This window comes from Simochromis diagramma, unplaced genomic scaffold (assembly GCF_900408965.1).
Source record: "Simochromis diagramma unplaced genomic scaffold, fSimDia1.1 OVJJ01000228.1, whole genome shotgun sequence".
Taxonomy (NCBI): domain Eukaryota; kingdom Metazoa; phylum Chordata; class Actinopteri; order Cichliformes; family Cichlidae; genus Simochromis; species Simochromis diagramma.
This window is the reverse complement of record NW_024386873.1, coordinates 582873-724718: the sequence shown is the minus strand read 5'-3', so window position 1 is coordinate 724718 and position 141846 is coordinate 582873. Positions and strand designations below refer to the sequence as shown.

General features: G+C 43.7%; 11 protein-coding genes across 15 annotated transcripts in view; 6 read left to right on the top strand and 5 right to left on the bottom strand.

Moving 5' to 3' along the window:
• LOC120733536 (GTPase IMAP family member 4-like) overlaps positions 1-5384 on the top strand; it is a 10181-nt gene extending 4797 nt beyond the window's left edge. Inside the window, exon 2 of the mRNA XM_040031807.1 lies at positions 4265-5384. Within this exon, the coding sequence (XP_039887741.1) occupies positions 4265-5079 (815 nt within the window). The 3' untranslated portion in view covers positions 5080-5384. The remainder of the gene's footprint in view (positions 1-4264) is intronic.
• Positions 5385-22556: 17172 nt separating this feature from the next.
• On the bottom strand, positions 22557-42547 carry si:ch73-366l1.5 (FILIA-N KH-like domain-containing protein). Of its 5 annotated transcripts, none has more exons than XR_005695845.1 (5): positions 42155-42541; positions 33395-33947; positions 31986-32085; positions 27497-27761; positions 25822-26252 (listed from the first exon to the last, which is right to left on the bottom strand). XR_005695845.1 is itself a non-coding variant. In XM_040031804.1 (5 exons), exons 1-4 carry the CDS (start codon positions 42401-42403, stop codon positions 30168-30170), a joined length of 936 nt encoding a protein of 311 aa, XP_039887738.1. In that variant the 5' UTR covers positions 42404-42542; the 3' UTR covers positions 25822-26252; positions 30131-30167. The 5 variants fall into 5 exon arrangements, 4 of the variants coding, with proteins under 4 accessions (XP_039887736.1, XP_039887737.1, XP_039887738.1 ...); XM_040031804.1 differs by lacking the exon at positions 27497-27761 and adding an exon at positions 30131-30201 and having other exon boundaries at positions 42155-42542; XM_040031802.1 differs by lacking the exons at positions 25822-26252; positions 27497-27761 and adding an exon at positions 22557-23364 and having other exon boundaries at positions 42155-42545.
• A 5388-nt stretch (positions 42548-47935) lies between these two features.
• On the bottom strand, positions 47936-58344 carry jmjd6 (jumonji domain containing 6, arginine demethylase and lysine hydroxylase). The gene is made up of 6 exons (XM_040031799.1): positions 57931-58344; positions 56739-57127; positions 55348-55634; positions 52009-52144; positions 51713-51851; positions 47936-50424 (listed from the first exon to the last, which is right to left on the bottom strand). The coding sequence occupies exons 1-6, from the start codon at positions 58057-58059 to the stop codon at positions 50293-50295; spliced, it is 1212 nt and encodes a 403-aa protein (XP_039887733.1). The 5' UTR covers positions 58060-58344; the 3' UTR covers positions 47936-50292.
• A 155-nt stretch (positions 58345-58499) lies between these two features.
• On the top strand, positions 58500-61979 carry mettl23 (methyltransferase like 23). The gene is made up of 5 exons (XM_040031801.1): positions 58500-58755; positions 59496-59600; positions 59957-60194; positions 60740-60824; positions 61589-61979. The coding sequence occupies exons 1-5, from the start codon at positions 58651-58653 to the stop codon at positions 61782-61784; spliced, it is 729 nt and encodes a 242-aa protein (XP_039887735.1). The 5' UTR covers positions 58500-58650; the 3' UTR covers positions 61785-61979.
• Positions 61980-65273: 3294 nt separating this feature from the next.
• On the bottom strand, positions 65274-74112 carry LOC120733533 (GTPase IMAP family member 4-like). The gene is made up of 2 exons (XM_040031800.1): positions 74030-74112; positions 65274-67844 (listed from the first exon to the last, which is right to left on the bottom strand). The coding sequence occupies exons 1-2, from the start codon at positions 74064-74066 to the stop codon at positions 67015-67017; spliced, it is 867 nt and encodes a 288-aa protein (XP_039887734.1). The 5' UTR covers positions 74067-74112; the 3' UTR covers positions 65274-67014.
• Positions 74113-76931: 2819 nt separating this feature from the next.
• Positions 76932-79404, bottom strand: LOC120733531 (GTPase IMAP family member 9-like). Its single transcript, XM_040031797.1, has 2 exons — positions 79354-79404; positions 76932-78345 (listed from the first exon to the last, which is right to left on the bottom strand). The coding sequence occupies exons 1-2, from the start codon at positions 79376-79378 to the stop codon at positions 77594-77596; spliced, it is 777 nt and encodes a 258-aa protein (XP_039887731.1). The 5' UTR covers positions 79379-79404; the 3' UTR covers positions 76932-77593.
• A 15121-nt stretch (positions 79405-94525) lies between these two features.
• On the top strand, positions 94526-102716 carry LOC120733530 (bryoporin-like). Its single transcript, XM_040031796.1, has 3 exons — positions 94526-94715; positions 95818-95899; positions 101695-102716. The coding sequence occupies exons 2-3, from the start codon at positions 95823-95825 to the stop codon at positions 102110-102112; spliced, it is 495 nt and encodes a 164-aa protein (XP_039887730.1). The 5' UTR covers positions 94526-94715; positions 95818-95822; the 3' UTR covers positions 102113-102716.
• An 8367-nt stretch (positions 102717-111083) lies between these two features.
• Positions 111084-113924, top strand: LOC120733529 (GTPase IMAP family member 4-like). The gene is made up of 3 exons (XM_040031795.1): positions 111084-111422; positions 112151-112174; positions 112680-113924. The coding sequence occupies exons 1-3, from the start codon at positions 111416-111418 to the stop codon at positions 113465-113467; spliced, it is 819 nt and encodes a 272-aa protein (XP_039887729.1). The 5' UTR covers positions 111084-111415; the 3' UTR covers positions 113468-113924.
• A 2504-nt stretch (positions 113925-116428) lies between these two features.
• On the top strand, positions 116429-120151 carry LOC120733525 (GTPase IMAP family member 5-like). The gene is made up of 2 exons (XM_040031792.1): positions 116429-116694; positions 117648-120151. The coding sequence occupies exons 1-2, from the start codon at positions 116634-116636 to the stop codon at positions 118511-118513; spliced, it is 927 nt and encodes a 308-aa protein (XP_039887726.1). The 5' UTR covers positions 116429-116633; the 3' UTR covers positions 118514-120151.
• A 2648-nt stretch (positions 120152-122799) lies between these two features.
• On the bottom strand, positions 122800-128750 carry LOC120733526 (GTPase IMAP family member 4-like). The gene is made up of 3 exons (XM_040031793.1): positions 128622-128750; positions 128378-128513; positions 122800-125479 (listed from the first exon to the last, which is right to left on the bottom strand). The coding sequence occupies exons 2-3, from the start codon at positions 128442-128444 to the stop codon at positions 124665-124667; spliced, it is 882 nt and encodes a 293-aa protein (XP_039887727.1). The 5' UTR covers positions 128445-128513; positions 128622-128750; the 3' UTR covers positions 122800-124664.
• Positions 128751-132532: 3782 nt separating this feature from the next.
• Positions 132533-137016, top strand: LOC120733527 (transmembrane and immunoglobulin domain-containing protein 2-like). The gene is made up of 4 exons (XM_040031794.1): positions 132533-132696; positions 132934-133290; positions 134900-135008; positions 135520-137016. The coding sequence occupies exons 1-4, from the start codon at positions 132624-132626 to the stop codon at positions 135530-135532; spliced, it is 552 nt and encodes a 183-aa protein (XP_039887728.1). The 5' UTR covers positions 132533-132623; the 3' UTR covers positions 135533-137016.
• The last annotated feature ends 4830 nt before the right edge of the window (positions 137017-141846 follow it).

The window sequence follows — 141846 nt, the reverse complement described above, 5'->3', positions numbered from 1 at the left end:
TATTGAATCTAATTTTTCGCCGCGCTCGGACCTTCCTCTCACTTTCTTTAATCAGGTCCAGCACTCCCTGCAGCTTCCTGCCAAACAGCCACTCAAGGGTAGAAAATCCCATGGAGACCCGAGGCATCTCCCACACTGCAAACAACAGGAGGTCTAACCATCCCTTAAATCTGTCCCCTGAATTAGGGGATGCGTCAGGTGCGGGCTAACCGCAGCCCTCACTGCAGGGCTGCAGTTTTCCCTTGTATTTAATTTGCAGCAGGACTATGGGACACTGGGACACTGGGACATGGGGCATAGGACATTCGTGGAAGTCCCCATTCACAGACGTAACCTCCACACACTCTGCCTCCAACAATGCCACAGGTCAAACCAGGGTTTGGTGAACCAGGGTATGCTTGCAGCCCATGTCCACCAAGGCCTGGCATATACCTCCTTGACACCTTACAAGTACGCTGTACGTCCCTCTCACTCCGAGGGAGTTTATTGGAGGGCCGGCAACACTGAAAACTTGTCCTACCTCCATCTGTGGGCACTCCCGTTGGAGATAGTGCGATAGTGAAACATCCCAGAGCGTCCTGCTTGGATCTGGCAATAGTCCTCAGGCTCTCAGCCTGCCTGCAGCAGGCGGTTCACTACCGCCTGCTGCAGGCAGGCTGAGAGCTGCCTACAGCAAGCTGCCTAGGCTTCACCTGGGCTTCACAGCGCGGGAAGCAGCCTCAGCGCCCACTCCTCCTCTGGACAACAGCACGCCACCGCTGTGGCCCGAAATACCTCTGGGAAGGCATGAGGGTCATCTCCCTCCCCCATGCAGTAGTGGGACACCACAGACTCTCACAGACCATCTTGGGCTGCTGCTGCCTCTACAAATATATTTATTCTCAGTGCTGTGTGCTCTGTCCCTTTCTCTCTCTCTATCACTCTTCTTGCCCTCTGTTTTTCTCTCCTTCTGTTAAATTTCTCCCTAACTTCTTTCTTTTTTTTTCTTTTCTTTTCCATCCCACAGTCTTGTCTGTTATGGTTGTAATAATCCAAAATTAAAAATCCTAATAAAGCTCTAATAAAATATGACTATCAAGTGAACCATTATAGTCAATGACATAATGCTCCACTTGTGAAAGTTAATTTGTTTGGCATGACAACAACTCTGACTGACACCCAGTTGTTGTCTAAAACTAAAGAATAATAGATTTGATCAACTGGTCTCTCAATGCAATTTACACGCTGTTCTCAACGAGAAGCCCAGGCTTGGGCAAACCCGATTGTCCTGCAGAGATGTTTGAAAAGTGGCGCATCGCCTGTCTGGCGGCACTCTCGATGGAGGACATTGAAGACATCTATCTATTCGGAACCATGACAACAGAGTTCTTGCTGATTGGAGCTGGCTCGGCGCTGGCTTATCGAAGAATAAAGAAAGTGTTCACAGCTGTTCAAAAGCGCACAAGACTGGACAGCATGATTGAGTAATGTTTAGGGCCATGAGTACTCAGACTGTGCTTATTGAACACAATATTGATAAGATCTTGGAGAAGCTCACGGCTCTGCAAAGGAAATTGGATAGACCTGGGTACCAGTGACGGATATTAGATTACATGCATAATTACATGCAGCCTGCTCGCTCTAACACTACATCAAATAACCGTGATCTCATTTGGTTACCCATTGCTAGCTGGAAGGCCTCAAGGCCGAAGCTGGCTGGAAAAACAAATTCTTCCTGATTATTGAACTGTGATTTTGATTCTCTGCCTACATCCTTCAAGGTCACCTGCGTTGGCTGGAGGATTGTTGACTTTTGCTTAAAACTAGGTGAAAAGACACTCTCTCTTCAGCTGATACAGGATATACACACACACACAGACACACACACACAGATATACAATCACACTCCTCCCCCCTCCAAATGCTTCCGAAGCACGTCCTTTATGTTTTAAGTTGTGAAGATTCAGGTACTGTTTTTGTTTTGTTTGGGTTTTTTGTAAAAGTGATACAATGATGCATACGACATTAACAATACACTTAACATTAAAAGAAAATCTTGTGACAATAAATGAACATTTTTCTCATGAACTTTCTGAAAATTCAAGACAGTGGCTAATTTTAGGAAAGTCACCAACTTTACATACATCTATTTATATAAAATTTGTCACTCATCTTGTGGGCTTCTGTGGGCCTCTGTCAAAGGCCTGGGAGCTTCAGGGTCCTGTGCAGTATCGGTGATATTCCTACAACTGTGCTCTTATGTACAGAGATCTTGGATGTTGTTCGTTGGGTCTGGTGGAGCCACTTGCCCAGATTGGGGGGTATTGCCCCAAGTGCTTTGATTGCCACTGGGACCACTGTTACCTTCACCCTCAACATCTTCTCAGGCTCCTTACTGAGCTCTTGGTACTTCTCAGGCTCCTCATGTTCTTTCTTTCTGATGTTGCTATTACTCGGTATAGCTACATCTGTCACTACAGCCATCTTTCTCTACTTGTCCACTGCTACGATGTCTGGCTGGTTAGCCATCACCAGTTTGTATCTCTGTATCTGGAAGTCCTAAAAGATCATTCTCAACACCCTAGGTGGTGGGAAGCCCTTGGGTCTCTGGTCTCTGGGCCCAGAGCTCAGTCTGCTCTGGCGTAGCTGGCTGCCAGTGGAGCCTGTGGGCTGCTGGGTGACCCCCTACCCTTCCAGTCCATTGGTAGGTTTTCTTGATATCAGCCACTTCCTCTATCTGCTGGTGGTACATTTCATGCAGGGGCCTGTCCTTCCAAAAGGGTTCATCTTCTTGCTCCTCTTTTTTCTCAGGCATCTGTTGCCTGAAGTATTCACTAAGCACACTATCAGTAGTGGCTTCTTCCTGATGTACTCATGAAACTTTGTTGTCTCATCCTAGATGGTGGTTTTGACACTCACTAGTCCTTAGCCCCCTTCCTTCCACTTAGTGTACAGTCTCAGGCTGCTGGACTTGGGTTGAAACCCTCCATGCATGGTAAGGAACATTCTTGTTTTACTGTCAGTGGATTCTCACTCACTTGGACGAGTGACGAAACGTTTCTCCCATTGAAAACGTTACGTCCAGATGAACAGACTTACTTACCTGGACGATTGAGAAGGCATTGCTGCCATTGAGTTTCAATCCATTGAAAATATTTTTCTTGCAACTGATTGTGGACTCTTCACCATCATTTTCATTCTCTATGACCACACTACAGCTTTTGATACAACTTCCCACCGCGCCATTTTTATAATTTATCGCCTACGTCTCTGCAATATTTTTAAAAAATACAACATTCAACTTCACTGTTATCACTGTTACCCAGATGACACCCAGCTCTATTTGTCTTCTAAAACAACTACTATACTCCCACCCACATTCACTTCTGTTTAAATAAAATTAAACTTTGGTTTACATACATTCTTAAACTTAATGGCAATACAAGTGACTTAGTTCTTTTTGGCACCAAATTTATACCATCTAAATCTAACGTGATCTTTTAATAACTCAGTTGTCATATCTTCCCTTTAGGTTGAGAGTCTGAGTGTCATCCTTACCTTCATCGCGAACATAAACAATATAACCCAGTCTGCCTATCTTCATCTTTGCAATATTAATGCCCTTCATTCCTCACTCACTGAGCAGGGTCCATGCTCACAGGTGCCGCTAATCAGGTGCCTAATTGTCATCACCTGGGGTACCAGATGCTCAACACAAGAAATAGGAAAAAAACAAAACACAAATGTGGCACCATTTAAGGGGAAAAAACATGTTTTCCCAGAATAATCAAACCACAGTTTATTTCAGAATTTTTAAAATGTGTTATATTTCTGTGTTTGCTATATGTGTACATATTAGTGCTGTCAACATTAATCTCGTTAGAATGATGTTAACGCCATGCACAGGGCGATCCGAGATTTGCCGCGTTAATGCGGTTATGGCGTTAACGTCATTCTAACGAGATTAACGCTGACAGCACTAGTACATATTTATTATCAGAATGATCTTCAATAACCTACAGCGCATGTTAAAACATCTTAAGGCAATCAGGTCGGACAATGATGGAATTCAGTGGGCGTTTAATTTTAACATGTTTAGATTTTAGAATTTTTACATCAAAGCAAATTCTTGAGTTTACAAAAAATATACTGCACTAGTGCACTTTAAAGTCTGATTAATGACTTCTGGATGAAACATTTGGGTGCATGTTGTGTCTAAGTGTTAAAAATGTATTTGTCAGGTTTGAGTAAGACCAGCTAATTCTCACTGACGTTCTTCCAACAGGTGAGCTGAGGATCGTCCTGTATGGACAGAGTGGACAGGGTAAAAGTACTCTAGGAGGCATCATCCTGGGCAACAGAGAGATATTCATTTCTGATAAGGACTCAAAGAAGTGCCGTAAGGAAAAAAAGACCATCACGGGTCGAGAAGTGGTTGTTGTTGACACTCCAGGTCTGTTTAAAGTAGATGATGATGGAGAGAAAGTGGTGGAAGAGATCAAGCGGTCCATCAAACATGCTGAACCTGGTCCTCATGTCTTCCTGTTCGTGGAGAGGTTTAAAGAGATCTCACAAGAGAAATTAGACGCACTGAAGACTTTTCAGGACACGTTTGGTAAACAGGCAGTGGACTACACTATAGTGGTGTTCACCACTAAAAGGAAGGAAATCGACGACGCTTTCATGCAGGAAACACTGACATCCCTCACAAGATTAACCGATCAGTTCCAGCAAAGATACTTTGTTTTTAACATTAGAGACGAACAACAAGGGCCTCAACTCGACGAGCTGCTGGGGATTATAAACAAGATGACGGGAGAAAAATGTCAACCTTTCTACACGTCTAAGATGCTCCAGGAGGCTGAGGAAGCTCTGAAAACACGAAAGGAAACAAAACCAAAGCCAGAAGAAGAGTGGCGCTCTTTTTATGACCGGTGTGGTTTGATTGGAATGGCTGTCGGCTGTGCAGCAGGGTATTTTATTTGTGGTGGCGAGCTGACGCCTACAACAGGAGCTGGGGTTGGAGCTGTAGTTGGTATGATGCTGTTCGTGGGAATAGCGTTTTTAGGCGTACTTGCTAAAATTAAAATTCAGGCATGATGCAGATAGATTTCAGACAGCGTCAGTGATTTTGTTGCTTACGCTGATCACACCAAATCTAAAATCTAGAAAATCATAAAGGGGAAATCATGGTGGTTGTAGGTTTAGTTATTTTAGTTAATGTTTTCATGATTTTTACGCTGCAATAGGTGTAGCCTGCTGCGTGCTTCCCATCACGCACTGACTGTTTCTTCTTTACTCACCATGTGTTTATACACCTCTGCATTGGTTCTTATTAATCTCTGTCTCTTTCACAGCATGTCTTCATCCTGTCTTCCTTCCTTCTTCCCCAACCAATCACAGCAGATGGCCCCGCCCCTCCCTGAGCCTGGTTCTGCTGGAGGTTTCTTCCTGTTAAAAGGGAGTTTTTCCTTCCTACTGTCTCATTGAGGGTCATATGATTGTTGGGGTTTTCTCTGTATAATGTGAGGATCTTTTCTGTACAGTATAAAGAACCCTGAGACAACAGTTTTTGTCATTTGGTGTAAAATAAATAAAATTGAACTGAACTGAAAATCACAACAACAGCTGCCTCAAGGTGCTGGTGTTATTAAAAGTGATTTGTCACATACCAAGTGGACCAATACCCAACAAGACCAACAAGTTACTGTATCTACAAATTCAGTAAAGAACTGTAATAGTGACCAACCACAAATGGAGAGCTATGTCCACAGAATGATCACAGTGGGTGTGGTTCAGCACCATCACGGCCAGCATCATTCACAAGCGAACCATGAGAAGTGGGCCAGTTTTGGGTTTAAGAAATAGGAGATTAAAGTGAAAGTTTTACAAACATGTTTAACGCCGACGTCTGTCAGTACCGAAGATTACGTCATGTGGTTGGTTGAGGGCTGTGTGGCAGCTCCTAGAGTCAGTCCTCATTCACAAAGTGCTCTACAAACACGAACGTTACGGCTAACAGCTGGATTTTCCCGTTTGAGTGCAGCAAGCAAACAGCAAACAGCCACTTACTGCTAAAGAGACAGAGTGAAAGTGGACTGCACATTTAACATAAACTCATTGTTGCAGCACTAAAGTGATCCCATGAAAAGTAGTTTTAGTTTTAATGTCCTCATTTTCCTCTGAGTTAGCAATCTGTCACTAGTTAGCGAACATGAACTAATGTAAGTCTATTAGCCCCAACAAACCAGCCAACCGGGTGACGTCACGTACTGACAGAAGATGGTGCTAAACATGGCTTTAAACTTTAGGTTTAAGCACTTATTTCTTAAACCCAGCTTAACACACAGAGTTACGTCTATGTCAGTTTCTGAGAGCAGGGCTCAGTGGTGTATATTAGCCTTTATATGGGTAGTGTTTCATGTCTCCTTTAAGGTTTGAGTTTTGTATGAGCCACATGTTAATAAAAAACTAGATGTTAGATTCAGATGATGTTTCTAATATTTTGGCTTTACGATGTTTCCTTTTGTGGGTCTGAAACAACTGAAACAGGATAAAAACAGGTGAAGCCCAACTCTGGATCTGCTGCAGTGACCTGCTGGATGCTAAGTGAACTTTTATCTTCATTAACCTGTGACTGCTTTCACATCCAGTGGTGATCTGTGAGATAACACACAGTAATGTCTTTAAATGTGTTTTTGTGTGTTGGACAGATCGATAATCTATCAGTTTGATCAGATTAGATCCTGCTGGCCGTCACAGACTCTGTTCTACATTCATACAGTTTGTTCTCATTTTAAAGGATTTTTGGGTTTCAGGGTTTTCTTGTGTTTGTTCTCCTGGATAAACTCCATGTTCTCACTTTAGGAGTTTCTACAGGACTGTTTCCTGATACAAATGCAAATGTGTGCTTCAGCTTCAGTGCAGACGGTTTTCACATGTTTGTGGATGGAAACACTTCGGTGTCTTAAACCTGTATATAGATATAATGCATTACCCATACTCACATACACATGTAATTTCTCTATGCTGCACTTTGCACATATCTAACGTTCTTAAATGAACTTGTAGATCAAACTTTTTACTTCTCTAAACTAGCAACAACCTTTGATACCAGTTTAATCATCAACAGATAATCAAACAATCATATTGCTCTGTGTTGCTCTCAGAGCGTTGAGCAGCTGCCACATGTCTTCCCCTCTCTCTCTCTGACCCTGCTTTCCTGTCCTCTCTACACTGTTTCTATGCAATAAATTAAAAAAAAAGGTCCAATCTGACAGAGAGGAGAATGATAAGAAACTATTTAAATAAAGGCTTTGTAATACTGCTGGCTCGGTGTCTGTCTGTTCTCTTGTGATCATTTTTATTACCACAAATATAAAAACATCTCCACTTTGGTCTGGTCTGTGGGAAGGACAGGGTCCAGAAGTCTTGTGCTTTGTTCAGATGCAGGTTTGCAAAGCTGCATCTGAAACCAAACAAGCCATGTTTGTTCAGTCTGTTTCTAATTGTACTGCCATGAACTTTAACCTTTAACGTGCTAACTGAGGGTTAGAGAGCCTGAGCTGGAGCTCTTGAGTTTGTTGCAATTTCACTGAACATTACATGGCCTGAACTTGGAAAATTAAGACTTGAATACTCCGAAATACGACAGAAAGTGTCAGTGTCCCTTTAACACTAAGCTTTAAAAGGAGATAACAAACACTCCACGTGTTGGCAGTGCTCGAGTATTTGCTCGAGTGGTTATCAGTCTCTTCTGAGGAACTGAGGAAGGGCTCGTTAAAGGAGTCATGCACATGATATAAAAGTCTTACTGATACAGCAGTCATAAAACAAACATTGAAAGTAAAAAATAAATGCTGCGTTAGCGTGAATCAGAATCCAAAGACTGTGATGTCCCCGGGGGAAACTGCTTTGTTCCAGAAGCTCAATGAAAAAACATGAAAGACAGAAACATGTAAACTCTTAAAAATAAGATCATCATCAATGTTCCCTCTAAGCTGCGCACTGCTGCACGCTCTCTGCACACAGAAAATCTGCGTTGCGCACAACAACAACAACAAAAAAGTCTAACCTGAATTGAAATTAACATCAAAACTTTAACAATCATGTTTTGCAGTGTTAGTCAGTGACTGGCTGCTCTTGTATGGGATCAGAACGATGCCACCTTATCTCACAGTCCAGCCAATCACGCGATTCACATTTGTATATACACAGCTAATCAATGTCGCTGACAGGCTATGACAGCGTCCTTATGTGCCGACACCGGTGTTTTAGCAAAGCGGCTGATGTGGAGTGAAGCCACGTTAATGACAACGTGTACAACCATTGGAGATGTGAGCAGGACAGACGGAACAACTGAAAGTGTGGACTTTATAGCAGTTTTTAAATTGTGTTGATCGGCCACGTAAAACCAGAGTTATGATAAAAATATCATTCATTTTTTATCAATATAAAAATGTGGGATGGTTCCCACATCGCAATTCCAAACACTAGGACCACCCCTGCCCCACGGCCGCCACCCACACATCTTATATACACACACAGAAGAAGACAATCCACAACTCTTACATGTTGACTGCTTGGCCGTCACCTAAGGATTTACATCCCCGATGAGCAGAAGGAGTCTCATCTTTTTAACGTCTCCCATGAAGTAACAATGGCCTCACTGTGTGTGCATATATGTGTGATAGAGCATAAGGCCCATCTGTAGTGCACATGCATACAACTAAATGAGAAAGTGATATTACTATTAGTAAAGTGATATGATTAAAATATGTGATTAATGCACGAATAAAGAAATCTGCCAGTACAATATTTATGATGTAAGACGGGAAATTTTGGGTGTTTCTCTGCAAAACTGCTGTGCAGTTGCACACTACTTAAAAGTACTTGTGCAGTACTTCAATTTACTTATAGTATAAATATTTCATGTTCTCCTGTATTCTAATGTGCCTACTGTTAAATAGTTGTAAGTTAATATAATTCCATCATCATTTCAAATAAAATATATTGAAATACAATTTAGAATTGTACATAATCTGTACATAGTGATTCCCACCTTTTATCCTAACCCCTATCTGTATGTAATCTCCTCTTATTGCACTCCTGATTAGATGCAAACTGTATTTCATTACCCTGTATTCATGTGTGATGACAATAAAGTCTAATCCTTTTTTTTTTTTTTTTTTTTTTTTTGTGTCCCGTTTGGATCTATAGCCATCAGAATTGTTGTCTTAAGGCCAAGAAAGATGCCAAGCGGATTTATTTTACCAAGTGGATCGTCATGGCCTTGCTATATTGGTCCATTTGATTGACCTTTATTATAATTATGAATTTATTTTATTTTCAGTTGCTACAAACGGGACAGACATGACTGGAGGATAGGACAGGGAGAAAGAATGAAAGAAAGAGAGGGAGAGAAAGAAAACCAAAGGGGAGAAGAGACGGTGAGAAGGGGGGAAGAAAGAAAGAAAAAAAAAAAAAGAACAAAACTCCTGGGTCACCTGTATGGAGAAAAAAAAACAGAAGAGAAAGCAAACAACAAAGAGCAACATAATAAATAAAAAAAAACAGCACCATCACAATAAACTAGCTAGCAGTAGATATCAGTAGATACTAAATAATAAACGATATTGTGCAGCACGCAAGATAGACAGCGCACAATGTGCTTTGAGGCAGCAGCCAAGAAAGCTGTAGTCCGCGTCTGTGAACACCCGTGTGTACACCTGTGTGCATACCTGTGTGGATCAGCATGCTTGCATTCCAAAGGTTTCTCCATGTAACGATCTGCTAGTGTGGGGGAGCCACAGCCCCGTCCTCCAGGGCATGAAGCAGGTATGGAGGAGATCAAAACTCCAGACATCCAGAGGCCCCCAGAACACAAGAGACCAAGGAAGACCAACAGAGGGGCAGCCGCGCCACTGTCCCAGTAAGAGCTGAGGAGAGTCCCAGATGAGGGCTCACTCAGCAGCCGCGGAGCAGAAGCCAGGGGGAGTTGCAGTGACGCGCCCGGGAGCTCCGCCAGCAGCCAGCTGTGCCTGAGTGACCGAGCCCCAGGCCGAGAGGCCGGGGGCACCCCACCTCCGAAGTGGCCCGAGCGAGCCCCAGGCTCCAGGCCCCGATAAGCGGCCGCCAAGGAGTGAGCCGGTGTGTACCCGGACGCCCACCCCCAGACACAAAGAACCACCAACGCACTGACACCTGAGGGAGTCCGCCACTGGCAGGGGAAGTGGTGGTGGGTGGAGATAGGCCTCCAAACCTTGGAGGGCCTGAGATGTCCCCAGAGAGGTGGCGTCTGATACCCAACCTGACATATAGACACAGACATACAGGCACACACAGATACAAACATCCATTCCCACCCTCATGCTCTCATATGCACTTACTCCACACTCAACCAACATGGAGACAGACATAAAGAGACGCTGTACACACGATCACACTCCCCAAGCGTACTCTACGAACCGGGTCTAGGTACCCTTGCCCCTGGAGGGGGGAACTGCACCCAGACCCAGGTGGTGTAATAAAGTCTAATCCTAACCAAGCCCTTAGTGCAGGGGTCCCCAATCCCAGTCCACGAGGGCCGGTGTCCTGCAGCTTTTAGATCTCACCCTGGGTCAACACACCTGAATCACATGATTAGTTCATTGCCAGGCCTCTGGAGAACTTCAAGACACGTTGAGGAGGTCATTTATCCATTTAAATCTGCTGTGATGGATCAAGGACACATCTAAAACCTGCAGGGACACCGGCCCTCATGGACTGGGATTGGGGACCCCTGCCTTAGTGTTTTAAGGTGTTACCTAAACGTCTACTGTAAAAACGTAGGAGTGCACACTGAGGTGTTATCTTTTACACCTAAACAGGAAGTGTGGCTCCTCTTTAGTTTGTGCTCGTATCAATGATGATTTTATAAATTAATGAATTCACTTTTATTTTCTTACTTTCTCTCTCTCTATGCTGCACTTTGCACATATCTAACGTTCTTAAATGAACTTGTAGATCAAACTTTTTACTTCTCTAAACTAGCAACAACCTTTGATACCAGTTTAATCATCAACAGATAATCAAACAATCATATTGCTCTGTGTTGCTCTCAGAGCGTTGAGCAGCTGCCACATGTCTTCCCCTCTCTCTCTCTGACCCTGCTTTCCTGTCCTCTCTACACTGTTTCTATGCAATAAATTAAAAAAAAAGGTCCAATCTGACAGAGAGGAGAATGATAAGAAACTATTTAAATAAAGGCTTTGTAATACTGCTGGCTCGGTGTCTGTCTGTTCTCTTGTGATCATTTTTATTACCACAAATATAAAAACATCTCCACTTTGGTCTGGTCTGTGGGAAGGACAGGGTCCAGAAGTCTTGTGCTTTGTTCAGATGCAGGTTTGCAAAGTTGCATCTGAAACCAAACAAGCCATGTTTGTTCAGTCTGTTTCTAATTGTACTGCCATGAACTTTAACCTTTAACGTGCTAACTGAGGGTTAGAGAGCCTGAGCTGGAGCTCTTGAGTTTGCTGCAATTTCACTGAACATTACATGGCCTGAACTTGGAAAATTAAGACTTGAATACTCCGAAATACGACAGAAAGTGTCAGTGTCCCTTTAACACTAAGCTTTAAAAGGAGATAACAATCACTCCACGTGTTGGCAGTGCTCGAGTATTTGCTCGAGTGGTTATCAGTCTCTTCTGAGGAACTGAGGAAGGGCTCGTTAAAGGAGTCATGCACATGATATAAAAGTCTTACTGATACAGCAGTCATAAAACAAACATTGAAAGTAAAAAATAAATGCTGCGTTAGCGTGAATCAGAATCCAAAGGCTGTGATGTCCCCGGGGGAAACTGTTTTGTTCCAGAAGCTCAATGAAAAAACATGAAAGACAGAAACAATACTCAGTTCTGAGGAATTCGCCTTTTTTCTTGTCAATACTTGTAATGATGAAAAGGATAAGAGGAGAACATTACCCAGTTTCATTTATTACATTCAGATGTTATCAAATTCCATGCAAAAGTGGAACCGTTATCGGTTTGTGTTGTTACTGTTAGGCTTGTCTCGCTGATAAACTCGAGGTTGCTTCAACTTCAGAGCACTTTTTAAGCACACATCCAAAGCTAAGTGATAAATGATGTCTGAATGACTTTTTTAATTGCAGGCTTTTCATTGTGGTGCTCCAAATAACATTCAAATACAAATACAACAAGAAGGAAAATCAGGAACTAAACTCTAAACTTCCGTTTGTTGATGAGGTCCTGATAAGAGGCAGTGAGTTCCACAGGTACACGTTTAAGTTGTTGTTTTTCTTTATTGTACCATGCTAATTTACTGATCTGAAGCCAGACTGAAGGAGCATGCAGTGGATTCTCAGGCAGTCCAGCCTACAGGGAGTGCAGAATTATTAGGCAAATGAGTATTTTGTCCACATCATCCTCTTCATGCATGTTGTCTTACTCCAAGCTGTATAGGCTCGAAAGCCTACTACCAATTAAGCATATTAGGTGATGTGCATCTCTGTAATGAGAAGGGGTGTGGTCTAATGACATCAACACCCTATATCAGGTGTGCATAATTATTAGGCAACGTCCTTTCCTTTGGCAAAATGGGTCAAAAGAAGGACTTGACAGGCTCAGAAAAGTCAAAAATAGTGAGATATCTTGCAGAGGGATGCAGCAGTCTCAAAATTGCAAAGCTTCTGAAGCGTGATCATCGAACAATCAAGCGTTTCATTCAAAATAGTCAACAGGGTCGCAAGAAGCGTGTGGAAAAACCAAGGCGCAAAATAACTGCCCATGAACCGAGAAAAGTCAAGCGTGCAGCTGCCAAGATGCCACTTGCCACCAGTTTGGCCATATTTCAGAGCTGCAACATCACTGGAGTGCCCAAAAGCACAAGGTGTGCAATACTCAGAGACATGGCCAAGGTAAGAAAGGCTGAAAGACGACCACCACTGAACAAGACACACAAGCTGAAACGTCAAGACTGGGCCAAGAAATATCTCAAGACTGGTTTTTCTAAGGTTTTATGGACTGATGAAATGAGAGTGAGTCTTGATGGGCCAGATGGATGGGCCCGTGGCTGGATTGGTAAAGGGCAGAGAGCTCCAGTCCGACTCAGACGCCAGCAAGGTGGAGGTGGAGTACTGGTTTGGGCTGGTATCATCAAAGATGAGCTTGTGGGGCCTTTTCGGGTTGAGGATGGAGTCAAGCTCAACTCCCAGTCCTACTGCCAGTTTCTGGAAGACACCTTCTTCAAGCAGTGGTACAGGAAGAAGTCTGCATCCTTCAAGAAAACATGATTTTCATGCAGGACAATGCTCCATCACACGCGTCCAAGTACTCCACAGCGTGGCTGGCAAGAAAGGGTATAAAAGAAGAAAAACTAATGACATGGCCTCCTTGTTCACCTGATCTGAACCCCATTGAGAACCTGTGGTCCATCATCAAATGTGAGATTTACAAGGAGGGAAAACAGTACACCTCTCTGAACAGTGTCTGGGAGGCTGTGGTTGCTGCTGCACGCAATGTTGATGGTGAACAGATCAAAACACTGACAGAATCCATGGATGGCAGGCTTTTGAGTGTCCTTGCAAAGAAAGGTGGCTATATTGGTCGCTGATTTGTTTTTGTTTTGTTTTTGAATGTCAGAAATGTATATTTGTGAATGTGGAGATGTTATATTGGTTTCACTGGTAAAAATAAATCATTGAAATGGGTATATATTTGTTTTTTGTTAAGTTGCCTAATAATTATGCACAGTAATAGTCACCTGCACACACAGATATCCCCCTAAAATAGCTAAAACTAAAAACAAACTAAAAACTACTTCCAAAAACATTCAGCTTTGATATTAATGAGTTTTTTGGGTTCATTGAGAACATGGTTGTTGTTCAATAATAAAATTATTCCTCAAAAATACAACTTGCCTAATAATTCTGCACTCCCTGTAGATAAATCTAGATATTGAGGCATGAGATATAGGGACATAAAACTAAAGGTAAAGCACGAGAAATAAGGTCTTGCAAACAGGAACCAACTAACCATGTGGAGTTTGTGTTGGACTCCGTTAGGCTGGGATCAGCTCGTCTCGTGACATCAGTAATTAGCAGACTCTGTTATTAAGCTAACATGTTGTTGGATTTTTACTCAGCATAACTGCAATGGATTTCTTTCCCATGTTCATTGCAGCTGCACAGTTTACCCATAACAGTTTGTCCTGAGAGGGAGGTGTGAAGTTCAAAAGATGGCAGACTTGCCACCAGACAGGCTCAGCATGGAACCACCTGTTTGGGCCCTGGTCTGTGTCAGCCCGTCGCACGAGAGGAGGCCACGCTGATAGTAAGAGGTGGGCTGTCCTCTTCACCTGTCTGTGTGTCAGAGCCATACACATTGAGGTAACTGAGTCATTGGTTTCCTCCAGTTTCATAAACGCATTCAGAAGGTTTATGGCGATTCGAGGGCATTTGCAAAACATATGCTCTAATTTCACCAGAGCTCGCAAAGATATGGGGATTCCCTCAAATCTTGATGGGAAAGCCATGGAGAGGTTTCTGTCAGAACATGGATGTATGTGGACCTTCAACACACCACATTCCTCTCATATGGGAGGAGCATGGGAAAGGATGATCGGCATCACACGTCGTATCCTGGACTCGATGCTTCTTCAAATGGGCTCCTCCAAACTCACACATGAGGTACTCACAACATTCATAGCTGAGGTTTCAGCCATAGTGAACAGTCGACCACTTGTGCCTGTGTCAAACGATCCTACAGATCCTTTCATTCTTACACCTGCTTCATTGCTTCAAGAAGCCAGAAAGTAGGTCCATGCCCAGTACCAGAAGGAGATTTTGGACATAAAGACCTATTGAAGCAACAGTGGCGCAGGGTCCAAAGTTTGTCTAACACATTTTGGGACAGGTGGCGGAAACAGTATCTGTCAACGCTACAGTGTCGAACAAAGTGGACATCTGACCGGCCAAACCTTAAGCAAGGAAGTGTGGTGCTTCTTAAGGACAGTCAGTGCAGTAGGAACGAATGGCCCTTAGGAATTATCGTTGATGTGTATCCCAGTAAAGATGGAAGGGTGCGCAAAGTGCAAGTAAAGGTCATCAAGAAAGAGGAACCAAAGCTTTACGTCCGACCTGTGAATGAGATGATCTTGCTCATTCCTCCAGATGACTGAAATGTGTTTGACCTTGTCATATTAGTAGGTGAAACCCGCTGGGTTTCAGACGGGGAGTGTTCTGTCACCAGTGTTGGGAAGGTTACTTTTAAAATGTATTCCATTACAGAATACAGAATACATGCCCCAAAATGTATTCTGTAACGTATTCCGTTACGTTACTCAATGACAGTAACGTATTCTGAATACTTTGGATTACTTAATATATTATCATGCTTTTTACAACAACGTGAATGTACTATTGCTGTGTGATTTATTACTATTACTGAAGGTCCGCGACTCCGAACTGTAGTAAAGGGGCCTCTGACTAATACGGCGGGGTCCCTGTCGGCTCGTAGCCGAAAAATAGCTTTACTTTGTTGTGTGGGTCAACTTTTCTTGCGAGAGACAGAGAGAGGCGTTGAAAGGCTGCTCCAACGGAACTTATTGTTTTCGGAGGAAAACACGAACACGGTGTACAGTCGAGTCTTAATAGTTTACTTACAACTGGGCTCGTCAGGCACTCTTCTTGGCTGCAGTGGTTATTATTATATTTACATGCTTCCAGCTCCCGTTTTTGCTCGATGACAACTCGTACCTTTCCACTCCCCTTTTTCTCCCTCCTCGCGCTCACAGACCCATAACGTGTATGGCAGTCCATTCTCCCTGCAGCACGGACTACACTGCCCATGATGCTTCATTCTTTAGAGCTATGCTTGTAGCATTCTGCCTGTTAGCTTAGCACAACAACAACAACAACGAAAAGGCGCTCTCTCACCCAGGAAACACACAGTCGCAGAGAGAGAGAGAGCGTCGCCCTGTAACCATGGCAACCGTAACGCTGCCGCCTGGAACAACAGAACGTAGCTGTCAAACAAAACCCAGACAGTCCTGACCCGCGACAAAATGAAACAGGAAAGTACCACAGTGTAATCCATTTATTTCAACAAAGTAACTGTATTCTGAATACCACCTTTTTAAACGGTAACTGTAACGGAATACAGTTACTCATATTTTGTATTTTAAATACGTAACGGCGGTACATGTATTCCGTTACTCCCCAACACTGTCTGTCACCATGTAACTGTGTTCTGTTTAAATAGATTTTCCCTGAGAAAGTTGCTCTTTAGTGCCTCCTTCTGGCATGACCTGGTGTAACGTGCCCAAATCTGTCTCTGTTCTATGATGTCATCAGAAAGTGCATGCTATTGTTTGGGGAAAAGACTTCTGTTCTCTGCTGTAGTAACAATTGTCTCCCTTAAGATGGTCTTTAAGGGCGTTGTCGGTATGTAATTCTGTTCCATCCTTACTAATGAACAAAATCTACTTGAAATGCGATTGCAGTGTTTGCTTAATAGAAATGGTTGTAAAGAGAGGATTCGCTAACGCTTTTGGCGAAACAAGTCATTTGTACTGTTATTGTGTATTTGTCCTTGTCTTTGATTTCTAAGAGCATTTCATGTTGTTTTCTCAGTTTTATTCTACTTCAACTGGCCTAAGTAAAGCGAGTGAAGTCAAACCCTCGTGTCTGCGTGGTCATTTTGAAGAGGAGTTGAGTCTGAATGTCGACTCTAGCAAGGCGTTAGAGGCAGAGGACATTACAGTATGTGTTCAGGCTACACTTCTCGTTATTATCCACGTTTCCAAATTAAGAAGACACCTAACAGTCACAAAATATTATCTAATTAAATTTAGTTGTAAAGATTATAGTTAGTTATAGAGTGAAAAAGACAGAGTGTGGCTGCACAGTGATGATTGTTTTAGTAATACATGAAAAAACAAGCCTGGTAATTCATTACTCATAATTTTTGTTCTATCTATACAGAATAATATGTATAATTTTATTTCATAACAATGTGAAATAAGTGAGAGTTACTACTAGAGATGGCACGATACCACTTTTTTATGTCCGATACCGATTCCGATATCATAAATTTGGATATCTGCCGATACCGATATGAATCCGATATAGTGTTTTTTAATCAACAAAACTGTTTTTTTAAATATCTTGCTGCATTTTGTATAAGTTCATACTCAAGTTTAAAACAACAACTACACTAAAGCTATTCTGTTATACCTGTATGCAAAAAAAAAAATATTTCATAGTTCAGCAATACTGATCAATCTAATAAACTTAAACCTACACCATCCTCCCTATTCTGGTATTTTAAAGAGTACTTAGCATAAATATTAAGCAACCTAACTAATAGGGTTCCAACTCTCAGCAACAACAAAAATAAATAAATAAAAAATAGGGAACCACGCTCCACCTCATGATGCTTAATCGATGTAATCAACCTTAATTTGATGCAGTGTGGAAAAAAAATGCACAGAAATCAATTATTTTTCAAGAAATATTAAATAGATTCAACATCTTTCTTCAACAAAATTGCAGACTGCACAGATGGTACCTTCCCAAAGGAAAAAGTACTATAGCTTACTAGGATATATATATTAGACTTAATAGTCACTATATACAGTAATGGACTTCTATTCATTTTACATCAAATTAAAACTTTGGGTGTAAGATTCGGATAATTATTTATTAAAAGCTCGACATTTTAAATGAGAATAAGAAAGAAAAGTATGTCTTTGTGCCCCCTTTTCCCTGTTAATGCCCTATCGGCCCCCCTGGCTAAACTTTGCTAGATCCGCCCCTGCACAGTTACAGCCGTCAGCTACGTAGAAAAAGATCCTCGAGTAGAAAGTAATATTAAATAAGTTCTAACAACAGCTTATCAAGCTTAAACGTGCTGCTGTTGTTCAGCCGCTGGTTTCCTCTTTCTGGTGCAAAGTGGGCCAAAAACAAACCAGAGAGACGGACTCCCGACAGAAAAGCCGATCAGCTGATCGTTAAGTAGTTTCATGATTGAAGTAGCAGCAAGAAGAGGCAGTCGCTCCATATATCGCTTGTTAAGCTTAACGCAGGAATGCTTTACAAACATTCAGAGATGGACTTACACACTTGCTTTACTTCTCTCGGGATAACTTTGTCGGAGATGAAATGCCGGGTTGCTAGCGAAGCTCCAAATGCTATCCAGACCACCACAGGTCCGGCATGCCACAGCCGCTCTATCACGTGATGCATACTGCTCGGGGTGCTAAAGTTCTGAGGTGAGTTACGGCGTGTTGCAAGTTTTGTGAGGTGCTTTCGTGATATTTAATGGATCGGATTACATTTTTTATTTTTCTCCGATATCCGATCCAGTAATTTAGGTCAGTATCGGACCGATACCGATACATAATATGGGATCGGTCCATCTCTAGTTACTACTATAAGTATGAGTTAATATGTTTATATTATATACATTTCCATATATCCACTTATCTCTCAGTCTGCTCCTCAGTCCCAGATCTGAAAAACAGACCAAAGATATTAGAAGGTACATTTGAGATTAAAGAGGTTATTCTTCCAAAAATGAGATGGCACGAGAGAGAACAACGTAACCAATGTAAACAGAACAATTACGAAAATCCATAAAATAAGTGAGTAAAACAGAGCTGATCTGTAACTGAACATGTTTACATTTGTGTAGAGATGATTTTGGTCAGTTTTATGCCACTTACTGTGATATGCACATGAAAATAAATAGAAACTTTTTTATTTGCGTCCACTAAAGCTTTATCCAATGAAAGATCTGCTTAATTCACAAAGCTTTCCACATTTTTTCATGTTACAGCCTTTTGATTTTTCGTCTTTAAATTCTCGTACAACACCTCATAATGACAAAGTGACAAAAGTTTGTTTGAAATCATGTGTTTGATTGTCTTGACCTGCATCCAATCACTCTATAAGACAATGAACACACAAGCATGGTGCTCAGAGCATCAGACTACCACACATCAGCTGCTGATGGTGCGTAACTTTGGATTATCTCCTTCATATATGGATGCTCCAGTGTCTCCTCTGCTAAAGGAGGCAACAAAGGAAGCACCAAGGGACCTTTCTTTAGTATTCATCCTACCAGCTGTGATTATGGCTGCTGCACAGACATGTTCAGGTCACGTCGGTCAATTCAGAGCCTTCTCTTAATGTTTGTCTGATCCATCATCTTGCACTCTGTGGTTTCCCACTCTGCATTTTTGGGAATCTTGTTTTGTGTCTCTGCTGAAAGGATTTTGTGTTTCCTTGTTAATAAACGCTGATTGTTCATTCCTCCTGCCTTCATGTTTTATATTTCCTTCCTCGCAGCTGCTTTATGATTTATGTCAGTGCTGTAAGAGATGGTGACTGGGACAGTTCTCACATACTAATATTCTTCCAACAGATGACCTGAGGATCGTGCTGTTTGGGAAGACCTGGGTTGGTAAAAGTACTCTAGGAAACATCATCATGGGGAACACAGAGACTTTCACCTCAAAGGATTCGTCCAAAGGTCGCACACAGAAATCCCACAGCACTGTGGAAGGTCAAAAAGTGGCTGTTGTTGATACTCCAGGTCTGTTTAAACCTGGAAAACATGAAGATGAGCTGGTGAACGAGATCAAGCGATCCATTGATCTTGCCAGTCCTGGTCCTCATGCGTTCCTGCTGGTGCTGAGGTTCGGTATGATCACCTCTGAAGAATTAGAGGTACTGGAGGTTTTTGAACGCACCTTTGGCAGACTTGCATTGGCCTACACAACAGTGGTGTTCACCCATAGAAATGAAGATGAAGACTATGAAGCTAACATACAGGAGGCTATGATCAAGAGTAAGGATTTCAGAGAACTCATTGAGCAGTGCCAGTGGAGATATTTTGCTTTTAACATTGAAGACAAAAGTCCTGCTCAGGTCACCGAGCTGCTGAAGAAGATAACACCGATGGGAAAAGATTACTTCTACACTCCTGACAAGCTCCAAGAGGCTGGAAAACCGGACGAGCAGGACGAAAAACCAAAAACAGCAGAAACAACAGGCAGGCGTGCGCTTCTGGAAAGGACTGGATTGGTGGGAATCATTTTGGGATCTGTGGGGGGATATTTACTTGGAGGTGGTGAGCTGACGTCTACATCGGGAGCTTTACTGGGAGCTTTAGGGGGTTCAGTACTGTCGATGGGAACAACAGCTTTAGCGATGAAGGCCAAAACGCTCACTGAGAAATGCTGCAAAAAGTGAGTTTTTAATTGATTTAGCTTTTTGTAAAATGTTTCAAAAACAGATTCAAACCTTTAAAAATGAAAGGAATGGCCACGATGGCTCGTTACCGTGACGATTTGACCTGGGCTGTATTTTCATCTAATACCAGTTTGTACCACATGATGCAGCAGTGAGTCGGTGTAATGTTCATGCAACTAGGTCTCTTTTTCTTTTTTTACCTTTTCATATTGTAAGGGATATTTGTGCTTTAAGCAACAGGACTAGATGTTACAATCCCTGAACATGCATTGCTTCAAATGTAGAAAGTCTTGAGCAATGACTGTTATCATCGTTTTGTGCCTCAACCTCACAAGATGTTTCTGTCTTTTATCACAAGCTAAGGGACATCTGTACAGTTTGTATTCTGGTTGCTGATTGGTTGAGCTCTCTAAACTCTTTAAAAACATCTAACTTTCAGTGGTTTGCAGAGTAGTTTACAGTAAAATAATCACCAGTGAATTAGCAGTTGTTGGTGGAGGGGAGAGCCACAAGATTACTGGGTACCTCCAGATACTTTACTGGGAAACAAACCTGAAACAGAACATCATCCTCCATAATTGCTCTTTAAAAAAGAAAAATCATAGAAGCCAAACATCTGTTAGTGTCAGCTTTCAAATTTGCACATTGAATTTATTATCTCCATGTTTTGCTGTTTGAAGATGCTGTTCTGGGAGCTTGTGATTGCTCTTTTTGTAGCATTTAAATCACTTTAAAAACTGTGTAAAGTAATAAAAATCAAAATAATATAATTTATAATTTCTGTTATGTTGTATTTTTCATTTATTACCTGAAGCAGTGCTTTGATATTGAGATTGTAGTGTTACTAGGGTGGAGCACGTGATCACAGACCTCTCCACACTTAAGTGTTGCTGTGGATGCTGTCACCTCTAACGTCAGCTCTCCTGTCTGTTCTACTGTCTGGTTTTGGTGGGTTGCTGTGCAGACTGCAGCAGCTACAAGCAGGAGAGGAGGAGAAAATATTTAAGCTCCACAAAAAGTGATATGGGTGTATAATAAGTGAAATAAGTTAAAGCTTGTACAACATGTTCAGCGCCACCTTGTGTCAGTACAGAATGTGACAGCAACCGGTTGGTTGTTTGCTGTTAATAGACTTACTATGCATGTAAGCTAGCTGGTGACAGAACTGCTAACTCAGTGGAAAACATGGAAACTAACATTAGAGCAGAGCAGACTAAGGAGGTCTCTTTTTGTGCTGCAATGATAAGCTTCATGTTAAGAGACCAAGGATCCAGTGCCCACTTCCACTGTCAGTCCCTTTAGCAGTAAGTGGTTCTTCGATGTCTGGCTGTGCTGGAACAGGTATGTCCTCCTGTTAGCCGTGATGTTCGGGTTTGCAGAGAACTGTATAAATGAGGACTGTGTGCAGGGGAGCCTGTTTCAGTTCGACAACCCCGTGGTTCACTCGACCGACATTTTCCTTGTCGGGTTAACTTTAACACTTATTTCCTAAATCCAGCTTCACAGACCATTTTACAGAGCAGAGATCCATGCCGAGAATTTTCCTTTCTACATGTTGTGGTTCATGTCCACTTTAAAATGTCCAAAGGGTTGGATTTGGTCCTTCAGTTTGAGATTTTTATATCAAACTCTTACTTGACAGCTTAAAAATACTCGAATCAAACGAATCACAAAATATCTTTGTGTTTTTTTCACCTCTATCATGGAGAGTCCCAGCTATTTAACCTGCTGTGGGGACGTCACCTTGGGCTACGTCGTAGCCTAGCCTAGCCTAGACGTAGCCTTAGATGCTGGGGAATCAAAGGCAGACGGCTCTGCTGAAAAATGAAGTAAGGGAGGGTGAGAGGAAAGAGCAGAGAGTTCGAACAGGAAGCACAGCGTGTTTCTGCTCACAGTCTCAGAGGTGAAGCCCTGAACCTGTGTGGTTTAGTGAAATGCTGCCCTCTGCTGCTCACAGGAGGAAACACAGCCTGCAGCTGCAAACAAACAAGCCTCTGCTGCTGAGCCTGTTGTTCTGCAGTTTCACCATTAACCACTAGGTGGCACTGATGTTTCTCTCTGTGAGTTGATCCAGCTGCCCCGACATGAACTCAAGTCTCCTTTTCCAGATCAGTTTCCACACAGTGGAGTGAAGGAAAGGTGTGAAGGAGAGACTTAAAAGGACTCAGGAAAGGAGAAGCAGACTTTACGCTGGACTCCTTAATCATGTCTGCACTGCTGAAACTACACTGTCTACAGGATGGACTACAAAAGCCGGCCTTACATCATCCCAGCGTGTTCTGTCGTTTCCTGCAGGGAAATATAACACTTCACTCAACTGCGAGATTTCAAACAGCTTTATTGTGACTGCAGATACTCCAGTGCAGAAAAACAGCGACAGAAGAAGAAGCAGCCAGACCTGAGTAGGAGGCCAATCACAGCTCGGGGGACACTTGGGGACATTTTTATTATTATTATGAAAACTAATTAAAAATACTATAAATGCTTTAAATGAACTATGAAATAAAAAATGAACGGTGGAGGGAAAAAAAGTTGTTTTCATGACAATCTTGATGCAAAAATGTTCCATTAATATTATTTTAAAATAACAATATTTGCAGCAAATATTTGAAAAATGTTTGTTAATGAGCACTGAAATGTATTTACGAGTTAATGTAGAAAAGAGTTCAGTGAGCTTTGAGGCTGAAATCATCCCACACACTGTTTCTTTTTTTGGTCTTTGGTGACGTCAGAAGCTCTCAGACGAGAGCCAATGAAGCGGTTTGAGGGGAAACGTCACGAGGACGCCGCCGCACTCACGTGTCTGCCATGAATATGAATCTGAAGCCTGCCAGCTTCCATTAGCGCGCTCTTCAAACTGCTACTACAATTTAGCCTAGCATTGCTTTGGAAGGAAGTGATGTCCCTAGAGTCTGACAGATGGCGAGCTGCAGTCTGGAGACATGATGCTGGTGATGGTGGTCATGGTGATGGTGGTCATGGTGATAGACTTCCTGAGTGGACAGATCGATGGCGTCTCTCGTGTTTCAGAGGGAGTAAAGCTTCAGCTGCTCCTCTATGTCGGCCTCCGTCACCTCCTGGTTCGCCTTCAGCAGCTGGAAGATGGCCGCCAGCTGCTCCTGTTGCACCCTGGGATGTCAACACACACACGCACACACACACACACACACACACACACACACACGGTTAACAGTTTAGCCTCCAGGATCATTTTTGTTGTTGATCCTCGCTCAGGTGTTTTCAGATAGTGGGTTTGGATGTTCACTGAATGATTTCAATATGAATGAACCAGATTATTGCAAACAGCTAACAGTCTCACCATCTGAGCCTTACATAGCTGCCTGCAGCTGGCAACCAGGTAGCACATCATTAGACAGTACTGCGCTGAAGTCTTCAGCCAACGAGCTTGACAATGAATGTTTGGTGTGAGCACCTTCATCCTTCAGCTCTCTGAGGATCTCTTCTCCAGGCTTCTTGAAGGACGTTCAGAGCTCTTCTTTGGATGTTTCTGCCTCAGGATGTCCTTACCAATGTTCCCTCTAATGTTTTCATGTGTCTGAACACACAAACACCCTGAGCGGACACTTGGACCACACTGAGCAACAGCAGACGTGTGCACTGTGGTCACGCCAGTATCGAATCCATGCATGGTTTATTAAAATAATCAAATTACAGCATTTACATTTATGTTAGACGACTTTTAATTAACTGCTTTACCCCACTTACAATGAAAATTTAAAAAAAATCTTGTTCATGACCTGCAGCATGTTAACACTGTTGGAAGGAAAAATAACTTGAACTCCAATTTTGAAAACATGACTTTCTTTCTTTTCTTTTTTTTATTTTCATAAAGCTCTGACTTGTATTGTGAGTCTGTGGTCTGGGAGAGAGTCTGTAACTCTGCAAAATACAGTAAATAATGACCAATGTTGGGCAGGTAATGATATAGTTACTTCTTCAAAAAAGTAACTGAGTAATGCAAACAACAAGGTTTTTGCAGCTGTTTACCTAAAAACGCAGCCAAGGTGTTTTTTAAACAAACATTTCAAACTATTTACAGAACGATCAGCTGTTCTGCATCAAATCTGATGCCACACAAATTATTTGTGTCACAAAAAATAATTTCTGTCCACTATGAGATGAAGGAGAACAACAGCCTGATACCTGCAGGCCTGACAGCAGCAGATGTATCACTGCTGTAACACCTGTAACACTCAGCAGTCGCCTCATTGTTCTGACACACAACAAAACCATTGACTACACTTAGTTAGCAGAGCGATGCTACTGTGAACTGAGGAGCGATTGTCCTGATGTGAGCTTCTACTCGGGGTTTTTTCTTCCAGTTCAGAGCAGAAATGTTTTTGTTAAGAAACTGGATGTTGTGTTTTTCTCCACAATTTTAATTATATAGATACATTTCTACTAATGAAATGAGTTTGCTAACAGCAACAGGGATGAGTCAGTGAGTCAGTTGGGTTTGTGAATCATGATTCACGAGTCAGTAAAGTGATTCTCGAGTACTGAACGATTCGTTCATGATTCGCGCATCACTACACGCCGCTTTGCTCGCTAAAACACCGGTGTCGGCACATAAGGACGCTGTCATAGCCTGTCAACGTTGATTGGCTGCATATATACGAAGGTGGGATAAGGTGGCATCGTTCTGATCCCGTACAGGAGCAGCCAGTCACTGTCTGACTATGACTGAAGAACAGAATTGTTAACGCATTTATTTTAATTTCAATTCAGGTAGATTTTCTTCTGTGTGCAGAGGCCGTGCAGCAGTGCAGAATTGTGCACACGCGCAGCTTGGAGGGAACATTGGTCCCCGCACTGCTTCAGGAATGCTGAGCTCCAGCTCTGGGGAGGCCCATCCATGACTGATAGTGCTCCACTGTGTGTTGACATGCTTTCACTGTGCTGGCAGTGTGTATGGGATCATCGTCAGGCTGAAAAATGAGGCTGCCAATCAGAATCTTTCAGATGTTACTGCATGTGGATCAAAATCTGATTTTCTTCATTAATCAGCAGTTTTAACTCCAACACACATCCAGCTAAATGAAACCAGTCCAAAGACTCTGGCACTGCAAACGTCTCTGAAAGTGTTTCCACTGATGATTCCCAGCAGTGGCTGTAAGCTGACAGTATTTCGTCTGCCCCTCCTCTGTGTTAGGTCTTGAGGCTGAGATAAAACAGGAGCGTTTCAGTCATCTGCATCTTGATATTTTGAAACCAGACTCGTCACTCATCACTTTTGATCCTAAATCTTTTGATCCTAAACAGTGAGAGAGAGCGAGGAACAAAAGCCAGCTCCTCCAGATCTCTGAGCTCATCAACCCGACAGGCTGGACGAGCTCAGAGATCAGCTGAGCAGCAGGCTCACCTCCTGACCTCTTACAGCCAGAGGAGGTCTTAATGCAGGTTTGCCATATTTGGAGGGACTTTCATTTTTTGTGTCGTCTGTGGTTACACTTTTAGTTTTTCATATATTGCCTCTAAACAACCACCTGATGGTGCTGTTGTCTCTGTCAGCTCCACCTAAACTTTGAAGCAAAAACAGGAAACAGGAAAGAATAAACAAACATCAAGAATGGGCAAAAGTACTTTTAATAATCCAGAATTTACAAAACAAAGATCAGAAAGAATCAACAACATGTTTCACGCTTTTATTTCATGGTTAACTTTTAAAATCACAACTGAACACTGAAGCCAGCAGGAACGTTTTATTGCAGCTTGTCGTCTAATTTTCTTTCTTCATTTGAAACCAGCAGTGAGAACCAGGTTATACTGAGGTTAACTTCATTAACATTCACTCACATAATTAATTTGTTTGCTTCAGAAAAGCTGGACACGAAAAGCAGACGGAAAAGAAACTCCTGAAGGCACTTTGGTGTGAAGACGTTTGCTTTTCACAAGCAGCTCAAACCTCAAAACTCAACAACAAGAGAAGAAAGTAGGCAGGACTTCCTGCAGGGTCTGATCTCATCTCTTCAGAGCCCCTCATCCTCACAGATCAGCTGTAAGAACACAAAGAAAACACAAGTTTGAGATCACAACTACAGGAAAACTTGTAAAAATAACTCAAACCGTCTGAAAATCTAAACCCGGTGACGCTAACACGCAGTTTAACGTGACGTTGTTCTGGAGTCACCTCAGCTCTGAGAGATGCTAACGCCAACACTGACTCTACTCGAATATTCAGGTTTATAGATGCTGAAGTTTTTTGGGCAGAGAAGTAAACGGTGCTGCACCGAAAACCTCCTCCAGGTTGCTTTGGTGCCTCGTAGTTTGCATAGAAGTCGCCGACTTGCAGCGAGTCGTCAACGACTCACTGAGCTGTTGTGGCAGAGCTCGCCTTCAGAGTAAAAGCTGCATGAAATGTGCTGGCTACAGCGATAAGGCACAACTTTTACTTTGAAAGCAAATGTTCTGTTTCCTGTGGTTGGTGTTTGCAGTCTGATCCAGTGCGAACAGTGTTGCCAATTTAGCGACTTTGTCGAGTTTTCAGACGTGAAAGCGCGTGTGGCTTTTACTCTCAACAAGCAGCGGGTGCTGTAACGCAGTCAGTTCTTCTTTTACTCTTATGCTGTTTTGTGGATCACAAGGTTTAAAACTACTTATAAACACAAACACAAAGTAACTCCACCAGAGCGCCTATTTCGGGTCAGTTTGCCGGTCCAAGCCCGGGTAAAGGAGCAGGGTTGGAATTGTGACATTAAAAAAAAAATTTAATTTGTAGTTCTAAATAAACTCTAAATGCATTTAGGACGTTTGTACTCACTTTATGTCTCTTCCACGATGTTATTTCTCTCTCCAACAACATAGGTGCAATTACATTAGCATGACCAATTATGCAAATTAGGCGATGACGTCATTTAGAGACTTTTAGGACAACCAATAGCGATTTTCCTTACTGAGGAGTTGGCAACACTGAGTGCGAACCACAGGAGACTGCAGAGGTCTGCTACCAGAACATAAAACACACACAGGTTTTAGGTGCAGCACTTTGGGGCTGATGTAACCTAGGCAACAGTCACCCTCCAGTCGGGGACAACACGTGTTTCCTTGACTGCAGGTTGCTGAGCGGTCACCGGGAAGCCTGAGCTAACAGTTCAGTGGAAAGTCCTTCACGAGCGACTCCAGCTGATCGAGGCGACCAGAGTCAGAGGTCAGTTAGGTTAACTAGTTCGACTCATGGACACGTTGCCTAACATGGTTAATGACGGCTCTCCTGACAGGTGAAGCAAAGGGCGGCACTCACCGTTAGCCGAGCGGTAGCAGGCAGCATGCAGGGTTAGCAGGCGAGCAGCACAGCTGGACAGAAGCTGACAGATGTGACGAGACCAGAGCGAAGACAGAAATAAACGAGCAGAGGCGAGCGCTCGATGAGCAGCCGGTCCACAGCGACGCTTCACCTGCACAGGTGAGACAGCAGCTGCTGCCTCAGGCTACAGCCACAAAGCAAAGTTCTCAGAAGTGTTTCTCCAGCTACAGAACACACCTCCACCCAGGAATTATTTATTCACCTGGATCAGAATACAGAAAATTCAACAGGAAAAAATGTTGATGGCAGTCGTCCAGTTCCCACAGGTCAAAATAAAGATGGCGAGTCCACAGTGCTGCACATTCACCACGACCGAAGCAATGAAACGACCCGCGCTTCATCCCCATAAATCCCCACAGGGTCGCGACAGGAAGCACATGTGGAACAAGTAAAGCTTGTATTATGTTTTAACAGCACCTGAACATGCGTCACTAACACGTTTAGAAACGCTCTCTGCTTCAGCAGCCCCTCGTCACGGTCGGCGTGGAATAAAATACTCCATATGACAGGGGTGGGGAACTCCACAGTGTCCTGGTCCAGGCTGACGTTGACTGTGTGACAGCTGATTATATTAATATGAGGTATTATTATGGTTCTTTTGAATGTGTGGTGTGTTTGACCAGAGGAGGGCGCTGGTGAGCTCCACGCTGCGCGCAGTGGAAAAGTCCAAAAAGAAACTGAGCTCAGACGCAGGCGGAGGACTCTCCATCAAACACGAAGGTCCTCGCTGCTCGTTTTCTCCATAACAGCAACCGTTAATTATGGGCCACGGTTTCCTGTGCTTTGGATAAAGCGCTGAACTGTTTGGCTTAAATGATTCAACCTCTATTTTTATGGATGTGTTTAAGCGCCTCCAGGACCCCGTCTGAATCACTGTAACCCTGCTCTGACGCTGCACAGTTTCTGCAGGAGGCTGATATGAAGTCTGGCAGCCCGCTGCTAGAATCACAGCAGCAGTGATATCAAAGTCCACACCCAGAAATTAAACTGCTCCGGACGAGGCAGCAGCTGTGACGTCTGCTCTCAGGCCTTTTCTCAAAGTTTGCAGCTCCACTCGTCTGTGAGGCAGACGAACAGTAAAATCGAGTTACTGTGGCCTCTGCAACCAAGTGTTCCAGTAGTTTATGCAGGTCAGGAAATGTGTGTGTGAAAGCTGGAGACTGAATCAGAGATGACCGGATACTCGCAGGACAAAGAGACGGGCTGGCAGGAAACATGAACCAGGAATAAAAACCAAATCCAATGATTCGCAGTCACACCTCTGCCTCCATAAACAGGCAGTAGCCCTGAAGTAACGGAGATAATGAAAGCTGTGTGTCTGAGGTCAGCGGCTGGACTGAAGAGGAGCATCTCACCTGTCTGAGGTAAAGAAGGCAGCGCACAGCAGGACCGAATCACATGAAGGGGAGTCTGAGGACGCGTCCACGCTGTGACTGCAGCACCAAGCCTGATCTTCTTCACATGACTCAAAGAGTTCCCATCACACGTCTGTGAAAATGCTCCCAGAGCTCGTCCAACCCTGGAGCCTGGGAAACTCACGTCAGCCCCAGCGTGGTCACGTGACCCCGGCGCTCTTTTCTTTTAGATTAAAAGCTCGTGAAGCCTCACAACACTGAGCGCGCTCCTGCTGCAGCTGGAGCGTCTCCTTTATCCCCACAGAGAACATGTGACCCACATCGGCCGCCTTTTGTCCCTGCTGGGTCACACTCAGTTGGTACACTGCTGGGAGGTTAAAGGGGCGGGGCTGAGCTTCCTGTTAGCAGACGGTGAAGGACAATAATGATAAGAGGATAAGCAGCCGCTGTCTGGAGCGGCGGGCTGGTGTAAACACAGACCATGTGACCAACAGCAGAGGAATGAGCGTGAAACAGGGAGGAGCATCAGCCGCAGGGATAGACCAATCAATAATCAGTCATCAGCACCTCATGCAGAATATCTCACTGCAGAGACAGGAAACGATTAAAAGTTGGGACACGCCCACTCGTGGGCAGAAAACACAAAAACATGTTCTAAGTGTCAGCAGGGACCAGCAGCTGGACCCGAACGTCCACAGGAGACACAAACACAGACCCTCCCCACGGAGGAGACTCCACGGTCACAGTGAAAGAAGTACCATAATGGCGCTACACGCACGGCTTTAATATCCCTTTAGTAACATTCTGTTTTCTTTTAATGTTGCAGCTGAAGCGAATCACACGACTGCTTCTGTAAACGCCGATTCTCAGAGTTTATTTTTATCGTCATTTTGCAGATTGACTCAAATAATCAAATCATTGCAGTTATTACAGATGCTCTTTAATTATGTTCCTCCAGCACATTTAATTGCTTTGATCAACATGTTTGTTCTCCTGAAGAAACTTCAGATGAGAGACGTCAAACCTGCAGCTGCTGTCGGCTCTGCAGGACAGACGTTAATCAGTTTATAGCTTCTTATTGGACGCTTTGATCTAACTGGCTGCATTTGCTCTGTTTCTCACTGTGAATGTCGGCGTCAGTCTATCTGTGCTGCAGCGTTAGGGGTGATTAAGGACGGGCAGGGCTGAGGGTTCAGGGAGGGGATATTCTCCTTACCAGCTCCTTCCTAGCACACTGAGTCTGCTGAGGCTGATTACAGAGAGGTAAAATCAGACGTGAGCTCTATCCTGGAAAGATAAAGGTGGAGGCTGTCAGACACGTCACTCATACAATCCAGAAAAACGTGCAAATTCTCCAGAAAAAAAAAGGTTGGTGCATGCTGGGATATTCCAGGAGGGGCGGATATAAAAAGAAGCTTAAATGAAAAGTTTGTTTTATGTCACTTAAAAAAAGCCCGATGATCACGATTCTGTGTGTAACTGAACACGGCTATCAGACACATGCACGCGGCGTCATAACCAAATTATAAGTGAGAGCAGCACATCACAGGTGTCACATGATGGTGATCCTCCCAGTATGCACAACATGTATTCTGATGAATAAGGATGCAACAGTCCCAGTACAGGACGCATCAGGCTGCTGCAGCAGGACTGGGACCCAAACCTGTGCAAAACAAACTGCAGCGCTGGCTGTATCTGTCTTTGAAACACGCCCATCTCTCTGCATGCAGCACAGCTGCTGCTGCATGCAGACACCTCATGCACTAACGTAGATCCATCACATGATGCATGACAGCTGATTACAAGAGGACAGAAAAATGACTGTTTGTGGTCAGTTAGCATCTTTTGTGCAAACCTCTGTGTCCCACAGTGAGGAGCGACCTTCAGTCTGGAGGGACTCACCCTTTCTCGAGTTTCTCCTGACTCAGAAGGTTTTGGCCTCCAGGTGTTTGACACCCCGCCTCAGGGAGGACGAGGCTGGGGTCAGACTGAACACAAAGGGAAGGTCACTGCGCAGCTGGAAGCAAACATTCAGAGTTTAACAGATGCTCGGCGAGGATTCTGCACAGGCTTCTCTCAGCAAACTGAGAACAGAGAGGCCTCCCCTGCTCCAGGAACACAGTGCAGCAGCAGCAGCACCAAGCCACACAAAGCTCCAGTGTCCAATCAGAGCGCTGCAGACGTGCACTCCCCACACCGACAAGAGCAGAAAATAAAAACGGTGAAATCTGCCAGACTTTCGTCCGCAGGCTGCTTCTCTACTTAACTGTGATTCAACAAAGAAGCAACGGGAACTCCGTCCAGCTGCAGGCTCACAGACGGGCACAGACAGCATGTAGCAGCAGATTACATAACACTGCGTTCAGACAGCGTCAGCCTCAGGACGCGTAGAACAGACACGAACGGAGGAGACAGAAGCTGCTCTGGATGTACGAACCACAGCGCTCTCTCGCTCCGGCGAGGACGGACCGAGTCCTCGGCAAAAGTCTCGATTTGAATAATCAGCTGCCTCAGTTAAAATTCTGCTGGGATGGAAACACAGGCGTGTGTGAAGAGCCTCAAGAGGCAGAGCTGCTCGCAGCACAGGTACGACAAAGGTGTACCTGAGGTGGTGCAAAGGGAGGCCATGGTTCTGGTTCCACACCGAGCCCAGTCTACACGAAGCAGCCGTTTACTGTCGGTGGGTTCAAGTCTCCACCTTTCCTGCTTCTCCCATTCATGGCGTCACGCCCTTCCCTGTTCCCGCCCACTTTTAACCAATCAGCATTCGACTGACACACAGCATTGTCCACACTGAGCCACGTGCTGGTAGAGACAGCTCTCTAACCACATCCATACAATAGCTGGTTAATTAAAATCTGATGAGTTCAAATGAAACCACAGCTGTTTTTTGTTTCCTGAGCTCTTCCATCAAATCTTCCACGCCGAGTGTCAGAAAGGTTTAAGGAGCCAATCAGCTTTGGCTGCTCCGTGCAGCCGACCCGTCCATGCAGGATAGAACAGCGTGATCACGGCACACAGCACCAAGGTCAGTGTTAGCATGCAGTGAAACTGTCAGCCAGGAAACCAACCTCTGCTCCTCCTCCATGTCCTCCTGGGTCATCAGCACTGCCATCTTACTCTGTTTCATTCCCGGGGTGAAGCTCAGCACATCAGCAGCTGCAGCCACATCTGGAACAGCAGAGGGAGCGCAGACATGTTAGCATCTGGCTGATGTCAGCTCTAACTCATCAGCTCATACTAACATTACAAGATTTTTCTTTTTTTTTATTCTTTATATTCATTTGCTGAGTGACTAACAACTAAAGTGCATCTCTGTTTTCTTTCGTGAAGTAACGAGAGCGGCAGGACTCACAGTTTTGGTGAAAAGTTCTTACTGTAGATTTAAAAGAGCTTAGAAGCAAAGTCCAAGCGGTCACATCACTGCAGTCTGTGGTTGATCATTTCTGCCACTGTATTTGTGCAGCAATAACCTCCGAGCACACAAACGCACCTGTCGCTCCAGCTGCTGCGTGACAGCTTGGAGGTCATATGGCGAGCCATCAGCCTGCACGCCAAGAGCTTTGCTGCCTGTTCAAGATTAAGTATCATCCTCCTGCAGCAGATGGCTGCTTCACCTCTACGCACGCCGGCTGATACAGTAACCACGCTCTGGCTCAGCCAGCGTCGACAGCCGGCCGCACAGAGCACGGTTACGCATCATGCATGAACCTGGATACTGATCCAGACTTGCAGGTCACAGTGATCACAGGGAGTAGCCGGATTTCCTCCTTGCTGATTCATTAACAGCAAATCAGCTGTTCTAAAATATATTCCTCTGGGTCGCACGTTGTATTTCAGTAGCCCAGCATCTGTGTACACTCCTAATGTTTCCTGGAAGTGACTTATCTGTGACGCGCAGCTGCTGGCCTCAGTTTTCTGCTCAAAGATTGTCTTCAGTGTAAACAAAGCTGACACGTAAACCCAGAGCACGTATGTGGGAGCTTGAGTGTTCACAGCGGGTTCAAACTTTCAGCACGTTTAGTCTGTTTTAGCAGCAGATATACTGAACCAATGTCATTGTCACATACATGTTACACCACATGTCACTGTTCAAAGCAAATGTTTTTGAGGTGTTGGCATTGAGACGTTCAGGAGCCTTGAGCCAACGGTTGTTGTGATTTGGCACTAAATAAATAAAGTGAAATTGAGGAACCATCATTCTTCACTAAAGAAATCAGTACACAGGCTGTACTGAATTATTTAACAGGTTTTTTAACAGGTTTGGCTTTTCAAATTTATGTTGAACAGAAGAGGCCCCAGGATAGAGCCTTGGGGTGCTCCTAATATTTAATTACTGGAAACTTAGACACTAGGCAGTCCTTGGCCAAGAAATAAAACCAGTTCTGGACTCATGTGGTCCACCGAGGTCAACTAAGACCAAAACCTCTCTGAACAAAGACAGAAGAGTAGAAATGCACAGTCCAGCTAGCAGACTTACCATCATCCAGGATGGTCTCTGGTTCTGGTTCCTGCTTGTGCGATGGTTCTGTCAGACCTTCATTGGGTCCGGGCATCTGCTCAAGCAGTTCTTCGGGTTCAGTCGCGGGCTTCTGGGCTGCCACTTCAGACACGAGCACAGGTTCTGGATCAGTAACAGGTTCTGGGACAGTTTGGGGTTCAGATACGAGTTCAGGGGACCTGTCTGGTTCTGATAAGGGCTCTGCTACAGGTTTGGACTCTGGGGTAGGTTCTGCAGCTTGTTCTGGGCCTGATACCAAGCCTGGTATGGGTTCAGACACTGCTGCTGCTTCTTGTGCTTCATCTGGTTCGAGAACAGGTTCTGGGCCTGACACAGCTTCAGAGACAAGTTCTGATACTGTGACTGATTCTGGAACAGACTTTGGCTCTTTTATTGGTTCTGCCACAGGTTCTGGTGCTCTGACTGCTTCTGTGACCTCTGGATCTTCTGCTGCTTCCGGCTCAGCTTCTGATATCTGCGCTGGTTCTGGGACATGTTGTGGTTCTGGGACATGTTGTGGTTCTGGGACAGCCTGAAAAGAGAAAGATTATGAAAACAGTTCACAGGAGTGGACGTCACAGTTGAACGAGCAGCTCGCTGACTGTCAAAACTGAGATAAACCTGATAAACCTGCTGAAGTCTGGAATCTGCTTTGGGAAAGTTTATGAATGACGTCATCCTGTAATTCAAAGTAATTTTTCCTTTTGAGAAAATGAAACAGATTTCACGAAGGCTGGTTTTTGATAACTTTAAAGACCTTTATTACAAAATGTTTTTTAGGATTACAGACCGTTATTACACAGTAAGAGCACAGTTAACCCGTCAATGTGCAAATATTGTCTTGCTTGTTCAAATCTCACTGGCGCTGGATTTTGCTGACTCGGGGAACCGAACCCAGATGCTTTGAATCTGGGCCGCAGAGGAAAACCAAACAACCGCCATGAAACAAGAATTTCATGAAGCAGAGAAATGTAATATCAGCCAGACTTGAAGGAAGACTTATACTTCAGCAATGAAAAATACCTGGACACATGTGGACTCCCTGTAATGACCTCTGCACAGACCAACTCATCTGGAGGTCATTACTGTCACTCGCAGCACCTTCACAGCAACACTGGGACAAATAAAACCCTCCTCAGCTAACCTGTCCCTTCCTTGACACCCAGCAGCTCATCCATACAGCTATGTACAGTGTATGTACTATATATACCCAGGTATATATCTAGCGGCTGACCTCCCTATTTGGCTCTACTGTTGCACCTGTCTGTGCTGAGGTTGCACACATCGACATCCAAGCAGCAGATCTGGTTTCTGCCTCAGCCTCTCTGCCATACCACCATCCAAACTTTCCTCCTGTCCTCGTCTTTAGGAGGCGCTTGTGGCCTTAAAGAAACCAAACACTTGGAAGGCTTTATGGAGACGAAGGAACTTTGAACTCTATTAAACTGAGATCTGTGACTGCGTACAGTGAGCTCATTGCCGAGTTCTAGAAAGCAGTCCAAGATGATCTGAGCTTTGAGACCTGGAGCTGGCCTGAGGTCATACAGGGATGGGCACGGCCAGCAGCAACACTCGGGCAGTGTAAACCATACTAAGCTGGTACTGAAACCTCCCCACACCATCACACGAGCAGCGGCCGGAGCACAGGCAGGATGGATCCATGCTGTCATGTTGATTCCAAACTGACCGTCTGAACGTGACTCATCAGACCAGCAAACATCTTCCTCTGTTGGTGTGTGAACTGAACCCTCAGTTTCCTGCTCGCACTGACAGGAGTGACACGGTTGTGTGGTCTTCTGCTGCTTCAAGGTTCAGAGATGCTCTTCTACATACCTTGAATGTAATGAAGAAGCTTCTCGGATGAGAGGTGAAACGTCTTCAAGCAACCTAAAGAAGTCCAGACGCTTTTCTTTCCAAGCTCCTTAGACTATTAGAGTTTCCGTTTCCTTCCTATCAGTCTGTCCATTCTCCTCTGACCTCAAAGCTTTTTCACAGAGAGGTATCATAAGGCAGCGGTCTCCAACCTTTTTTGCGCCACGGACCAGTTTATGCCCGACAATATTTTCACGGACCGGCCTTTAAGGTGTCGCGGATAAACACAACAAAATAAAACTAGTACCGGTACCGAAAAAAAGAAGATTTATTCATAACACACGTGAAAAGACCCAGGAAAACCGAGTAAACGATAAAAACGATAACAAAATAACACTGAAAACCGATAAAAACCCTGAAAACCATACATTTCACACCTGAGCCTCGACTCTCGCAGCCCGGTACCAAACGACTCACGGACCGGTACGAGTCCGAGGCCCGGGGGTTGGGGACCGCTGTCATAAGGTACATCAAGTTTATAGGATGTTAAATCAAAATGATAAAGTAGTAAATCAAAGATTAGAAAGCAAACATCCAGCAAACGTCAGTCAGACAGTGATGTGTCACAGTCTGATTGTTGTAATGAGGCGGACCATAACAGCCCCTGAACTAGGACGTTTGGATCATATGAACAAAAATGTGACACGTCTTCTAGGAAATGGCCATTTTTATGAGTATTAACCGATCTTGAGCCCAGAGAAATGGAGGCAGAAATCTTTTTTTGATTTTAGGCCCGCTCTGCTCCATCGGTCTCGCCCTGACCCAGAGAGACCCCACAGTCTGCTGCTGGTCTCACCACAGAGACAGCTGGTGCACGCTTGTCTTAACCCCACAGCAGCCCTCCATCACATCCTCACACTGGCATGGCATCTGTTTAGCCGGAAACACGGGTCTCTTCCTCTGAATTCCTGAGCTCTGAATCACTGAAATACCCACGGTGCTAAATGCAGCTCATTAAATCGCTCTGTGAGTCAGCAGAACGATGAGGACGGGCCCTGTTTGGACTCCGGGCCTAAACCAGAAAACAGTTTGTTAAAGGAGTCGTGATGAGGTCATTGTGTGCAGCGGCGTCCTTTCATGCAACAAACATCAACTTCCTAATTTGGAGAACGTATCTACCAGGCAGCACGAAAGTTAATGTGTGACCAATTTACCATCGGCACATAAACCATCAGACTTACACGACTTAAACTCTATCGACAGATTATTTTTGATATGAATATGCAGTGAAGGGATGAGACGTTTGCTACGGGAGGTTTTCTGCTTTCTGTTCGTAGCCCGACTTCAAACGAGCGATTGCATTCATTCAGTCAGAACAGATTATGACACCAAATTAGGATTGTGAGCTCTTTAATTGGGACCATGTTCTAAACTCATTAACAGTCATTATAAGATATGATTGCAAGAACTTAGAACGTACAAAGGCTGAAGCTGGGATTCTGGAAAACAAGCTCTTCCACTGTGGATTAGGCTCAGTCACCGCCGCCTTCACCACCTCTGAGAGCACGTCCTGCTAAGCATATCTGTAACATTACACTGAGTGCTGTGCTCCTAAAAGCCATTTCAGCTCCATAACAGGCGCAGAGGAAGCATCAGCTCAGCTGGCATGTGGGGAATTCACTGAGCTACCTGAGCAAACCGGACAGATCACTCAGACGTCGGACACACGATGCAAACGTTTCAACCTCCAAGCTTTGCTTTGCTTCTTTTCTTAAACTGTTTCTTACACCTGCAAATTACAAACAAGCCTTCAGGTTTTCTTTGAACCGCATACAGCAGCTCTGACAGCAGACGAGGAGCTCGGTGAGACAGGGAGGAGGTCGGGGTGGGTGGATGGGTCAGCTGATTACTTCAAGCTGTCAGGTAATGTTACAGTGGAGCCACAGCAGGTAAATGTTAATGAGGGCTTATTGGTGTTGTTTGAAGGCAGCTGGACGCTGTGAACACAGCTCTGCTCTTCTGTTATATGAGATTATAAAGTTTACAATGAAAAAGAAAAACGTAATTAATCAGAATAAAATCAATCCACCAGCTGGGCCACGTGGATGTTACAGACTGCAGGTGATTTGGTCTCATCTGATATAAGAATTCTTGCTCCACTGATTTTGGAGACGGTTGCTTGGCTACAGTTGTCATTTGCAGGTCTTCCCATAAATTTCATCCCAGTATGATTCAGCTGAGGGCAGCGTGCCGAGGCGAGCGCTCCAGCCTCTGTGTGAACAGACTCTTTGTTATCCTCCTGCTCGCTGCCCTATCTCCACTTCAGCTGCTGACTCCACCTCCATTTACGACGGAGACGCTTCCACCGTGTCCTCTCACACAGATCATCTTACTTCATCTCATACAAACCAACATCTGTGAGACAGAAACATTTAGATTCAGAGTGCGAGGCCAATCGCTGAGACCGGCCCTTTCACATCCTCTGTTTCAGGCTCTGGTGGTGCTATAAAGAGCAAACTCCTCCCCAGCGCCAGCAGCTACAACCAATAAACACCAGGAAGTTCTCTCAGAGGCCGGGCGGGGACAGGGTGTGGTTGCGGCGGTGGTGGTGAGGGTGACGGTGCCAAGCTCAGTGTAATCACCACATTGTTTTGTCCCGGATTTGATGCCCAGCCAGCAGCTCTGTGGAGCAGAGGAGTACTGAGCCAGAGCCGAGCAGGCCTCAGAGGGAGGAGGAGAGGCAGGAACGGCGCCAGGCCGGGGGAAATACCAGCAGAGGTATGTCAGGCTGGAGAGAACGGCTCACAGCTTCCACGACTCGCTGCTGCTCAGTTTGATAAAACCCAAAGAAGACGAGAGTCCCACGTGTTTGATTTCATGTATAGTTGTTCCTGAAACACCAAACGTTGTGACTGTTTCCTCCCAGAGTTCATGCACATCCTGTTGAAACCTCGGCTCTTTTTATCTTAATGACCTTGTAGTACCATATCACCCTATCAGAGCACTTCACTCTCGCTCTGCAGGCCTACTTGTTGTTCCTAGAGTATTTAAAAGTAGAATGGGAGGCAGAGCCTTCAGTTTTCAGGCCCCTCTTCTGTGGAACCAGCTTCCAGTTTGGATTCAGGAGACAGACACTATCTCTACTTTCAAGATCAGGCTTCAAACTTTCCTTTTTGCTAAAGCATATAGTTAGGGCTGGACCAGGTGACCCTGAATCCTCCCTTAGTTATGTTGCTGAGGGATTCCCATGATGCATTGAGTGTTTCTTCTTCACTCACTATGTGTTAACAGACCTCTCTGCATTGAATCATATCTGTTATTAACCTCTGTCTCTCTTCCACAGCATGTCTTTATCCTGTCTTCCTTCTCTCACCCCAACCAATCACAGCAGATGGCCCCGCCCCTCCCTGAGCCTGGTTCTGCCGGAGGTTTCTTCCTGTTAAAAGGGAGTTTTTCCTTCCCACTGTCGCCAAAGTGCTTGCTCATAGGGGGTCATATGATTGTTGGGTTTTTCTCTGTATGTAGGGTCTACTTTACAGTATAAAGCACCTTGAGGCGACTGTTGTTGTGAAATAAAATTGAGTTTTCACTATCAGCAGGTCAGTTTTTCTAGGAGCGAGTGGCATATCTGGCCGAGAGCTGTTTTCATGCGTCTCAGCCTGATTTCTCCTTCTTGTTCAGCCGGCGTGACTCTGTGACATGTTTCTGCTTAGCATGTTGGACTAATCCTTCTGTTAACGTTACTCCACCTCCATCCAGACTGCAGCCTAGATAAGGCAAACACAGAGAGAGCAGCGCGTTGTGCCCAGATTAATGCAATAAAGAGTTTTTTATTGAGCTGATGTGCTCAGGCTGGAAAAAGTGCTGCTTCTCGTTTAACACATGGACACAGAGGAAACATCTTTAGCTCAAAGTCAGCAGTGAAAGTTGTTTCTTCAGAGCTGGTTAACATTTCCTCTCCTTCCTCATTCTTTGAAAGTGTGTCGCTCGTGGCGAAGCAGCTGTCCATTTATGGAGATGTGAGTGAGCTCACGTCGTGCAGCTTTCACCGGAGGAACGAGACGAAGCTCTGCTGTTTAGTCTCTGCATCAACATCAGAATCAGCACAAGCATCAGCTGACAGTGAAATAAAAACACATGTTTTTAAAACTTGAATATTCTTCATGGATTTTCTTGGAATAAATCTAAACGTCTTAATTCTTTCCTCTGCGGCAGTAAAATGTTAAATTAATATTTAAATAATTATTTCCCAAACATAATGTTCCTTATGTTTTGGTCCCCAGCTCTAACACCACAAAATGATCATTTGACTACGTCAAATAATCCAAACTAAACTGAGTGTTTTATTCCAACAGTCAGAGCAGGAAACTCTTCCACAGCACATCTACGGAGCAGGAAGGCTGAGGGTTTGATTCCCAAACTTTCTTCCTTCTGTCTGAATGTAAGTTTGAGGTAAAATAGAAAGTGCAGCCAGTGTCCCTTTGGCTGTGCTGCTGTCACTCCCACACAGAAAACAACACTCGCTGTGTTCCAGCTCTCAGACAGACGTCTTTTATGAACGCTGTGAGATGGCCCACGATGCATTGCGGCAGTCGTACAGTAAGCCTGACAGCTGCAGCTCGGTGTGCTTGGGTAACGTTATCAGAGGAGGCTCAGCAACTCAGAGCCACTGGATTTAAAAAGTGGGATCAGCAGGATGAGCTCACAGCTGTCAAACATGCCCACGCCACAGCGCCACACCCACCTCCTATAGGTGGTGTCTGTGTGGAGTTAGTGTCTGGCACCAAATATAGACGGTTAGTCGGAGACCTGTTACACATTCTGCAGGCTGTTTAAAGATGGCGGGCAGATGGTTTGCATGTTTAACAGCTCTCACATCAGCAGGTATTCAAACGAGTCCAACACCACAGCTTGTGTGTGCATTTCACTCCACCCTCCCAAAAACAGTTCAACATTTCCATAAAGACGAGTCAGAGTGTGCACAAGCAAATCCACCAATCACAGGGAAAAGGTGGGGACCATGTTTGGGCATCGGGCCTCCAGTCGTCAGTCCAGAGTGCACCCGCCGTTTACTGGTGGACGGTTATTAATCACTCACAGAGCAACACACACAGGTAGCTCGATGAGAGCAGGTGGTAACTCGGGGCAACCAAACATCCAAATGAAGCTCTACAAGCTGCAGTTCCTCTCACGTCCACTAGAGGCTCCCATGTTAAACCTTTATCGCAGAAATACACATGTTCACAGCCCGATGCACAAACTGTCGGCCTCTGTGGATCGTTTCCTCCTTCACAACACCTGTTTATAGCTCACCTGTTTAAACTGTACTTAGATTCAAGACTCTTTATTCGTCACACGCATAGTTATACAAGTATAACCTGCAGTGAAATGTAACCTGACACACTGCTCGACTTGTGCAAAAGGGGGGAGAGAGAGAGCTTAATGATTGCATTAAGGCTCCTGCATCTGCTAGCTTCACCTGAGCTGGACCTCTGGACCTGTTTGTATGGTTGGGAGCATTGTTAATGACATCATGTGACCAATAATATGTCTGCTGTGAGGTCCCTGTACCAACAAACTGTCCAATAAGGCTGAGCTAGATTTTGATTGGCTGTTACTGAGAAGTAGTCAAGTCAAGTCAAGTTGGCTTTATAGTCACTTCAACCATATACAGTTAGTACACAGTGAAGCGAAACAACGTTCCTCCAGGACCAAGGTGCTACATGCAACATAAATTTACAACATAAATTAACAGAAAACACTAAACTAGCTAACTAAGAGGCCTAGTTAGCTGGCTAGCAGAGACAAGACAGACTGACCTAACATAAATTACAACATAAATTAACAAAAAAACAAACTATCTAACTATCTAAGGAAGACTTTTTTTTTGTTATCAGACAGCAGACAACAAAGTGCATGTGCAAATGTGCAAACAAGAGCAGCAAAGTGACAGAATGATAGAAAAACACAACATAACATAATAATAAGGTTTTGTGATGCTAAAGTAATGCTAAAGGTTGCTATTGTTAGCCTTCTTTTATTTCTGGTTTAAAAAAACCAAGATGGCAACAGTCAGTATCTCGACGTCCGTTTTCTATATACAGTCTGTGATAACTGCAGTTTCACTGATATGTAACTAATATGTTAGTTAGTGATTAGTCGATATAAATAAAGATGTAAAACAAAAACAAACAGCCACTAAAATAAACCGATTCAAGCAGGAAGTTCATGTGGACGTAAAGGAGCACCTGCCATCACCTCCAATAATCAGACTGAATAAACAGCAGCTTCCTGTCATCTCTGTCTGATCTGCCAGTTATGCTTTCAGCCAGTCACCGTTAACCTAAACACACGAACACAGATCGACTGCGTTTGGTCCGAAACTGTTACAGAGGAAACATCATTTTACCTTAATGAGAAAGTTTATCTGAACTTTATCCAGTGAAAAGGAGCCAATGTGAGAGAGAGAGGGGAGAGAGAGGGAGGGAGGGAGAGGGAGAGAGAGAGGGGGGGGAGGGGGAGAGGGAGGGAGGGAGAGAGAGAGAGAGAGGGAGAGAGAGAGAGAGAGAGTATGTCTCCTGTGGACAAACAATAGCCTGGTGTTTGCTGTTATTCGTCTTTTTAATCATCTGTTTATATAAAGTGACAGTAAATGATTAAAGTATCTGTTACCGCCTTCTTCAGACGCAGGTGATGAAACTGAAGGACTCTGAGGCATTAAAGGCTCCTGTCTGACAGGCTGCAGCTACAAACTGCGTCTCGTTTGTACTTCTTACATCTTTTATTGCTTATTGATCAGTTTGGGAACTAAAGTTCATTTCCCGGGTTCGTAGATCTGCGTTTTATCAATTAAAAGTAGCCGCCTCTTAAAAAAACAAAACAAACAAACAAACCAGTCTGATCAATAACAGCATCGATGGAGCTCACCTGGATCGTCTCGGCCGCCCCAATGTCCTCCACGCCCGGAGCTGGAGGCTCTGGTCGCAGGGAGGCTTCGGGCTCTTCTTCCAGAGCTCCTTGTGGAAGAAGGTCGTCTCCGTACCCGAGTTTGGACCTCTTGCTCCCGGCAGACGAGGAGGAGACATCGGGCTTCCTGCTGAGGAGCGACGTAGCGAAATAAATGGCAACGACGGTGAAGAGGATGGCGGGGACGATGACGGCGGGGTCCAAGTCCATGATGAAGAGCCGAAAAGTCACGGAGTGTGTGTTTGTTCAAGAGGAGGCTGAGGACCGTGTGTGTTAATCAGGCTGCGATCACACACACTGAGCCTCATCCCGCCTCCTCACACAATCTGACCTCAACAGCTGACACACACACACACACACACACACACACACACACACACACGGGCAGCAGCCGGATCTGCTTCAAAATAAAATACTCCAAGTGGGTTTTCGAAATTAAAGACCTAAAACTCAAATGCGGGGTCAGAGTGTTTAATACAAACCAGTCTAACGTTTGTACTTCTCAAAATAAGAGACCTGACATGTAGGGCACAATAACAAGCCGGCTTCTTGTTCAAATGAACATGACTTATACAACTTTAAACTATCTGACACACAGGCTACCACAGCATTGAAGAATGGTTTCAAAAATTATAAACCCTACAAACAGCATGTAAACCCAGTTAGAGATATTTCAAAATAAAAGTCGTTAACAAAGGGGTAAAAGAGGCATCGAGGGCTAATTTTCAAGCAGATAAGCTGCTTACCAAAGCAAAGCCCCAAGCCTAGTGTCTGCGTGGGCATTTAGTTTTCTTTTCTTCAAAGTGAATTCAAAGGCACCGGAAGCTCTGCTCGGACTGCAGCCCGACCATCAGGCTGAACAACAGCTTTAAGCGGTCACGTGCGAGTCTGAAATACCTGTTAGGATCTGTTCCGCTGCCATTATTATTATCTATTCTTTTTATTTATGACTGAATATTTTCTTTTCTGTTGCTCTTTCATTCTAATGGTCGCACATCAAGTTCGGCGGTGCTTACGATGAGAATACAGATCAACTTGTGTTCTAACTAAATAAATCTTTAAATGCTTTTTGTTTCCCACATTTAAAACACAGACAAGAAGCCTGCCAACCAGCAGACGTTTCCAAGGTCAGAAATGGTGTGCGTACACTTGATTAGGCACACCTAGTTATCTGCTTGTTAAATAATGAACCAATAAGCCAATCACATGGCAGCAGCTGCTCACACGCAGGTATGGTGAAGACGAGCCGCTGAAGTTCAACCTGAGCATCAGGGTGATGTGACGGTGGCGGGGTTGTTGGTCTCTCTGAGGGCGGAGTCTCATGGATGTACTAACGAGGTGTACCTAATAATGTGGCAGTTCAGATTTTAACATACAGATCTCCCACCTGCAGAGCACATTTTAAAAATCTGATTATTAAATTCTCCTGAAACACTTCAGAAAACGAGCTTCAGGTTCAAGACCAGAGAAACGATGCATTTTATTTTCTAAAATACATTTTTAATAATCCTGTTGGGCTGCATAAACAATTCAAGATTTAAAGGGTTTATTGTCACGTGTATGTAACGCGCGGCGACACTAAAGCGGTCGCGCCAGAATGTCACGCTAAAAAGAAAGATTCTTTAAAATACAAGGGGGAGCAAGCGAGTCAGATACCACGGGCACAGAGAGGAAGCAGGTCTGATCAGAAACAGTTTATTACTGGGCCAGGGAGCACAAATAAAAACACCCTTAAAATGTAATAAAATGTTGTCTCTCTACTAAAAACAATTCTAAAACCCGTAAAACTACCATTTTCTACATTCACTAAAACCCCCCTGCTATAATTATGCCACATGTTCATTATGGGTCCATCAGCAGGCCAGGAATTCCTTCTTTAGAGCGGAGTCCACGCCAGCCTCGTCTTCGGCAGACAAGAAAGAGCCTCCCATCTTCTTGTCCTGCCGCTGGCCCATCACTTCCCAGCCCGGCTTGCGTTCTGTACCCGAATCCATCATGCGACCACCGCCACAGCTCCCCTTGCGTCGGTGTCCTGTAAAATAACAATAGGGGCCAGAACAATGGTCCCAGAAGCGGCCCTGGCTCATGGCCATGGCGACCCTCTCCCAATCCAGCTGCACCCAGTAAACAACAGTAGAGACCCTACTCACAAATGCAGGCAGAGGTAAACCTCTGCCCTGCTGCCAATCACACGCGTCGTCTCTTACTGTTGCCGTTCCATGAGGTCAGGACTTTGTCACCGCGTCACGCTGGCCATCTCGCATTAACCTTCCAGTCTGGGGCCTCTCTCCTTCAGTGCTCAGCTAGCCTGTTTTTAAAAGGTCTTTACACAGCTGATAGGCCACCTCTGGACACACCCCTGCCTCAGCAGGTGGTCCCTATCAGCTAATTTGTCCCATGTGCAGCCAGTCCACAGTGGATAAAAACCATGTCACATAAAACACTAAAAACCATGCAATAGAAACAGAATAAAACCATGCAAACAAAACGACACCCACAAACAAACACCAAAATCAGAACAAAAACAACATACAAGATAAATACAAATTTCCAGTGTGTGACATGTACAGAAGAAATTTCTCTGTGCGATGAAATTCTTCCTTTGCTGTCCACACACAAACGCCAAGTTTGGCAGGGTTGAAGGAACAAGCTAAATGAGGAAAAAAATAAGACAAGTTATTAGGATAAAATAAGGATAAAATAGTAAAAGATAAAAAAGTACAAAACATGTAAATGAAGACAAGTGAGGTATGCAGTTGTCAATGTAAAGGCATGTACAAAGGAGCTTAGAGTGCAAATTGCAGTTGAGGTAGGTTCAAGAGTCTGATGGCCGTGGGGAAGGAGGAGTAGCTGAGTCTGGATGTTCTGGATTTCACACTCCTAAACCAGAGGCGGAGCCAGACATTTGAAACACCCGGGGCTTAGCCCTAAAGGGTAGTATGCATGTGGGATTTTTTTTTTTTGGGGGGGGGGGGTGGGTAGAAATGACTGAAAGATTAATAGGCTCTGTTTTGACTTTTGTTCAAAAAAGAATGACTTCATATAGGGAAAAATATATATCACATATGCAGGACACCTTAAACTAGTTTTTTAATTAAGCAGCGAGGCAGAACAAAGTCGGGGCTGCATCAAGACATGAGGACTAAACCCCAATTCAACCAGACCCAGAACTGATCCAGAACTAAAACAGGACTACAACAGTTCAAAATCAGGACTACTTAGGATTTAACCAAGACAGAACCAGAATCAGAACTAGATGATAGCAGCACTAAAAGTCATCATAGACCTGCACTACACTTATTTTTTAATTCTACCAAAGTCCAATATTTAGATTGAGAAAAGTTTATATACTTATTTATCCTTGTTGTGCAAACAAGCTGCAGAACTTAATAAATGTAGAGTTTGAAAAATAACAAACCTAAAAAGAAACACTAGGTACGAGATACATGAGGACCTGTGATACGGTGATACTTTTGGTAAACAACCATTTGACTAACAGGTGTGTCTCACCTGCTCTTGTTCCATCTCTGTTCTGTCCTCATTCTCTCTCTCTCTCTCTCTCTGTGCTGACAATCATCAAATATACAGTTGAAACCAGATATTTACAAACTCTTCAGATAAAAACACTTTTTTAATTGTAACATCAAATCAGACTAAATGTTTATTTTTTTAGATTGATAAATATAAAAAACATATTTGTTAACTTTCAGAGTAAAGAGAGAAACTGTCTGTATTTCTTAATTGCAAATGGCACCAAATTGTATTCAAACTGAGCCACACTTATGGAGGCCCACAGTTCTTTTTCTGGTGTTTTGGTTGACATCTCTTGATGTTCCCATGTCACAGAAACAGGCTCTGTGTTTTGCCTTATATGCATCCACAGCTGTGCCACCAGTTTACTCACATGGACTCTACGAACCAATCAGAAGCTTCTTCAGCTCAGAATGGAATCGTCTGCAGTTTCTTATTAATTAACAATAAACTTAGTGTACATGTGCTCCTAAATTTGATGAAAGTGATAAAAATAGAAGCTCTGTCTCTCTTTATTCTGACATTTAACTAATTCAAAATATATTTCAATATTTATCTAAAACAAAAGTTTACTCTAAATTGATGTTGTACAGTAAAAATGTTTTATGTTTTCTCCCTAAAGTGTAAATATCTGGTTACAAATGTGAATATCCTGCTGTGTACTGAAATCCCTCTTGTTTTGCATAGAAATATACTGAACAACATACAAAGCATAATATATAAAATAACATTTACCTGAGTTTTTTCTTTGAAAGAAGCCTCTAATGTCCATTCTTATGTTTCAGTACATAACTGAAACCGATTTAGTCGGGGAGGGTAAGAACTGAAAATATGAAATAAACACACGTAAGCTAAGACTCTCTAAAAAAATAGCATTTGTTCGGCTTTTCATTTCGCCATTTGTTGATTCACTTGAAGAGCGAGTAACGTGATATTGGTCAAGTGATCAGTTTGATATCAATCTTTCGTGATGCACCGTCATATTTACATTATTTGTACGGTACGAATGATTTGCTTTGGTACCTGGTCAAACTTTAGCTCTCCTTAGTATGGCTGGCTCCGTTTCTCCAACAGCGCACTCACAGGCAGCAGCTGCCCCGCCCCCTCGCTCAGTCGCTTAGTGCCTGAGCTCGGATCATACCAATATCAGGGGGGATTCACGCACAGTCGTAAATTCCCACAGTGTGCACTATGTGCTTCGAATATTGTGTGTACTTTTTGTTTTATACAGTTGTCAGCCAGGCATCTAACTATGAAAAAATTACACTCCAAAAGACCCCGGGCTTCTGACAAAACAACCCGGGCTTAAGCCCAGTAAGCCACCCCCACGCTCCGCCCCTGTCCTAAACCTTTGTCCCAAGAGGAGAAGTGTGAACAGTCCGTGTTGGGGGTGTGTGGGGTCTTTGAGGATGGAGGCAGCTCTCCTCTGGACTCTGCGATGGTTGATGCTCTGCAGAGAGGGCAGCGGGGTCCTGATGACCTTCTCCGCAGTTGTTATCGCTCTCTGCAGGCGTTTGCGGTCCACAGCAGCAGTGCTGCAGCTGGTCAGTGTGCTCTGCACAGTGCAGCTGTAGAAGCTGCGGAGGATGTTGCCCGGCATCCCAAATTTCCTCAGCCTCCTCAGGAAAGCTGCTGCTGAGCCTTCTTGACCAGCTGTGTGGTGTTCGGTGTCCAGGTGAGGTCCTCACTGATATGAACGCCCAGGTACCTAAAGCTGCTCACCCTCTGCACTTCACTCTCCCGGATAAACAGCGGCTGGTGAGGCCTCCTCTTCTTCCTCATGTCCACTATCATCTCCTTTGTTTTATCAGTGTTGAGGGTGAGGTTGTCCTCACACCATGACAGACCGGCCACCTCTCTCCTATAAGCCGCCTCGTCCCCACCAGTGATGCGACCGATCGCTGCAGTGTCATCTGCAAACTTCAGTATGATGCACAGGGTGTAGAGGGTGGGGCTGAGGACGCAACCCTGTGGAAGTGTTTGTGGTAATGCTGGCTGAAGTCCTGTTGCGATCCTGACAGACTGTTCTGTAGCCGGTCACAGAGGGTGGAGCGCAGGCCGAGTGCAGCGTGAAAAGTAAATGAATGTGAAGGTTTTCAGTCATGCAGGTCATCGTAGTCTAAGGAGCTCCTTAGAAAAGTAAATGAACTTTATTTCAGTGATTTTTCAGTTGAAATCAGTTTTTACAGGAACAGAAAAAACGAGACGATGTTTCAATCATAGAAAACTTTTATTGAGCAACAATGAAATCAATCACACGTCTGAGCTTCTCGTCATCGACACAGAACGCAGACCTTCACTTAAAGGCACCGTGTGACGGCGTCACGGAGCAGCAGCGTGCCTTTGAGAACAGGTAAAACAGCGCCCCCTACAGTCAGTCACAGCACTGTCAGGCACTTTAACGCGACAGGTCGGCAGGAAGCGAACGCACAGGTGCAGCCGGCGATCTGACTCTGGTTTATTGTGTTTGATGACAGGAGATTAAACAGATCTGGGCTTTAATGAGACGTTTCTCTGATTGTTTAGAAAAAACATTTGATCAGGAATTAAAACATCTTTAGTTTCATTTCTGTTTGGTGAAGTTTATATTTCGTGTCCAGTGTAGTGACAGGTCACCCGACAAAGACTCAGAATAAAAGTTCCCTCCAGCCTGCAGTCACCTGCTGTGCCGGGGTGGCAGACATCTTTGCTTCTCCTGAACGTTTAAAAACCTCAGCAGCTCCAGACTTGCAGACAAATATCAGACTGCATGATTACAGATTACTCATTAAACCGAACAGTGACCGGGTCGAGATTTCTAAAGGTTTTTTTAATGGATTTTTGGTACTTGGAGTGTCACTGCTGTCATGGTGAAGAAGACAAACCTCTAAAAAAATATATACATAAATAAAAACTCACACTTTGCTCTGAGGCGACAAACTCAGGACAGGCTGGAGGACACGTTGCATCACTGGGGCGAAACGTCCCTTTAAACAGCCGCACGCGAGCCCGTTTTCACTGTTACGATACGATTTTAGTTGCTGTGGTCAGAAAGTTTATGAATAATTAAAATGAAGCCTCAGCTGATTCTCAACAACAAACTAACAGGCTCCTCCCACACGCCACCGCCGTCCACGACCTCTCGGCTGTTCGTCTCTTGATTTTGGCACAAAGTAGAAACATCAGCTGAGAGCTGCAGAGGTCCTGCTCTAATGTCATTAGTCTGTTTGGTTCGAACAGGAAGTGTCAGACAGCAGGCAGGAAGTCTCCGTCTGGCACGTTAAGGCGCTAAGTTGACACCTGCATGACTTCAGCGTCAGGTGGAGAGGAGAGGACCGGGCCTCGGGTCACATCTGGTTCTTAAGACAGTTTGCAAACAAACGAAACAGAAACGAAGCGCCGACCTGAGACGTGGACGCCGCCACCCTCGTCTCTCCAGATAACAGGAAACAGCTGAGACAGAACGCTGACCCAGTTTCAGCTCGTGCACGCAGGCAGAAACGAGAGGGTGTGAGGAACATCCCAGCCTGTGGACGTTTATCTAAAACATTCATTAACGGTGTGATCTGAGCCCACGCTAACGGACGAGGTTCAACACTGTCAGAACAAAATACGTTTATCTAAGACGTGTTTAAAAGCGCTGCTCACGTCCCTCAATCAGGAAACGGTTTAAAAGGCATCACATCAGAAACTCATCGACCGCATCAGCGCACGAAAGCCAACACCAAAGGACCACCAGCTAACCGTGATGCGCTCTTATTTTGAAAGCTGAGTCCTTACCAACTAGCTAGGCCTGTCACTTCCTGTCTTGCTGTTGTGGTCGTTTTCGACTTCTTTCAGCTGCTTCTCCAGAGACGATCTCGCCCCACAGCTGCACTCCACCTTCTCCATCATGGACCGCAGGTGCCTGTTCTTCCCTCAGGCTCCTCTGAGGGGAAGCTGGGTGGGGGGTGGGTCACCTGTGCACACCTGCAGCAGGTGGAGAGTGGGAGTCTGTCCATGAGATAAGAGCTCACTGGAGAGGCAGCTGATTACTACATGTTTCATAAAAGGACATCGAGATCGGTTTGTGTCACGCTGCGTTCGGATCAATCAGGATTTTTAGAAACTTTCTCTGCTACAAACTCAAACTGCAAATGTTCTGTTATAAAAATATTCCACTGGAACCTTTGAAAACGTCAGGGGGACAATTACAGTCCCTTTAAGACAGCGGCTCAGGAGGCGTTCCCATGTACACCGCACCAAAGAGCTCAGATTCACGTAGACGACCAGCGAGTCGACGGCGAGAAACCGGAGACGCTATCAGAGTTTGAAAAGCAGAAAACTGACATTGAAGTTGGAGAAATGGTGGAAAAGCTGAAGTGCCGGTGAAATCCTGCTCAAAGTGTGACGCCCGCCGGCAGTTCGTTTACAGTTAAACACGCCCCTCAAAAGCTGTCCAGCTCCATAAACGCCTCTTCACAGCCTCATCCTTACAGAAGCTACAGAGAAAAGCACAGTGGTGGCAGGTCTCCTCCTCCTCAGGGTTTCACACCTTCAGCGAGACGAGAAGCAGCTGGAGCCGTAGAGTCACCGCCGCCGGGCGGAGGTCACCGTGACGAGCTCCTCTCCTTGCTGACGCAGTCATCCTGGCTGCTCGTGTCTCCGTTGGCCGCCGTGCCACAGGTGCGTCTCTTCTTCCTTCGGTGAGACATGGCGTCGCCCTCAGAGCCCGACCCCGCCTGTGGGAGGAGACAGAGTGCACATGCTCAGACGGGTTCCACAGCGGCGACAAACTACAAGTACGAGTTTTTAACGTTTTCCAGAGGAAGTTTGTGTGTTTCCTGTTAGTCTGACATTCACCTTTTATAAAAATGGAGTATTTGTCAGGGACAACTTTAAGGCGTGCGTGCACTCCCACAGATGCACCTCGTCACTGCATCAGTAAGAACCCTGCTGCCAGCTCAGGTGTGATGTGACAGCTGGGATCAATATAAGCCAGGACTGTACCTGAGCGCTCACACTTTATATCCTGCAGCCAGGTGCCGGATCTCATTTCGGCATTCACCTACGTCTGCTGCTGCGAATATTTAAAAACACTCTGCAGGACGACCGCCCTCAGTGATTTGGATTTTCCTCCTTGGTCTAAAACTTAAACGCTTCACATAAACGTGGAAGATGAGGAGTGATATCGTTTCACAGGTGTTTCAGAACAACATCTGGAGCAAAAGTACTGTTGGACGCTTTGTCTCTTACAGCCCCACATACAGTAATCATTATCTTCTTCTAAACAGCTTCCAAGACCACCACTCCCCCTGCTGGTGGTGGTGAGTATTACATACAATAAACAGGAGAACACGTGTTAGCAGAAATGTAGCTTCATAATTGTTTTTATAATTTATGAGATTATAAGATAAGGAGCACTCGTCTGCCCAGCTGGTGATGCAGCTGTGAGAAACGATGAGGCCACACGCAGCCCAGCCTGGAGTCTCTACAGGTTTGTCTATAATTCTGTGCAAAAGCCTCAGACTCTTCTCCTGCTCTCTGAAGGTCTTTGGCCGCTTTTTCACTCATTTTCAGTCCAGTCGTTGTACCTGAGCATTTTCAGACGATTGTTTGTTTGTAAAGCCTCCGAACTCGAGAATGAACCAGAGCCGAGTCTACACATAACAGACAGAACCAGTTTGATAGACAAAAAGGCAGAAACATCCGAAGAAGAGCTTGGAATAATCTGGAGAACTATTCCCGAAGATCCTTACAGAGATGAGAGTTCAGACCGAGCTGACGGTCAAATATTCAAAGCTCATCAGAACTACACACTCTGTATTGTGTTTACTGCATTTCCATGTTTCAGTAACTCGCTGCACATTTTCCTAACAAAATGTGTAAAGAACTGAGGTCCAAGACTTCTGCACAGACATCTCTGTACACCTTCATATACACCTCCACTGCTTCCATCACAGGAAGTGTGTGTGTGTGTGTGTGTGTGTGTGTGTGTGTGTGTGTGTGTGTGTGTGTGTGCGCACATACGTCAGAGTCTGAGTCGGACGAGCTGGAGGACGAGGACGATGACGAGTCACTGGAGCTGTCCGATGCGATGCCCGTGGACTCCTGCAGGTCCACTTTGTCTGCCAGCGCCGCCAGGTCGGGCCGCTCCTGCTTCAGGATCCTGAAACAACAAAAGCAGCCTCCGTTAGCGCAGCCTGCGAGAAGTCCTCACTCCACCAGCTACAGTTCACATTCTAGTCCACCCTAAAACTCAGACTGGGACCACAAAGAGATAATTCACATCTAAAGATGTCGTCCTCCTCCTGACCCGTCCTTACCGGTACCACTTCCTGGAGAGTTTGGGACGTCCTCGAACCGTTTTGTGCCACACGATGGGGAAGTTAACTGAGCTGGCAAAGTTCTGAGTGACGGCGATTGTCGTGTCCAGGTTGAGGACCACGTGCCACCATCCGCCTACAGAAAGACGAAAAAATGGTTCAACACCAAAACGCAAAAAGATCTGAACAACCCGAACGTGGCTCTGCTCGATATCAGCTGCCCCACTGGGACATCGACCTGTTTCCACAGAAGTCCGACTGTCTTACAAACCAGAATCGATGACATTACCGACGTAGCCGTTAAATGCACTGGGTGTCGGTTCGGCTCATCAGGTAGAGCAGGCGAGTTTGCCTGAAGTCACTGCAAACACACTACACTCGAGCTGAGCTTCCACCTTTCTGCTCGTCTCCGTCTCATTAAATTCAGTGTGTTTGGCACTTTGGTGAGGTGACACAACGGTCAGTGGTGAACTTTCAGGGCGATGTGGGCGCTAACAGACAGCGCCTCCCTCCTGTCTCTGTGCTGTCTGTTAGGTAGGACTAAAACCTGGAGCGGTGCCCAAGGAGCAGCTGAGGGTTTAATCCGTGCTCATCACCATCAGCTCTGTCGGCATTACGTGAATGTAGGTCAGTGCGTTCTGAAAGGTCGGCGCCGCTGTCGGGTCACGGCTGGGTCAGCGAGCATTCCCACTCAACACTGCTTTCATCCACTGTAAACACTTAACACCAGCCTAGAGTCACTGACCGTCAGTGACATCACTGTCATCAGCACATGCGAGTTCCTGGATGGAGCTGAAAGGCTGACCGTGCTCAAAACACGAAGCTTAGCTGCCCGACCAGTGCCTGTGCAAAATACAACAGCTGTGGATGAACGACATTTTATTCACCTTGATCTGCTGTGTCTGTTTGAGCGACTGTTCCATGTACAAGTTTTTCTTTCCCACGGTCACCAAAGTGAGGGTTTCTCTGAATTACTGTCGTCCTTCACCTGTGCCTGTAAAGCACCTGACTGTTCTTATGATTTGGTGCTACATTACAAAAACACTGAATTAAAACAAAGACCCCCACATACTCATATACAGATCATTTAACTGTAATAAGAATAAACATGACTCACATGCATACAGATTAAAAGATGGATTGAATAATGAAGCCAGTATGGAAGCGAATTCTTTTTAATGGAGGAAGCAAAACCCTGACGAGACGTCAGAAGTGCTAAACAAAAACCAATCAGGTGCTCTGAACGTGTTCGAGTCAGTTTTACTTATAAAGCATCAAATCACAAGAACAGTCACCTCAAGGTGCTTTATATCGTATACAGCGGGATGCAAAAGTTTGGGCAGCCTTGTTCATAGTCATTATATTCCTGTATAAATCGTTGGTACAATAAAAACTGTCAGTTAAATATATCATAGACACACACAGTGATATTTGAGAAGTGAAATGAAGTTTATTGGATTTACAGAAAGTGTGCAATAAGTGTTTAAACAAAATCAGGCAGGTGCATAAATTTGGGCACTGTTGTCATTTTATTGATTCCAAACCTTTAGGACTGATTATTGGAACTCAAATTGGCTCGGTAAGCTCAGTGACCCCTGACCTACATGCACAGGTGAATCCAATAATGAGAAACAGTATTTAAGGGGGTCAATTGTAAGTTTCCCTCTTTTAATTTCCTCTGAAGACTAGCAACATGGGGGTCTCAGAACAACTGTCAAATGACCTGAAGACAAAGACTGTTCAGCATCATGGTGGGAAGGACACAGAAAGCTGCCTCAGAGATTTAAGCCGTCTGTCTCCACAGTTAGGAACATATCGAGACAATGGAAGACCACAGGCTCAGTTGAAGTTAAGGCTCGAAGTGGCAGACCAGGAAAAATCTCAGATAGACAGAAGCGACGGTGAGAACAGTCAGAGTCGACCCACAGACCTGCAACATCATGTTGCATCAGATGGAGTCGCTGTGCATCGTTCTAACATTCGGCGCACTTTACACAAGGAGATGCTGCATGTGAGAGTGATGCAGAGGAAGCCTTTGCTCCGCCCACAGCACAAACAGAGCCGCTGAAGCACATTTGGACAAACCAGCTTCATTCTGGAATAAGCTGCTGTGGACTGATGAAACTAAAACTGAGTTATTTGGGCATAACAAGGGGCGTTATGCATGGAGGAAACAGGACACAGCAGTCCAAGAAACACACCTGCTGCCTCCAGTAAAATATGGTGCTGGTTCCATCATGCTGTGGGGCTGTGTGGCCAGTGCAGGGACACATGGATTTCACTCAGTATCAGCAGATTCTGGAGACCAATGTCCAGGAATCAGTGACAAAGCTGAAGCTGCGCCGGGGCTGGATCTTTCAACGAGACAACGACCCGAGACACTGCTCAAAATCCACTAAGACATTCATGCAGAGGAACAAGTACAACGTCCTGGAACGTTCATCTCAGCCCAGACCTGAATATTATTGAAACCTGTGCTGTGAGTTAAAGAGAGCTGTCCATGCTCGGAAGCCATCAAACCTGAATGAACGAGAGAGGTTGTGTAAAGAGGAATCGTCCAAAATACCTTCAACCACAATCCAGACTCTCAGTGGAACCGACAGGAAGCATTTAGAGGCTGGAATTTCTGCAAAAGGCGGATCTGCTAAATATTGACTTCATTTATTTTTTTGTGGAGCCCAAATTTATGCACCCGCCTGATTTTGTTTAAACAATTCTTGCACACTTTCTGTAAATCCAATAAACTTCATTTCACTTCTCAAATATCACTGTGTGCATCTCCTATATGATATATTTAACTGACATGTTTTATTGTAACAACCAACAATTTATACAGGAAAATAATGACTATGAACAAGGTTGCCCAAACTTTTGCATCCCACTGTATCTATAATAATTCAGAGTAAACCCAACAGTCATGTGACCCCCTATGAGCAGCACTTTGGCGACAGTGGGAAGGAAAAACTCCCTTTAACAGGAAGAAACCTCCAGCAGAACCAGGCTCAGGGAGGGGCAGCTAACAGGTTGGGAGTTAGAGGGTTTAAACAGCATAACAGCAGCATGCAAACACACCGACACCACTTTGTAGGATTGACTGATCTTTCTGTATATTTTCTGCGTTTTGTTTTTGTTGAAAATCTGAATTTGCCCTGCGACAGACTGGCGACCTGTCCAGGATGTACCCGCCTTTCACCCCATGTTAGATGGGATAGGCTCCAGCCCCCCTCCGTGACCCTGACAAGGACAAGCCAAAGAGAATGGACGGACAGATAAACTGAATTAAAAATGAATCAAGAGCATCCCTACGGACAGAAGCCATCACAGCACATCCTCACTGACCGGGCACGAACACCGTCTCCCCGGGTCTCTGCAGGATCTCCAGCGGTCTGAACTCTGCGGGCCAGGTGGGCTGCTGCGTGCGGGGATAAACCACGCTGAACCAGGTGACCGCCTCATCCTGCTGGTTGCCGCCGTCCTCTCTCGTCACTTTGATCAGCTCCCGTGGCGTGTTGGTGGGGAACAGACACCATCGCTTGTGTCCCTGAACCAGGGCGTTCCAGGCGCTGGTGCCCAGCGGGTCAATGTGGATGCCGGTGCCGGACCGGGCCGGGCCCATCACAAACCATCTGTGGGGGAAATTAAGCGAATGAAATCAGACGTCACAAGCTCAGAGAAACTAAAGATTGGCAGTAGCTCATGACTGCTACAGCACTCCTTAAACTCCAGGCCTCTGGGGCCGGTGTCCTGCAGGTTTTAAATATCAGCCTGGTTCAACACACCGGAATCAAATGATTAGTTCATTACCAGGTCATTGAATCAGCTGTGTTGGATCAAGGACACATCTAAAACCGGCCCTTGAGGCCTGGAGTTCCCTCACCCCTGCCTTAAACTTTCCCCCACTTCCTGTTCCAATTTCCAATCTCAACTCAAGCTTTATTTAATAAGACCTGAAACCATAAACTCATCAGGAAAGTCATTGCAGAGGTCAGACACATTTTCTCAGACTATAACCACAGGAGTCGTTCCTGCTGGACCTGAGACAGAATGCAGGTTTGAGCCCCTCGGACTCGTGCTGGATGCAGGAAGCTACCCCCTCTGTCTTTTTCTAATCACTTTGCCTCAGTGGAAAACGTCATGAAGTCAGGGAAAGGGCTGAAGTTATCCCGGCTTCAGAAAGTGACCGTGGATGATGCCGTCCTCCTCAGGATGCACTACAAAGCCCTCCTCTTTCATCTTTCACACATCAGCTCTTCCTGCTTTGCTTCATTCAAACTGAAAAATATTTCATTAAAAAATTCTAACCTTTGTAAAAGCAAACAAACTGAACTGAAGGTGTCATGCTGAGCCGAGAAGCCTTCACATGAAATATAAGTGAAAGAGGAAATAGGCTGGAGAGGCCCAGTTTGCGCTCTGCTTTAGGAGGTAATAAAAGAACAGCTGTGGTTTCGGCTGCAGGTGCTTCACGGCCAATTATAGAAGTTAAAGACGCTGATTATTTTAGAGTTTAATCTGCCTCCAGCAATCAAGAGGGTTAATGTGGGTACTGGGACGACATATTGGTGAAATCTGAGGGCTCAAAAGCCAAATGAAACCGAACAAATCAAAAATATCAAATAATCCATCAAGAGGTCAAATTACAGCCAACAGGGTTAGAGATCTGACCAATCAGCTGATCAAATGAAGAGCGAGTGCTCCTGATTGGATAGAGACGGAGCAGATAGACCGCTCACCTGTAGGGCGGCCTGCGCTTCTCTCCTGCAAACTGGAAGAGGTCGTCCCTGAAGAAGACGGGAACATCGTAGTCCTCCAGCAGCTTCCGCCGCTTGGCGTGTTCACCGTAGCTGCTGTCAAAGATGTAGAGCGGGCTGTCGTCACGGGTGGACTCCAGGTACTCCACGTAGTACTTCATCTTCATCTTCACTGAGTAACCGTCATTATCCTCACCACACTTGAACTTCTGGTTGCGGTATTTGCGTTTTAAGCGCTCCAGCGTCCATTTTTCCCGTGCGGGCCAGGTCTCCTGACAGTTAAGGAGGACGACGGGCTTGTAGGGGCGCTCGAAGCGCTCGATGAACTCCTCTGTGGTCAGATGGAGGGTGTCCACGCGCTCCACACCGTCCTGAAACACAGCACAGTGCGTTACATATTACCATTATATGTCTTTTATAACAGCTGTAATGCCACTCCCGAACGTCACACAGCTGCAGCTCAGTTTGGTGTTTTCCTGCTTTTCATGAGATCAAACTGTGAAACCTTCCCATGTTTAAATCCTGCACATCGTTAAAATTTTAATATTTAATGGAGGGAAAACACTTCCTGTGGATGAACAAATAAAGAGTATTTGTGCCCAATATACTTCATTCTATTTTGTATCATGAACATTTTACTATTTATCTTTGATGTATTAACCTTTTTACATTATATTACGGGGTCGTTATTATAACACGGTTATTTTAAGTCATTACCAGTGTATTGTCTTTTACTGCGTTTTGTGTTTCATCGTTTTCGGTTGCAGTGGCCACTAAATGTCTGAATTACAGTTTGTAAAAGTGTTTTATGAATAAAGTTTGGTCGAAACTTTGATCGATTTTTCTTCGCAAGTACTTTTATAAAATGTTAACAAAGTTTATTAAGAGAATATAACCGTCTGCTTCTGTGATACACCTGCTGTACTTCCAGCACCTTAAGTATGTGTTATTGATACTATCCCCGGGCTATCAGTACTTTTACTTCGCCTGTTCCTCCACATTCGTGTTGGCTCTCGGGTGTTATATGTGTGATGAAGGCAGACGGACATTAACAGGAGCTCATATCAAACATCTCACGTGCCGGCGGCGCGAGCAGCGGCGACGTCTCCCACATTGTGTACGTGACAAGCTGCACTCCCCTGTTAGCCACTGTTAGCTTAGCACCAACAGTTACCTTCACAGTACGGTGCGACAGGTCGAAGGTCTCATGGTAGCCGTGTTTTATCCAGTCCAGCGAGTCCTTCAGTTCGGGTCTGGCGCTGCGTTTCGCCTCTTTGATCCTCTTCTTGCTCTTGTGGTTCATTCCTCCGCCCGGCGTGTTTATCTTTGCTCAGCTAGCTGTCAAGCTAACCCGGTGATACCGCACAAACACATCCAACAGCCTGCGCTCTCACCCGGCTAACTGCGCTGTTCTCACACCTTCTCCGGGTTTCTCTGATAAAACGACACAGCCACCCGCCGGGTGTGTGATAAACACGTCCTCCGATGTGAGATAGTGGATGAGACAGAACTCTTAAAACCTGCCGGGCGGATAAAGTTTGATAAACAGCTAACAGGAGCAGCTAGCTGTTAGCTGTGTGACACAATGCTTTCGCAACTGATTACGCAATTAGCCACCGCCCCTCTGGTAGTTTATTGGCTACATAAGCTACCGGAAGGTAAGTGTCAATTGGTTGGGCAGTCGAGTGAACCTTCCCGCGCGTGATTTTCATTGGCTGTTTTAACGCCCTCCTTTCTGTTTTGGTCTGCGCGGAACTAGTTTCCAATGTGGCGTTAGCTGTGGCATGAGGTTTTCAGGGATAATAAAAATATGGGTTTTATACCTAAAAACAAAGAACTGAACTGATGGCAGGTAGATGTAACAAGGTCAGGTAAAAGTGTGTATGCTTACAGGATGGCCGACAGTGGAACCGAAACGCCGAGCATAGCTTATAAGGTGTTCACGTTTGAAGACGAGAGGAAAAACGCACGGGAGTCCCTCTGTGTCTCCATACCCGAGGTCTGTGCAAACCTGTAAATGTAACATTATACCGAGTGTATAGCAACAGAAAATACACTCAGAGTGAGAAACTAATGCTTCATTATAATTAAATTCGTTGTTGTGCTGTTTAGAAATCGACGTGTTAGCTCCTTAAAAGTGGTCAAATTTAAGTTTTGTACAAATCGAGACTATTTTCACATTTTAAAATCCTCGATTTAATACAGCATACAGGCAATACACAAGCTTGTTTGTGTTTAAGTAAAATTTATAACCATTTAACCGGCGTGCTGTTGAATCATGCTTCATTGAAATTAACCATAGGTACATAAATGATACATAGTTTTAATACGATACCTTCGAGTCCTCTGTTTTATTCGGCCTAATATATTTATTTTTGTAAACTGGACCATCATTGCTGATTTTCCTGGTGTCCTCCATCAGTTATATCACAGTAAGTGGAAGGCAGGAGGTAAATAAATGAATCCATAAAGTCAGGTTTCTGTGCGCACACGTTGGATTGACTCATTTGTGATTTGAAAAGCCAGAAACTCTAAAAGCCTTGAGTTTCTTAGATGTGGAATCAATTAGGACCACAGCTTTCTGTCACTTTAACAACTGATTAGTTCATTTTCTCAACTTATTATCATTACTGGCCAACAGGATGTCAGAGGATAACAGTTAACAGATGACTAAAGCCCATGAGATTTCTGCATGTATTAATTTTGTTCCACAAAACCAAAATTCTTTTGGTGCCTCAGGTCCTCGACCCGCAGTTCGGCATGTATGTGTGGCCGTGTGCGGTGGTGCTGGCTCAGTATCTGTGGATGCACAGAGAGGAGCTGAGAGGGAAGAAGATGCTGGAGGTGAGCAGGAGCACACATTCAGACTCACACATGTGGAGATAGGTTACACTGATCCAAAGCATCGCAGAGCTGTCAACGATCCGTCTGAGGAGTCATTTGATGTGCAAACATAGAGCAGTGGAACCGAATGAGGGTCTGAGGTTATTTTGATAAGACAAACCTTAAATTAATATTTCAATGAAGACAGTTTAGTTTAAGGGGTTTAATTAATATGAGTAAAATCACTTTAGGTGCCAAATATAAACCTGAGACTATTAGTAGTGTGTAAGCCACTCTCGTCAGCATCAGAGAAACACGTGGTTTAAAGCGAACCAGCTGCAAAGCTGCCTAAAGGAGTCGCGTTAACGCTGTTTCAGCTCAGCGCAGGCGTGAGTCTGCCCGGCGTGGTTGCGGCGCGGTGCGGTGCCGTGGTGATCCTGTCAGATGCCGCTGACAGACCGGCGTGTTTGGAGAACTGCAGGCGCAGCTGCGAAGCCAACGACCTCGGCGACGTGCCGGTGGTGGGTGTCAGCTGGGGTGAGATCTCCCCGGACCTCGTCCTGCTCCCCGAGCTGGACGTCATCCTGGGCTCAGACGTCTTCTACAATCCCGAAGGTTCGCAGCACATTTTCCTGTCAGAAAGCAAAACAAAGTATTCAGACGCCGTCACGCTTTCAAACCTGATTGATAGCAATTTTCTAAAAACGTGTTTTTGATTTTGACAATGTTATAGTTGACTTGAATGTAGGTCAAAGGTCAGCTGGTCTCCAAAAGTTGATTCTGTTCATCTGGACGTAGCGTAGACATCATAGTTTGGTATTTCTTCATTATTTTTATGTAGTTTTAAATTGTTTGGTTGATATTTCAGTGAAGCTGGGCGTGTTTGTAAGTCAGGTGTGAAACAGCTCAGTCACCTCCTGGACTGAGTCGACCGTCTGTGTTATCAGGGAAGAACAAAGTGCAGTTATTAATATTACTCCACTGTTTATAAAGTGCTCTGCTCCTGTATCAGCTTCTCTAAAATCACACTCGTATCTGACTGGACTGTTTTTCTTTGAGGACGTTTGGAAATGTAAATATATTTCCTGTTGATGCACCAGGATGTAAAACGATTGTACAAACATTGTTTATGGAGGATGACGAGTTGTTGCCTGTTACAGATTTTGAAGACGTCCTTGTGACCGTTTTTTTCCTGCTGAGAAAAAACCCCAAAGCCGAGTTCTGGACGACGTACCAAGTACGAAGGTACGACTGCTCCTCTGTTTCAGTCTGTGGACGAAAACCTTCACCGCTCTGATCACTACACGAGCCTCAGACCCAGTCTGTGTGATTTCAGTGATCAGAAAGTGGCATGAGATTAAAAAATGTTCTTTTAAAAATGATTATAATAATTTTAATTCAAAACTACCATTTGAATCATTTTAATGTATTTAGATATTTATTTTAAATAATTTGTTCTTCCACAGCCCACCAGGGGGCAGCAGCTCAGGAATCACTGATGTAAACAATCACATTTTTCATTTTCATCTTTTTCAATACAAAAAGAAGAAAACTGAAACTGTTAAAATTTAATGTGGAAAAGTTTTTCCTTCTGTCACGTAAGGAGCTCTGAGAGACGAAGCACACGCTAACACCCAAAATGTGATCTCATTCATGATAATGTGCGCTCCAGGAACATCCTTCATTACACCAACAAAAATGACCATATTTACTCTTTTTTTTAATTCTTTTTACTCCATTTTGAAATTATAATTATATTTCATTAAAATGTGCAAAATAACATAAAGTCACCGGACCAATCGTACGTAATCATGAAAATAAACACTCGGTTGCAGTTATTTAGTGTTTTGTGTTGAAAAAGTCCTATTTTGGTTAAGAAGGAGCCAAAGGAGCTGTCACAAAGTCAGACACGTAGCCTGAGGGTTCGATACCGGATCTCTTCTTCAACTGATGACAAAGAGCTGCAGCGGAGCAAACAGAGTTCACAGCTTCTTCTTCATGTGTTTCAGCGCCGACTGGTCGATCGAGGTGCTGCTGCACAGGTGGAACCTGAGCTGCATCGAGGTTCAGCTCGACCAGTTTGATGCCGACGCACCTGAGCTGGCCGGGTCTAATCTGCCCGGCAACCACAGCATCCAGATGATGAAAATCACCCTGAAGACAGAGGATGCTGGACAGAAGGCCGTCCACAGAGCTTCACCATAACCTCAACCACACCAGCAGCACCCAGGCTAACCAGTGACTCATGGTGTCTGGTCAGACCTGCTGTCAGGGCTGCTTTTCCAGTCCTGACAGGCTGAAGCTGGAGGCTGTGCTTCCTGCTGTGTGCAGCAGAGGGCAGCGTTTCACCGAACTTGACACCTGAGGTCACAATGATTAAACTTCCTCGTAAGCGAGCCATTCCTGTGTGTGGTTTCTTTGTCTTATTCATGAGTTTAACTCTAAATTCACTCATTTTAGTGCAGCAGCTGGTTTTGCAGTTTACACACACGTGTGTGAATGATTCTGGTGGATTGCTTAATCTCACCCTCACTGATACAGATGTGGATTCCAGGCCTCACAGTCGTGTTTGCTGTGAGCTAAAGTTCACACACAAAAGCACATTTTAATGTCTCGCACTGTGCCTGACTGTGTACGGCTATATTCAAACCACATGTGATCCGCACATGGATATATATGTTGTATGATAATAAAATGATGTTGTTTTGGATGTTGTGTCCAAACCAGAATGAAAACATGCCAGTTAATCTGAAAACTGCTGAGACGATGTTCACTCACCTGACTGCACGCTAACCCAGAGCCGTGTCAGCAGCTCACAGTCACACTTTAGCTATTACACCAAACTGGAGCTAAATGAGGAAGACTGCAGCCCTTCACAACCAAACAAGTTAATCTGCAGCAATGCTGTGCTGGTCTATTGAACAGAGAGCTTGCTGTTCATCTACGTTCACCTTTGGTCACAGACACAGTAGTGACTGAAAGGCCGTCTGAGACGGGATGAGGGGGTTTGGGAGGGACTGAGAGTAGCACCACTGCTCCTCCATATCAGCAGAAAGGTGTGTGACCTGAGCAGAGAGAACAACAACCTGGAGTCACTGAATTAACCAGACCCTGATTTCTCCATCAGCCTGTTTTATACCACATCAGTGCCCATAGCAACCACTTAGCAACCACATTTCCTGTCTCCACATCTCTGATCTCGGTCCATCTATGAGACGGACATGTTCCTCTGCTAACACAGGGAGACGTCTGCAGACACGTCCCACTGTCTGTCTGCATGTTCACATGTTTGCTGCTCAAAGGCACAAGGTCAGGACTTCCCGCACAACAAGTTCAGGCACAAAATCCAAAGCAGAGCTGGTACTTAATACAACACACAATAACAATAACAGTCAGACATCATTTAGACTGTTTACCAAACTCCTCAGCACGAGCCTGTGGGTTCACATCAGGACAGATGTGACTGTGATCATATGTGCTCATGCTCTGGACTACAGAACATGCTGTAACATATACTGATACAAGAGTACAAATACTGGATTACATGTGTATAATTATTATATAATATGAATTCCCCATAGAACTCCTCATGGTCTACAGTTTCTAGTTAGTGCTGTCAAAATTAACGCGATAATGCAAATTAATCTGTCATCACGGTCAATGCGATTAACATTTTTAACACTATTAACCCATCTGGTGTGCAGAATGACTGAAAATCCCTGAAACGTTTCTGTCAACACTTTATCGTTTGAACTACAGCTGGTTAAAATTGGAAATAAAGCGCTGTAGTGTATCGTCCACCTGGCCTAAACAGCATGTTTTTAAAGTTCAGCGACTTTTTATCCTCGACTTTGAAGCTGTCCAGACTGGTTATAGTCGAGGATTTTAATATACACACTGATGATGACTCTGACCTGTTTGGCAGAGGTTTCCTTAGAGTCATGGATTCTTTTCTTTTTACACAGCATGTGTCTGGCCTTCTGCCTTTGATACTGTGGACCATCATATTCTGGTAGATAGGCTGAGACACTGGGTGGGTATATCAGGGGCTGCTTTGGACTGGTTCAAATCTTAATCATGAACGATCCTTTTCTGTGGCTACCTCGAAGTACAGGTCCTCTTCTACTTTTCTTGCTATGGTGTGCCACAAGGTTCAGTTTTGGGGCCTTTATTGTTTTTGTTGTATTTGCTCCCTCTTCAGCACTTATTGAGCACTTTTAAGGACATTTCGTATGACTGCTATGCAGATGATATTCAGTTATATATCTCCTTTAAGCCCTAAGATGTTTCCAAGCTACAGATTTTCCATTAGAGGTTGGATGGCTGGAAACTTTCTGTTATGCTGAGTGAACGGACTCTATGGCAGAATACACAGAAGCGCAGAAAATGCAGGGAGTGCTCTTTATTTACTGTGTCAAACTTATTTACATGGGATGAGATAATACTGATGAATAAACAGAAGGAAACCAGGGGAGGAGGCTGACACGCATTCGGAGGGAAAGGGGTTACCCGCGCACGCAGGGTGGATCTATGAGAAAAAGAAAAACGAAACTTTAGGGGGAGATGCCAAACCACCGGTAAGAAACAGCAATAAACATGGGGAGAGTTGGAGAGCTCACTTGTCACACTGGCTGTACAGGCTCGGGCGAGGATTCTCGGGATGTGGGAGAAACGCTGTGATTGATCTCCGTAGTGATCCCGGAAATGCGGCTTCACAAACAGCTGACAGGTAAGCGGGTGATGGATCCGGCTGAGGATACAGGACAACAGGTAAGCAAACAAAATCCCAGACATAGGTTGGCCGTAATGCACACCGCGGAGAATTAACAAACACGTTACCACTCGAGGAGGTGGCAATACTCCGACACCAGACGTCAGTCGCGCTGCTCCTAAGTAACGCTTCATCAAATGACGTCTGATGCACCGCCGGTGTGTCAGCATCCCGTGACACACCACCCCGCCTACCTGTGCTGAAAACAGAAGCGGACCCCGTGACACTACACCAGAGAAACCCCACCAACTCCTAACACTTTCTTTAACTAAATGAGGAGAAGACTGAAGTCCTCATTTGTGCTCCTAAGAAAATTGTGCGTAGTGTTATGGAAAACTTGGGTCCACTTGCTACATTTGCTAAATCTTTTATCAGGAACCTTGGAGTAACTATTGACTCAGCTCTGACTTTGGACGCTCATGTTAAATCTCTGGTTCGCTCCTGTTTTTATCACTTGAGAAACATTGCTAAGCTGAGTCCCATTGTAGGATTTAGAAATTGTCATTCATGTATTTGTTTCATCTCGTCTGGATTATTGTAATTCTTTGTTTATTTGTTTATGTAAAGCCTCTTTGGAGGATCTGCAAGTCGTTCAGAACGCTGCTGCAAAGCTTCTGACCAAGTCCTCCAAGTCCTCCCATGTCACACCCCTGCTGATCCAGCTGCACTGGCTCCCCGTTAAATTCAGAATCCACTTTAAGGTTTTGACCTTGACTTTCAGGGCTCTGCATAGACAAGCACCAACATATATCAGTGAACGTCCATACATTCCCAGCAGGTCCCTGAGGTCATGTGATCAGGGCTTGCTGGTTGTCCAACACACGAGGCTGAAAACAAAAGGCGACAGAGGTTTTGTAACTGTGGCCCCCAGACTGTGGAAGTCTCTCCCTTTGAGCCTGAGATCTGTGGATCTGTGGTGGCTTTTAAAAAACAGCTAAAACAGAAGTGGAGGACGCAAGAAGAATGAGTTCAGTAAAGTTTGACTTGTTTTGATTTGTTTTGCTTAATGCGCCTTATAATCCAAAAAATACGGTTACTTCTACCTTGCTTTAGCATGTCCAGAAGTCCAACTTTTTGTGTGATGGTTAGCATCTTCCTCTGCCTTTTGAGTGCTACCGCAGGTGCCTTGCAAGGCATGGAGAAAACGTCAGTACTGCACTTCAGAGTCACACTGCTAAGGATCGATGTAGTGATTCTGTACTGTACAGGAGAGAGGGCACGGAGGAGATGGACAATGGTCTACAGTCGATCAGGACGCAGAACACAATGATACAAAAAAAAATTATGCAAAATTGCACACACAAAAAATCAGCGAAACAGCGAGGTCGCGAAAGGTGAACCGTGTTATAGTGAGCGACCACAGTATGAGTAAAATTAGCATTGCCATAAGAGTGCATATTACATATTAGAGTATAGGTAATGGATTATATATTTCTATACAAGTTCAGGCACAAAAACAATATATATCATATATATCTATATACAGGTTTAAGACACCAAAGTGTTTCCATCCACAAACATGTGAAAACCGTCTGCACTGAAGCTGAAGCACACATTTGCATTTGTATCAGGAAACAGTCCTGTAGAAACTCCTAAAGTGAGAACATGGAGTTTATCCAGGAGAACAAACACAAGAAAACCCTGAAACCCAAAAATCCTTTAAAATGAGAACAAACTGTATGAATGTAGAACAGAGTCTGTGACGGCCAGCAGGATCTAATCTGATCAAACTGATAGATTATCGATCTGTCCAACACACAAAAACACATTTAAAGACATTACTGTGTGTTATCTCACAGATCACCACTGGATGTGAAAGCAGTCACAGGTTAATGAAGATAAAAGTTCACTTAACATCCAGCAGGTCACTGCAGCAGATCCAGAGTTGGGCTTCACCTGTTTTTATCCTGTTTCAGTTGTTTCAGACTCACAAGAGGAAACATCGTAAAGCCAAAATATTAGAATCATCATCTGAATCTAACATCTAGTTTTTTATTAACATGTGGCTCATACAAAACCTGAACCCTAAACTCTGGTGACCTGGTGAATGTTCAGTTGTAAATAATAATGTACAATGATGATATGTTCATGTACAAAAAGCTCCCATCTGGCAGGGTGGTGGTGGAGTCCCACAGCGTGGAGCTCAGAGCCTCCAGTCATTCAGCTGCTTTTGGAAACTCGTACAATCGAGCTCTGAGATGTCAGCAGCAGATCCAAACACCGCGGTCGTTCTCCTCCTCATCACTCTCTGCTGAGCGCCTCACAGACTTTCTTTTAGATGCTCCAACACAGCTAAACATCTGGTTCTGGTCAGGTTTCCAGACTGTCCACTTCCTGTGATATATTCACACCTGACATGAGTCATTATTATGAGACATTGTCTCCTGTCAGTGGTACTTTCATCAGGTGGAAAGCTGCTTCCAAATGGAAAGTGATGTTCTGTTTTAGGTTTGTTTCCCAGTAATGAAAGTATGCAGTAATCGTGTTGCCCTCCCCTCCACCAACACCGAAGCGCCCATGGTAGTTAGTACTTATTTCACTGTAAACTACTCTGCAAACCACTGACTCTGTCTTAAAAACCCTTCCTGAAATATGAAAATTAGATGTGGTTAACTCAGTTTGAAGAGCTTAACTAAATCAAAATCCCCCAGTAGGACTAAAAACTCACTTTTTGCAGCATTTCTCAGTGAGCATTTTGGCCTTCATCGCTAAAGCTGTTGTTCCCATCAACAGTACTGAACCCCCTAAAGCTCCCAGTAAAGCTCCCGATGTAGACGTCAGCTCACCACCTCCAAGTAAATATCCCCCCACAGATCCCAAAATGATTCCCACCAATCCAGTCCTTTCCAGAAGCGCACGCCTGCCTGTTGTTTCTGCTGTTTTTGGTTTTTCGTCCTGCTCGTCTGGTTTTCCAGCCTCTTGGAGCATGTCAGGAGTGTAGAAGTAATCTTTTCCCATCGGTGTTATCTTCTTCAGCAGCTCGGTGACCTGAGCAGGACTTTTGTCTTCAATGTTAAAAGCAAAATATCTCCACTGGCACTGCTCAATGAGTTCTCTGAAATCCTTACTCTCGATCATAGCCTCCTGTATGTTAGCTTCATAGTCTTCATCTTCATTTCTATGGGTGAACACCACTGTTGTGTAGGCCAATGCACGTCTGCCAAAGGTGCGTTCAAAAACCTCCAGTACCTCTAATTCTTCAGAGGTGATCATACCGAACCTCAGCACCAGCAGGAACGCATGAGGACCAGGACTGGCAAGATCAATGGATCGCTTGATCTCGTTCACCAGCTCATCTTCATGTTTTCCAGGTTTAAACAGACCTGGAGTATCAACAACAGCCACTTTTTGACCTTCCACAGTGCTGTGGGATTTCTGTGTGCGATCTTTGGACGAATCCTTTGAGGTGAAAGTCTCTGTGTTCCCCATGATGATGTTTCCTAGAGTACTTTTACCAACCCAGGTCTTCCCAAACAGCACGATCCTCAGGTCATCTGTTGGAAGAATATTAGTATGTGAGAACTGTCCCAGTCACCATCTCTTACAGCACTGACATAAATCATAAAGCAGCTGCGAGGAAGGAAATATAAAACATGAAGGCAGGAGGAATGAACAATCAGCGTTTATTAACAAGGAAACACAAAGTCTAAGGAGCTTAGTCTAAGGATGCCAATGTTCATATTTTGGACAGAGAGGACAGCTGGTTTGAAAGAGGAGTGAAAGAAGCATCTACGTCCACTGTGAGCGACCATCTTTGAACAGAGGCGGTGGTTTACGACACCAACTCTCTGCCATCTATAATCCAGTTTTGAGATCCTTCCCAGACGCCTTAACGCCCACTCACATCCTGGGCCATTTGACCTCAGGAAATCACATGATAAGGTGGGGCCAGGTTTCACAATGAACTCACCTGAAACCCTGGCTGATTGTGACCCACACCTGTTTTCACACCTTGGCTCATGTGATTAGGTAGAGGATCATCAGGTCACTCCCACTGGACTTAAATCTGGGACTCTCCACCATTTTACCCTTGAACTGAAGAACCTTCTCGGATGAGAGGTGAAACGTCTTCAAGCAACTTAAGAAAGTCCAGAAGCTTTTCTTTCTAAGCTCCTTAGACTACGATGACTAAGAACTTTCACAGACAAGGAAACTCTCCTTTCAGCAGAGACACAAAAAAAGATTCCCCAAAATTCAGAGTGGGAAACCACAGAGTGCAAGATGAGGATCGAAGATCAGGATACAGTGTTCTCTCGCGCTCGTATCTCATGTTTCGGAAGAACAACCTCTTGAATCTCAAATGTACTTTCTAATATCTTTGGGTCTGTTTTTCAGATCCGGGACTGAGGAGCAGACTGAGAGATACGTGGATATATGATATGTATATGAACATACTAGAATGTTCATATACATATCATATGGTAAAAGACTGAAAAAATATTCTCTTAAAATGTGTAAAAACATCAGTTTGTGCTGAAGAGAAGTGAACAACCTGTAGCTACAGCTGTAAAATAAATGTAGTCCTTGAGTAAAAGGTAGAGAAGGGAAATGTTAAGTAAAGGGGTCTTTTTACATTAGAAAACATAGCTAATAACCAGAAGTGTAGCACTGCCTGAGCTCATACAGGGGTGTGAAGAAGTCTTTGCCTCCTTCTTGATTTCCTTGTTTTTTTGAATATTTATCACACTTGAATGTTTCAGATCATCAAACAAATTCAAATAGTAGACAAAGACAAGTGAACACAACATGCAGCTTCCTAATAAAGGTGTTTATTATTAAAGATAATCCAAACCCATATGGCCCTTTGTGAGCGAGCGATGGACCCATAAACCTAACACTTGGTTGGGCCACCCTTAGCAGCAACACTGCAATCAAGCCTTTGTGATAACTGCCAATGAATCTTCCAGCACTGTGGAGGAGTTTTGGCCCACTCATCTTTGGAGGGTTTTTGAGCATGAACCAACTTTTTAAGGTCATGCCACAGCATCTCAATCGGATTCAGGTCGGGACTTTGAGGTCACTACAGAGTCCTGCTGCAGAACCCAAGTGTGCTTCAGCATGAGGACAAAAAGGTGTGGCTCTAATCAGGAATGGATATAGTTAGAGTTTGGAGAAACCTGGAGTCGGGATTAATTTCCTGGTCAAGTAAAGTTAGCTGACTTAAAGCTAGCAAAGCATGCTGCAACCAGCAACTCTAAGCTGCTGATTAATATTCTGATGTTTTCTTTTTTGGGGGGATGGGGTCCAACCCGGGCTTACTGGGCTTAAGCCCGGGTAATCTTATCAGAAGCCCGGGGTCTTGGAGTGTAATTTGTTTCATAGTTAGATGCCTGACTGACAACTGTATAAAACAAAAACTACATGACGCACAGTCGTAAATTCCCCCTAATTTTGGTATTATCCGAGCTCAGGCACTGGGCGACTGAGCACTTACACATGTGAGCGAGGGGGGAGAAGCTGCTGCCTGCGAGTTTGCTGCACAGAGGAGAGCTTAGTTTCACCAGGTACCAAAGCAAATCATTCCTACTGTACAAATAATGTAAATATGACGGTGTATCACAAAAGATTGATATCAAACTGATCACTTGACCCATATTAGGTTACTTGTTCTTCGAGTGAATCAACAAACGGCGAAATGAAAAGCCGAACAACAACAATGCTGTTTTTTAGAGAGTCTTAGCTTACATTAGGGCTGGGCGATATGACCCAAAATTCATATCTCGATATTTTTTAGCTGGATGGCGATATAAGATATATATCTCGATATTTTTTTTAAAGCCATAAAGTAAGAACAAACGGAGAGTTCTTAGTCAAAGCTGTGTCCCAGATCTCACACAGGCACTTTTATTAACATACAGCATAGATGTACATGAAAAAAACTACTCAAAAATAAATTATCAGCATTTATTAAATAATAATGCTCCATAAATAAAAGAAAACAATGTTGTTTTTGTGGATAACAAAAAGCTCACAATTGTGCAGTCAAAATGTAAACTAAAAGACGCTGAGCATAATAACAAAGACACATTTCACAGCTGCTCTCTTTCCAAGTTCTACTGCGTGACTGACAGCCTGGAGTTTGAAATCCGCTTCGTAACCGTGTCTCTTACAGGTGCCATTTATGGTCCTTATACACACACAATACGGTAATATTACGTTGAAGTACAGTACGTATCACTCCGCCAGGCTCCGGACTACGGTAGCCGTAATGCTCCGACAATCCATCAAGCGCTGCAGCTCCGTAGCTTAGCAACGTCGAACTAAAACATTTTTTGACAGATTGCTGAGCGCCGTGTACCACATAAAATCGGTTTGCGGCCATCAAGCACAACCAGAATTCATACATAAGGTGCGCTGTGAACTTTTGAGAAAATGAAAGGATTTTAGGCTGTGCATGGCGTTAGCGTGGTTAGCTCGTTAGCGTGGTTAGCTCGTTAACACGTTGATGCCGTCCAGCCCCACGCACGGGGCGATGCGCAGTAACTCGTTAACGGAGATTTGCCGTGTCCATCTTGTCGCTGCCTGCAGGTGAAGCGATGGGGAAGGAGGGGGAGCTGTGTTCAGTGAAGGAGAGGCGAGGTCGAGTAACGTTGCGTAAAGACAAAGTGGATGAAAGAGAGGCAAACTTGTGGCTCCACAACTATAATTATAACGTAACATAGACTATATCGATATAAAAGATATTGTCACATCTTATATCTCATATAAAAATATATCGATATTTTTAAAAAACTCGATATATCGCCCAGCCCTAGCTTACATGTGTGTTTATTTCATACTTTCTGTTGTTACCCTCCACGGCTAAACAAACTCTCTAAATCGGTTTCAGTTATGTACTGATGGACACAAAGGAAGTTAGCTCGCTAGCTTCCATCTAAATACAATATAGCATGTCCTGACTGAGGGGGTTTGGAATCCCTGGGCTGTAGCTACATCGTAAGGTTAAAACTGTTAAAACTATTGTTTGTTTGTTTTTCTGTATATGTCTGAAATAAAGATACAATACAATACAATACAATACAATACAAAAAACAAAACAAAACTGAGCTTAAATAAATAATTAGCGGTAATAAAAGCCGAGGGAGGTCAACAGTGATCACTGACTGTTTTAGGAGCTTTTTGAGATTAAATTGAAGAAAATACAAAACATTAAACATGTTAACAACATAAAAGCCATATTAAAGGCAGACTACTTTAGGCCTGGAAGCAGAATTCGTCACGTCATCACTTAAAGACCGGATAGGGCTAAGCCCGGGTGTATAAAATGGCTGGCTCCGCCTCTGGTGGGGTCCTATTGACCGGGCATGCTCTGGTGCATCCTGCAGATGTAGAGCCCAGTTTAGGCTCCCAACTCTAACCAAAAATCCCAAATAAAATATGGCACATTGTTTGGCAAAGATGGGACAGAGATGGCCCAGAGTTCAGTATTTATCACACGACCTGTTTCAGAGTGACATCCAGACACAGCAATCTTTCTATTGAGTGTCTCGTCCTGTAGAGATACACTTCGGCCATGAAACAGTTTATGGAGTCCCACTGTGGCTTAAAAGACAAAACAAAATGAGAATCAATAAAAATGGTCTTATTTTGACACTGTCTCATAAAAACCATGAGCATTTAAAAGGCAGAACCTTTAGACTTCATGATATCGCTTTTGTTTGAAAATAGAACAAATTTGATTTGCCCATATGACGCCTGTTATCTTCATCTGCTCTTTAAATAAACGGAGCCGATGATGGAGCTTCTGTAAAAAACAGACCCGAGGCATATGAGGACAAATCACACTCATTGTTTCACATGGATATAATCAGGTTTATTCATAAAATATAAAAATGGAGGGATGTGGTCACTGTTTGAATTCAGTATTATTCAATAAAACTACAAAATGTCACTGTTAGGATTGAGATCAACATTTGAAGAAAGGTTTTTGGACTGAATGTGACATGGACTTCATTATTTTTATGTCCTCTGGAAACTTGAGTAAATCGATGGCACACAGATTTAGCTGGGCGATGCTGAGGCGGAGCACAGGTGTGCACATAGAAGCTTCATTCTGGGTCATCAGTACAAACAGCTGCTATGCCAGCAGGTAACGGCCACTCATGAAGTTTAATGGAAGGCCTGGGTCTCGTCTGTGGACAGCTACCAGCTGTTTAACGTATCTGTGACACACTGAAATACTGGGAGTAACAGATTTAACAGGAAGTGTTTCAGAGAAGCGTCAGAACATGAAGCCGTCACTGTGATCCTGCTTTATATAACCTGTGTCTGTAAAGAGTCATAAAACCTCCATATAAGTTTGTTCATGTCTGAAAACTTTGCACTCACCAAAGGAGAATTATTTCAGACTCGGTTCCACATCGCTGCAGACTGAATCTGATAGAAGCTGCAGAGGATTAAACATGAAGAGGAGTCAGGACTTTTTACATGAAACATTTAGTGTTTACAAAAATATTCAACACGTGATCTGAAAATTATTGCTGAAAAGAAAGTCTGCATCCTTACCAACGAGGAGAGAACTGCATCTAAAGACCGACAGACACAACAAGGCAGTGAAAATGAGAGAACTGGACCAAAGTCAGGTTTAAAAGTTCATTTATAGCATTTGCATATTACAGTTTATTAGCTGGATTAACATCAACACAAAAGCTAATGCTACTGATACCAAGGTAAACCTGGTTAACTGCTCGCTGTCACCGTCGTTTATTTCATCACATTAAAAAGCAAACTGTTGTTAATAAATCAGTTTACTTACCAGGAAGTTTGAACAGAGGTGAAGAAGTCCGAGTGTCCAGAACCAAATTTGAAGAAGCTTCAGCTTCACTCCAAGAACAAAGACTTCAGTGAATCCACAGAAACTGATTTCATCACATTTATAGTTTAAAGTCGTAGATGTGACGGATTTAACCGCAGAGGTTCGAGACGTTTAGAGGATCGCAAGGAAAATGGCGGTGAAATGCTGTCACGATAGATTTGAACTGACTGAAACAGAAAACGTCCAGAAATACCACAAACTGAATAAAAATCATCTCACCATCATGAAGCATCCTAAAATATCAGGACTGAACATAATTTGAATCCAGATTTCTTTATTTGAAAATGACCAACGAGCGCTGACTTTATCACCTTTACTGTCAGATCACCTGATGATGATTTTACAGCTCATCAATAGTTTTTCTATAAAATGAAAGGATCTGATTATTGAACAACTTTGTTTTAAAAGTGCGATAAAAATATTCACATTAAAAAAACAGAAACTGTTTTATTTCATGAGCAGATGATACATTTAAAACTTTTATTAATATCAACTCATCAGCTCAGAGTTTTATAAAACTTGAATAATTATATATTTATAATTTCTATTATTGACTCAAATATTAAGAGTCATATGAGATTCATTTGGTTATTTTCCTCTTATCTGTGATATAAAATCTTTACAGCTTAAAAATCATAAATGATTTCTTTGAGTGCAGCTTGGTGCTGATCCAGCTTTAAACTGAGATTCAATGAACAAACCTAACATGTGTGAACTAAAAACACATTTCAGACTGAAACTGAAATCGTGTCCCAGTGATTTAAGCAAAGAGCTGCTCCTGTTTTATGTTTCAGGAAATAATGACTGTCCCAAAACTCAAAGCACACACCAGCCTGAGGATCACTGCAGGACAAATACACTCACCCATGGGCTGTGGATCAATCAGTACCTTGGTCTCCATTGCAGTACGACCATCCGTGTCTTCTTCTGACTATTTACATTTCCAACTCACCTCTATATTCAAGTCTGCTCCTGGTTCCCTCCCCTAAACTTCAGCTGTCCAATCAGAAGTCTGGCTGAAAGAAACCAATCAGAAGGCTGAAAAAAGTGCATCATCGGAGTGCATTTCCACAGGTCTGCCTCCTCACACTTAACCTTCTGAAGACAACAGGAAACATCACAATAAAACAGCATTAATGTGTTTGTTATTCAGATCAAACATGTCAGGATGAGATGAACCATCAGCACTGAAGCACCAAAACCTGCAGTTCCTCTAATGTCCAGCAGAGGCTCCTGCACTGAGCTTTTTACAACGCACCTGCTTCAACTAAGGCTTTAAGTCTGCATAATTAGGGGCGTGGTCTCTTTAACTGAGAGGTGGATGGTGACACAGGTGACTGTAGCTGTTAGTGAAACGTAAACTAAAAGGCAAGGAGGAAAAACAAACACCAAAGATCACGTACACTCGGTCTGTAACCCAGGTTATTAACCACAGCCAGTGTCCTAACGCAGCCTTTTCACAGAGCATTTATCTGTCAGTGTTGGATAAAACCATGGTGGGAGACTAAAACCTTGCTCAGAATCAGAATACTTTATTAATCCCAGAAGAAATGATATGGTTATAGTTGCTCCAAGACAATAAGAACAGACTGAACTAAATCAAATAATACAAATATTTTACAAAGAAACTGACAAAATTTAAGAAATATAAATGTGCAAAATATTACAGAGAGTAAATATATATGATTGACATTTTACTCTAAAATGTAAAACTTTGTTATTTGTTATTTTTACAGTCGAGCATGTGCAAGAGGGTGTAACTACTGCTCTGTGTGCTGTGCATTAGGTGAACTTTACAGCTCCATCCCTACAACATTACTGCATTTTGATCAGTTTATTGAGTCTGTTAGCATCTGTGACCCTTGACCTGCTTTCCCAGCATGCAACAGCACAGATGATGGTACTGGCCACAACAGACTGATAGAAAATCATAGAAAATCCTGAGCATTTTCCGACAGATGTTAAAAGACCTCAGAGACGATTCTGGCTCTTCCTGTAAAGTGCATTGGTGTTTTAACTAGGGATGGGTATCGTTTAGGTTTTATCCGATACCGGTGCCAAACCGGTACTTTTGAAACGGTGCTCAAACCGGTGTTTAAAGAATGAAGAACACAAACTTTGTCCAAAAACCTCTCATGTTCAGCTGTTTTTTTGTAAAAAGATAACAATGTTAGCCTTTTCTGCAGCTATGGGGCATATATGGTATCACTCTTGGCTGGAAGCTTAAACAATGGAAAAAACACAAACTTTGTCCAAAAACCTCTCATGTTTAGCTGTTTTCCACTTTTTCTTTGGTCGTTTTAGCCTTTTTGGCCAGGGTGAAGGGAGCATCTGCCATCAAACAAGAAGACAGCCGCATGTAGCTATGATGATGTTTGCTAGTTCACCTTACATGCATTAATGTAATAACGTGGTTAGCCTACTCAACGTAAATTACTCACGAACAACATTAAGCTACTCACGCAGAGAAGAACGGCTGCTGCTGCATCATCATCCTCATCATTTCTGCTACACTGGCAGGGCTAGGGGCCAGGACTCGCCTCTTCGGGTTTTTGGGGGATGTTGCTAACTCCGGGTCAGATAACAGGCATCAGGTGGATGATGGCGTCCTCAGCTCTGAGGGGGATCCTGATGGGGTCTGACAGATCTGGGGGTCAGGCAGCAGTGCCACATTTAGCTGATTGACACAGTTGCCACATCCATCCAACCATTTTCTGCCTCTTCTCCAGGTCCAGATGATGAAGGCAGTGGTCTCAGCAGAGATGCCCAGACCTCCTTAACCCAAGCACTTATTTCTAGGGAGACACCAAGTCACCCAGAGACATAATTTCTTATGTCTTCAGGAGCAGTGTCCTCAGTCTGCCCAGGTGTCTCCTTTCATATGGACATGCTCATAACGCCTCACACAGGAAGCTGCCAGAAGCATCCTCGTCAGGTGCCCAAACCACGTCAGTGTGCTGCTGTTGACTGAACTCCTGACCGCATCACTCCAGAAAATACGGCCATCCTCCAGAGCAAACTCATTTCTGCCACTTGTATTCACACTTTCATTTCTTCACTACCCAAAGCTCATGAGCACAGGTGAGACCAGGAACAGGTAAACTGACAGCTTTACTTTCCCCTCCTTGCTTCACCACGACAGACTGGAGCAGTGTCCACATCACTCCCGCCCTCAGTCATTAACAATACTCGAACATAATTAACATTTGTTATGTTTGTATGAACAGGCAACAGAGACATCACTAACTCAGCAGAGCTGGTCTCACAAACCTCTGATGCATTTTAGGACCTGAGGCATAAACATGGAGCACTGAGGCTGTTTCAGGCCACAGCAGGAGGACAGGAGCTGAGTCAGAGCCTGAATGTCTCTGTCAGTGCTGATAGACTCCACATGATTAAATCTCAGCTGCTGCTGACTCTGAACCGCAGAGCTGAAGAGGACTCGTTGTTTGTGTGTGAGAATTGTTCTTTACAAAATTAATCAAGTTTATAGAAGTGAGGCTAACGATCCAGTCTAATGCATGCCTGTGTGTGCGCTGAGCTATATGAGCCGTGGACAAGAGGTGAAAGAGAGGCCGTATCAATGCTTTTCAAAATAAGAGAATGTTAGCATTGGTAATACAGCTGCAGCCATAAATACCTGCACATAAAGAGCTCGTTCCTTTATACTTACATCCCAACTAATGCTGGAATAAAGTTGCAGCACTCGGCAATCTAACGTTATAACAGAAAAAAACAGCACACGAGTAGAAAGAGAGTCGGGACAGGTGACATTCAAAAGGCCAATTTATTTTAGTTTGGACATTTCATCATTGTTTCTGCAAATTCAACAAACTGTAGAAAAAACATATAAGGAAACAACTTTAACAAGTCCTGCAGCAGCAAAAATGTTCACAGTTTTAATCGATCAAAAGCATGAAAGTAAAGTGCCAATGTGTCCGAACCTAACTCCAAAAACATTCAAATGTGAAGAAAAACAGAAGGGGAACATTAAAAATCATGAAGAATACATATGAAATGACGATGTCAACACGTCTCAGAGGTACTGAGAGGAAACCGCTGGTTGTCTCGATCAGGGTGAGAGACGCAGCGTCAGAAATAAAAGCTCACCAATCAGCACAAACCTGCATCTACAAACTGGAGAACAATTTCAGAATAATGCTCATCATCAGCTACAGCACAGTGACATCAACACTCAGAGACGCTCTGTGCAACAACATCAGGTTTGGATGCTCGTGATCTTCGGGCGGCGCTGCATTAAAAACAGGGCTGGATGGTCGTTAATGCATCAAAGGATGTTTAATGTCGTTTCTTCAAACTCAGTCTGAAGGCTTTAAGTCACATAATCAGTTTAAGATAAAGTCTCATGACCCTCGCTGATCCTTTTCATCGTGCTGGATGTTGTAAGTGGCTGTTGCACGGCTACAGTCAGAGCCACTCATCAAACTCCTTCGACAGTGAGGAGTTATAGTTAAGCACAGACAGAGTCAGTTCTTCACCCAGCACAGGAGCTAACAAGCCCCCCACCACAGAGGTCTGTTCCCTGTTTGCATCACTGACCCAATATGTTGGTTTCAGCCTGTTCTTATGTTCTTCCAACATTTCCTTGGTGTAATATTCTTTGCCCTCTGCCTTGTTAGTTTGCACCACCTGATTGATTTTGTCCACCAGCTCCTTTACTTTTTCAGTTTTCTGGTCTTTTTCACCTTCGTTGTTAAGGACACAATAGTTCTTTGTTTTAAAACCAACTCTCTGAGTAAACTTTGTTATCTCATCCTCATTCTCAGCTTCATCTACATGAGTCATCAAGAGGAAAAAGTAAGGCCCTGACGCGTCGCCAAACATCTTCTTCAGGACTTCCACTCGTTTCTCGTCTTGTGTGTTATCTCCCACCCATTTTTGCACATACAGGAACACATGAGGACCCTGATCAGCCTCAAACACGGATGCAGTGATCTTATTCAGCACTTCCTCTTTTTTATAATTGGTGTGGCACAGACCAGGAGTATCAACTAAAACCAGTTCTTGGTCTCCAAACTGTGCCGTCTCCGTCTTGCACGGTGTTGTGTCTGAGAGAAGGCGGTTCTTCTTCACAGCAGGTTTACTCAGGAACGTGTTGATGGTTGAAGTCTTCCCAGCTCCAGTCTTCCCAACGAGGATAATCCTCAGCTTTGTTGGCCCTGTTTGAGAATTTACACGACATTCATCACACATCAACACTGCAGCAGTCACAGTGTGACTGATCTAGACAACAACAACTGACATTAGCTTAAATTGATCCTATTTGCTTCCTTTGCTTTTCAAAGACATGATCAGTTAGTCTGGGTTGAACAGCTGACTCCAGCTTTGTAGAGTCTCACTGAGCTAAACGCTGCTTTGCTGATGACTCGGTGCTCTTTATGTCTAATGTTGCAAAACACCTGAAAGGCTTCAGATGGTTTTTAAGGTGTCTCAGTTCTGCAGCAGTCACCTGCCATGTGAACCAGGCAGCCATCTATTTAAAGAAAACCCTTTCAGTATAATACATGGATAAAAATGAAAGTAAAGTTTTATTTAAGTATGAAAATAATTTTAGGAGCATTAATGATGTTCACACCTCCTGGAGCTCTGCCCTGAGAATACAGTTAAACAGCTAAGAGGAAGAAAATGTCTGAAACTGTAACTATTAAACTACAACCAATGATAGTAAAGCACTCCATTATAAATATAAATAAATAATATAAATTACATCATGTCAGAAACAAAATGACTTTCTAGTTTTGCTGAAACACCAAGTTAGTAAAACATCTGTAAGGGACCTTTGAGTGAAACTCTAAACTTTAAACATTTAGTTTAAATCGTGCAGTGAACATCTGCAGCTGAAGTCTTTAAACTTCACTGAATTCTCCAGATGAACTGCTGTTCTCTGTGTTTTTGTCTAATAACATGAACAGTATAACGAGCAGCTGTTGTGTGACGGTGGAAGCGTCACTGAATATTGGCAGCATCTGCTGAATGTGACAAGAAAGCTGAGTTTGACTAAAACACCAAAGTGTGTGAGAAATGGAAAGTTACTTTCAAAGTTACAGGTAACTCCACAGGCTGACAGTAACATACACGAACGTAAACCTGGAAATATTAGTCTGAGGAAGAGAACGAGTCCTCGCTCTGCTGGTTCATCCAAAAGCTCAAATATAAAACGTTCTTACCATCATTTGCATGTTTGCCAGCCATCCTGCCTGCTAGATGTGGTTGGTGGGCAGTCACGAGTGGGTCCTCTTCTTTGTAACTTCATGTTTTTATAATAACGTCTGTATAGTTCCCTCCCCTTGAACACACATCACCAAACCGGTTTCCGAAAGAGCCGTCCAATCACAGAGCACGAGTCAGAATGAGATGCAGACTCAAGGACCAAAAAAAGAAAGGTTCAACCAACAGGGTGCTGGGATTTTTCACTTATTACAATTTAATTAGTTTAATTCTTTTTAAGAAAGTGGGACGTGGTATCTAAAACAGTGTGTACAAAAAAGATGATGCAAGCATCTGAAAATAAAATGAAGCCGTTCACAAAGATCCTGCGTAGAGCTGGCAGAAGTGCACATCAGTACGACGACCTTTGATAGAAAGGACACGTCCTTTCTTTTACACAGGAATCAGAAATATCGATTCAAAAATGAAACATGTTAGGCGACTATTTCTTGTCTTGAAATGTGCATTTCTCCTTTGTTTTTACTGTGGATGTTCCAGGTCAGTAATCAGACCAGAAAACGCTCAGACAGGTGGATGGTGACACAGGTAGCCGCTAGCAGTCTTCTAGGCTTCACCTCAGCTAACTGGAGTCCCTGAACTAGATCTCTGCACCGTGTTTGTGCTGCTGGAGCATTTTCATTGATATGACACATCGTCTGTGAGGTTACTGTACTAACAGACCCTCTAAGAAATCTGAGCTTCAGTTTTGTGAGTGAATTTCCAGGACTTTTATTGGAGGTTATATGTTATTATAAGCTACCAGCTGCAGCTTCAACGACCAAGCTGTTCTCAAACCCTTAAACTCTTTTATCATTAATGACTGAGAAAAGTTGTGGGTCGGAGTGTGGGCGAGAGCTATTTTGGCTTTTTAAATGAAAATCTTTGACAACCTCTGATTACAACAGCAGCTACATCAGTGTGGTTGAGGTAACACTTTAAAAATCACAGCTTTAAGGCTTAAATCACTCGTGCTTCCCTGTGATGCTCAGAGGAGCAGTGAGCCGTCCTGACTGAGCGCGCTCCTCCCCTCACTTCTGATAACCCCTCCTCTCTGATGGTCCAGCTCCTCCCCAGCACTGAGCCCGCCTCCTGGTTTGAGGATGTTGGACTCTGAGGAGCAGTGCAGCTGTTTGCTGAACGTCTGCCCTCTGGTGGCCACAGGAGAAACTACACCTGCTGGTCTGTCTGGGTTTGAAACGTCTGACACAGGCTGTATCCCAATTCTGGGTCTGCAGCCTTAAAGTACGCAGCCTCAACGATCCTCAAGGGCCGCGTACTCAAAGACCGCTAAGGCTGGAAGTGCGAGGATTGTGTAATGGGTCGGTCTAGCCTCCGTTGCGCTGATACTGTTGTTTGTCAATAAAGTAAATAAAATTTAAAAAAAGCCTCCGTTGCGCTGCCCAGGTTGCCTAGCAACCATGATACTAACAGCTGGAAACGTGTCATACAGCTGTGTTTGACAGAAATGAAGGAGAAAATCTTTTGTTCATTTGTTTGTTTCTACATGAGCTTTGATCATTCTCTGTAAGATTAAGCTCAGCTATTGAACGGCGTATATTTTACAGTAAAGGCTTTAAAACCAAGTTAGTACAAACGTCACTAATGTCACATAACTTTGCCGACATGTGGCCAACAGGAATGTTTAATGTTCTTCGTTATGAAACATTTGCACATAAATAAGTGACATAATATTCAGTACTTAAAGTGTACTCTTCGGCCGCCCCTCATCCGCCGTTTTTTTCTGCAAATTTATCCACACCCACCCACCGCATTCTGGGATATGTTGGGCCACGAAGTCTACACCGCCACAGCCTTAAAATTCAGGGAAATGAAGGACGCATTTCAGGGCCGCATTTCGAGCAGCCTTTGAATTGGGACAGCCTTCGGCGTGCCGTTGTGACGTAATCGGCCTTGAAATGCGGCCTTTAAGGCTGCAGACCCTGAATTGGGATACAGCCACAGGCTGAGGTTAAAGGGTGAAGTGACCTGAAGTGTCTGCAGCCACGAGGAGAGCTGATCCCCATCAGCTTTACACTCCAAGACTCACAGTCTGAAGACAACATCTGGTTAAGTTCAGCTCGATGTTCTCCAGACCCAGCTGTGAGCATCAGTGTGATGGATCCATCACAGTGTGAATCGCCTGCAGCAGGTTCAAGGCTGTGATGCAGAGGAGCAGAAAGCAGTGCTGATGCCATGATGTTGAATCTGTTCCTGATCTGGTTCATCTCATGTGGGATAGATTGATGAAAAGTCTCCTTTTACTTTTACTTTACTTTAAATTTTAACTTATTTAAGTTTGGAAAAGGTTTTTAAAATGCTTAAAGTACCTGGATCACAGAGGCTTTCAGGATGCTAATTGTTATTTATCAATGCCTATATTACCTTTGATCAGCTATGACATAAAAATAATACTTTCTATAAGCCATTGCTATCCGGGATTCACTACCTTATCAAGGTGGAGGGGTTTGTGTGTCTTGTGGGGCTTTTTGTCCCCTGGTAGCATCTCCCATGGCCAATTGGTCCTGGGTGAGGGACCAGATGAAGAGCGACTCAAAAACCCCTATGAGCAGAAGATCCAGGAAATAGTTTGCTCTATCTGGGGTAGAGTTACTGATCTTCAACACCCACCTGCACCAGATCTTTGACAGCATTGCAAGGGCGCACTAGTCTGAATGGACCATGTTCAGCACTTCCAGGTGGTTGGTGTCTGTCAAGGTGGTAAGCCCCGAACCTGATGGTGGACATCAGAGGTGAAAGGGAACCACCAGCCTGAAGAAGGAGTCCTATCGGGCTTGGTTAGCCTTGATAACTTCAGAGGAAGCCAACCAGGAACCAACAGGCTGAACAAGGCTCGGGCAGTGGCTAAAGCAAAAACTCATGTGTGGGAGGAGTTCAGAGAGGCCATGGAAAAAGACTTTTGGACTGCCTCGAAGAGATTCTGGCAAACCATCAGGTGACTCAGGAGGGGAAAGTGCACATAGACTATAGTTGATTGATTTAAGCCTTTATTTGTCCCTTGCAGTTGCCTGCAGCAAAATTGGACCTTTTCTAAACGTACATACATCACATTGGGGAGGCAGGTCACAACAGGTAATGTAAAGAAAACAATGAAATGTATAACAACAATGGACAGTCGAGGAGGAACAAAGAAACTCTGCTCAGAAAACAAAAACATCACAGCACAAAAGTGCATGAATCTTCACACCATAACACCATGAAAACACATGACAAGCAACAGGGAGTGAGCCGAGTAAGCGGCATCAGGGTCGCTGCATCACTACACATTCCAGCTGACCCACCGTCTGCGCCGGATGGGAGGCATGCATTGGAGGAGTTTGGAGTGGGGAAGGGGAGTGAGTGTGTATCTGTGTCAGTGTGTGTGTGAATGGGATGCTAGGCTCCCTATTTCCATCATTTGCAATGGCAGCAGCGAGCTTTCGGCACTGGGATCCCATTCCTCTAACCAGGTTCTCCGTTTTGTCCAGTCTTCCGCAAGATGTAGCAACAAACCCTGCCGGCACCGAGATGCCAGTTTCTCTGCCATCTTTCCTGTCTTTGCAAAGCACCAGTGAATTTTCATGGTTCGGGGATACCAGATTCTGTCCTCTATCGCCCCTTTTAAGACAACGCCCGTTTCGAGGTTAGCCAGGCGGCTAATGCTATCTATCGCCTGACTACCGAGGACAGTGACGTCATCAGCGAGAGACCGGTGACCAGCATCGCGGAGCATGACGTCCGAGCGGCACTGAGGAGAGTGAACACAAGGAAAGCGGCGGGGCCAGACGGCATCACCGGCCGTCTGCTGCGCTGCTGTGCTGACCAGCTAGCAGGTGTGTTCACTTACATCTTCAACGAGTCCCTGGTGGTCCCCACATGCTTCAAAAGATCCACCATCATCCCTGTGCCCAAGAACACCAAACCCTCATCCCTGAACGATTACCGGCCAGTTGCACTGACCTCGGTAGTAATGAAGGTGTTTGAGAGGCTGCTGAAGAACATCATCTCCTCCTCCATCCCAGACACCACAGATCCGCTGCAGTTCGCCTTCAGATCCAACAGATCCACAGAGGATGCCATCGCCCACGTCCTACACACCACTCTCAGCCATGTGGACAAGAAACAGGGTAACTATGTGCGAATGCTGTTTGTTGATTACAGTTCAGCGTTTAACACAATAGTGCCCTGCAGACTGTTCACAAAGCTCAGGGATCTGGGACTTAACAGCCGTCTGTGTGCATGGGTGTTGGACTTCCTCACTGGCAGAACTCAGGTGGTGAGGGTGGGCAGGTGCTTCTCCAACAGCATCACCATCAACACAGGAGCACCTCAGGGATGTGTCCTCTCGCCACTGCTCTACTCCCTCTACACTTCGGACTGTGTGGCCACCCATGGCTCCAACACCATTGTGAAGTTTGCTGACGACACAGTGGTGTTGGGTGCCATCTCCAACAACGATGAGGCGGCCTACATGGATGAAGTGAAGAATCTGGCATCGTGGTGCCAGGACAACCACCTCCAGCTGAACGTCAGCAAGACCAAGGAGCTGGTGGTGGACTTCAGAAGGGGTCAGCACAGAGACTACAAGCCCATTATCATCAATGGAGCTCCAGTGGAGAGGGTGCAGTCCTTCAAGTATCTTAGTGTCCACATCTCCTCAGACCTGACATGGGCTGCCCACATTCAGGTCCAGACCAAAAAGGCTAGGCAGCGCCTGTATCACCTACGACAACTGAGGAAGTTCAGGGTCTCTCCAAAGATCCTCAGGATTTTCTATACAGGCGCTGTGGAGAGCATCCTCACACAGAACATGACATCGTGGTTCGGGAACAGCTGTGTGAAGGACCAAAAAGCTCTCCAGAGAGTGATCCGTACAGCAGAACGCTGCTGCAGGATTGCTCTCCCCCCGCTTCAGGACACCTACACCAGGAGATGCCGGACTAGAGCAGAGCAGATACTGAAGGACCCGTCCCATCCTGGCAACAAACTGTTCCAACTTCTGCAATCTGGTAGAAGGTTCCGCATCTTCCGGGCAAGGACAGAGAGACTCAAGAGGAGCCATCCGGGCCCTAAACACACACACCCGCCCTCTCACATCATCTATAATTGACTGAGACAGGACTCTTCCAGACACTAAACCAAGGAACAATGTACATTTCAATTCCTTTAATTTTAAATATGTTTATATTGTCTATCCTGTAAAATAGTCAGATGTCTATTCATATTAACGTACAGAATTCACCTGCTTGCTGCTACTACTGCACATTCACCCAGTGTATATACTATATGTGTATATATATATATATATATATATATATATATATATATATAATGTTCTTCCTCTACACCCCCCCCCCCCCCCCCCCCCCCCAACTTGTGCACATGTCGAGGAGCGTGTCAGGCTACATTTCACTGTGTGTTATACTTGTATAACTATGCATGTGACAAATAATAAAGAACCTTGAACCTTGAACATCCAAACCGCACAATGCGCCTAATTCTTCATGGCGTCCCTTCACTTTTCATGTGCTTTCACTAGCATCATCTAGCATCCACCCTCGACACCGTCATTCGAGACCGCTCTCTAAGCCAACTCACAGTTCTGACTACGTCTAAACATCTTATCATCTCCCATGAAGTTTGGTGGACTCGCACTCTGCTCTCTGACAATTTGGGGGGTTATCATTACAGAAGGCAATTTTCCTCCAGTCAGTGTTTCAATTAATCAACCCTTCATTTGATCTCTTCTCCAAACATTCCTTCCTAATTGTCCGAGCTCATCCACTCCACTTCATGAAATCCTCAACTACTTTACTGAGGGCTGTTCATCTTCGCTGGCCTGCCACCAGTTATTTCCCTCTCCTTTCAGTGGGGATGTCACTCGGTGTTCGCTCTCCCTGCACTTATCTTTGTCCTGTTCTCTCTCTCTCACCCCAAAAACAGCAGATGGCCCCGCCACTCCGTGAGCCTGGTTCTGCCAGACATCATTGCAGGGTTTTTAGGCGTCTGTCACTGTGATTTGGTGCCGTATAAATACGTTGAATTGAAAATCAAATTGTTACTGCTGAGATCTTCGACCTTCGTAATGCACATTTATCACTGCTTCTAGGGGACGCCTTCTTTGGGGATCTGCCAGGCATGGGAGCCGTCGCCAAACCACAGCTCAACTCATGTCCAAGCATCACCTTTACCTACTAAAACGCTGTCAAACCTAAAATGAGGATGTGGGCCCAGCTAGTGAAAAAAATAAATAAACACAATGCTTTGGTTCTATAACATTTTTTCTATCATTGCTTTATTATGGATCAGGTGCAAGAGTTGTTAAGTGTGGATAATAAATAATCGATCAATGCAATAGCAAATTGTGTCTTTTTCTCAGATGAACAGAAAGTGGAGAGTGATGAGATATGAAAATGGAGGAAAGACAAACTCCACGTCTCTCTGGACATCCTCCGTAATTATATCAAAAGTATCAAAAGTCTGTTAAAGCTGCCAAATCTGCCTTTTTGTCCAGCATTATCATGACTAATAGCCACAACCCCCGAGCCCTTTTCAATACTTTTAACTCTGTGGTAAACCCTTGCACTATCACTTATAGGGATGCCTCCCCTGCTCTTTGTGATAAATACTTAAAGTATTTCTTTGATAAAATCTCAGCTCTAAGGGCTTCTCATCCATCTCATTCATCGTCAGTTTTAGACCCAGTTCCAGCCTCTGAATGCTTGACTGTCTTTCAACAGTTTGAGCCAGTGTCTTATTCTGCTTTAAAAGACATAATTGATCATCTCAAAATCTCTGGTTCCCCGCCTGATATTCTTCCTTCTCGTTTCTTTAAGGAAGCTTTACATGTTATTGGTCCTTGTATCTTATCTCTGCTGAATGCATCATTGTCATCAGGTTGTGTACCGTCTGTCTTTAAGCATGCTGTTGTGCAACCTATTATGAAAAAGAAAAATCTTGACCCTAATGGTCTCACTAACTACAGGCCGATCTCCAAACTCCCTTTTATTTCCAAAATTTTGGAAAAGGTAGTTCTAAAACAACTTCAGGCCTTTTTAGATGCAAATGGTATTAATGACAAGTTCCAGTCTGGTTTGAAACCTCGCCACAGCACAGAGACAGCCTTACTTAGAGTTTTTAATGATCTTCTTTTAACTGTTGACTCTGGATACTCCGTGGTTTTAGTTTTACTTGACTTAACTGCTGCTTTGGTTAACCACAACATTCTTCTGTCAAGACTGGAACATGTTGTTGGTCTCAAACGTACGGTTTTATCTTGGTTTAAATCCTATCTCTCAGAGAGGTCGTTCTCTGTTGCTATGGGGCAACACTCCTCGGCTTCTGCCCCTATTTACTGTGGTGTGCCTCAAGGGTCCGCGCTCGGTCCTGCTCTCTTCTCTTTGTACATGTTGACGTTGGGATAAATTTTTAGAAAATACAACATCTCCTTTCACTGTTATGCCGATGATATCCAGATTTATTCACCTCTGAAATCCAATGTGACTGCTTCTTTGCAACCTCTGTTCAACTGTTTGCATGAAGTTAAAATTTGGTTATCACATAATTTTCTTACACTGAACGAGAATAAGACCAAAATCATAGTCTTTGGTAGTCACACTCCGCTAGACCAGTTAGCTGATGCCCTAGGCCCTCTCGCTAGCCATCTCTCGCTCACTGTAAGGAACCTCGGAGTGTTCCTGGATGGCTCTTTAAAACTTGAGAAACACGTCTCCACTGTGGTAAAAAACAGCTTTTGCCAGTTGCGTCAGATTTCCAAAGCAAAGCCGTTCCCTCCTTTAAAGGACCTTGAAAAGCTTATCCACGCATTTATCACATCCAGATTGGACGACTGTAACTGCCTCTACTCCGGCCTCCAACACTCCTCTCTTTGCCGGCTCCAGTTAATTCAAAATGCAGCTGCGCGTCTTTTAACAGGTACGAGAATCTATGAACGCATCACTCCAATTTTAGCCAAACTACATTGGCTCCCTGTTAAATATCGCATAGATTTTAAAATTATTTTGTTCACTTTTAAAATTCTAAATAATTTAGCGCCTAGCTATCTCTCTGAACTCCTCCACTTATACAATCCTAACAGAGCACTTAGATCAGGGGTCTCGAACTCCAGGCCTCGAGAATTTGCATAATTAAGATTAAGGAACTGACCTCCCAGCCCATTGTCCCTTCACTGGGCTGGTTTCAGTCATTATGCAAATGTACTGTTTATAAGATTGAAAGCTGCAGTCCGCTGAGACTGAAGACGTCACCTGGATGATGACGAAACGTTTCTGGAGCTTCACAATCACCGTGGAACGCCCCTCCCAGAGTTTATGTGAACGTTAATGGAGCAGCTCTGGATGCCACACTAGATACAGGTTAGTCTCTTCCAGCAGTAAATGCAGACCTGTTTGCCTGAAAAAAAAAAGTCATTAAAGAATCTGTGGAATTCTCCACCAATGGCAATGACTGGCCAATGGCACTAACTGCAATCCATTAGGAATAACCTGGTTAATTGTTGGATTTATGGGCAAGCAAGTCTATCAACGGTTTGTGATAGTGCAGGACCTGACATCCCCCTTGGTTCTTGGGATGGACTTTATGACTCACACTTCACTAACAATACGTGTCCCAATGAGAACTGTAATTATGGATGATCTGTGAAAATGGGCTGCTCCCATGGTCACTGTGAACAAACCCCCCCGCGAACCACGGTTCTGTGTTGACTTCCATGGTCTAAATTAGCTGACCGCGAAAGATTTTTACCCACTCCCGCAAGTGAATGAAACACTGGACTTTTTGTCAAGAGGGAAGTTTCTCACAACACTAGACCTCGCTCAAGGTTTTGAGCAGGTCCCCATTGCTGAAGAAGCTAAACCAAAGACTACTTTTATCATGCACTGTGGCCTGTTTCGTTTCAGAGTCCTTCCTTTTGGCCTGTGTAACACCCCTGTGACTTTTCAGCAGCTTATAAACAATGTTCTAGCTGGCCTGGTTTATAAGTCCTGCGCGGTGTATCTGGATGACATTGTTGTCACACCACGACTTTTGAGCAACACCTGCTTGACCTAAAAGAGGTCCTTGGTAGGCTTTAGTCCGCTGGCCTCTCTTTATAACCAAGCAAATGCCAATTCTGCCTTACAGAACTCACCTTCCTTGGTTGGACTGAAGGTGTAGAGATATATGATATGCTGTGGATGTTCTTTCTTTGAGACTTTTGGGAAGGTATAAAATAGTTCATCACCCATGTCCTTCCTCAGAAAACTGTTTGGTGCTTAATTTAAACTTTTTCTCCACTGCAGTGTTTTTCTTTTTCCTTTTTCTTTCATAAACCTCACTTCAAAGACACTCACCTGGTGGTTGCAGTTTTATTTAAAGTTTCCGTAACAAAAGCTGAAGGCTGCAGCAGCTTTGGATCTCAGTCTCCTGGACAGCAGCTTGCCTCCTGCTCTTCCAGACCCAGACTGTAGTGACTTGATAATGTTGATACGAACACTATTGTCTCTAGCCACACCCCTGCCGAGATTGACTTTGACCGTACTGACACTGTCCCGCTTTTCATGGACCAGAACTCTTTCCAAGAGACTACTGACATTGCTCTGGAGACAGAGGCGTCTACTTTAAACAGACCTGGAGTGTCAACAACATCATATTTTTGACAGTCAATGATCTTTCTTTCCTTATGGCACTTCTTTAAGTCCTTATCAGAAGTGAATATTTCTCTGCTGCCCATGTTGATGCCTCCTAGAGTACTTTTACCCTGTCCACTCTGTCCATACGGGACGATTCTCAGCTCACTCGCAGAAAAAATATTTGCATGTCAGAATTTTCCCAGTCATAATGGCTTCAAACTCATCAATCTCTCGCTCTCAAACCTGATTCAAACTGTGGAACATATTTCATCATTTACAGTAATGTATCCAAAAATGTATTCATCAAGTCATTAAACAGACTTTAAAAGTACAAATGCTGCAGTCAAAGGAGCTTGGAAAGAAAAGCGTCTGGACTTCTTTGAGTTGCTTGAAGACGTTTCACCTCTCATCCGAGAAGCTTCTTCAGTTCTAAGGTCAAATGGTGGAGAGTCCCAGATATAAACCTAGTGGGAGTTTCCCCCCACAGAGGGACAAAAGGACCCCCTGATGATCCTCTAATCACCTGAGCCAAGGTGTGAAACTGGGTGTGGGTCCCAATCAGCCAGGGTTTCGGGTGAGCTCACTGTGAAACCTGGCCCCACCTTATCATGCGAATTCCTGAGGTCAGATGGCCCAGGATGTGAGTGGGCGTTAAGACGTCTGGGGAGGGAACTCAAAACTGCTGCACCAGCTCACATACACATATTTTTATAAATTAAATAATTTGATTTTATGTATTTTTTTCTGAAACCTAAATCAGTTAAAATGAAAAATAGGAATATTCTGAATATCGATTTTCTATATCTATCTGGGTTTGCGTCACAGCTGCAGCGGTCAGAGCAGAGACGCCCAGACTCCCCTCAGCCCAGCCACCTCTTCCAGTTCATTCATAGTCCAAGAGCTCTCCTAATCAACCATCCCAACAGGAGCAGCAGCTCCACTACAAGTGCCTCTCAGATGGCTGACCTCCTCAGCCTGCCTCTAAGGAAGAACTCCTCATTCTTTTGGTCACAAAACCACATCAGAGTTGGAGGCCACCACCTGATAAAGCATAAACAGATAAACAGAACCACACCATGGTAAATGGTAGCTGCAATGGTTCTTATGCAGCGCTTACTCTGCCTGTGCTATAAAGTGCTCCTGAGCTACAGCCACTGCTCATCTGCAAAAAGTAAAAATGAAATCCTGAGGCCACCAAAGTGCAGTCCTTCCACCACCTATGCTATTCTGTCTATAAAGGTTATAAAAGCTCAACACTCAGTGTCATATTTTTCCACTCTGGGTCTACTTCTGCTGGATTGATGGATGTGCACCGCTCTGCCTCTCCTCTGTAAGCCGACAACACTGGTGAGACTGTGCTGAGTAGACCTCATACTGGACTGTGTTAATGGTGAAAACATTTTAATAATTTAACCATCATAGAAAGGAAGAGCTTTCTTTTACCAGATCTTTGTGTGTTATTAATCTGCTGATGTTCAGTGAGCAGTTTCCTGCTACTGACTGACTTGGTGATGGTTGAATTTCACTTGTGTTAGCTAATATCGTCTAAAAAAAACCCCAAAAAACAATACAGGGTCAGATCTGCTCTGAAAAACCAAAAGATTCGTCCAGGAATCGAAGTTTAGATGAAACTGTCTTTCTTCTGTCTAATGCTGACAGGAGGATCTTCTAATGCTGTATAGTTGTTACTGTACTGCTGCTGTATAAATATGTTTAAATGTGAGTGAAACACCAAAGAGTAAAATGATATCTGATCTGTTGTTGCTTGTTTCTAAACTCCGTGAATCATTGCTTACTTGTGTGCTAGAGAACATTAGTGCCTGTAATACGCCGACAGTGTTGGAGACGAACACACGTGTTACTGAGACGAGTGTCGTCCTGTTGTGTGGGCGTGCCGTCACTGAAAGAAGGAAATCTGCTGGAAACAGAGCAGTCTGGAGCTTTTGCCTCACGTGGATTATTCTGTATACCTCTAAACTATTAGTCACTTTTAGTCAAATTTGACCTCTGACCTTTCTGATAGCAGGTGTGGTTCCTACATCACCGTTAAAGAGAATCATTTCTGTATCTTTGACGTGTAGCGAGTTCAGTTTAGGTGTGGACAGCTGTCAGAGGCAGAAACGTTTCAGTAACCTGAACTATTCCAGCAGGGAGATTAGTCTGCATGACTCAACACGACGATAATTATTAGTTGGATTTATTTTCCCACAAAGACTCTCTGAATAAGCTGAAATACTTTGATGTGTTAGCTTTTTGTCTCACCGTGTTCACTGTGACATGAACTGTGGTTTTCCACGCTGCGTATTGAAGTGTCATGTACACAGACACACCGTCGGGTGAGCTGACGTGATGTTTTTTAGACAAAAGTATGAAATAGTAAGTTTAACACAATCCAGCTTGGTCAGCAAGCTGCATCTAATCAGATGATCAGATGACAACACAGTTCATCACTGACCTTCACCCTCCAGCAGTGGATAAATAAACTTTTACTGCTTTCTGCAGATACTTTTAACCAGGCAACGGGACTTGACACATCACACCTTAACATACAGTGGGGCAAAAAGGTATTTAGTCAGCCACCGATTGTGCAAGTTCCCCCACTTAAAATGATGACAGAGGTCAGTAATTTGCACCAGAGGTACACTTCAACTGTGAGAGACAGAATGTGGAAAAAAAATCCATGAATCCACATGGTAGGATTTGTAAAGAATTTATTCGTAAATCAGGGTGGAAAATAAGTATTTGGTCACCTCAAACAAGGAAAATCTCTGGCTCTCACAGACCTGTAACGTCTTCTGTAAGAAGCTTTTCTGTCCCCCACTCGTTACCTGTATGAATGGCACCTGTTTGAACTCATCATCTGTATAAAAGACACCTGTCCACAGCCTCAAACAGTCAGACTCCAAACTCCGCCATGGCCAAGACCAAAGAGCTTTCGAAGGACACCAGGAAAAGTATTGTAGACCTGCACCAGACTGGGAAGAGTGAATCTACAATAGGCAAGCAGCTTGGTGTGAAAAAATCAACTGTGGGAGCAATCATCAGAAAATGGAAGACATACAAGACCACTGATAATCTCCCTCGATCTGGGGCTCCACGCAAGATCTCATCCCGTGGGGTCAAAATGATCATGAGAACGGTGAGCAAAGATCCCAGAACCACACGGGGGGACCTGGTGAATGACCTGCAGAGAGCTGGGACCAAAGTAACAAAGGTCACCATCAGTAACACACTACAACGGCAGGGAATCAAATCCCGCAGTGCCAGACGTGTTCCGCTGCTGAAGCAGTGCATGTCCAGGCCCGTCTGAAGTTTGCCAGAGAGCACATGGATGATACAGCAGAGGATTGGGAGAATGTCATGTGGTCAGATGAAACCAAAGTAGAACTTTTTGGTATAAACTCAACTCGTCGTGTTTGGAGGAAGAAGAATACTGAGTTGCATCCCAAGAACACCATACCTACTGTGAAGCATGGGGGTGGAAACATCATGCTATGGGGCTGTTTTTCTGCCAAGGGGACAGGACGACTGATCCGTGTTAAGGACAGAATGAATGGGGCCATGTATCGTGAGATTTTGAGCCAAAACCTCCTTCCATCAGTGAGAACTTTGAAGATGAAACGAGGCTGGGTCTTCCAACACGACAATGATCCAAAACACACCGCCCGGGCAACAAAGGAGTGGCTCCGTAAGAAGCATTTGAAAGTCCTGGAGTGGCCTAGCCAGTCTCCAGACCTCAACCCCATAGAAAATCTGTGGCGGGAGTTGAAAGTCCGTGTTGCTCGGCGACAGCCCCAAAACATCACTGCTCTCGAGAAGATCTGCATGGAGGAATGGGCCAAAATACCAGCTACTGTGTGTGCAAACCTGGTAAAGACCTATAGTAAACGTTTGACCTCTGTTATTGCCAACAAAGGTTATGTTACAAAGTATTGAGTTGTATTTTTGTTATTGACCAAATACTTATTTTCCACCCTAATTTACGAATAAATTCTTTACAAATCCTACCATGTGGATTCATGGATTTTTTTTTCACATTCTGTCTCTCACAGTTGAAGTGTACCTCTGGTGCAAATTACTGACCTCTGTCATCATTTTAGGTGGGGGAACTTGCACAATCGGTGGCTGACTAAATACTTTTTTGCCCCACTGTATGTAACCAGGTCATAAATTACATATTGTTATATTTACACAAAATATGTTTTAAACCCCAAACTGTCCCTGGTAAACCTTACCGTTAGGACCTCCAAGTCTGTAGCTATCTTCATCATCAGTTAGAGCCCCTCCTCATCCTTTTCTTCTTCTTTGGTGCAACCCTGTAAATTTGGGGTACCCCTTTGGCCTCTCCCCTTTCCTACAATTCCCCTGTGGGAGAGGTCGGTGTCATTTCTTGTCCTAATGATATCTTTATCCACCCTGATGTTTCTGATCATGTGTTTTATTGTCATCATTGCGCCTCTCTTTGCTAAATGCTGTGAGTATGTGGTACGTGTGTGCTGTGTATGTGTATAGGCGCTGATCATGCTAGCATGAACAGTCTTGCTAGCTTGGAGGTTGTAGTGTGTTGAGCAAACTCTCGTCCTAACTGTTCATATTTGGTCATAGCAGGTCTTTCTGTTTACCTTTCACTGTCAGAGACAACACAGGAACACACCGGTTACATGTACAGTGGATCACCGACACCAACTCAAAGACTAAAATTAAGAGCGGATCCATACAAAGAAGATCCACACACTGCTGTGCAGGTACGCCCACACTGTGCGTGCAGACCTGACTTTGTTGATTCAAAAAAATCTTCCTTCCTGTTAGATCAGTCTAAAAGAATCCACTGCCACAAACCTGGGATCTATCCCAGTGTCTGGTCCTTCGCTTTGTTATTCACACGATCCTGTACTCATCCACACGCTTAACATGCACAGGCAAACTCGCCACACACCACAAACATGTGGCTGCTTGATGCTATAATACTGCTTAAAGAAGATAATGATTGTCACCGCACCCTGTGGTTAAAAACAGCACAGGAAACAAAGGCTGCATGGAGAAAACTGCTCTCTGAAGAACAAATGTTCACAATCTGTTAGAGAGAGGACACACGTGAGCCCGACTGGAGTAAAACGCTCCGTCTTTCTTCTCTCTCACGTACACAAATACACTCTGTTGGGTTTTATATCTTGTGGGGACATCTAACGCTTTCCCCAGCCCCTCTCCTTAACCATAACCACCAACAATGAATGCCTAACCCTGAACCTAAACCTAGCCATAACCCATCTGTAACCCTGACGCTAAAACTACAAACTCAAAAATGCCTTCACACTTGTGGGGACCAGGATACACACACACACACACACACACACACACACACACACACACACACACACACACACACACACACACACACACACACACACCTCTGTTGCAGTTTGTTACAGTATCTATTTGCCAACTAAATCTGTTACAATTAAAAGAGTAGAAAATGCTAGAGGAGAAATTATTTGAGGCAGTTTCTCTGAAAGTGACGCCGGGCTCTTTCAGTGTGAAAGACGGATCCTAAATGGTTCAGTAGCACCCGTCCTTTCAGCCCCCTGTACTTTCACTTTCAGGGTATAAAAAGAGGACTGTTTAGTAACACAGCTACACCGGGAGGACGACCCATGTGGACACTGCTTATTGCTTTTATCTGAACTCATCACGTTATTGTAAGTCAATTTTTCATTGTTTGATATTAAAAGAACTAGTCTTAATTTAGTCTTGTACGTACAGCTTCCTCTGATTCACTGCATTTTCTAACGTAGGGTTTCAGACTGTGTGAGCCTCACTGTGATTGGACTGTTGAAACAGAATGAGAGACAGAATTACAGTACTACAGTACTGTAATACTGTACACAGTACTGTAATACTGTAATACTGCACACAGTACTGTAATACTGTAATACTGCACAAAGTACTGTAATACTGCACACAGTACTGTAATACTGTAATACTGCACAAAGTACTGTAGTACTGCACACAGTACTACAGTACTTTGTGCAGTATTACAGTATGTTGGATTACTGCTGTAGATGTTTACATGCTTGTACATTTATATATATGCTTTATTCTTTTGAAGGTAAGTTGATCTACAGCATTAGATCGTATTTCATAAAGATGTTTAAAGTTCTGTGAGATGCATTTAACAAAGATCAGCCTGTTTGAGGCTCTGACGTCTTTTATATATGACTTCAAACAGTTATGATAACACGTGTTTTTCTCACCCAGCAAAGGAATATTTGCTATACAATTAATCACAGCTTGTGATCAGCGTTTTAAGCTTTCAGGTTGAGGCATCAACACAGTAAAGGAACAACATTTGTCTCTTTCATAGACAATTCATCCGTATATAAGCTGTAAGAGATATTTGCCTTTGAGATAAAGAAGATATCAAATGATATGAAATGTAAATACTGAAGCTCAGTGTTTGAAATTTAAGTTTCACTGCTGTCATTTTTTAAAATAAGTACATTTCATTTACTAATACAATGAATGTAACGTTGACCTGTGTCGGCAACCTGAGCAGTGCTTGGTGTTGTAGACCAGAGCTCTAGGCTACATTAAACAGCCGCTCACTCCGGCCTTCACAGCCGGGTCCTTCAAACAGTGCAGCTCCTGAACTGAGACACAGCTACAGCTACTGCACCAATTATCTGAAGGCAGGATGTGTCCACAGTGCACAATTGTTGATGTGAAAGAAAAACCTCCTCACATCTGTCACCATCCAGCTGAGTCCCTGAAGGCTCAGTCGTTTTGTTCTTCTGCTTGCAGACGTCATGGGTGCTTCTGACTCTCGACAGTGTGAAGTTGTCTTTAGCAATGACAGCAAGAACTACTCGCTGCGCAACCCCAGGTGACTCCTTACTCAAACACAATCACTCACATTTCATTTTTTCTGCTGGTTAGTTCAAAGTGCTTCACAGATCATTGACATGCTGTTAATAACAGAACTATTAAGCAGATTAAAAATAGAGACATGAACGACATGAAATTAATTAAAAGGTAAAAACATCATAAAAAATATAGAGCAGAGTGTGAATGACTAACAAAGACCAATATAAAGCATGTTAGGGGTGTTCATCGTTCGCCTTGGAGCAGCTTTCACAGCAGAAACGTCTTCATGCAGCTCTCAGTTTCTCATTACACACACTCACCTGTGCAAAACACACTGCAGCAATCAAAACTTTTGTCCTATTTGTCATGAAAACTCAGTCAATCACTTCATCATGAAAGATCCTTTCATTACATTTTTGAGGCTTTTATCAAAACTTTTCTGACTTTGGAAAAATATTGGCCTCGTGTAGAAAAGTGTGACACAAAAAAATAAAAGTCTAATTACTGCTTGTTTTACCTAAAACTCTTCTTAGAACGTGTTTATTTTAAAGGCAAATTCACTGCTGTTCATGTGTTGCTATGTTTGCTCTTTCATACACGTCTGAATAACGTTTGAAGAGGAAAGTGAGCGAGCTGTACTGTTCAGATGAGAAGCATACTGAGAAATATGTTGATGCACATATTTCACACAATAGTGAATTATGACTGATGTGAGAACTGCATTAAGAGCAGTGAGAATGACAAACTGTGAGTGGTGTTTAGGGCGGGGCTCGGGACTAACTGTTTGCCACGGTTGCACTGGTGCACCTACATTTTTTTTCTTCGGCGCACCGGCACAAAAGTTTGGAGCACTCAGATTTTTCAAGCGCACCGCTTCACACCGCAGTTTCACATGTGCACTTTTGGGGGGGAATTGCTGACCATACAGACAATATTCATTTGTAAATGATTAACTAACGATCGTGTGCTTGTGCTTAAAGTGCGTTGGCATTCTGGTAATATTGTAGACAATGTTAAACTTAATCATCACATCGGCCTCTGACGACCTGTTTGCTGCTGCACAGCTGCTGAAAGGCTGTGGGGAGAGGGGACACCTGGGCATTTATTCTTATTATCATGATTCTGATGCGTCGGGTCTGCGCTCTGTGTTTACATCTTTGTGTGGAATCTGCTCTCATTTGTGTCTGTTGTTGACCACACGGAGACTTTTTGTTTTTTTGTTACTCGAACAGTTGGTCGCACCGGTGCGACCTAAGGTTTTTTTTAGTCGCACCATTGAAAATGTGATCAAATTGGCCGCGCTCTAGAGCGCTGGTGTAGGGATCTGCATTTTTAAATGTTGCCTGAAACTGGAATTTTATGCAAATTGGGAATGGTTGAGGAAAAATGTTATTTTCTAGGAATTTGCTGATTCGAGATGGAATCACTTGGCACTTGTTTAGTGAGCAGAACTGAGCTTCCAGAGCAAATTTACCCACGAGAGTGAGAATCTGCTGGAAGCTCACAAAGGCTGTATCCCAATTCAGGGTCTGCAGCCTCAACGATCCTCAAGGGCCGCGTACTCAAAGACCGCTGAGGCCGGAAGTGCGAGGCTTGTGAAATGGGACGGTCTAGCCTCCGTTGCGCTGCCCAGGTTGCCTAGCAACCATGATACTAACAGCTGGAAACGTGTCATACAGCTTTGTTTGACAGAAATGAAGGAGAACATCTTTTGTTCATTTGTTTGTTTGTTTCTACATGAGCTTTGATCATTCTCTGTGAGATTAAGCTCAGCTATTGAACGGCGTGTATTTTAAAGTAAAGGCTTTAAAACCAAGTTAGCACAAACGTCACTAATGTCACATGACTTTGCCGACATGTGGCCAACAGTAATGTTTTAATGTTCTTCGTTATTAAACATTTGCACATAAATAAGTGACATAATATTCAGGACTTACTTTTCACAGTTTACCCTTCGGCCGCTCCGCTTCTGCCGTCTGCGGCAGAATTCTCCACACCCATCGCCGCGCTATGAATTGTGGGATATATGGGACCACGAATTCTACACCGCCACAGCCTTAAAATTCAGGGAAATGAAGGACGCATTTCAGGGCCGCATTTCGAGCAGCCTTTGAATTGGGACAGCCTTCGGCGCGCCGCTGTGACGTAATCGGCCTTGAAATGCGGCCTTTAAGGCTGCAGACCCTGAGTTGGGATACAGCCAGAGCCTGCCCTGCTGCATGTGCGACAGTTTCTCTGTGCTTGGCTGCTGAGTTCTTCACTCGTGTGTTGTTTAATTTGAATTTGAGGAATGAAAAGAAGAATTTCAATGTGGCACTTCCCATGAATACCTGTACGAACAAAAGGACTTTTACATTGGCTCCCATTTAATTTTAGGATTCAAAACTCTTGTGCCTACATACACACCACTAAATGGACAAGCTACACAAAGACACGTACATAATGTACTGCTGCTAACATGGGACCGGGTGTGTGCTGAACAGGGCGTGGACACAGATGTAGGACTCAGCAGACGAATTAAATTCTAAATCCAAGCGTTTAATTTCTCTGCATCTGAGACCACAGTTGCAGGTCCCAACACTCACACAGGGTGTGGACCCAGATGCGGGAGTTGACAGACTTGTTTCAAAATTACAGAGTTTATTGTGTTTATTGTGTTTATTGTGACAAAAAAGGTAATACAAACAAAAGCAAAAACAATAACAGGGAGGGGGGGTGAGCTGCACACACAACGAGGGAGGACATGAAAAAAGAACAAGGGGGGGGGGGGGGGGGGGGGGCACAATATATACACAGGAGGAAATCAGAGCAGAATAAATACGCCTGGGAAGACAGCTGAACAGAATCTACTCGTTGAGATAGGGACACACAGATGAACACCACACACACAAAGCAGGAAGTAACATATGCTTCTCATTTTATTTATTTTGATAGACAAGGAGGCTGAGACCAGACAAACACATGTGAGCTTGACGCAGAGACCGGAGATAAACACAAGACATAACTGGGACAAAACACAGAGAAATGATTAAGGATAAACACTGTAACCTGGACTAAAGATGTAAGAGCTGACAAGGCAGGAGATGCAGATAACCACGGAGACACAGAGAGACAGGACAGACACGGGGACACAACTGGTAAAGCACAAATAGAGATGAGAGACTAGAACTAGACTAGACAAAAAGTAGAAACCAATATATTCACCAGGAAAGCAGTAATTATAAATATAAAACTACAAGGCTCTGGGAAATGCAGAGCTAGAACATGTACTTCTTAAATATCTATATCAGTATATAGAGACTAAGAGAAGAGATGTGCAGTTATAACAACTTCTACTGTTATAACTGCACATTACTTCTCTCAGCTTATATATACACTAACTTATTGGAAGTTACATGTCTACTTTTTAATGCACAGATACAACACACAATCTGCACTTTTCCAGTTATTCTAAATATTCTTAACTATTTAAACACCTTTCAGTATCCTGCTCTGATTGCACACTACAACCTGGGTTTGCAACTTATCTGTACTCTAATTTTAATAACTGTACAGTACTCTGATTTGGTAACTATTGTCCATGATGTAAATATGTAAAAATTGTGTTTCTGTGTGTATTTGTGGGGGTTTTGCTGCTGTTACGACCAAATTTCCCCTTGTGGGACAATTAAAGGATTTTTCTGTTCTAAATGTAAATCATAAGTCCAAAGGCAAAACTCATGACTCAGAATACTGGGTCAAAGTCCCAGGACCATGACAGCTCCAGGCTCAGAAGTTGTTAGTTGTTCCTTGTTTGAGCTCAAAGACCTTTCAGTCTGGAGCAGTTGGTGGATCAGCTCCCAGGTTCTACAGTCCTTGTGTCAAATTCAATTCAGTTCAATTCAATTTTATTCAATTCAATTTCATTTATATAGGACCAAATCACAACAACAGTTGCCTCAAGGCACTTTATTTTGTACAGTATATCCTATAATAATAGATACAGAGAAAAACCCAACAATCACTCCCTAAAAGTAAGCACTTTGGCGAACCAGGCTCAGGGAGGGGCGGGGCCATCTGCTGCGACTGGTTGGGGTGAGAGAAGGGAGACAGGATAAAGACATGCTGTGGAAGAGAGACAGAGGTTAATAACAAGGATGATTCAGTGCAGAGAGGTCTGTTAACACATAGGGATGATCTGATATCGTCGTGTTGGTGTTGTTCCCACATCATCATGAAAATGTTGTTCCAGGTTCAACATTGCAAGTGACCAATAACATTCTTGTGGCGTTATTCTTTTGCGCGCCAAGCCATTCGTGCATTTATGAAATTCCAATGTTGCAAGGACAATATCAATTCTGCTTACCATTTATTAAAGGGTTAGGGTCAGGGTCCGTTGATTGGCGGACAGTGGCGGTTTCTCGCAGCTTAAGTACAGTTTTTTGTTTTACGGCGGTTTTTCCCGAAGTCGCAAAAGTATGACGTCACAACATTCTGATTGGTCACTTGCAATGTTGATCCTGGAACAACATTTAGTATGATGATCTGGGAACAACACCGACACGACGATATCAGATCGTGCTAACACATAGTGAGTGAAGAAGAAACACTCAGTGCATCATGGGAATCCCCGGCAGCCTACGTCTATTGCAGCATAACTAAGGGAGGATTCAGGGTCACCTGGTCCAGCCCTAACTATATGCTTTAGCAAAAAGGAAAGTTTGAAGCCTAATCTTAAAAGTAGAGATAGTGTCTGTCTCCTGAATCCAAACTGGAAGCTGGTTCCACAGAAGAGGGGCCTGAAAACTGAAGGCTCTGCCTCCCATTCTACTTTTAAATACTCTAGGAACAACAAGTAGGCCTGCAGAGCGAGAGCGAAGTGCTCTAATAGGGTGATATGGTACTACAAGGTCATTAAGATAAGATGGGGCCTGATTATTTAAGACCTTGTATGTGAGGAGCAGGATTTTGAATTCAATTCTGGATTTAACAGGAAGCCAAAACAGGAGAAATCTGCTCTCTCTTTCTAGTCCCTGTCAGGACTCTTGCTGCAGCATTTTGGATTAGCTGAAGGCTTTTCAGCGAGTTTTTAGGACTTCCTGATAATCATGAATTACAGTCGTCCAGCCTGGAAATAATAAATGCATGAACTAGTTTTTCAGCGTCACTCTGAGACAGGATATTTCTAACTTTAGAGATGTTGCACAAATGGAAGAAAGCAGTCTTACATATTTGTTTAATATGTGCATTGAAGGACATGTCCTGGTCAAAAATGACTCCAAGGTTCCTCACAGCGTTACTGGAGGCCAAGGTAATGCCATCCAGAGGAAGAATCTGCTTAGATACCATATTTCTAAGATTTTCAGGGCCGAGTACAATAACCTCAGTTTGATCTGAATTAAGAAGCAGAAAGTTAGCGGCCATCTAGAGATGCTTTTTGAGTAAAGGTTTAACTACAGCCAGCTTGAAGGCCTGTACCACAGGCTGAAGACCTCTCATCCAAGACGCTTCATAAGTTCTAAAACCAAATGGTGGAGGATCAAATGTTTATTTATCCAAATATATCAAAAAGCCAAACACTACTATTTTTTTATAAACATTGTGGGAAATTTGGTAAATCTTTTTGTATATCAGGATGTGATATGGAAAGTGTCGTGTTGGAAGTATTTATACTGCGTGACTGTTAAATGTTTGCTCTGTGCAGTCTTTGTGGCAACCGTAGCCAAACATTTTCTGTTAATCCAAAGTAACCCTGGTACACGCCTGTCTCATGACCGCTGCCCTTCATTTCAAAATTGACATATTCATTGAGATGTCTCTTGTTTCTCTGTCCAGAGTGCATTTGGAGAGTGGACAATATGACACTGCCATGCCTTCAACACTGCGCACTTCTGAATATGGCAGCGCTGTGTTTTCTAAGACGGCTGGTGCAGCGCGCGGATGTGTTGGAGTCGTCACCTACGATCTTTACAATGAATCTACAAAGCGAGCTGATAAGAAAATTGCTGGCATGTTCTCTGTTCCTTTCGATTATAACCTGTACTACATCTGGCATGGAATCGGAGTCTTTCCCATCAACACACAATGTAATTCTTGTCTGTTTAACATTATGAAAAACAATGAACAGCGAGGGTTTGTCAGAGGAAGAGCTGAGGGTCCCACTCTTACTTACAGAGATAATGATGTTACCCTTACTTCCGCCATCTCAAACTGTAGTCGAGCGACTATGACAGTGGAAGTGCGCAACCGATAGTAGACAGTCTAATAATGGAGAAAACAGAGTGACGGGTTTTTATTTTGTTCTTTGGTATAACCTTCAGACGATCTTTTGTTTTTAGTGGTTTATCAAGACAAAGAACATCAAAGTGGAAATTAAAATGCATCGACATTAAAACAAGGAGGTCAGTGATATAGAAGCTCACTCAGCACAATACGTCAGAATTCACAACTTATTGTCCAAAAAGTGACAAATATAACTCTGAGCACAGTTTGAGTGAAGACCTATTAGATGAGCATTGTATGTAAGTTTGATTCTATTCAAACCAATAGTGTGGGAGAAGAAGCAGGTCTGGGGTAATCGTGAAACAGAAAACAATCATCAACAATGAAGGAAATTTGGATCTTCTGTATTGTGGAAGTCTGTTCCACAGTTTGGGCCTGACATTAACTGCTAAACAGTGAAGAGGAGTTCAAACAGGAATTTGGGAAAGAGTATTTTAAATTATTCCTATGATTCAATTGTTTCATGCAGAAATAAACTCACACTTTTGTTCTATTAGAAAAAACAACTAAAACTATGTGATGGTTTGTCTGCAGATCACTGAATATGAACAATAAAGATATCTGATGTTACTATCCCTCAGCCACTCCTGTGCTTCATTAACTGATCATGATGGCATTTCATTATTACTGGGTTGAATATTCGACCAAATAATATATTTGTTTAAATGTCTGTAGATAAAAGAAAAAACTGTGTCTTCAGGTAGATACACAAAATGCTTGATGTCTCACAATTCAAAGCAGTGTATGTGTTCAGTGTAGCAGCTTTGTTGAACCACCAGAGGGCATCAGTACTTTTCTGTGACAGCTCCAACTTGTCAGCTAAACACAGCCCCTGAGATTCACTTAAGCATTCATCATCAGCAAGGATAAAGTTACACCTAAAACCGAAATCTGGACTTTGGTTTCTCAATCAGTAAGACAATAAATAAATCAAACAGGCAACATGTTTCATTTATCTTAAGCAAGAGTTCTGTGAATGCTCAAAAGAGATTTTAGTCCCCCAACTAAAATCAACACCCCCGAGTCATTCGAAGCACAGGCCGAGGGGGAGGTGTGGCAGCAATTTTTCACACCAGCCTATTAATCAACCGAAGACCCAGACAGACTTTTAATTCATTTGAAAGCCTGATGCTTATCCATATTCACCCTAGCTGGAAAAAACTTTTATTTGTTATCATCTAACATCCACCTGGGCCTCATACAGAGTTTCTACCACTTTATTAACAGTCTAAATATCTTGGTTCTTTTAAATTTTGAGACACGCCAGTTGAGTCTAATAACCGATTAAATGCAGTGTTGAGGCTGACATTTTTAGCATCTACATGGATGTTACACTCACCCACAATAATAGCTTTTTTTTCTTTATCAAACATAAAAGCTTCTTTAAACTAAAATGACGTCATTTTCTCTGATTATTTTGAGGATCTTTTTCTTTTTTTTGTTTTTGCATCAAGAGAGCAGACTGTGTGAAGTGAACCTGCTCCCTGGCGGGTTCTCTTTCTGACTCCTCCTCTTCCTGCTCAGCCTACAGCAGCTGTCTGATTCGGTGGCTGTGTCCCCATCCAGCGACCGCAGGCTTCGGAGTACGCGCAGTTCGCGTACTACGTGCGGCGGTATTATATGTATTGTCAGATTATTATGATATATATATATATTACAGGATATATTACAGCAGTGAGTTTGAACTCTGTGTCAAAGATTCAAGTTGCAGTTATTTATATTTCCCATCACCTTAAATCATCACTCAAAGACAATTATCTGTGACAGTGTATATGTAGGTGTATTATATATAAGAGACAAATATTGTTCTTTTAATATGTTGGCATTATTACATTTGGCTCAATGCTTATATATGTGTGGAAAAAGCAAATGTACGAGCTGTGAAAACTGTGTCTGATAGAATGAAGAGTAGACTGATATATGAAATATTCCTTTATTGGGTGAGAAAATCAGACCATGCCATAACTGCTTTAAGTCACACAGAATAGACATCAGAGCCTTAAACAGGCTGACTTCTGCTAAATGGGTCAAACTGGGCAGAAAGTCTACAAACACATAACATCCTTATAGAATATGATGTAACACTATAGATCAACTTACCTCAGAATATATAAAGCATATAAACAATTACAGCAATATGATGCAACAAACACAGCAGCTACTGATCCAAAATACTCAAAGCTTCATAGAACTGAAACAAACATTTATTTTTATCTCCATTCTGCTGCTGATACATACTTTAGGTTTCTGAACATTAAACTTGTTGCTGCCTTTCATAGTGTGTAACTTGAAGGCCCTGAGTACTTTCTCCCACACTGAAAACACTGGAATGATCAAATTATTTGAACATTACCTAATAAGACTGATTCAGGACAGACAGACAGGTGACAGTCTCAGGTGTATACACTGCTACAAACAGGAGGATTTAATGTTTGTGTTATTACGAGTGCTAAACAAGAAGAGTTCCCAGATGGTACAGTGGACACATGTGTGACTGCTGTGATTAAAGCATCTTTCTTTCAGCTTAACGAGTGAACCGTCAGCTCGTTCAAACACACCTTAAAGTCCGTTTGGCTCGACACCACCGAACAGAGGCAGCAATATAACATAGCTAACAGTCATGTTTTAATGTTCTTCATTATTAAATATTCGCACATAAATAAGTGACATAATGTTCAGTACTTACTTTTGAAAGTAAATCTGTCGTCAGTTAAAGACAGAGGCAGTGTGGATTTATTCTAAGCTCAGAATAAAATCTCGAGGCTCCATCTTTCTGTGTGACTCTGGACTAATGCAGCTTCAGACCCACAGTGGGCCTGAACTGGGAGGCTAAACTGGAGCTAACTGATTAAAAACAGCATCCTGCACACACGTGAATTTAGTTACTACTTACACAATTAAATCAGACTAAAGCTAACTTATATTTTTATGATTATTATCTTTTAATTCCCCTCTGCAATGTAATTAATTTAACGATAAGCTTGTTATTTTTATTTGCTACAAGTGAGAATTTGAATTTTCAAAGGGGGGGACTGCAGTGAAAATAAAACGTGGCATTTTAAGTTCATGTGCATTCATCAGTGTTTTAACAGAGGGGGTTAAGTTCTGTACTTGTACCTCTGCATGCTGCATGTTGCATGAAACAGAAACTCGCGGTTAAGATGCCTGAGACGAGCTCTTGCAGTTCACCAAGGTGATAAATATCAGCCTCTTGTACAGGAACAGTTGTGTAAAGCCCCTCCTCCTCAGCCTTTTTGGATTCACCGCCTGTTTGCAGTTTGCCTTCTTGCTGTGCAGACTCCGATCTCCGTTTGAAGATATGATTAAAACTCAGAAAGACTCCTGCTCCCTTTTGGAGTCAGACTCAAGTGGTCACTAGGGGAGTTTCATTTGTGAGTCATAAAAGACTCAATGAAAACATGGCTTCCAGATTAATTTAACCGAAACTCTGAGCAGAGCCTGCTCTGAACTAGGTCAAGTGTTCAGTATAGGTTACCATGGTGATCTGATAAATTAAAAGACATCCACCTTGTGAGACTGACAACTCTGACTTTAATCTGTGTTAACCCATTAACCCAGCTTCATGGTACAGCCCTCAGGGCAGCAGCTTCAACTGTTTAACCACGGTGCACATACAGGGCTCGTCCCAGAGAGGAAGGCAGGCTAGTTCAGGTTCAGCTGTAAAAACTAGAATGAGAGAGGAGGGCCTGAAACACAGGACCAAAATCAGAGGAAGATTATTCTCTCCATTATTCTTTATGGTTATTTATGAACTTTTCCTGTCATCATGTTGTCTTGATAAGCTGCTTGTCTCAGTCCTCATGTGTGCGCTGAGGGGGTGCAGAGATGTTTAGACAGGAAATGTAAGGCACACTTTACAAAGGTTACAGGTGGTGAAATACAGCTGTGATGTTTTGCATCTGTAGGAGTGCAGTGCAGTACTCATGAAAGAGGAAGTACTGCACGCTTGTGAAGCAGAGCATAAAAAGGATGAAGAGAAGTGAGGAAAAAAGTGAAGAAACTGACGTGTTGAAAACACATGAGGTATACTGGCATAAAAACAAAGGTGCTGGTGCAATCCAACTGCCCGTTTAATGCTGTCTAAGGACAGGACAGACATTTTAAAGATGACCAGAACTGAGTGGTGATGGATACAATGAAGACCCACACCCTGCTGTACAGGAACATCCACACTGCATGGAAAATAAATAATATTCCACACCCTGAGGCCTGCAAACACACTGAATGCCAAGTCCTTCTCCAAGTGTGGAAACATAGTTACACATATCACAAACACGTGGCTGCAAACCATGGTGTTTCATTGCTTTAAGAACATGCTGTGTGAAAATTGGACTCATACCCATAAAACCTCACCCTGTGGTTACAAAGCAAGTGGCACCTCAGGAAATGACAGCTACACAGTTCTTTCAGTTTTACACACAGACCTGCAGAGCACATTTGTGAAGAAGAAAAAACTGGCTGGGTCACAAACAGGGCGTGTTAAACCGTCCTGAACATGCTAATCTGGCACACAGCAAAGACCACATGTCAGCAGGAAGAGATCACAATCTGCACAGTTAGCCAGGGTTAATACCGAGACACTGTTTCAAATGACTTCCCAACATTTTGTGAGTATGGAGTAATCTGTGCTTAACACATAACAGAGAAAGAGAAGGAAGTAGGTAACACAATCACTGATTCACAAACATCCAAACAAAGGCTTCAGGCATCTGTTTTGCTTCTTGACGCACCTCTGAAAAGCAAAATGAGCGGCCTAGTCCAGACCTGAATCTGACTGAGATGTTGTGGCATGATTAAAAAGGCGGTTCATGCTGGAAAATCCTCCAACGTGGCTGAATTACAACAATTTGGCAAAGATGAGTGGGCCAGAAATCCTCCACAGTCCTGTAAAAGACTCCAGGTAGCCAGTTAATGCAAATGCTTGAATGCAGTTGTTGCTGCTAAGAGAGGACCAACCAGTTATTGTGTTTAGGAGGCAATCACTTTTTCACACAGGGTCATGTAGGTTTGGTTTATTTTCCCCTCAATAAAAAACATCTTCATTTAGAAGCAGCATTTTGTGTTTACTTGTGTTATCTTCGTCTAATATTTAAATTTGTTTGATGATCTGAAACATGTAGGTGTGACAAACATACAAAAAAACAGGAAATCAGCAAGGATGCAAATACTTTTTCACACCAGTGTAATTCCTGTTTTTAAATCAGATATCGGTCTTTGCATGTGAAATGTTTTTCATATTGTGAAACGTGCTGCAAAACAAACTAGGCTGTTATCTAAAGGCTGCATGAAAATACTCAGCAGTTTAGGTTTGCAGTACTGTGATGGATTTAAAATAAAGATACAGTGTGTGATTGGTGCACAGTGGTTATCGTGTTCACAGTCACAGTTATGGTTCATCAAGTGTAGCGTGATGAGTTTGGGGTGGGGGGGCTGTAGCTCAACAGGTAAAGCAGGTCACCAAACAATGACTTCCAAGTCTCTGTTAGTACATGACTTAATAATTGATCAACAAATCGATTTACTCTGCCTTACAGAAACCTGGTTGCAGCAGGATGATTATGTTAGTTTAAATGAATCAACACCCCCGAGTCATTCTAACTACCAGAAACCTCGAAGCACAGGCCGAGGGGGAGGTGTGGCAGCAATTTTTCACACCAGCCTATTAATCAACCAAAGACCCAGACAGACTTTTAATTCATTTGAAAGCTTCTTACTCGTCCGTGTCCAGGCTAGCTGTAAAACTCAAAAAACGTTTTTTTTGTTTTGTTGTTGTGTTGTTGTTGTTGTATGTAAAATCACACTGGATCACTTTCCTACATATGGCACAGTAACTGAACATTTTCAGTATTTCCTGAAAACTGAGGGGAAAAAAATTCCATTCCAAATCACATTTAAATTTACAATAAAGGTTTACACGGCTGTGAGTAATAGATTTCATCACAGTAGACGTCGTTCTAAAAGTGCTGTAACTAAGTTTATAATTCCTATAGGATATAATTCCTTCGTTGATATTCAATGCCATGCGCCAGCACAGTGCAGGGAAGCTACCTGAACTCTGCCTCCACAGAGGTCGATTATCTTGTTAATAGTTCAACATCTACACTGCACATGGCTCTGGACACTTTAGCTCCTCTGAAGAATAAAAGTCTCAAATCAGAAGTATTTGACTCCCTGGTATAACCCTCAAGGACACACCTTGAATCAGAAAAACTACAAGCTGGAGCAGAAATGATGTCTCAGTAATTCAAAAGATCTTTATGTAGCCTGGATAAAAAGTTTGTGTATCGATAGGAAAGCCCTCTGTAACCATCTCGTAACACGTAACATATATACAGATACTTTCAATACTACTGATATTTTTTAGACTCTTTTTCTCCATCTATTTTCTTCTACTTGTCCAGGGCCATGTCACAGGAGCATAAGCCCAAGAAGAGGCGTCCAGACATCCCTCTCCTTAGGCACCTCCTTCAGCTTATCCTTGGGAACACAAGGACATTTCCAGGCCAGCCAAGAGACATAATCTCTCAAGTGTGTCCCGGGTCTGCCCTGGGGCCTCCTTCCAGTGGGACATGCCTAGAACATCTCACACAGGAGACACCAGGAGGCATCCTTATCAGATGCCCGAACCACATCAACTGGCTCCTTTCAATAGCGAAGAGTATCTCACCCAGTTTCTCTAAGGGAGAGACCAGCCACTCACTGGAGAAAGCTCATTTCCACCCTTTGTATCCACGATGTAATTCTTATACTTTTGGTAACTACCCATACGTGAGGATGAGGATGTAGATCGACCGGTAAATTTTGACCTCCGCTTCAGCATTTAGCTCTCTCTTCACCACGACAGACTGGTATGTCTCGGTCCGTCCAGTCCAAAAATAACTTCAATTTTTATTTCAATTTTATTTATACAGCTCCAAATCACAACAACAGCTGCCACAATACAAAGAAAAAAGAGAAGACCCCAACAATCATATGACCCCCTATGAACAAGCACTTTGGCAACAGTGGGAAGGAAAAACTCCCTTTTAACAGGAAGAATCCTCCAGCAGACTCAGGGAGGGGCGGGGCCATCTGCTGTGATTGGTTGGGGTGAGAGAAGGAAGACAGGATAAAGACATGCTGTGGACGAGAGACAGAGATTAATAACAGATATGAGTCAATGCAGAGAGGTCTGTTAACACATAGTGAGTGAAGAAGAAACACCCAGTGCATCATGGGAATCCCCTGATTCCCCGGCCAATGAAGGGAAGCCAAAACAGGAGAAATCTGCTCTCTCTTTCTAGTCCCTGTCAGGACTCTTGCTGCAGCATTTTGGATCAGCTGAAGGCTTTTCAGGGAGTTTTTAGGACTTCCTGATAATAATGAATTACAGTCGTCCAGCCTGGAAATAATAAATGCATGAACTAGTTTTTCAGCGTCACTCTGAGACAGGATATTTCTAACTTTAGAGATGTTGCACAAATGGAAGAAAGCAGTATTACATATTTGTTTAATATGTGCATTGAAGGACATGTCCTGGTCAAAAATGACTCAGTTAATCCAAAATACTGCAGCAAGACTACTCACAGGGGCTAGGAAGAAAGAGCAGATTTCACCTGCATTTGCCTCTCTTCATTGTCTCCCTGTTAAATCCAGAATCAAATTTAAAATCATCCACATCATATATAACATCTTGAATAACCAGGCCCCATCTTATCTTAAAGACCTCATAAGTAGGGCTATCAATGTCAACGCATTAATGTGTAATCATGATTAACGCGATTAAAAAATTTTAACGCATTTAACCCATCTGGAGCACAGACAACCAGCTTTGGACAAACTGCCTGAAATGTGTTGACATTTCAGGGATTTTGAGTCATTCTGTGCTCTGGATGGGTTAATCGTGATGACAGATTAATCTGCATTAACGCATTAAAATTGACAACCCTACTCATAAGATATGATCACCCCATTAGAGCACTTCACTCTCCAACTGATCTCAGTTTTCAGGCCCCTCTTTGGAACCAGCTTCCAGTTTGGATTAGGAAGACAGACGTCTCTACTTTTAAGATTAGGCTTCAAACTTTTTTTGATAAAGCATATAGTTAGGGCTGGACCAGGTGACCCTGCTTCAATAATGCTGCAAAAGATCTGAGGATTCGAGGATTCCCCTGATGGACTGAGCACTTCTTCTCTCACCTGTTTTCACTCACTATGTATTAACAGACCTCTCTGCATTGAATCATATCTGTTATTAACCTCTGTCTCTCTTCCACAGCATGTCTTCATCCTGTCTTCCTTCTCTCACCCCAACCAATCACAGCAGATGGCCCCGCCCCTCCCTGAGTCTGCTGGAGGATTCTTCCTGTTAAAAGGGAGTTTTTCCTTCCCACTGTCGCCAAAGTGCTTGCTCATAGGGGGTCATATGATTGTTGGGTTTGTCTCTTTTTCCTTTGTCTTGTGGAAGCTGTTGTTGTGATTTGGTACTTTATAAATAAAAATGAAATAAATTGATTATGGAACTTTTTATATATTTTGTTTCTTTGGTGCCCATTAACAACAAAGAAATTAGAACTAACTAAAGTTTATAAGATGCTTATATTAAAACAGAAAAATGTAGCATTTAGTTACCAAAGGCAGCGTAATGGTTTGCTCTTCTTTCTCTTGTCAAAGACATTAGCGCCATTCCTCTATGCGCTCTGAAATGGACAAGCTAAAGGTCTGGTTGTAGGTAAATAGCTGGCTCAACTTAAATTTATCTGTTAATTCAATGTCAATTATCTAGCATCAGAGATTTTAAGAACATGGTATTACTTACTCTATAACTACTAATTTTATAACTAATTCAGTTATAAAATGTTAGGCGAACAATAGAAAATGTGCTAATTCAACATTAATCAAGTTGACGTTTTTACAGTGTGGGTAATCCTGCTGCACAAAAAAAATACTTCCTCTATCCCGCTGTGGCTAAACGGTCAAAATGCCAGGTTCAGCATCCTGGAAAGTTCTCATTCCAGATTGCCTTTTCGATACTCAAACATGATTTTACTGTAAGAGAGGGAGCTTCCCCGATTCCTCCAGTCGTCAAACTTTTGTTTGGTTCTATCGTTTGCTGCGCACGGATATTTTGGTTTCTGGTTTCTGAGAAGTCGGCTCATTGGCAAGCAGACGATAGTCGAACGTCATTAAGGGGAGGACGCGGCACACTGCTGAATATAAAGATGGCAAACTGTTCAACGACATCAACGACACACTGCTTTTACAAAGGACAAAGATGGGCGGTACGTACATTTTACATTTCATACAGGTTGTAAATAAACCAGCAGAGCATTTCTTTTCTTTCTTATTACGTTTTCATGTGTTATTAACAGCAGTACTAACAACACAAATGTCTCATCTGTAACAGAGAAAGCTACACTTACACAGTCCAACACTCCCTGTTTAGTCTACGAGCTCGCTGGTTTTTAAAATAGTTTCTAGTCATCAGACGCCTCATTGATTACATCAAAGGTCACTCGGCTTTTTAATCGCCTTCATTTGTTGCTTCTTTCATATAATTTAATATTTGTAATAATTTCTTGATTACTTGTGTAAGTGTGTAACATGTAGAGATTTCTCTTTTTTCTAAATTGAATCCTGAACAGTTCTCAGTTAATCTGACGACATGAAATAATAGAAAAGTTGTTATGTGCAGTCAGTGCTGAGTGCAGCTTACATGATCACTCCGAGCACCCTAAAACTTTATCATCTATAAAATAGTAATGTTATTACATTTAATATCATTTTGACTAAATTCAGTTTTTAAATAATTGTGGCAAAGTTCTGCTGAGCAGCATGACAGAAAGGCTTCAGGTGCAAACTGCTCCAGATTTATGTATTTTTAGCCATTTAAGTCAGAAAATCCTCATGTAGAACTGCTGGATCTGTTGAAATATGCAGTGTGTACCATAATAAAATTAATACTTGTACACATTTGGGGTTTTAACATATTTAACAATTCTCTTTATAGGGTCCCAGGGGAGTAAACCAGAAGGTAGGACAAACGTCTTATGCAGCTCCTATAAGTGACATTAACATAAAAAGCAGCTTTCTAGGCTAAATCTTCTATGCATTAATATACCTGCTTTTAATTAAACGCCTGCCCTGCACCAGACCAACAATTACTGCAGTACACAATGAAACTGTTACTTTATGAAGTACATTTTCTGAAAATGAAAACATTCAACTGTACAAATGGTCAACATGCTGCTATCATATTTATCTGAAGTGTTTCTGAACTTTGAATTTATCAGCGAGACACCATAAAACTAAGATGGGAAAGTGTGGGAGTAAAACGAGACTGACTGTGGTTTACATGAAAACTAATGAGTCTATAATGCTGATAATTAAGATAATAAAAACATCTGAAAGTTAATTTCTTTGTAATGCAAAGTCAGTAAAACAAATGCAAGCTGGGAACAATTGAAGCGTCATTCAAACATCAGCTGTTGTTCAGAGTAAGTGCTGCAGTGCTGATATGTGATATGATTCTCCAACAGTGCCAGAGGAGCTCAGGATCGTGCTCATTGGAAAGACTGGAGCTGGGAAAACTTCAATCATGAACACATTCCTGGGAAAAGCTGCTGTGACGAAGAGCTTGTTTGCCTCAGATGAAGCGCCGTGCACAACCGAGACGGCGCCGTTTGGAAACCAAAGACTGGTTTTAGCTGATACTCTCGGCCTGTGCCACACCAGCAAATCTAAGGAGGAGGTGCTGAGTAAGATCATTGCATCCACCTTTCAGTTCGATTCTGAGCAGGGGCCTCACGTGTTCCTGTACGTGCACAGCTGGGAGGGCGATTTTACGACACAGGATGTGGAACGAGTGAAAGTCCTGAGGAGGATCTTTGGTAAAGAGGTCATGCGTTATTTCTTCCTCCTGATCACGCATATCGATGGAGACTTGTCTGGTAGGCAGAGAAACCAGATAAGGAAGTTTATTAAGAAAGTGGGATTTAAAACACAGAAATACTGTGTTATTAACAACAGAGGTAATGAAAAAGATAAAACAAAAGAACAAAAGCAGCTGGTGAAGGAAATCAATGAAATGGTACAAAATAACAAGCTAAGGATCTACACCAAGGAACTGTTCGAACATGCACAGGAAGTCTTAAGGAAGCAAATCCAAAAGTCAAAAACTCAGAGGCAGATGGGGGCTGGAGACCAACATGTGGCCACTGTCGCTAAAGCCCTGTTGTCTCCTGTGCTGCCAGCAGACTTTGTTACCTTAGCCCTACAAGCAAATGTCTGGCTGGCAACAAAGTTTGACAACTGTCTCACTCAATAACAAAAAGCAGGGAAGTAAGTCGAGACCTTAAGCCTTCAGACTGTAGCAACAAACCCATTAAAAACGATCCACATTTATTGTGCTGTAATAAAACTGCAGCTGAGTTCTATAAAAGAGTAAAATATTCAGCTATTTTTACTGCACTTTATTAATCTGATACCTTCAGCTTCTCTGCAGACCGCAATCAATAATGCAACCAATGCATCACCATGCTTTAGAGGAAGGACATTTCCATGCTTGCTCCATCTGTGGCGACTCCACCTTTATCATTTTTCTGTAAACACTTATGTAATTTTTTTAAAGTGATCGTTGTGTTTGGTGATGCCACATTCTTCTCCTCGTGTGTTCTTTTATCTTTCTGATTCAGTAAAGTTAAAATGCTAATGTATCAATCAGTGTGTGAAATTAATCAGACATTAACAGCAAAATCAGCAAATAAAAGATGATTCAAACAAAACGGTTGATTTTCTGACATGACTCAGCTGTGATGTGACGGGAAGATTTTAACAAAACAAAATACAAATTTACAAAAAGAAGAAAATATCAAATGCAGCAATAAAAATAATAAAAATAAAACTGTACAACAAAAGATTATTCTGATTTCTTTATAGACCTTTTGTAAGAGCTAACAAGAGTACAGAGACTCAAAAAAGAAGCCCAACAGCATTTAAAGACTCAAAACAGAAAGAATGAAAACAAAGAAAAACTACAACAACAAAAAGTGATCATGACAATACACAACAAGTTGCTGCTGTCATTATTATTATTGTTACTGATGACATCATTGTAAACGATTATAAGGGTGATTGGTTTTACTATTGTATAATTTTACAAAGTATTATTATTTTTATTATTATTATTGTTATTATTATCTTTTAATGCTATAATGCTATTTGATCCTGTGAAAACTAAGGTCTCTAATCAGAAGTACCTGACTCCGTGGTATAATTCTCAAACACGTAGCCTAAAGCAGATGACTCGTAAGCTGGAGAGGAAATGGCGTGTCACAAATTTAGAGGATCATCATTTAGCCTGGAGAAATAGTTTGCTGCTTTATGAGAAAGCCCTCCGCAAAGCCAGAACATTTTACTATTCATCACTGATTGAAGTAAATAAGAACAACCCCAGGTTTCTCTTCAGCACTGTAGCCAGGCTGACAAACAGTCAGAGCTCTGTTGAGCCAACCATCCCTTTAACGTTAACTAGTAATGACTTCATGAACTTCTTCACAAATAAAATTTTAATCATTAGAGAAAAAATTACCAATAATCATCCCACAGATGTAATATTATCTACAGCTACTCTTAGTACCATTGATGTTAAGTTAGACTCTTTTTCTCCAATTGATCTTTCTGAGTTAACTTCAATAATTACTTCCTCCAAACCATCAACGTGGCTTTTAGACCCCATTCCTACAAAACTGCTCAAAGAAGCCATTAATCCATGCCATTAATCAGTGCTTCGATTTTCTTAAATAGAGTATCAAGTACTGCTGTAATGCAGAAATGCACTGTCTTTAGTCTGGTTTTATTTTATTTGAAAAATCTTGTACTTATTTTTTTATTATTATTATTTGTTTTCCATTAAAATGATATACCACCCATTAAAAAGATTCAAAATACAGTTTCAAACAGTACCTGTTTGAAACTGTAGTAACTGAATATGTACTTATAGCAATCTACTGTTCATTTTTGATTATATTAACTACAAAAAAAGTTTAGCTAGCCAAACAACAACTTTAGCTGAGTATAAGCTAACATTATACCAGCTAATGTTAGACTCCAGTATGCTAAATACTAAACTTCTAAGAAACAGTTTAATTATTCTCAAATTGTATTAGCAATTATTTGCGTCAGAGTCCAACAACATTAGATCCACTTCAAAGAATTTTTCACCAACGCTCGTAACAGAGGCTAACAGCAGCCAACAGAGTGTAACAGCAGCTAACAGAGGCTAACAGCAGCCAACAGAGTGTAACAGCAGCTAACAGAGGCTAACAGCAGCCAACAGAGTGTAACAGCAGCTAACAGAGGCTAACAGCAGCCAAAAGAGTGTAACAGCAGCTAACAGAGGCTAACAGCAGCCAAAAGAGTGTAACAGCAGCTACTAGTGGCGAAAACAGCAGCGTTTAAGAAGAAAAGTTAACTATATCCTCAAAAACTCACCGCAATAGTGAGCTTGTCTCATGTCCTTTCCTGAGTAAATGAAGGCAGATGCTGCACAACCAGCACCAACAGCAGAGTGACAGCATTCCACAAACAGGGAAAAACTCAGGGTTTGGTCCAAAGAGTAGTAGAAACAAGCCAGCTGGCCTTGGCCTTCATGGGGTACAAACCAGATTTATTGTTTCTGATCTATCTTGGCTGTCTAAAACATGTTTGTCCTATAGCCTCCACCCAGCTAGGATTATGCAGCTAAACTGGTTGGAGTAAGAAAACGGTTCACTGCAATCTGCAGTCTACTGACATCAGGCTGTGAGATTCTACACACTGTAACTGCTGGTAACTTTTTCATGATTTTACTCTAACTGGAAACTAGGAGCAGACTCAGACATCAAGATACAAGAAAAAACATATTTATTTACAAAGTGAAGCAATGAGGAAGAAGTGAGCGAGCCTGGGAGAGTGACTCTGCCAAAGAGAAAGGAAGGACCATCAAACTCGCCCCAGAACCCGGCATGTTTTTAGGGTTGTCTTATTTTATATGAATGAACAAATAGTTCTTCTACATTCACATTTGTCCAGGTTTAATAAGGTGTTGTCTGTGCTTTCTATAGATGTGTTGCTTTTGACAGCAGGTTAGCTGTTTCTGTTTCCAGCTGTAAATCTGTCTTACAGATATGAAAATGCAAACATAACTGTCAAAAAAGACAAAATCATTTTTCATAATGTGAAACTTTTGTTTTGAATTTGCCACTGTTAGGGTTTAAATGAAACTGTGAACAGATGTGTTACTGTGATGTCTTCATGGAGTCATGTAACTGTTATGGGTGAAAAGGCAGACCTGTGGAAATGCACTCTGCATGATGCACTCTTTTTCAGCCTTCTGATTGGTTGCTTTGTGCCACACTTCCTGCCCTAGAACAGCTGAAGTGCTGTATGTGAGGAAACGAGCAGCGGACGGTGAAATAGAGGTGAGATGGAAATTTAAGCAGCCAGATAAAAACATGGGCAGCACTGAGCCTTCAGAGAGCTCGGTGATGATCAATGAAGATCCAGAGAATGAAGGTGAGGTTGTCCTGCAGGGATACTCAGGCTGCTGTTTGGCTCAGTTTAGTGTCAGATTAGCTCCAGTCTGCATTCATATCCGAGTGCAGTCAGTGAGAGTTTAGTTTGAAGAATTACTGCCGAGTAACCAGCTAATAAAATTATTGTAATCACCTTTTATTTCACAGTAAATAATGGACAATCCAAGCATGCTGCATGACAGATGTTCAGTCCTTTGAGTCAAATCCTTTAAACAACTTCAGTCGTGTCTGAAACTTCAGTTTGTTTTTTCATTTTAATCTGTAAATGCTAACTTGTTAGCATAGTTGGGTTTTCCATGAAGGAAAAAAGATTACAGGCCCTATTAGTGATGGTGTTTGTTATGTTAAGTTTCCAAAACCTTTATTAGAAAATAAATCAAATGTATGCAGAGGCAGCATTCACAGTGTTGACCCTTCTTCATGCTGAGTATCAGCGCCTGGGCCCAAATAGCCGGAAGACTCCCCAAAGCTTAATCTGACTGAGAATCTGTGATGAGTCCTTAAAAAGCCCACAAACTGTGCTCATGTTGGAGCTCTGAGGTACAAACAGCTCTCGACCAATCCGGATCTGACCCAGAAGCTGCATGGAGAAGCTTCAACACTGAATCCAGACTGTTTGCACATATTTGATTGAGCTGCCGAGAAAAGTCTTTGAAACTAAAATATTTCCGATTGTTTTCACTTCATCGTGAATGAATGAATTTAGATGCATTTTTATTTTTGTGCGTATATCGAATTATTAAGTTTCCATGTGTGCACTATTACATGCATATCGATGTCAGTGCAGCACGTGGCCTATGAAGGTCATTCGAAATGTCTCTTTGAGAAAACTGCTCATGAATTTGTGGTCAGCGGATGCATTTTGGGGTAAAGTGATTCCACAGTTTGACACAAGAGTGGGACTTTTCTCACATGCAAACCTTTTTGTAACAGATGAGCAGGAGCTTCCAGAGCTGAGGATCGTCCTGTTCGGGAGGACGACGGTTGGGAAAAGTACGCTAGGAGGCATCATCCTGGGGGACAGTGCTGCATTCACGTTGAGCGATCCTCATGGAGAGCGCACAAAGACCTGCCACGTGGAAAGAAAGACAGACTCTGACAGTCACAGCGTGGTTGTTGTGGACACTCCGGGTCTGTTTAAAATGGGATCAAGTGAAGAGGACGTGGTGAAAGAGATCAAGTGGGCCACTGAAAACGTTGAACCTGGTCCTCATGTGTTCCTGTTGGTGGAAAGGCTCAAAATCATCACATCTGAAGAGTTAAAAGCACTGCAGGTTTTTGAACGCACTTTTGGCAAACGTGCAGTGGCCTACGTTACGGTGGTGTTCACCCACAAAAACGATCTGCAAAGGAACGAAGCTGACATAAAAGAGAGCATGAAAGACAATGAGCACCTCAGGGAACTGATTGAACGGTGCCAGTGGAGATATTTTATTTTTAACATTGCTGACAGGAGCCCTGTTCAAGTCACCGAGCTGCTGGAGAAGATAACTCAGGAGAGACAAGATTACTCGGACTTCTTCTACACGCCTCAGATGCTCCAGGCGGCTGAAAAAGCTGCGAACGAGGAGCGAAGCAAAGACGACCGCAGGAGGAAAGCATCAGAAAACAGACTGGCTATTCTTGAGAAGAGCGGATTGTTGGGAATATTTCTCGGGAGTGTTGTTGGGTATTTTAGCTGTGGTGGTGAGCTGACACCTACATCAGGAGCTCTACTGGGAGCTTTACTGGGTATGATACTGATAATGGGAATGACATTTTCAGGGATCTGTGTATTCGAGAAATACCATAAAAAGTGACTTTTCACTCATCTGCAGGGATTCCTGAGCTGGAAACTTTCTAAAGTTACTTATAGCATCAACACAGTGTGACACACTGACACAGCATCTGTGAGAGAGGGCTGATGCTGCTCTATCTAAAGTCCTGTAAAGACATGGGCGCAGGCCAAAGGGAATATAAAAACCATCCACTGACAAGACACTGCCCCCTGTTGGTAAAACAAGCCACAACATGCTGCATGGCCAAAAGCAGCATCTCACAGAAGAACGCAAACAAGTCGACACATGTTAGTCTGTTAAACTACAGAACCAGTCAGACCTCTGAACAGCGGATCAGGACAAAGCTGCTCAAAGAAACAGGAGTGGATTCAACCTGCATAGTTATACAAGCACAACATGCAGTGAAATGTGACCTGATGCGCTCCTGTGCAGAAACAGAGAACATTATAGTAAATACATGCAAAGAGGACATTATGTGCAGTAAGTGAGTGAATTATATACATCAAGTAAATTCAATAGAATAAAACAATCTGGAAATTTGCAGGTCGAAATTCGAGAATGTACATTGTGAGAGTGGGGTGTTGAAGTGAAGCCAGATCAGGATGTGATAACAATGAGTCCTGTCTCAGTCACTTATGGTTGATGGAGCTTGGGGGGGGCAAAGATAGAAGCTCCTCTTGAGCCTCTCTGTTCTAGCCTGCATGGTGCCTGATTACAGAAGCTGGGACAGTTCATTGCTGGATGGGTCCTTCCATATCTGAGCGGCTCTGGTTCAGCATCTTCTGATTTAAATGTCGTGTAGAGGGAAAGCGTTCTGCCGTATGGAGCAGTCTATGAAGAGCTTTTTTATCCTTGACACAGCTGGTCTGTGTGAGGATGCTCTCCACAGCGCCTGTAAAGAAAGTCCTGAGGATCTCTGGAGAGACCCTGAGCTTCTTCAGTTGTTGTAGGTGGTACAGGCGCTGCCTGGCCTTTCTGGACTGCACCTGGATGTGGGCAGACCATGTCAGGTCTGAGGAGATGTGGACACCGAGATACTTGATGGATTAAAACAATGATCGGCACACAAACTGGTCACACGCTGCCTCCTTGTGGTAACAATTTTCATTACATGTCATTACAAACGTGCCTCTGACCAAGTCTGTCCATTCATCCATTCATTCTCTTCTGCTTATCCAACAATCCTCACCTTAATTATATCTTCCTCTTAAATGTTGTATCCTTGTCTTATTTATACCCCTGCTAGCTTGCATTGTTTTTCTACATATACATAATATTTTTAACTTCTGTTGTTTTGTGTCACTGGGACCTAAATACTTCATCTGTTCCTGTTCTTATACCTCACGTGTTGGAACAGCAAAGCCCAAAGATCCAAGTTACCCAAAGAAGACAGGAAGAACTGACAGCATGATGCATACAAACCAGGACTATGAAGCCAAGTGTAGGAACCATTTTGTGATGTTACCTTATGTGTGAAACTTTTTGTGTTTTTACAGTATGGTGTGTTTATGTGACTGTATTTAAGGTAGACACACGTAGTTAATGTGAGGTGTTGTTGGTCAGACGGAGCAAACGGTTTGTGATTTATGTTACGTGATGTTGGATACTGTTGAACAACAAATACAGCCGATGGAATGTATTAAAGATGCTAAACAGACAGGATGAGTAGAGTTTCATTGATAACAGTGGCGCCGCGTCACCCCAACCATCGAACACCTCCGTGGATTCAAGCGTCGGCTGAGCCTCTACACCAGGAATATGAACAGACAGAAACTGGGACAACAAAACTAATGAACTCACAACACAAAACACTATAAAAAGTAATAAAATCAAAGACGGGAAAAACAAACAGCACAATAACGACTAACAAATAGAACTACAAAGACCAAAAACTCAAAGTGCAGGCTCCAAAACCCAGGAGGAGCTGCCTGGATGTGTGCAGAAAGATTCGACCTCAGAACCAAAAGCACAAATCAAAGTACAGGTACGTGCACTCAGAGTGAGCTCAGCGTGTGCAGGGTATCGCTTTCTGTTGTCTGGATTCACTTATCCTAACCGGAGATCAGGACAACCAGTTATCAGATGGTAAAGTTTCACACGAGAGACCAATGACGCTGATGACTGTGCCGTCAGCAGAGCAGCTGATTGTTCACAGAAAGAATAAACAATAACATCAGAAAAACATGATGTCGTCACACAGTTTGGTCATAAAGACTGGAGAAGAGCGGCTGTGTTAATAAAGTTTAGCCTGTTTGAAACCTGGGAGGAGAGCCGAGGAGGAGATTATGGCGAAATCGTGCTTCGTAGCTACGGAGCACTCTGACATCACATGGCCTGCAGAAACAAACACATGCAATGACGTGTGCATTTACAGTGACGCAGCAACACTAACAGCGCCAAACAGACGGACGACCTGAACTCAAAGACAAAAGATGACAAACTGACCCGGGAACCATTATATGCATTTCACTCAGCACCAGTCCAGACCAGCTTCACCAGTAACAGCAACGTGTGCAAATAAAAGACAACAGCAGGTGAAAGTCTTTCACACACACAGGTTACAAAGAAGCCTTCGTTTCTTTCAAATATATGCAAACAATTGCAGAAATCATCATATGAACAACTATGTGATTAAATTCTCTGATGATAAAGCAGTTTTTTAACAACAGATTCAGATGTTGCTACAAATCAGCAACATCTGAATCTGTTGTCTGGTGTCCCGTCCCTCGCCTGAAGCTCTCTGTGAGAGCTGCTGTTACACTCGTTCCTGCACGCCTTCCTCTAAGTCAGCACAAACACCTTTTCTATTATTTTGAGTGCTCAGTATGCAATCAACTATTAAAGTGATCTAAAATCAGTGCAGTCCCCGTGCCATTTGCCAGCACAGCTTTTGTAAACCAAACTTTTCCAGCTCTCACACTCTGCTGAGGTGGTTTGGGCCTCTGACGGGGATGCCTCCTCGGCACCTCCGGAGTGTTCCAAGCATGTCCCAGTGGAAGGACTGGGCAGACCCAGGACACTCTGGACCGATTACATCTCCCAGCCAGCCTGGGAACGCTGTAGTGTTGCCCTGGATAAGCCTGAGGAGCTGGCTGGGGAGAGGGGGGTCTGGCCCCGGATAAGCAGGGAAAAATGGATGGGTGGAGTTTTCTAACCTTATATATATATATATATATCCTTTTATAGTTTAAGTAATATAAAGCTAGTCTGGTGGCCTTACTGATGTATAAATCAAAACTGAGATCACTGTCAAAATGATACCGAAGTTCCGACTCGCTCCCTGAGTTTCAGAGAAAAGGATGACAACTATGAACAAATCTGTTTCTGACATTTTGGAACAACAAAAATGTTCCCATGTTGTCTCTGCTCAGCTCTCAAAAACAGACGTCAAGTAGTTCATCTCATCGATGCAGCTCAGCAGCATGACGTGCAGTACTCCCACGCAACATCGCGGTTCACCTTTGGCGGTCACCACAGATTTATCAGTAAATTTATATTGTGTGAAATCTATTATTATGCTGCCTATGGCTATTTGAATGTTGTTAGAATTTAATCATTTTTGTGGTGCAATAAGCATCTTCTAGTCTAAAACATTAATAACAATATAAATACCACTGATCCAGTCTATGCACCAAGGTATTCTCATTTATTCACACATTTAAGAGGCTTCACAGATGCCATATTACTCAGGTGATGACTCTTCACTGAATATCTAAGATATGTCACAAAAGTGTGTTTAAGAGTGTACGAAGGGTTTGTAACAGTGCAGAGAGGATTTTATGGCTTATAATGCATGAAAATACTAAAATAAACAATCATTTTGATCATCACGTCAACAGTTTCGAACGCAGCAGTGAGACCAACAAGAACTGAAACTGAAACTGTCGGTGAGTCACTGCTGATCCTCAGAGCTCTCTCTGTGCTGTGATTGGTTCTTATCGTAAAGTCTACAAGTTAAAAATATTCATTCAGTTGTTTATAAACATTTTTTCAAATATGTTGATGAGGGATGAAAGAAAAAAGGTCCATAATTATTAATTATCAGTGGGGTTCTTTTACTGAGTGGTAGCAGCAGCACATTCAAGAGAAACATGGAAAGTTCTAGACTGTAGAGAGCCCCCCCCCCACACCCACACCTCCAAACCAGATCCTAGAACCAGGTTGAGGTGCTTCCATAGCAGCACTCTGAGCTGTGAACGATACAGGTCAGCCCGTCCAATCTCCCAGAGGAGGACATCTGAGAGCGTTCTCCTGTGGGGAGCTCCTGGAGCTCAGAGACTATCAGGACACAAAGAGAAGAAGACGTCTGTCTTTCAGCAGGTTATCAAGAACCTACTTCTGTTTTATTACATGCACGAGGTTATACAAAGGCAACAAGTGAAACAAGTCCGACATGTACAGGAGAATGACCTTTGACCTCTGATCTCGGTCCATCTATGAGACGGACATGTTCCTCTGCTAACACAGGGAGACGTCTGCAGACACGTCCCACTGTCTGTCCGCATGTTCACATGTTTGCTGCTCAAAGGCACAAGGTCAGGACTTCCTGCACAACAAGTTCAGGCACAAAATCCAAAGCAGAGCTGGTACTTAATACAACACAATAACAATAACAGTCAGACATCATTTAGACTGTTTACCAAACTCCTCAGCACGAGCCTGTGGGTTCACATCAGGACAGATGTGACTGTGTTATATGTGCTCATGCTCTGGACTACAGAACATGCTGTAACATATACTGATACAAGAGTACAAATACTGGATTACATGTGTATGTGAGTAGAAATGCTGTCTTACATGCATTAGAATACAGGTAATGGATTATGTTTATATATATGTTTACAACACCAAACTTTTTTACAGCATGTGAAAGTTGAAGCACCTTTCTCCAGCCACCTAATCGATCTCATCCAGAGATGAAAACTCTTCAGCGTGTTCTGGGTCTGCTCACCTCACCCAGGGGGCGTCCAGTCTTCCTGTATTCTGTATGTAGCTTTGATTAATGAACAAGCTCTGTTTTCCAGTTCCCAGTCTTAGATCCCAGGGAGGTTGAGGTGTGCGATCTCCCTGTGGTTGCAGCACCCCAGCCTGCCAGCCCAGAGACACCCCCTCAGATCTCCATGTGTGAAGGCGTATCAACCAAGAGTCCTATAACATCCAGAGCCATTAGGACCTGAGTCTTGGTCACCTCAGTGGAGATGTTTGACTATCTCAGTGACCAGCGAGGGGCGAGTTATCCCCCTTATCCCCAGACTGGGGATACTACGGAGGTCCTCAAAGCATTCCTTCAACTGCCCGACTTTACCCTCAGTTGCGGTTAACACCATCCTATCCTGCTATACACTGTGTGAGCAGAGCACTGCTTTCCCCTTTTTAGTCGGCTGACGGTTTGCTATAAATGCTTCAAGACACGCAAAGAAAGTCGAAAGTCTTGTTCTGTGGCCCAACTGAAATCTTCCAGCATCCAGTTTTTGGTTCAGCCACTGACCGAGCCTTGTTCTGCTTGTTCTGCCAGTATGTGCAGCTGCCTCCAAGTCCCCAAGCCCAACAGGATCCTTCAGCTTGATGGCTCCCTTCACCTTCGGTGCACACCATCTGGTTTGGGGATTAACACTACAATAGGCACCAACCGTCCGCTCGGACTCCCAGCCTCCCTCAGTATGCCGTCAAAGTTCTGCCAGAGTTGGGATCAGGAAACAGTCCTGTAAAAGGGCTTTGATTCACGTCCACCTCTTTTTATCCTATTTTAACTGCTTCAGACTCCCAAAAGGAAAGACTGTGAAAGCCAAAATTTGAGAAATATTATTTGAAGCATCTTGTTGCTTATTTATTGACGTGTGTCTCAAGCAAACCCAGGCTGAACCCTGAACCCTCTCCCTGCACGTACACTGAAGCAACAGCAGTAACTAGAAAATATTTAGTTGTTTATGCTGCAAATCGCTGGTTCTGTCTTATGAACTGTTCCTGGAATAGAACATTTAACTGCGTTTAACTCGTTTTGAAAAGCTCAACCAATCAGCAGCCGATTGAACAAATAACTTTTAGAATAAAGAACTTTACTCAAAAATAAAGTAAAATACATAAACATACATCTTTATGGTTTCTAGATTTTAGATTTGGTGTGATCAGCGTAAGCAACAAAATCACTGACGCTGTTTGAAATCTATCTGCATCATGCCTGAATTTTAATTTTAGCAAGTACGCCTAAAAACGCTATTCCCATGAACAGCATCATACCAACTACAGCTCCAACCCCAGCTCCTGTTGTAGGCGTCAGCTCGCCACCACAAATAAAATACCCTGCTGCACAGCCGACAGCCATTCCAATCAAACCACACCGGTCATAAAAAGAGCGCCACTCTTCTTCTGGCTTTGGTTTTGTTTCCTTTCGTGTTTTCAGAGCTTCCTCAGCCTCCTGGAGCATCTTAGACGTGTAGAAAGGTTGACATTTTTCTCCCGTCATCTTGTTTATAATCCCCAGCAGCTCGTCGAGTTGAGACCCTTGTTGTTCGTCTCTAATGTTAAAAACAAAGTATCTTTGCTGGAACTGATCGGTTAATCTTGTGAGGGATGTCAGTGTTTCCTGCATGAAAGCGTCGTCGATTTCCTTCCTTTTAGTGGTGAACACCGCTATAGTGTAGTCCACTGCCTGTTTACCAAACGTGTCCTGAAAAGTCTTCAGTGCGTCTAATTTCTCTTGTGAGATCTCTTTAAACCTCTCCACGAACAGGAAGACATGAGGACCAGGTTCAGCATGTTTGATGGACCGCTTGATCTCTTCCACCACTTCCTCTCCATCATCATCTACTTTAAACAGACCTGGAGTGTCAACAACAACCACTTCTCGACCCGTGATGGTCTTTTTTTCCTTACGGCACTTCTTTGAGTCCTTATCAGAAATGAATATCTCTCTGTTGCCCAGGATGATGCCTCCTAGAGTACTTTTACCCTGTCCACTCTGTCCATACAGGACGATCCTCAGCTCACCTGTTGGAAGAACGTCAGTGAGAATTAGCCGGTCATGATCACTCACTTCAAATACAGTTATTACTTCAAATTCATCAATCTATCAGTCTCAACCCTGATGTGGGTCACTTCTCATCTTTTGAACCCAAAATGTTTAATCGAAAAGCTGTTAAACCCTTTAAAGCAGATATGCTGCATTTGGTCAGACGTGGATATTGTTTGACATTAAAAATGTTGCTTTTAAGTAATTTTTCTAAAAACTAAACACGTAAAAAAAATTGTTAAAAGTCATTCAGCCTCCGGTTTTGGTTCTGCGCTTGAGCCCAATCCCTATTCTCGGGCCATTGAGCCTTGCCAATAAATCCTCATCTGAACTTAATCCCTCCACTAGAGGGCAGTGCAACCACCTGCTCTAATTAAATGGGTTGCAAACTGCCAGTAAAACAGAAGAAGATGAAAGAGAAATGAAATAATAGTCATGCTGTGAGAGAGCGCAGCACGTAATGGCAATAGATAAATATTTGAAAAGAAAAAGTCAGTCTGAGAAAACTCTGATCCAGATGATCCAGAGTTTTTTTGGTGGTGTGATTTCTCTGAAGTGAAATATAGATTGGTAAACACCGGTCTTAGGATTGTTGCCATTCCTCCTCCTCATCCTGTGATTGGAAGAGTCTGATAGTTGACTCAGGGGTGTCAAAAGTGCAGGAGGGACCGATGAAGAGGCCAAGCTGCTAGCAAGTCGGCTACAAGATAAACTAACATAGTGAATCCCTAAAACAGAGCGAATCAACAGAGACTGTGCTTTGGAAAAAAGTATGTGATGATTACACTATGAAATAAGAAGTTATCAGTACGTTTTTCATTGAAATGGCTACAAAAACACCACTGTGTGCTGTAACAGGAAGTGACCCACTACCACAGAAAGAGCCAACACCATTTAGAAGAGAGAGGCCTGATGCAATAATCCATATTTCACTGTTTATCACTTGGTGCAGGACGTTATATTTTTCTTTCTTTGTGATTTTTTTGGTATTTTTTAATGTTTTTGCAGTTTTTTGGTTTCGTTTTTTTTTAGGTGTGCGAGCTGACACAGTCCTGCAGAGCTGCGGTCCTGCTGCTTTTTGATGCATCTCTATAACACAGCTGAATCAAATGGTTGGATTACCTCTTGTTTGGCAAAGACCTGGCAACAAGCTATTAATGTGATTCAGGTGTGTCAGAACAAGAATGTGTCTAAAAGCTGCAGGACGGTACCTCTGCAGGACTCGAGTTGGACACCCCTGCCCTGAGGGGATGGGGTTTTGGGGGTAACAGGAGGAGAGAAGCTGCAGAGAGGCGACTGCAACTCTGCTTCCTGGTCCCAACTCTGGAGAGTCATGTTTTTGGGCAGCTTAATACATTTCAGCAGATTTCTAGAAATGAGAGCTGCTCCAAATCACAGGGCTGAACACACAATACACGGTTCAGTTTACTTCTCTTAACTGGCTGGTTTATTTGTAACTGAGAATAGAAACTCCAGAGTCGATTCCACAAAATTCTACCTTCTTACCTTCTTGTCTACATCTGCTTGTAAAGGTTGGTGCAGCTCTGTTTAAAGGTCTCACTTGGAGAGATGAACTCTTTTTATCACTTTTATCAATCACAAATTTTGTTGCTATATATAGTTTGACATTTTGAATTTAGGGCACTGAAGCATCGTTTTGACATCACAGAAATATAAATTAACTGACAGATTTTGTACCTCAGCAAGATACTGAGAAGCTGATTTATGCTTTCGTTTCTTGTAGAAATAATTCTGCAGTGCTGTTTGTATTGGTCCCAAACACTATCAGAGTTATGGTTAGTTAAGCATGCTGATAGAGTTTAAAGAGAGCCGGTCGAGTCCTCATATGGATCGATGTGAACTTGTGTTAAATGTAATGTTATCATCAGAATACATGTTGAATTTAAAGGAATTGTTCATGAATCATTAAATGGCTTCTGTCCAAATATATATGAGATCATTAATGGTAACGCACAGATCTGAAACTAAACAGGCTGATGAGGCATTCAGTCACCGTGCTGTCCATGCAGCCATATCGGCCTCAAGGCTGAACAAAACAAATTCACCCTGATAACGACGGTGTTTAGTCTGTTCCTCCCCGACGCAAGGCCACCTGGGTCGGCTGGAGGACTGTTTACTTAGCCCGGCAGGGCGAAGGACACGGTCTCAGCTAAACTCAGGACACACACACTGATACACACTCATCCTCCCGTTCCAAACGCCTTCGATGCTTGTCTCCTCCCGGGGAAGATGGCGGTCGACTGGACCAGCGCAAACATGCTGCAGGACCGGACGCGCCGTCTACACCGGTCTCTCACCTTTACCCGCCCCTGTTGCTGTCTTGTGTCTCTGGGGTATATTGACAGTCACGTGCTTTTTGTGCTGGGGTGTTTTTTCTGTTCTCCCACTAGGAGCTCAGTCTGAGTGGAGTGTTTTTCTCCTCCTCTCACCTCATGTTATGTATTTTCGTTGTTTTTTCCTGTCAGCCTACCTCTCTGACGTCTCCCAGTCTGATGTTTGTGTAAAGTTTGTTCAGAGGGTTCCTTTGTAAGTGTGCATGCACCATTAGCGTGCTGCCTGCTGTAACCCATAATTTCCTTCAGGATTAATAAAGCGATTCTGATTCTAAATAAACTTCCCTCGTCTACAGCAGCTCGCTCAGTCACTGCATTCGTCTCCAGTGAAAACGTCTCTAAATGCTGCTCGGTACTAATCAGGCTTCAAACCGAACATAAAGGAACAATCTAACATCTCAGAACCAAACTTCTGTCCAGATGAGCTGCTGCTGGTTTGTTTCAGGAATTAATTACTATCCCAAATATCAAACTAAACTCCACCCAGTGATCCTCCACCCTGAGTAGGATAACTTCACTTACCCATGTTTTCTGGATTTTCATCACAAATAGGAATCCTGGAGCACGTCGATAGCTTAGTATAGCTCATGTTGGCGTTTCTGTCTCACCTCTACATCACAATCAGTTATTTGTTTCCTCCTCACAACACTTCACCAGTCTGAGGGGTGAAAAAAAGTGCGTCAAGTAAAGTGTATTTCCACACGTCTGGTTCCTCACCCCTAACCTCACAGTTACATCCCTGCATGAAGACATCGTAGTAACACACCATGTGTCAATAGTTTCATCAGCTAAAGTGTCCTGTGAGTGCAGAAAGTCGGCTAAACACAGTTTTTACATTCTGGAACATGTTTTGCTCTCTTTCTAAGCCACGGTGTCCAACTCCAGGCCTCGAGGGCCGGCGTCCTGCAGGTTTTAGATGTGTCCTGCTCCAACACAGCTGATTCACATGGCTAAATGACCTCCTCAGCATATCTTGAAGCTCTCCAGAAGCCTGGTAATGAACTGATCATGTGATTCAGGTGTGTTGGCCTGGGGTGAGATCTAAACCCTGCAGGACACCGGCCCTCGAGGCCTGGAGTTTGACACCCGTGTTCTAAGCTCTTCGGGCTGTATCATCACAGAATTTGATCACATAAATTCTCTGACCTGAACAACTGCAGTAAAGATGACACCACGTGTAACACGTGCTTTCTACCATGGCGTCCCCTCTCCACTTTGCGTTTTGTTGTTGTTTCTGTGTGGCCTGCAAAATGTGAAGTCTCTGCTGGTGTACGATTGGCAAACAGTTCTGGAGCTTCATCTGTCTGCTGTCAAACTAGTACAGTTCCACCATGAGGGGCCAGATTGTTCCATCCCATTCTTGGATTGTCACAGCCCTGGGTCAGTGACTCAATGTTTTCTGTATTATTATTTTAATTTGTTATCTCTAGTGTGTAAAATAAGTTTAGTTCAGTGCCTCTGAGTTTTGTCTATGGATTTCCTGTTTTACTTTGAAGGTCTGTGCCTTGTGTTTCCTGACCCGCTCCTCGTTCCCCTGTGTTCCTGTCTGTATTTATACTGTGTGTCCTTCAGTGGCCATCCATCTTCTTCTGCTTTATCCGGGGCCGGGTCGCGGGGGCAGCAGCCTAAGCAGAGAAGCCCAGACCTCCCTCTCCCCAGCCACCTCCTCCAGCTTATCCGGGGGAACACCAAGGCGTTCCCAGGCCAGCCGAGAGATATAATCTCTCCAGCGTGTCCTGGGTCTGCCCCGGGGCCTCCTCCCGGTGGGACATGCCCGGAAAACCTCACCCAGGAGGCGCCCAGGGAGGCATCCTTGTCAGATGCCCGAACCACCTCAGCTGGCTCCTTTCGATGTGGAGCAGCAGCAGCTCTACTGTGAGCCCCTCCCGGATGGCCGAACTTCTCACCCTATCTCTAAGGGAGAGGCCAGCCACCCTTCGAAGGAAGCTCATTTCCGCCGCTTGTATCCGCGATCTTGTTCTTTCGGTCACTACCCACAGCTCGTGACCATAGGTGAGGGTAGGTCGACCGGTAAATTGAGAGCTTCACTTTTACACTCAGCTCTCTCTTCACTACAACAGACCGGTAATCACTGCAGCCGCTGCACCAATCCGTCTGTCGATCTCCTGCTGCCTTCTCCCATCATTCGTGAACAAGACCCCGAGATACTTGAACTCCGTCACTTGGGGCAGGAACTCATCCCTGACCCGGAGTGGGCACTCCACCCTTTTCCGGCTGAGAACCATGGCCTCATATTTGGAGGTGCTGATCTTTATTCCCACTGCTTCATACTCTGCTGCGAACCGTTCCAAGGCGCGCTGGAGGCCTTCACCTGATGAAGCCAACAGGACCACATCATCCGCAGAAAGCAGAGATGAGATCCTGAGACCACCCAGGTGAAAGCCCTCCGCCACTTGGCTACGCCTACAAATTCTGTCCATAAAAATTACAAACAGAATCTGTGACAAAGGGCAGCATGGGGGATCCCATCACCCACTAGGAAGGAGGAGTGTGAGTTCCCTGTAGTTGGAACACACCCTGTCTGGTCCAGGGGTTCTGCCCCTGATCTCTACGCAACATTGTCAATTCAGTTCAGTAAAATTCAAATCAAGTTTAATGAACTGAAGTGAATTTAATCAAATTACAATTGAAAGAACCGTGTAGCTGCTGTTTCTGTTTCCACTGCTAGTTTTGCAACCATGAGGTTTTAGTGTGACAATCCAATGTTCACACAGTAGCTTCTCTAATATGGTAAAATGATAAAACAATAACCTCAAAATACTCAAGCATAGAATCAATTCATGCATGAACCAAGAAATATCTGATTAGAAACCAAGTTTCTAAGACATTTAGGGTCACGTGCAATGACCTCAGTTCTGTCTGAATTCAGAACTAGGAAATTACAGGTCATCCAGGTCTTTATATCTTTAAGACTTTCACACACCTTAAGTAATTGATATGTGCTATCTTCATGGACAGATAGAGCTGGGTGTCATCTGCATAGCAGTGAAAATGTATGCTATGTCTTCTAATGATGCTGCCTAAGGCAGGGGTGGTAACCCCAAGGCCTCTAGGGCAGGTTTTGGATCTCACCCTGGGTCAACACACATGAATCAAATGATTAGTTCATTACCAGGCCTCTGCAGAACTGAGGAGGTAATTTAGCAATTTAAATCAGCTGTGTTGGATCAAGGACACATCTAAAACCTGCAGGACACCGGCCCTCGAGGCCTGGAGTTGGACACACCTGTTCTAAGGGAAGCATGTATAATGTAAACAGAATTGGTCCTAGCACTGAACCCTGTGGAACTCCATAATTAACCTCAGTGTGTGAAGAGGACTCTCCATTTACATGCACAAACTGGAGTCTATTAGATAGATATGATACAAACCACTGCAGCACAGTACCTGTAATACCTACAGCATGTTCTAATCGCTCTAATAGGATATTATGGTCGACAGTATCGAACGCTGCACTGAGGTCTAGCAGGACAAGCACAGAGATGAGTCCACTGTCAGAGGCCATAAGAAGATCATTTGTAACCTTCACTAAAGCTGTTTCTTTACATTTATAGATTTGGATTCCCAACTTTTCTTATGAATAAAGCAGCAAATTTATTTTCTAGGCTGAATGAACAAAATCTCACCTTACAAGTTATCTGTTTTAAAACATGTGTTTGAAAAAGGCCTGTGTGGGAGAGGTTTACACAAATGTCCCTTTATGAAAACTAACCACAGATTTCAGCTTAATCAAATATGCAGAAGTCCCAAAAGAGAACTAAACAAACTCTGCTGGGTTGTGGTGACAACTGACGTAAATTCAAACAATGTTCCATTTTCATACAAAGTTCTTTCTGTTGACTTTAATTTATCAATAAAATCTGTTTTCTGTTGCTTTTATAGAGCAGCAGGTAATAGGAAGAGTTTGATGCTCTATAAAAAAGCTCTCCATAAAACTAGAACATCTTATTATAAATCACTGATCACAAAAAAATAATTATCCCAGGTTTCTCTTCAGCTCTGTGGCCAGGCCGACAAAGAGTCAGAGCTCTGTGGAGTTAAGCATGACTTCATGAACTTCTTCACAAATAAAATCTGAACCACTCGAGGACATTCCCCAAAGCCTCCGCTGGCTTTCCTTCTTCCTATACTGGTTTTAAGGTGGTTTTAAGGCAGCGACCATTCCTGTGCTCACACTGGTACAACAGAACCAGGAGTCCATCACAAATGGTTCAAATGACAGTAAATGTTTTGGCCAGCAGGGGGCGATGTGTGCACATCTCCAGAACAAACACCGTTTTTATTTGGAAGCAGTTGAAAGCTTCAAGGCTTCATCTGGACATCGCTGTTCCCCATCTCAGCGCTTTCTTTCTTTGGGATCCAACACGTGTTGATCACAATGATTGATAATCTGGTATAACGAGTAGTCTTGTTCAGAACGCTGCATTGTCTGTGTCGCTAAAAGTGGCCAGCAGGTGCCGCTGTGGAGCTCGCTGTGTCAGAGTGGAAACCACATCTGTATGATACAAAGGCCAACTCAAAGTCAGCTTTTATCAGGCTTTTTTAGCATAAATATATTTGCACTCATTCTTTTCTGATGTTATACTTATATATATATAAAAGTGGGTTTTTGAATCGCCTTCATCAGCCGTGAGAAGACAGAGGTGTGTGGTCTAAACCACAACTTCTCTACAGCTGAGTGCTGTCTGAGGGAGGAACAGAAGCTGTGGGTCTCCACAGAGGAGCTGTGAGAGATGAAGCAACGGTGATGAAAAGGTGTGAGAACATCAAGCTCTTACTAAGAAGCCTGCTTTTCACCTCTGTCTGCACCTCATGTTGGCGTGAGTAGAAACACAGCTTATTGATTTAATATCGTATTTATCTCATTACACTGAAAACTCCAAAGCTAAGTTGTTTCTGAAATTTCTTTCCCATCGATTTCTTTGGTCGTGAGTGATGACTTAATGTCTGTAAGTCTGGGTGTGATGTTTTTCATGTGGTGAAATGATCAGTGTAAAAGAACCTGACCATGGCGTCTTTATTTATGATAATAACTCACAGGTTTGTGTCTCTTGCAGCTGTTTCGTCTGGCACGTTTGTTGTGACCCAGAGTCCAGATGTTTCTGTCATGGAGGGAGAGACAGTAAACATCACCTGCTGCTGGGCAGGAACGTTTGAAAGATTCAGAGTGAACTGGCTGAAAAATCAAACAGTCATTAAGAGAGAAGCCAAATTAAATCAATCTCACGGGTCTCTGAAAAAGGAGGCAAAGACCTGCTCACCTTTGAACATTTCAAACATCAGACCAGAGGATTCAGGAACGTACATCTGTAAAGTGACTGTGGAGATTCCATCTTTAACTGAGGCTACAGGAAATGGGACCATCATCACAGTCGGAGAGAAGATGATGAACAACAACAACCACACAGACTCCAGTAAGTGAACAGGTTCAGTTTGGTGCCCAACGCGCCTCCAAAATATGTGAATGTCGTCTTTTACAGGTTAAACGCTGTCACACATTTGTTGTAGTGAAACTACGGTGATGATAAAGAATGAAGGAAGAGCTGACACACTGTAACGTGGGTTAGACTCAGTGGTTGAGAGGAGGCGACGCACTCACGACCACGCTGGTACTGGAAACTCCACAGTGCTCATCCTTTAATGAACACACTCTTCACCAACGTTACAAAGCTCGGCTGCTGTCTTATCATACATGAGTCGAGCCATAACGTTACTCTGAGTTAGGGAGGTAAAGACATGAGGTCCGTCTCAGTGTGAGCATGGACACTGCCCTCTGTGGAGCGTCTCCCACAGAGGGCAGTGGTGCACACTTGTGACATCACATTAACTTCAGTTGCGACTGTGCCTTGGGGGTGGGCAGACATCTGTCATCTCTGGCCCACATCTCCATTTTAAATACATGTTGACATCGAGGGTTGTGAACGGGCCGTGCTGACTCCAGCTGTTATCTGGCAGAGGTTTGTTGGCTACATGGCTCGGTAGGGCACCTTCTGGGGCGTGGAGGGACCTCGGACCTCAGGTCTCTGGGCCTGGGGGCTCAGGTCACTCTAGCATAACTGGCTGCCAGCAGAGACCGCAGGCTCATCGATGCAGCTTCTGCATCATGGTTGCTCGGTGACTCCCATCCAGAGCTCTCCTCAGCTCCTTTCTAGGTGGTTCTTCTTGGGCTGTCGTTCTCTGGGGGCCAGGTCTCCTCCGTGCCTGCTTCATGACCTGGGGGCGGGGACTATTAGACACCTACATGGAGGAATCTTACGAACATAAGCGCGCTCACACACAGGTACTCACAGACACTCTGTCTTGGTTGGCTGAGCCTCTAAACCAGGGGTGTCAAACTCAAATACACAGTGGGCCAAAATTCAAAACTGCAACAAAGTCGCGGGCTAACGTTTATATGAAAAAAAAACTTCCTCCAGATATAAGAATGAATCTTTTCTTATGGACTCAAACAGGTTTTGCTGAAAAACTGAATATGGAACAAGCAAAGCTTAATACTAAACAATATATACATTAGCTGTATAATACCAGTAGGCCAGCTCTGATAGTAATTTGGGCCAAATGTAATTAGGCTGCGGGCCAAATTTGGCCCGCGGGCCAGAGTTTGACACCTATGCTCTAAACATATCAGTCCTGCGTGCTGCTCAGTAACATTCAGTATTTATTATTTACTGTTACGTCAGTTGGTCTGTGTTGGTCGTCACGGTGCTGTTTTTTTTTTTGCTTGTTGTCTTTCTGTGCAGGTGATCAAACAAACTGCTGGTAACGCCCAACCTCTCTTTCGTTCCTGTGCCCGGTCCTGTCCATTCTGATTGTAATAACTCAACTAGAAAAAAACAAAATAAAAATAAATCACAATAATAACAATAACGATCGAATAAAAAATGACAGTCAAGAAGTCCAGTATAGCAAATGATCCACTTAGGAACTGGAATCTTTTAGGCGTTTTCTTGGCCTTCAGACAATAATTCTGGTTGCTGCAGTGCAACGAATGAAGAGCTGAACTTTGTTTTGTGTGAATTTCAGCTCCTTCATCATCGCCTGTCATCTTCATCCTGAGGAGTCTGCCCTTCATTCTCCTTGTTCTGATCTTCTGCTGCTTTAGAAACAAGTGGACCACATCACAGCGTCACAGGTCACTACAACACATCTGAACCAGACTCTGTTACACTTCATGTGTTTTGTGCTTCTTGTAGTTTGTCGGTGTGAGTTGGTGTGAGTTGGTGTTAACTACGGATTATGATCCCAATGAGATCGTCTGAAACGTTTCTTCATAGAGAAATGTTTGACTAAATGTCTTGAAGGTACCATCAAACTTTATCATGTTTAAAGCTAATTACTAAAGACAAGACAGATGTTACCAAGGTAACAGGCTAGCTTAAGGTGGCTAACAGTCAAATGTTGCTGTGTGGCTGGCATCATTATGATCCAACATGCAGGACTCGGAAGCAGCACTGAACTCAACAGCGACACTGCTGGACTCACAGGGATCAGTAATACAAAGCAATGGGCAGATATTAGGAACTTATTAATGAGGAAACTACGCAGGACGCACAACAAGGCCGTCTGAGACGGTGTACACACATGCAGGTGTTTATTGTTCTGTGTCAACGTATTTGTAGCTCATGGTGTGGTTCATGTTTCAGCTGCTGGAAGTGAAAGTCTGCCCAGAGAGGAGACCAAGAAGAAGAAGAAGGAAGAAGTGAGAGAAGAAAAGTGGAAACACTGTAGAAACTTTGCAAACTTGTTCAGTGTTTTTGGTTTTGTGTTAAATTTATATTTGATTATTCCATAAACATAACGAACAACTGTCCCACAAAATGTCAAACTGAAGCTGAAATAGTTCCCAACAACAGCTTATTCACTCACGTAAACACACCCAGAGTGTAATTCAATAATAAATATGAGCTTGTTTGAATGATTGCTCATTAAATCATCTGAACAGAAAGTGTCTGATTTCCAGCTCTAAGCTCATCCTCACTCTGACCCCCCTGCACACAAACCTTCCACCCAGCAAGTACAACAAAGTGTAAGAGCTGATGAAGCGCTGCCTGGTCAGTGTTGAGCTGTTCGTGTGGGTTGACTGTGAGGTTTGTGGTGTTTCTGTTTCTACTGCTGAGCAGTTAGCCGGCAGCAGAAGTTTCTTCCTGTGGTTTGTTGAACCATCTCTTTGTTTTTTCTCGATATTTTAGTTTGTGTCCTTTTGTTTAGCTCGTATGTTTGTGTAGCTTTCTCTGCGAGTTCGTCCTTTTTAATAAATATTAATGTCACAAACGACTCAGTTTGGCCTTTTATTTTGCAGTCTTACTATTGTTACCTGCCTCAGGCCCTCGAGGACATAACAGTATTAAAAAAGAAAGAAAAGTAAGAAATCATCTATTAACTGCAGATCACCTCTTCATGGCGTGGTTCCTCCCCTCACCCCCAGCTGGGTGAGGGGAGGAAGACGGGGCGAAGGAAAACTGAAGGGTGGTTTTAGGTTTTCTTTCATTAAACAAATCCACATAATCCTACCCACAAGCGGTCGTGGCCCCGCCCCTCCCTGAGCCTTATTACGTTGGAGGTTTCTTCCTGTTAAAACAGAGTTCTTCCTTCCCACTGTCACCAAAGCGCTTGCTCACACAGGGTCATCTGATTGTTGTGGTTTCCTCTGTATTACTGTCGGGTCTTTACCTCACAGTATAAAGTGCCCTGGGGAGACTGTTGTGATTTTGCCCTATAAAAATAAAAGTGAACTGAATTAGCAGGAACTTGTTTACAAAATATAATTTATGAATACAATATAACTGAAACTACAGATAATTATCACCGTCAGTTTGGATCAACTTCACGTTGGCATTGTTAGATAATGGTGATCTTTCGGTGTTTTGGGCGGCTGTGGCTCAGGAGATGGAGCGGGTTGTTGAAGAGTCGGTGGGTTGATCCCCGAGTATTCCAGTCGTGTTGTTGAAATATCCCTGAACCAGAGTTCAATGCATCCCTCACACTGTGAGTGTACGAGCTGCTGTATCACGTCCAATCAGCGAGTTTCTTCTGTGTGAAGTGTTTCTGTGACGACCCCAGCTGACTGTGCTGATCCTTCCCTCTGTTGCCGCCCTCCCTGTGAAACATGTGCTCTTTGCTGTGTGTCATGTTAGCGCGACCTTTGCAGCTCCTGGGCCCTGTTTCAGGAAGCCGGTTTAGTGGAAAAACTGAGTAAGTATACCCTGAGTTAACGAAAACTCTGGGTTTTCGGTTTCACAAAGCGAGTTCAGATGAAGCCTCAGTGAGTCACCATGACGACACACTCCGTGAAGCTAACCTGCCCCCTAGCAGGTTTACTACAACTAACCCTGACTGTCTCCGCCCCTTTGTCGGAAACCTGACAGTAGGAAGTGTCGGACATGGCGTGCCCCTGCCTTGAAGAGCCAGTAGATCGTGAAGCCCAAATTCTCTGCAGAGCTCTCCGCCGGGAGAGAGTGATCAGAGCGCGTTTGGACATTTTATCATTTCCTGATGATTTTCTGTGCGAACGTTACCGTTTCTCAGCACAATCTATAAGTTATTTGAATAACATCCTCAGGCCATATATTACGCATGTGACACATCGCGGACATGCTCTCAGTTCATTACATATTATTTGTATTGCACTTCGGTTTTTTGCAAACGGGAGCTTTCTGTATAATATTGGTGACGCTGAGCACGTTTCCAAGGCTACCGTCTGTCGGGCAGTCAGGAATGTTACAGTTGCACTGAAACGTCTCCTGTACTCGTCTGTGGTGTTCCCCGGTCATAGACCCACAAAATTTATCAAAGAGGGATGCCACAAAATTGCAGGTATCAGGATGACCAAAACTTAATTTATGATGTGGTGATACTTGGACTACCACTTAAATTTTACATTTATTCTCACGGTTCCCAGGCGTGATTGGCTGTATAGATGCACTCACATTCCAATCATTGCTCCTTCAGTAAATGAAGGAGACTATGTGAACAGGAAGTCTGTCCACAGCATTAATGTACAGGTACATAGTTCCCTGTAGCATTTCAAACTAACAGATTATTTCATTATAGTAATGGATGCTAATTTGTGTTCTCTGCACTGTGAAGATCATATATGATGCTGCCAACATTATCACAAATGTGGAAGCCAAGTGGCCAGGCTCTGTCCATGACTCACAAATATTCCGTGAATGTACACTGAGCACAAAATTTGGACATGGTGAGTTGAGAATACTTTAAAATATATAAAGACCAATTGCTTCAGGGACATTTGAACTGAAGTGTATCCTTCTGTCTTAGGAGAGTTCACTGGCTACTTGCTTGGTGATAGGGGGTATCCATGTTTACCCTATTTGCTTACCCCTTACCCTGACCCTGAACCGGGCCCACAGCAGCGATATAATCTGGCTAATTGCAGGACAAGAGCCAGAATTGAAATGACTATCGGAATGCTTAAGGCCCGGTTCCAGTGCCTGCAAAGACTCAGGGTCACCCCAGAAAGGGCATGTGACATTATTGTGGCATGTGTGATTCTTCACAACATGGCCACAATTAGAGGAGAACACTGTCCTTCTGAACCAAACATCAGCAGTGATCCAAACCATGAACATCCTGACCCTCAGAAATCAGAAATCAGAAATCAGAAAGGGTTTATTGCCAGATGTTGAGGAGGTTTACAACATTAGGAAATTGCTGCGGTGCTTCAGTGCAACATACTGTCATAAAAATATAAAAATAAGAATAAGAATTAAAAGTGCTAAGTGGATAGATATATACATGATATATACATGAGTGCAGGTGGTGATCAGTGCAAACATGGAATGATGCAGTGAACACAGCGTAGGGTCATGTGTTAGTGGCGGGGACAGTCATATGGTTATTGTTCATGTGTCCGACAGCAGAGGGGAAGAAACTGTTCTTATGGCGAGAGGTTCTGGTGCGAATGGACCGGAGCCTCCTGCCTGAGGGGAGCAGGTCAAACAGACTGTGTCCAGGGTGAGAAGGGTCAGCTGAGATCCGAGCTGCACGCCGCAGTGTCCTGGAGGTGTACAGGTCCTGCAGAGATGGGAGTCTGCAGCCAATCACCTTCTCAGCAGAGCGCACAACACGCTGCAGTCTCTGTTTGTCCCTGATAGTGGCTCCAGCGTACCACACAGTGATGGAGGAGGTGAGGATGGACTCGATGATTGCAGTGTAGAACTGCATCATCGTCCGTGTTGGCAGGTTGAATTTCTTCAGCTGCCTCAGGAAGTACATCCTCTGCTGGGCTTTTTTAATGACGGAAGTGATGGTGGGCTCCCACTTCAGGTCCTGGGTGATGGTGGTACCCAGGAAGCAGAACGAGTCCACAGAGGTGATGGGGGTGTCAGTCAGGATGATGGGGGGGAGTGGGGCTGTGTGCTTCCTGAAGTCCACAATAATCTCCACTGTCTTCTGGGCATTCAGCACCAGGTTGTTGTGGCTGCACCAGGACACCAGACGTTCAACCTCCCTCCTGTAGGCAGACTCATCCCCGTCCGAGATGAGTCCGATAACGGTGGTGTCATCTGCAAACTTGATTAGCTTGACAGACTGGTGGGTGGAGGTGCAGCAGTTGGTGTACAGGGAGAAGAGCAGAGGAGAAAGAACACAGCCCTGAGGGGAGCCGGTGCTGATGGTCCGGGAGTCCGAGACATTCTTTCCCAGCCTCACATGCTGCTTCCTGTCCGTCAGGAAGTCAGTGATCCACCGGCAGATGGGATCAGGCACATTCATCTGGGAAAGCTTGCCTTGGAGATGGTCTGGAAGGATGGTGTTGAAGGCAGAGCTGAAGTCCACAAACAGGATCCTGGCGTAGGTTCCTGGGGAGTCCAGATGCTGCAGGATGAAGTGTAGGGCCATGTTGATGGCGTCATCTACAGACCTGTTGGCTCTGTATGCAAACTGCAGGGGGTCCAGGAGGGGGGCCGTGAGGGTCTTGAGATGGGAGAGAACTAGGCGCTCAAATGACTTCATGACCACAGATGTCAGAGCCACGGGTCTGTAGTCATTTAGTCCAGTGATCCTAGGTTTCTTGGGGACAGGGATTATGGTGGAGGACTTGAAGCAGGCAGGCACATGACATGCCTGCAGTGAGGAGTTGAAAATGCCAGAAAACACTGGGGCCAGCTCGTTTGCACAGTGTCTGAGGGTGGCAGGAGACACGCCGTCTGGGCCGGGAGCTTTCCGAGCATTCAGACTCCTAAACTGCTTCCTCACATCTGCTTCATGAATATGAAGAGTTGTGGTGGGAGGAGGTGGTGTGAAATCCTCTTTTGTGTGGGGTGAGGAGGGGGGTGTTGCAGGTGAAGTGATTGAAGGTGGTGATGGCTCTATGTAGGGGGGAGAGGTGGGGAATTAGTGTCCAAAGTGTCTCTATTGTTGGGGCCGTTGGAGGTGTGAAGGCTGCCTGATGGCTCGTCAAAACGGCAGTAGAAGTCGTTGAGGGTGTTGGCCAAGAGCAAGTCGTCAGTGGAGTGGGGGGCTTTAGGCTTGTAGTTGGTGATATTCCTAAAACCTTTCCACACAGAGGCAGAGTCATTCTCTGAGATCTGCTGCTGCATCTTCTCAGAGTGCTGATGTTTAGCAATGTCCACTTCTTTAGTGAACCTGTACTTGGCCTCTCTGTAGCAGTCCCTGTCTCCGCTTCTGAACGCCTTTCTCTTTTCCAGCCACAGCTTTTTGAGTTTAGGAGTAAACCAGGGTTTGTCATTGTTATAACTCACCCTGGTGCGTGATGGCACAATGCTGTCCTCACAGAAGTGGATATAGGAGGTGACAGTGTCCGTAAACTCGTCCAAGCTGTTAGAAGCAGCCTTCATTGTGTCCCAGTCTGTAGACTCCAAACACGTGCGAAGCTCCTCCACAGCCTCGTTGCTCCACAGTTTTTTAGTCCTCACGACAGGTTTGGAGAGCTTCAGCCTCTGTCTGTACGCGGGGATTAGGTGGATCATGACGTGATCAGAGAGTCCGAGTGAAGCGCGGGGCACCGCACGAAAGGCCCCGCTGATCGTGCTGTAACAGTGGTCTAATGTCCTCTCCTCTCTGGTCGGGCATTTAATATACTGCTTGTATTTGGGAAGCTCATGGCTCAGATTGGCTTTGTTAAAGTCCCCAAGAGCAATGATGAGAGAGTCCGGGAATGTCCGCTCCATGTGGAGTATCTGCTCCGCGAGTGCGCACTGAGCTGCCTGCGCATCTGCGTCTGGCGGGATGTAAACAGCGGCCAGGATGAATGAAGCAAACTCCCGCGGAGAATAAAACGGTTTGCAGTGAATGAAAAGGTATTCCAGAGAGGAAGAGCAGTGCTGAGCAATCACTGTTACATCTGTGCACCAGCCACTATTAATGTAGAAGCAGACACCTCCACCTTTGGTCTTACCAGAGAGAGAGGCCTGCCGGTCAGCGCGCAGCAGATGAAAGCCCTCAAGCTTGAGCGCGCTGTCCGGGATGTCCTCACAGAGCCACGTCTCCGTAAAACATAACACACAGGAGGAGGCAAAGTCTCTGTTCATGCTTCTCATCAGGGCCAGTTCGTCTGTCTTATTCCTGAGTGATCGTACATTAGAAAGGAAGATCCCAGGAAGAGCGGTTCGCAGTCCGCGTCTCCTCAAACGCACGAGTGCGCCGGCTCGCTTCCCTCTCTTTCGGCTCCCACGGACATACAAGATGGAAGCGCAGTCAGAGACACCATATGTCACAATCATTTCCTTTGACCCATCACCTCAACATGTTGAAAGAAGAATAAACAGATTTTGTGTTCAACTGGCTTTATTGGTCGCCTGTATTTCCTGTACACAAAGTATTAAAAGATGTAAACCTCATAAAGTGTCTCTGTTGCTTCCTCCTCTGTAACAGCTGTCAATGTTTCTTCATTATTTTCCTGTAGTAAAGAAATAAACAACATTGCTGTTCTACTGTAAACTCATGTAATCTGTGGAGTATTACTCACAACTGCATGTTGGTCTGGCTCA

Coding starts and splice junctions, on each gene's coding strand:
- si:ch73-366l1.5 (XM_040031802.1), bottom strand. CDS start 42,403: ATGGACTTGGACCCCGCCGTCATCGTCCCCGCCATCCTCTTCACCGTC. Junction 33,948..42,154: donor GGGCGGCCGAGACGATCCAG/GTGAGCTCCATC, acceptor TTCTCTTTTCAG/GCTGTCCCAGAACCACAACA. Junction 32,086..33,394: donor AGAGACCATCCTGGATGATG/GTAAGTCTGCTA, acceptor CTGCTGTTCCAG/ATGTGGCTGCAGCTGCTGAT.
- LOC120733527 (XM_040031794.1), top strand. CDS start 132,624: ATGAAAAGGTGTGAGAACATCAAGCTCTTACTAAGAAGCCTGCTTTTC. Junction 132,697..132,933: donor TGTCTGCACCTCATGTTGGC/GTGAGTAGAAAC, acceptor TGTCTCTTGCAG/CTGTTTCGTCTGGCACGTTT. Junction 133,291..134,899: donor CAACAACCACACAGACTCCA/GTAAGTGAACAG, acceptor TGTGAATTTCAG/CTCCTTCATCATCGCCTGTC.
- LOC120733525 (XM_040031792.1), top strand. CDS start 116,634: ATGGGCAGCACTGAGCCTTCAGAGAGCTCGGTGATGATCAATGAAGAT. Junction 116,695..117,647: donor TGAAGATCCAGAGAATGAAG/GTGAGGTTGTCC, acceptor TTTTTGTAACAG/ATGAGCAGGAGCTTCCAGAG.
- jmjd6 (XM_040031799.1), bottom strand. CDS start 58,059: ATGAACCACAAGAGCAAGAAGAGGATCAAAGAGGCGAAACGCAGCGCC. Junction 55,635..56,738: donor AAGCGCAGGCCGCCCTACAG/GTGAGCGGTCTA, acceptor TTTCCCCCACAG/ATGGTTTGTGATGGGCCCGG. Junction 50,425..51,712: donor CGTCCGACTCAGACTCTGAC/GTATGTGCGCAC, acceptor CTCCTCCCACAG/GCGGGGTCGGGCTCTGAGGG.
- LOC120733529 (XM_040031795.1), top strand. Junction 112,175..112,679: donor CCAGGGGAGTAAACCAGAAG/GTAGGACAAACG, acceptor ATTCTCCAACAG/TGCCAGAGGAGCTCAGGATC.
- LOC120733526 (XM_040031793.1), bottom strand. CDS start 128,444: ATGAGCTATACTAAGCTATCGACGTGCTCCAGGATTCCTATTTGTGAT. Junction 125,480..128,377: donor TGAAAATCCAGAAAACATGG/GTAAGTGAAGTT, acceptor TTCTTCCAACAG/GTGAGCTGAGGATCGTCCTG.
- LOC120733530 (XM_040031796.1), top strand. CDS start 95,823: ATGGGTGCTTCTGACTCTCGACAGTGTGAAGTTGTCTTTAGCAATGAC. Junction 95,900..101,694: donor TACTCGCTGCGCAACCCCAG/GTGACTCCTTAC, acceptor TTCTCTGTCCAG/AGTGCATTTGGAGAGTGGAC.
- LOC120733533 (XM_040031800.1), bottom strand. CDS start 74,066: ATGGAGACCAAGGTACTGATTGATCCACAGCCCATGG. Junction 67,845..74,029: donor GATTGATCCACAGCCCATGG/GTGAGTGTATTT, acceptor TTCTTCCAACAG/ATGACCTGAGGATCGTGCTG.
- LOC120733531 (XM_040031797.1), bottom strand. CDS start 79,378: ATGGCTGGCAAACATGCAAATGATG. Junction 78,346..79,353: donor TGGCAAACATGCAAATGATG/GTAAGAACGTTT, acceptor ATTCTCAAACAG/GGCCAACAAAGCTGAGGATT.
- mettl23 (XM_040031801.1), top strand. CDS start 58,651: ATGGCCGACAGTGGAACCGAAACGCCGAGCATAGCTTATAAGGTGTTC. Junction 58,756..59,495: donor TCTGTGTCTCCATACCCGAG/GTCTGTGCAAAC, acceptor TTGGTGCCTCAG/GTCCTCGACCCGCAGTTCGG. Junction 60,195..60,739: donor CGTCTTCTACAATCCCGAAG/GTTCGCAGCACA, acceptor TGCCTGTTACAG/ATTTTGAAGACGTCCTTGTG.